Here is a 132,032-nt window from a genome sequence, read left to right on the forward strand (position 1 = left end):
CCGATTCTTTCGTAGGGTCAAAAAATATTGTATGGAGGTCACCAAGACCGAATTTCTGATCCGATTCAGTGGTTCGACCCATACTCAGTTTTTTATCCGGATCAGTGAATATACCCCTTTGGCTATACTAACAAAATTTCGAACGGGCCGCGGGGTGGAGTCAGGGCATAATTATCGATCCGATTCTTTCGTAGGGTTGTAAAATATTGTATGAAGTTCACCAAGACCGAATTTCTGATTCGATTCAGAGGTTCAACCCATACTCAGTTTTTTCTCCGGATCAGTGAACATACCCCTTTGGAAATACTTGCAAAATTTCAAACGGACCGCGTGGTGGCGTCAGGGCATAATTTGTGATCCAATTAATTTCTGATCTGATTCAGTGGTTCGACTCATACTCAGTTTTTTCTCCGGATCTGTGAACATGCCATTTTGGCAATACTAGCAAAATTTAGAACGGGCCGCGGGGTGGTGTCAGGGTATAATTATCAATCCGATTATTTCGTAGGGTCCTAATATATTGTATGAAGGTCACCAAGACCGAATTTATGATTCGATTCAGCGGTTCAACCCACACTCAGTTTTTTCTCCGGATCAGTGAACATACCTCTTTCGCAATACTAGTAAAATTTCGAACGGGTCGCGGGGTGGCTCAAGAGCATAATTATCAATATGATTATTTCGTAGGGTCGTATAATATTGTATGAATGTCACCAAGACTGGATTTCTGATTCGATTCAGCGGTTCGATCCATACTCAGTTTTTTCTCTTGATCAGTGAACATACCCCTTTGGCAATACTGGCAAAAATTTTGAATGGGCCGGGGGTGGCGTTAGGGCATAGTTATTGATCCGATTATTTCGTAGGGTCAAAAAATTATGTATGGAGGTCACCTAGACCGAATTTCAGATTCGATTTAGCGGTTCGACCCATACTCATGCCCTTTAGAAATACTTGCAAAATTTCGAACGGGCCGCGGGGTGGCGTTTGAGCATAATTATTGATCCGATTTTTTCGTAGTGTCATAAAATATTTTATGAAGGTCACCCAGACCGAAATTTTGATCCGATTCATCGGTTCGACCCATACTCAGTTTTTTCTCCGTATCAGTGAACATACCTCTTTGGTAATACTAGTAAAATTTCGAACGGGATGCGGGGAGGCGCCAGGGCATAATTATTGATCTGATTCTTTTTAGGGTCAAAAAATATTGTATGGATGTCACCATGCACAAATTTTTGATCAGATTTAGCGGTTCGACCATACTCAGTTTTTTCTCCGGATTAGTGAACATACCCCTTTGGCAATACTAGAAAAATTTCGAACGACCCCCGTGGTGGCGTCAGGGCATAATTATTGATCAGATTCTTTCGTAGGGTCAAAAAATCTTGTATGTAGGTCACCATGCACGAATTTCTGATCCGATTAAGCGGTTCGACCCATAATCAGTTTTTTCTCCGGATCAGTGAACATACCCCTTTGGTAATACTGGCAAAATTACGAACGGGCCGCGGGGTGGCCTTAGGGCATAAGTATTGATCCGATTCTTTCGTAGGGTCAAAATATATTGTATGGGTCACCAGGACCGAATTTCTGATCCGATTCAGCAGTTCAACCCATACTCAGTTTTTTTTCCGGATCAGTGAACATACTCATTTGGCAATACTTGCAAAATTTCGAACGTGCCACGGGGTGGCGTCAGGGCATATTTATTTATCTGATTCTTTCGTAGGGTCAAAAAATAGTGTATGGAGGTCACCAATACCGAATTTCTGATCCGATTCAGCGGTTCGACCCATACTCAGTTTATTCTCCGGGTCAGTGAACATACTCCTTTGGCAGTACTTGCAAAATTTCGACCGGGCCGGGAGGTGGCGTTAGTGCATACTTATTGATCCGACTCTTTCGTAGGGTCAAAAAATATTGTATGGAGGTCACCAAGACTGAATTTCTGATCCGATTCAGCGGTTTGACCCATACTCAGTTTTTTCTCCGGATCAGTGAACATACCTCTTTGGCAATACTTGCAAAATTTAAAACGGGTCGCGTGGTGGCGTCAGGGAACAATTATTGATCCGATTCTTTCGTAGGGTCAAAAATATTGTATGGAGGTTTCCAAGATCGAACTTTTGATTCGATTCAACGGTTCGACCCATACTCAGTTTTTTCTCCGTATCAGTGAACATACCACATTGGCAATACTGGCAATATTTCGAACGAGTCACGGGGTGGCGTATGGGCATGATTATTGATCTGATTCTTTCTTAGGGTCAAATAATATTGTAAAGAGGTCACGATACACGAATTTCGGATCCGATTCAGCGGTTCGACCCATACTTAGTTTATTCTCCAGATCAGTGAACATATCCCTTTGGCAACACTTGCAAAATTTTGAACGGGCCGCGTTGTGTCGTCCGGGCATACTCATTGATCCGATTCTTTCGTAGGGTCAAAAAATATTGTATGGAGATCACAAGGACCGAATTTTTGATACGATTCAGCAGTTCGACCCATACTCAGTTTTTTCTCCGGATCAGTGAACATACCTCTTTCGCAATACTAGTAAAATTTCGAACGAGTCGCGGGGTGGCGCCAGGGCATAATTATTGATTCGATTCTTTCTTAGGGTAAAAAAATATTGTATGGAGGTCAACATGCATGAATTTCTTATCCGATTCAGTGGTTCGACCCATACTCAGTTTTTTCTCCGGATCAGTGAACATACCCCTATGATAATACTAGCAAAATTTCGAACGGCCCCTGTGGTGGCGTCAGGGCATAATTATTGATCCGATTCTTTTGTAGTGTCAAAAAATAATGTATGTAGGTCACCATGCACGAATTTCTGATCCAATTAAGCGGTTCAACCCATACTCAGTTTTTTCTCCGGATCAGTGAACATACTCCTTTCACAATACTGGCAATATTTTGAACGGGCCGCGAGGTGGAGTCAGGGCGTAATTATAAATATGATTCTTTCGTAGGGTCGTAAAATATTGTATGAATGTCACCAAGACTGGATTTCTGATACGATTCAGCGGTTTGACCAATACTCGAGTTTTCTCCGGGTCAGTGAACATACCTCTTTGGCAATACTTGCAAAATTTTAAATGGGCCGCGTGGTGGCGTCAGGGAATAATTATTAATCCGATTCTTTCGTAGGGTCAAAAATAATGTATGGAGGTCACCAAGACCGAATTTTTATCCGATTCAGCGGTTCGACCAATACTCAGTTTTTTCTCCGTATCAGTGAACATACCTCTTTGGCAATACTAGTAAAATTTCGAACGGGTCGCGGGGTGGCGCCAGGGCATAATTATTGATCTGATTCTTTTTTAGGGTCAAAAAATATTGTATGGAGGTCACTATGCATGAATTTCTGATCCGATTCAGTGGTTCGACCCATACTCTGTTTTTTCTCCGGATCAGTGAACATACCCCTTTGATAACACAGGCAAAATTTCGAACGCCCCCCGTGGTGGCGTCAGGGCATAATTATTGATCTGATTATTTCGTAGGGTCAAAAAATAATGTATGTAGGTCACCATGCACGAATTTCTGATCCGATTAAGCGGTTTGACCCATACTCAGTTTTTTCTCCGGATCAGTGAACATACACCTTTTGGCGATACTAGCAAAATTTCGAACGGGCCGCAGGGTGGCGTCAGGGCATAATTATCAATCTGATTCTTTCGTAGGGTCATAAAATATTGTATGAAGTCCACCAAGACCGAATTTCTGATTCGATTCAGCGGTTTGACCCATACTCAGTTTTTTCTCCGGATCAGTGAACATACCCCTTTGGCAATACTGGCAAAATTTTGAATGGGTCGGGGGTGGAGTTAGGGCATAGTTATTGATCCAATTATTTGTTAGGGTCAAAAAAATATGTATAGAGGTCACCCAGACTGAATTTCTGATCCGATTTAGCGGTTCGACCCATACTCATACCCCTTTAGCAATACTTGCAAAATTTCGAACAGACCTCGGGGTGACGTTTGGGCATAATTATTGATCCGATTCTTTCGTATGGTCATAAAATATTGTATGAAGGTCACCAAGACCGAAATTTTGATCCGATTCAGCGGTTCGTCCCATACTCAGTTTTTTCTCCGTATCAGTGAACATACCCCTTTGGCAATACTTGCAAAATTTCGAACGAGTCGTGGGGTGGCGTCAGGGCATAATTATTGATAAGATTCTGTCTTAGGGTTAAAAAATATTGTATGGAGGTCATGCACAAATTTTTGATCAGATTCAGCGGTTCGACCCATACTCAGTTTTTTCTCCGGATTAGTGAACATACCCCTTTGGCAATACTGGAAAAATTTCGAACGGCCCCTGTGGTGGCGTCAGGGCATAATTATTGATCCGATTCTTTCGTAGGGTCAAAAAATATTGTATGTAGGTCACCATGCACGAATTTCTGATTCGATTAAGCGGTTCGACCCATAATCAGTTTTTTCTCCTGATCAGTGAACATACCCCTTTGGCAATACTGGCAAAATTACGAACGGGCCGCGGGGTGGCGTCAGGGCATAAGTATTGATCCGATTCTTTCGTAGGGTCAAAATATATTGTATGGGTCACCAGGACCGAATTTCTGATCCGATTCAGCAGTTCAACCCATACTTAGTTTTTTTTTTCCGGATCAGTAAACATACCCCTTTGGCAATACTTGCAAAATTTCGAACGGGCCACGGGGTGGAGTCAGGGCATATTTATTTATCTGATTCTTTCATAGGGTCAAAAAATAGTGTATGGAGGTCACCAATACCGAATTTCTGATCCGATTCAGCGGTTCGACCCATACTCAGTTTATTCTTCGGGTCAGTGAACATACTCCTTTGGCAATACTTGCAAAATTTCGACCGGGCCGCGTGGTGGCGTTAGGACATACTTATTGATCCGACTCCTTCGTAGGGTTAAAAAATGTTGTATGGAGGTCACCAAGACTGAATTTCTGATCCGATTCAGCGGTTTGACCCATATTCAGTTTTTTCTCCGGATCAGTGAACATACCTCTTTGGCAATACTTGCAAAATATAAAACGGGTCGCGTGGTGCCGTCAGGGAACAATTATTGATCCGATTCTTTCGTAGGGTCAAATGTATTGTATGGAGGTCACCACGACCGAACTTTTGATTCGATTCAACGGTTCGACCCATACATAGTTTTTTCTCCGTATCAGTGAACATACCACATTGGCAATACTGGCAAAATTTCGAACGAGTCACGGGGTGGCGTATGGGCTTGATTATTGATCTGATTCTTTCTTAGGGTCAAAAAATATTGTATGGAGGTCACCATGCACGAATTTCGGATCCGATTCAGCGGTTCGACTCATACTTAGTTTCTTCTCCGGATCAGTGAACATATCCCTTTGGCAATACTTGCAAAATTTTAAACGGGCCGCGTTGTGTCGTCAGGGCATACTTATTGGTCTGATTCTTTCGTAGGGTCAAAAAATATTGTATGGAGGTCACAAAGACCGAATTTCTGATACGATTCAGCAGTTCGACCCATACTCAGTTTCTTCTCCGGATCAGTGAACATACCCCTTTGGCAATACCTGCAAAATTTCGAACAGGCTGCGTGGTAGCATTAGGGTATAAATATTGATCCGATTCTTTCGTAGGGTCAAAAAATAGTGTATGGAGGTCACCAAGACCGAATTTCTAATACGATTCAGCGGTTTGACCCATACTCAGTTTTTTCTCCTGATCAGTGAACATACCTCTTTGGCAATACTTGCAAAATTTCGAACGGTCCGTGTGGAGGAGTCATAGAATAATTATTGATCCGATTCTTTCGTAGGGTCAAAAATATTGTATGGAGGTCACCAAGACCGAATTTTAGATCCGATTCAGTGGTTCGACCCATACTCAGTTTTTTCTCCGTATCATTAAATATACCCCTTTGGCAATACTGCCAAAATTTTGAACGGGCCGCGGGGTGGTGTCAGGGCATAATTACTGATCCGATTCTTTCGTAGGGTCAAAAAATAGTGTGTGGAGGTCACCAAGACCGAATTTCTGATCCGATTCTGCGGTTCGACCCATACTAAGTTTATTCTCCGGATCAGTGAACAAACCCCTTTGGCAATACTTGCAAAATTTCGAACGGGCCGCGTGGTGACGTTAGGGCATACTTATTGATCTGATTCTTTCGTAAGGTCAAAAAATATTGTATGGACGTCACCAAGACCGAATTTCTGATACGATTCAGCGGTTTGACCCATACTCAGTTTTTTCTCCGGATCAGTGAACATACCCCTTTGGCAATACTTGCAAAATTTCGAACGGGCCGTGTGGTGGCGTCAGGGCACAATTATTGACCCGATTCTTTCGTAGGGTCAAAAAATATTGTATGGAGGTTACCAAGACTGAATTTCTGATACGATTCAGCGGTTTGACCAATACTCGGGTTTTCTCCGGGTCAGTGAACATACCTCTTTGGCAATACTTGCAAAATTTTAAACGGGCCGCGTGGTGGCGTCAGGGAATAATTATTTATCCGATTCTTTCTTAGGGTCAAAAATAATGCATGGAGGTCACCAAGACCGAATTTTTATCCGATTCAGCGGTTCGACCAATACTCAGTTTTTTCTCCGTATCATTGAACATACCCCTTTGGTCATACTGTCAAAATTTCGAACGGGCCGTGAGGTGGCGTCAGGGCATAGTTATTGATCTGATTCTTTCGTAGGGTCAAAAAATTATGTATGGACGTCACAAAGACCGAAAATCTGATCCAAGTCAGCGGTTCAACCCATACTTAGTTTTTTCTCCGGACCAGTGAACATTCTCCTTTGGCAATACTTGCAAAATTTCGAACGGGTCGCGTGGTGGCGTCAGGTCACAATTATTGACCCGATTCTTTCGTAGGGTCAAAAAATATTGTATGGAGGTCACCAAGACTGAATTTCTGATACGATTCAGCGGTTTGACCTATACTCGGTTTTTTCTCCGGGTCAGTGAAAATACCTTTTTGGCAATACTTGCAAAATTTTAAACGGGCCGCGTGGTGGCGTCAGGGAATAATTATTTATACGATTCTTTCGTAGGGTCAAAAATAATGTATGGAGGTCACCAAGACCGAATTTTTATCCGATTCAGCGGTTCGACCAATACTCAGTTTTTTCTCCGTATAATTGAACATACCTCTTTGGCAATACTGTCAAAATTTCGAACGGGCCGTGAGGTGGCGTCAGGGCATAGTTATTGATCTGATTCTTTCGTAGGGTCAAAAAATTATGTATGGACGTCACCAAGACCGAAAATCTGATCCGAGTCAGCGGTTCGACCCATACTCAGTTTTTTCTCCGGACCAGTGAACATACCCCTTTGGCAATACTTGCAAAATTTCGAACGGGCCGCGTGGTGGCGTCAGGTCACAATTATTGACCCGATTCTTTCGTAGGGTCAAAAAATATTGTATGGAGGTCACCAAGACTGAATTTCTGATACGATTCAGCTGTTTGACCTATACTCGGTTTTTTCTCCGGGTCAGTGAAAATACCTTTTTGGCAATACTTGCAAAATTTTAAACGGGCCGCGTGGTGGCGTCAGGGAATAATTATTTATACGATTCTTTCGTAGGGTCAAAAATAATGTATGGAGGTCACCAAGGCCGAATTTTTATCCGATTCAGCGGTTCGACCAATACTCAGTTTTTTCTCCGTATAATTGAACATACCTCTTTAGCAATACTGTCAAAATTTCGAACGGGCCGTGAGGTGGCGTCAGGGCATAGTTATTGATCTGATTCTTTCGTAGGGTCAAAAAATTATGTATGGACGTCACCAAGACCGAATTTCTGATCCGAGTCAGCGGTTCGACCCATACTCAGTTTTTACTCCGGATCAGTGAACATACCCTTTTGGCAATACTAGCAAAATTTCGAACGGACCGCGAGGTGGCGTCAGGGCATACATATTTATCCGATTCTTTCGTAGGGTGAAAAAATAGTGTATGGAGGTCACCAAGACTGAATTTCTGATCCGATTCAGTGGTTCGACCCATACTCAGTTTATTCTCCGGATCAGTGAACATACCTCTTTGGCAATACTTTCAAAATTTCGAACGGGCCGCGTGGTGGCTTCAGGGCATACCTCTTGATCCGATTTTTTCATAGGGTCAAAAAATAGTGTATGGAGGTCACCAAGACCGAATTTCTGATCCGATTCAGCGATTCGACCTATACTCAGTTTTTTCTCCGACCCTTTTGGCAATACTTGCAAAATTTCGAACGGGCCGCGGGTGGCGTCAGGGCATAATAACCGATCCGATTCTTTCGTAGGGTCATAAAATATTGTATGAAGGTCACCAAGACCGAATTTCTGATACGATTCAGTGGTTAAACCCATGCGCAGTTTTTTCTCCGGATCAGTGAACATACCCTTTTGGCAATACTGGCAAAATTTCGAGTGAGTCACGGGGTGGCGCTAGGGTATAATTATTGATCCGATTCTTTCTTAGGGACAAAAAATATTGTATGGAGGTCACCATGCACGAATTTCTGATCCGATTCAGCGGTTATTCTCCGGATTAGTGAACATACCCATTTGGCAATACTGGCAAAATTTCGAACGGGCAGCGGGGTTGCGTCAGGGCATAATTATTGATCCGATTCGTTCGTAGGGTCAAAAAATATTGTATGGAGGTCACCAAGACCGAATTTCTGATCCGATTCAGCGGTTCGACCAATACTCAGTTTTTTCTCCGGATCAGTGAGCATACCCCTTTGGCAATACTGGCAAAATTTCGAACGAGTCGCGGGGTGGCGCCAGGGCATAATTATTGATCCAATTGTTTCTTAGGGTCAAAAAATAATGTTTGGAGGTCACCATCCACAAATTTCTGATCCGATTCAGCGGTTCGACCCATACTCAGTTTTTTTTCCGACCCCTTTGGCAATACTGGCAAATTTTCGAACGGGCCGCGGGGTGGCGTCACGGAATAATTATTGATCCGATTCTTTTGTAGGGTCAAAAAATAGTGTATGGAGGTTACCAAGACCGAATTTCTGATCCGATTCAGCGGTTCGACCTATACTCAGTTTTTTCTCCGGATCAGTGAACATACCCCTTTGGCAATACTTGCAAAATTTCGAACAGGCCGCGTGGTGGCGTCAGGGCTTAATTATTGATCCGATTCTTTAGTAGGGTCAATAACTTTTGTATGGTGGTCACCAATACCGAATTTCTGATACGATTCAGCGGTTCGACCCATACTCAGTTTTTTCTCCGGATCAGTGAACATACCCCTTTGGCAATACTGGCAAAATTTCGAAAGGGCCGCGGGGTGGTGTCAGGGCATAATTATTGACCCGATGCTTTCGTAGGGTCAAAAAATAGTGTATAGAGGTCACCATGACCGAATTTCTGATCCGATTCAGCGGTTCGACCCATACTCAGTTTATTCTCCGGATCATTGAACATACCCCTTTGGCAATACTTGCAAAATTTTGAACGGGCCGCGTGGTGGCGCCAGGGCATACTTATTGATCCGATTCTTTCGTAGGGTCAAAAAATATTATATGGAGGTCACCAATACCGAATTTCTGATACGATTCAGCGGTTCGACCCATACTCAGTTTTTTCTCCGGATCAGTGAACATATCCTTTGGCAATAGTTGTAAAATTTCGAACGGGCCGCGTGGTGGCGTCAGGGCACATTTATTGATCCAATTCTTTCGTAGGTTTAAAAAAATATTGTATGGAGGTCACCAAGACTGAATTTCTGATACGATTCAGCGGTTTGACCCATACTCAGTTTTTTCTCCGGATCAGTGAACATACCCCTTTGGCAATACTAGCAAAATTTCGAACGGACCGCGGGGTGGCGTCAGGGCATAATTATTGATCCGATTCTTTCGTAGGGTGAAAAAATAGTGTATGGAGGTCACCAAGACCGAATTTCTGATCCGATTCAGTGGTTCGACCACTGATTCGGAGAAAAAACTGAGTATGGGTCGAACCACTGAATTGATCAGAAATTCGGTCTTGGTGACCTCCATATAATATTTTTTGACCCTACGAAAGAATCGGATAAATAATTATGCCCTGACGCCACCCTGCGGCACGTTCAAAATTTTGCCAATATTGCCGAAGGGGTATGTTCACTGATCCGGAGAAAAAACTGAGTATGGGTTTGACTAATGAATGGTATCAGAAATTCGGTCTTGGTGACCTCCATACAATATTTTTTGACCCTACGAAAGAATCGGATCAATAAGTATTACCTGACGTCACCCCACGCCCCGTTCGAAAGTTTTCTAGTATTGCTAAATGGGTATGTTCACTGGTCCGGAGAAAAAACTGAGTATGGGTCGAACCGCTGAATCGGATCAGAAATTCGGTCTTGGTGACATCCTTACAATATTTTATAACCCTACGAAAGAATCGGATTAATAACTATGACCTGACGCCACCCCGCGGCCCGTTCGAAATTTTGCCAGTATTGCCAAAGGGGTATGTTCACTGATCCGGAGAAAAAAATGAGTATGGGTCGAACCGCTGAATCGGATCAGAAATTCGGTCGTGGTGATCTCCATACAATATTTTTGACCCTATGAAATAATCGGATCAATCATTATGCCCTGACGCCACCCTGCGGCCCGTTCGAAAAGTTTATTTTAGGCTTTCTTAGCCAGCTCTCTTATTTGTGCAGAGTACCGGTGCTGGTATTGTACCAAAAATTCGGTACAATATTCGATGCCTACTTTTTCAGAAATTCGACACAAGTTTTATACCAATAAATACTTTTCCAGAAGTTCTGTACCAATAGTTTCGGTACCAGTATGGTACCCTACACCCACCCACCTAACAAACCCCTAATTATATAAACAACTTTATAACCCATTTCGTTCAATATTTTATTTACATCTCCCACTTCAAAAACCCTAAATTTAGAGAAAGAAATAATTAAAGGAATATATGTGTGAGAGACGGTTGCTGGTACATTTTCCGGCAACCCTGCGTCTAACGACGACAATCACTGGAGATGACGGGGGTGCTCGGGGTAGGTCGAGCGACAATCATGGTGGAAGAAGAAGAATACGACATCATAGCGTGAACGATAAATCTGATTTCGAATATAACATCGTTAGGGTGCAGAACCAGCGTAAAGCTAATACAAACTCTAAAGATATAGGGGGTAACTTTATCTAACATGATACAAAGCACATAAGAAAATCTCGATCGAATAGGTAAAAATTCATTGCCGGGCAATTTTATCCTAATCGAGTAAAGACTTAGACAAACTGACTCTTATTATCTGGTCAGTCGCAAGGGAGGTGAAACCACCGAATTCAAATGCCACACTCAAGACTCATATGACTAACTAGACCACAAATAGATAAAAACACCATGTAAGTGACCTAAATGTGAAACTGTAATTGAATGACACACAATCAACCAATCAAAGTCACTTAAAATCGACTATGCAATGAATATTGTAATCCTTCATGCTAGACAAAATAGTTATTTTTAGGGTTTCTTCACGACAAACTTTGTCTCTAAAATGCTATTAAAATAACTCGGCCTCCCAGCAACCGCATGAGTTAGGGTCGTCTTGCCTATAGCATCCCATTAGCACTTAAATTCTTGGTTCTTTTCTATATGACAAAAGACAAGGATAAGTGGAAGAGTTCGTTGACAAAGCTAAAATGCTTCCCTGATGTTGACGTGATGGAAAGACTCAAAATAAGTTATGATGGGCTTAAACATGGTGAAAAAGAGTTATTCTTAGATATTACGTGTTTCATGATGAGAAATAAAATAAATAGGGTGATGAATGTGCTTGATGCTTGTAGTTTTCACCATGGTATAGTCGTACAGGGGTAAAGGTGTTGAAATGAAATTCTCCTATAAAAGTTTCAAATGGAGGATTTGACGTGCATGACTTGGTAGAAGAAATGACCCACTACATTGTTAGAAGGGAGAACGCTAATAATCTCGGAAAACATAACATAATTTGGACAGGAGAAGATTTCGTTAACTTATGTGCTATCAGAGCATTTGCACCGTCAATGGTGCAAATTGGGAGATGGAGACATCCCATCTAATATGAGTTTGTTTATTAACCTACAAGTACTAGACCTACAAGGAAATAAGTTTTCACGATTATGTTCGAGCCTATCCCAAATCCCATGTCTCAAGTTTCTCGACTTGTCATACTGTAAGAGCCTTGTAGAATTGCCGGATCTCCCATCTAGCATAGTTATTCTGATAGAGGAACGTTGTAAGTCGCTTCAAAGTGTAGGAGATTTATCAAATTGTAAATGGTTATAAAAAGTCCCCCTTATGAATGACGCTAAGTTGATTGGTGGTGAGAGAGAACTTGTACATTCTATTATGTTTTGTACTTTCATGCCTTCTATGAATTATAAAATGTAATGGTAGTGTTCCTCATAATTCAAATGCAGAGAAATGTAGTTGAAGATCGCTTTACGAGTATATTACTTCCACATGCACATAGGATTTTTTTCTCGTAAAGAATTAATAATCATGATCACATTGCAACTTCCACACAATTGGTATAATGACTTTTGTGGATTTGTATTATTTGATGATGTTTGCGGTCTATATGGGTGTAGTGTATATATATATATTAAGAAGGAGACGTCGTCCACAAATTCACAACCTGATCAGTGGGAGGAGCTCGATAAAATTTCAGAATCTTATAATATAGATAGCTCACACATGGTGTGCTATGTACCGTTTGGTTCGTTGAGGCAGACCTCATGGGGGAATCCTACATACACTAATATCACATTTCAGATCAAAGAATTGTCTAACCTAAAAGTAGGACTTGTTCCTAGAAAAAGCAAATCAAGGGAAACACCAATACACTACTTAGAGTGTTGGGAAGAGACTCGACGTACAAAGACATTTCAAATCAGAGATGCTTTAAAGCCGTCAGAAATTGATATTAGATGGTCACCTCAAACTTATTACTGATTTATTTGCACTTATTTATCATTGAAAACAACTTTTGACTTAGTATTGTGTAGCTTATAATCGTCCTAGTGTTCTAGTCTTTCATATCATTGTATTGTAATCAAGTGAATAGTTAACAATTTGTATTATATCAAGTAATTCAATACTTGCAAAGTTAGCAGTCTTTTAGCTCATTATAGAAGATGCACGATTGATAAGTAGGCGGTGTTCTTTATATATGTAGTATTCTACATACCAAGTGTGATGAAATGCGTCAATGAAAAACAAAAAAATAGTTTTAACTTATTTCTTTGCGAGATTAATTATGTAGCATCATAAATCCATTTCAAAGCATGGTTTATTCCTTCCAAACAGTTTCAAAAACATCATCATCTCCATGAGATCATTTGTTTTCCCGTCATGACCGTTATTTTCTTGCATCAAATGCTCACGTTATTGCATTTCACTTAATATATATTTATTGCTTTAGAAGTATTTGATCAAGCACGTTACGGAACCTCGCAACATCTGTATGTGACATATGGTTTTGTACCAATCGTTCAAGCAACATTTCTCTCGTTTGCTGCTCTTTTAGTAACATTTGTTGTTGTAGTTGTCAACTCCAACAATCGGCCCTGAATCTCATCTTAACTCCTCGTGTGGTACACACCACTAGCAAAATGTTTGTTTATACAGTTGATGCTTCACATAGGCTGAATGCCTAAATAAGCAACTTTAAAATTATAAGTATCTTTGTGATTGCTAAGTATAAACCCACTCTTTAACCTTGTATTACCTTCATATAAATATTTGTAACTCACCATCTGTTAAGTTAGTTATAGGGACATTAGACCACTCCCATTGGCAATCTCATAATGAGATTGGTGGGCCCAAAATTAAAAAAAAAATAATAATAAAGAAAATAAAGCAATCTAGATTGGCAATCTGGGTTGGTGGATCAAACCCAGATTGCAATCCAAACTAACCCCCAATAGCTTAATTATTCAATTAACTTTTAATATTCGAACTAAAAAAAATAATTAAATACACGATATTTCTTAAAAAAAATTATGAATATTCCGACATAAATTTTATTAAAAACGGACTTCGTTAAAAAAATACTTCTTTTAAGTTGGGATGGGTTGTGAATGTGTGTTAAAAATTGAGTAGGGTTGGGTGTGTAGATAGAAAAAAGAGATATTATTATATTTTAATAAAGATTGGGTTGGGAGAGATTGTGGATGGGTATAGTTTAAAAGGAGTTAGTTATTGCATGTTTATTGATTTGATTGGTTTGTTTTGTTTTGTGAATCCATTATACTTGAAAGTTTCCTGTACCGGTTAAATTTATGCTTTCTTTGCCAGCTCCCTTATTTGTTTTTCATTGAAAGGTTGACATTGATATGCGTATTTATCATGTATATAAGCTAATGCTTATTTTAGTGATTTTCTTTATATATTAGATTGGATGTAGAGGGCTAACGCCACTCACATCAACAAATGTGGGCGCCATTAAGTTCGGGGTGCCAAAGGCAAAGACGCCAGGGCATTAGTGGGGGACACCGGCTTGGGTGTGGGGCCAAAATTTGTTCTAACCAATCAAACTATACGTAGTTACGCACACAGTTTTATTAAAAAAAAGATTATAGAAACAATAGTACTTTTATTTAAAACGTAATGTGTTTTTAAGGAAAAAGTTACTGAAAACACATATGAAGTTTTTTCTCATTTTTTTTTTCTAGTTAAACCACCCTATAGGCTTATACATAACTTAGACAGTGTCTAGCAAGATGTTTGACTGATTAAGAGAAAACATTTGCATAATTCAATATGTCTCTTAAACCTTATTACTAAGAGGCTCTATGAGCCATTAAGAGGTATAAACACACACAACTACCTCTGACCGATTCAGAGGTAGTCTGTTAATGAAATCATTAAAAGGCTACCTAACATCCCTTTAGTGTCTCAGTACCTAAAATAGGGGTCGATTTTATATTTTAAGACATATTGTACCACCAATCAATATGTAAGTTTCTTTTATATATTTCACATATTTCTTTTACTTATTTCATAACTATAAAAAGTTTATTAGATATATATATTGTTACATAAATAACCAAAAATAAACAAAATCTAAAAAAAAGTAGTTTATACACGTGCTTACTATCAACTAATGCTAGTGTCACCGAGCGTCAATTAGCATTGGATGGGAAGTGAGGATTTGGGCAAGAGATCACAAGGTCGTAAGTTCAAATTCGATATCAACCGGGATTTACTGTAGTGGTCTTTGGGTGGTGGATTTTCCCTAAAACAAGAGATGGTGGGCATAAGCTACCGGCAATGTCTGCGATTACAAACATAGGCGGTCGTCTTTCGTCATTGGGTTACCCCGGGTAAGTGAGCTTTATATGTTGGTAGTTAATAAAAACCCACCTTATGCTAGTAGATTTTTGTGGAATTGGACATTTAGTTATGGTCCAAAGACAAGGGAATTTGACCAGCACAAAGATATGACATGTGTTGTAAAAATTCTAATTAATTCATGATTAATCACTAGTCTCTACTTCATCGACTTGTAGCTGATTAATTATGATTTGCCCAAAATTGGTCAAAATTGAAAACTCCATACATAAAATTTGAAATATATATATATATAGGGGATGGATCTTGCGAGAATTGATATTACAGCGAGAAGAGAATGTGTAACTCCATTAATCACTAATTTCACTTCTTTTTTTATGATGTTCCATACATATATGTAGGTTGGTTGTATTTATGTCTTAATTACACATTCAAACCAAGCTACAAACATATAAATGTACCGAGCCACATTCAAACCTATGTACATACACACATACAAACATACATACACATATACAAACATACGTACACATATATAAAAATACGTACCTACACACATACATATGCACCTCCACAATGCACCTACACATAGGAAATATAGTGAAATTAGGGATTAATGGAGTTACACCTTCACTTCTCGCACTTCTCGCTGTAAAAAAACTTCTGAAATAATCCAATACCTATATATATATATAATATATATATATATATATATATTTGAAAAATTACATATAAATTTTAATCCAATTAATTCGATTAATCGCTGGCCCCTATATGATTAAAATAAATGAATAGTTTAATGATACGAGTCATGATCTACGTAGCAGCCACATTTTTACTTTATTTTATGATTATCATCGTTATTATGTCAAAATTGGCTTCTAACTAAAATAGACAGCCAATTGCAAAACTTTGTTTTTTCCTTAAAATATTGTTTTACTTACCTAAATACGCAAATAGTGCTTTGGATTCTAAAATGTTTTTTTGGAATAAAATAATACCTTTATGTATATTTTAATGTATTTTATATATTATAAATTTATACGATTGTCAATAAAATACTTGCATGAATGGCCTATTTTTGGGTTATGAGTTATGACACAATTACTTGCATGAATTAGCTTAAGAAGAGAGCTTAAGGTGTTCTTTTGAAATGCTAAGCATCTTTAATAATGAACACTAGTTATTAGTTCCTTTAGCTCTTCTAGAATTAATAGGTATCGAAGGGTAATCAAGATTTGTTCCCTCAACTTCTTTACAATTACTTTCATCAAGTAATTTTCAAGAACTAATTATGTCATCTCGGTAAAGCTTAACTAAATGATTCGTAAGGCCATACTAACGGGTTATTTTCAAACGTGAACTTTTTCTAACATCGTTTGGACTACCTTCAAAACCCGAGTGAAACTTTCTAAGACCAGATATCAATCGTCCATACTAATTATGACGCTCCAGATCTGACTTATCCAGAAACACCATTATGGAGGAAATCCACTACTGTGGGAAAACTTCATTGAGTCAGGTTTCGAACCTAAGACCATAACATCACAAACCTTAACCAAAAAGCGAACTGCAACATGTGAACTTTAGAATCCAAATGAAGTTTTGATGGTTGTGAGCTTAAGAATAGAAATGTCAATATGGAAAGCAATAAAGGCTTTTAACCACAATAAGTAGAACAAAACCATATATACAAGTTTGAAGGTAGTCTAAAATTACAAGATTGTCTAGTCTGTTTAGATAATAGATACAAAAATCACAAAAAAATGTCTCTATTTCATTAACCATAAATATTTGAGTTCATATTTATTTCCAAAGATAAGCCAGACAACGTAGCCCTCATGATTCATGAACTTTATGATAAATAAAGTTTTACTGTTTTAGTGTGGTTTTAATTTACCTAATAATAATAATAAAAATAATAATAATAATAAAAGAGGTAGACGAGGAATGAGAAGATCTTTGGCGATAAAGAGGTGAAGTTTGAGAACGTCATTGGAAGCATAAAAGCTTTGGGGTTTTTATGGTATAAGTATAGATCAAAACATAGATCAATTACATGGTCGATTGGTGTTCTTCTAACTTGATGTAACTTTTTGGTTTGTGGCTCCTCTCGGTTGGGGGTGGGGTCGTTTGCTTTTTGATTGTTTTCGGTGTGTTTATAAAAATTTATAGTTTGAAAAATATTAATAATAAAAATAATAATAATAAAAATAAACATGATTTAAATGTTGGTCCGACTAATTCAGCTATTTATACATATATAACCGTAACCAGATCATTCAAATATGTCATCTAAATAATCATAGCCGAACTATCGGTCATGTAAAAATAAGTCACAACCGAACTATCAGCTATCATTTGGTTCCATAATGGTTCGGTTTTTTCTACTTACCCTTAAAATCGACTAAATCAATGTAAGTCAACATATGCAAAATGTGTCGTGTGTGTGAAAAAGGATGACAAATGGACCGACCGACAAAGATTGACACCAAGGATGCCATGATCCGTCGTTTTCGACCACCTTGACAACACAACAAAACATAGGCCACCATTACAAAAAGCTGAAACATGTGTTGGACCACATATCCTGCAAATATCGTCCTACACTATTTAAGGAATCGTTGAACCAAGTAAAACATGTCCACCACGTGTTATTGTCGTTAAACTCTCTTTTTTTACTTTTTATTTTATTTTGAGGACTTTATTAATTAACCCTTCATTATCATTCATATTTTTCTTTGAAAGTTAAACACTTAAACAACACCACAATTGACTGCTATTAATTTTCTCAACCATGTGTTATAATGTTAATTAAACAGCGCTTCGTAGCGGGTTAAACTTGATTCTCGAAGGTTACCTAACGTCTACACCGGTTACCTTGCCGGAAACCTGAAAGAGTCCAATCCCTCTCTCTATAGTTGCGTTGAGGGCACATGGGTAACTTGGTCAATATATCGATTCAGTTCGTTACGGTGTTGGAAAAATTTTTTTGTAACTAAAGTTGAAAAGCTAAAAGTCTTGTACAAAACATGTAAATATAAAAGACATGAAACTTTGATGGCTAAGAGTTAAGAACAAATAACTTTGACGACCAACGTTGAAAGTTTAAAACTTTTGGTTGATATCATATGTGGTCGGCGGCTTAGCGCTACGAGTTTAGCTCTGATGTGAATGGTTGTTCGTTGCAACTATATAATTTGTGTTACTCCTCATTTCTCTAGTTGTTTTACGTGTGGAATAAATCAAGTTAGTTCGTTCCTTTTTATACATCGTATTTCTTACTATACCGCAAAATAAAAATAGATCGATTCAATGATAAAAATTGGTAAAAGTCTCCCCCCCCCCTTTATAATAGTATATTGATAATAAATAATACTATGCAACGGTATGCCTCGTCTCCCAATCCTGTATACAAAACGCTAACTTAATTTTAGCTCGATATAGCATAGAACACATATTGTTTTAATGATACCATGTTTTATACTTAATAAAAACTTAGAAATTCGAAAACACCATATTTTATTGCTACTTTTTAATGATACACCTAACTAAATTAAATGAACATTGACAATTAACCTTTCAAAACACAAAAAAATCTTGCATCTATTCTCAAGTTTTTGTTTTTATTTTCTTTTGAACCCCAAAAACTATCAAATTTTAATAAATGATAAAAACAAACGACGCCTGAGAGATTCGAACTCTCGCGGGGAAACCCCATGTACTTAGCAGGCACACGCCTTAACCACTCGGCCAAAGCGTCGTTGTTGTTTGCTTTACATATTTAATTACTTATATATTTTAAATATAATATGTCAAATAGCTACGAACTTGAGCAAACTACCACCTAACTAAATTAACATGTTTCTCACATGAAGTGTACATATATTTATAAAGTCATCAGTTAAAATTCTTTTTAATGTCTCACTTGATAACATGAAAAGACTATTTAAAATATTTTCCCTTGATTTGATAGCACGTATCAAAAAATATATATGGTTCCAAACTTATATATATTCACACTGATGTCTCAAACCCAAGAACATCATCATCTCGGTTCAACTCTTTGTCTTAAACAACATGTGGGTTAGAATATTTTGGACCAAATGTGTAAAATCTAAACCATTTTTTTAAAATTAACATGAATTCAACAAACCCGGTTGATATGGATTAGTTATCGGATACATTATCATACACAAAAAAACCCCCACCGAACTACCCGAAACCGAGTGTTAAACTCGGGTAGCCGTAGTAGATATGGTAACTACCGAAAACTTAACTAACTCACTAACAATCTCAATAAACATATAGCATTCACATTGGATTTGTTTCTTGTCCCCATCTCTATAATATAACTAAAACCCGTATTCATCTCTAATTTTTGTTAATCTTTTCTAAACATTTCACATCTTTGTCAACATTTTCTCAAATATTAGAGATGGGACATATGGGATGTTAAGTTGTTAACTCGAGGAGGTAATCTAAAATGTAAATATAACATGTAGCTTGAAACAAAATATATAAAAAAATTATCCTAAGGTATGGCTAGACATGCACAAACCAATTATTCGAAAACCGGTTAATTTAGTAACTGGTTAATGGTCAACGGCCAACCAATCGGTTAGATCGCTTAATCAGGCCGGGTATTACTGGATTTTCAAGAAGAAAAACATAACCAGTATAACCGAATCGGTTAACTGTAAACAGCCGGTTTAAAAAAAATAATTAAAAAACATAAAACCGATTTTGGTTAACCGGTTCTTGGGCCAAAATGAAAAACCAGCGACCAACCAATGGTTCTTTTCGGGTATGAACAGGTTGGAGAGTTACCGGTTACTAACCAGCTAGAGAATCAGGTACTAACCGGTTAGACTGTGCATTTCTAGGCAGTGGCGAAGGATACTGAGGGCCAGGGGTGGCCCCGTCCCCCTGTTTTTCCGCGGAACAGTGTAAATTTAGCCGTTTTTCGCCAGAAAATTTTTATACGTAGTGTAAATTTACCTGTTTTCAAACAAAAAATTTAAGCCCGCCCCCTTAGTTTATGATTTTTTAATACAGTTTTAGTCCGCCCCCTCGACATTCGTGTCCAAGCTTCACCGGTATCTCTAGGTATGGCTCAATCATCAGTCATACACCTAATTATTAGTAAGGAACCCAAAAAATGAATGCCTAGGCATGTTTATTATAATGATTAGCCCATATTCCAGTAAAAAGCCTATTTTGTTTTTTAAATTGTTAGCCCATAGTCCAGTACAAGTATTAAAGAAGAATCCAGGTAGAAGACCCACTAAAAAAATAACATTTATGGCCTTTCCCAGGTTCGAACCTGAGACCATGAGTGTGTTAAGACTGACCTGTTAACCCACTATTTCAAAAGATGTAACTTAAGCTTGCAATTATTAATTGTGATAAAGAAACAATGGCCATGGTGAGATCAAACTCAATCTCAATCTCAATCTCAATCTCAATCTCACTCACGCCATTCATTTCTTCTTCTACCAGATTCAATAAACTAATTCCTTCTTCTTCTTCTTGTAATTTATTATTTACATCACCGTCTGCCGTTAATTCAGCATCCGTTTTCCGTCGAGCTGCTTCTTCCGCTGCTGCTGACATGATCACCAAAGCCAAAATCATCGATTAGCATTTACACGTTTGGGCGTCTCCTCAAGAGGTAATTAGTGATGCCATTCTGCAACGTTCTTAACATAAGTTAGTTAGTTAGTTTGTTAGTTGTTAAATACAGTTGTACATATAAATGTACATCTCCATTATCAATGGAAGATAATGTAGGTGTGCAAACGAGCTAAGCGTGAATTTGACTAGGCACAAGCTTAGCTTGTTTTCACCTTACAGAGCTTGAGCTCGAGCTTAGAAGCTATTTTTCCAAAGCTCGAGCTCAACTCATGAATTGTTTTTTTTTTCAATCTCGAGCTCGACTCGGGCATAGCTCGTTTATTATTTATTACTCCCTCCGTCCCATTGAAAGTGTCCATATTCCCTTTTTTGTTTGTCCCATTACAAATGTCCACTTTCAAAATTTATTAGCAAATTTCCAAGTTTACCTTTTAACACACACAACTAACATTAATAAACAATATTGATGAGCCCAATTTCCAAGGGCATTATTGTCATTTGGTAAGCCAAATAAAAGTAATCATTCAGTCTAACTTGAACTTTATGTTTTTCAAACCATGACACTTTTAATGGGACGGAAAGAATAATTAATTTACATACACACCCTTTTATATATTTTGAGAAAACCTTTAACGAGCCTAAGCTTGTCTCGAGTTTATGTGAAGTACCCTAAACGAGCCAAAGCTCGGCTTTAACTCGGCTTTATAGTGTGAAATTAATACATTGAAGTCCAAAAGAATTAAAACTTAAAAGTATACGAGGCTGATTAAGGCTCAATGAGCCTAAAATATCTTCCCATACAAGGCTAGAGCTCGGGATCAATAACTAAATCAGTTTTTATTTGAGGCTCTAGCTTGATAAGGCTCAGCTCGTTACGAGACTTTTATCGATCCAATCTCGAGTAGCTCGCGAACTGCTCGGCTCGTTTGCACCCCTAGAAGATAGATATGATTTGACGAATTCACCTCTTATAAGATTGATTGGCCTGTGCAGATATGTGCCTCCTTTTCTTCTTTGGAAGCTAACAATGAATAATCTTTTTTGCAGGCGTTGAACAAATACCCTTACGTTCCTGGCCAGGAACCTTCGTTACGCGGTAATCTTGATTTCTTGCTTGATGTAAGTTCAACAATTTTGTAATTATAATTACCAATGTTTAATTCTTCTGCATCTATCAACTGATTTGGTATTTTGTTATTACAGTGTATGGAAGAAGCCGGTGTAGACGGTGCATTAATTGTGCAGCCGATAAATCACAAATTTGATCATTCATATGTAACAAGGTCTGAATTACATATACCTACAGTTTTTCCACATTATTAATAGATGCTGTTTGAAACTGTGATAATATTAGTGTGTTGAAGAAGCATTCATCCAAATTTGTCGGATGTTGCCTTGCAAATCCCGCAGAAGATGGCAGTGGACTACAACAACTTGAACATCTAGTCTTGCAGGTCTTTTATATTTATTAACTTTTATTAACTCTTATGTAGTAATTTATCATATTATTAGATATGTTATTAATGAATTAATGTTTTATTAGGATGGTTATCGTGCTGTTCGGTTTAATCCATACTTATGGCCATCTGGGCAGCAGGTAAAATGTTACATAACTGTTTTTTCTTTTAAAAATAATATCAAGCGTTTAAAAACTAAAACGCGCAGATGACAAATGAAATTGGGAAAGCAATGTTTTCGAAAGCAGGAGAGCTTGGAGTGCCAGTAGGCTTCATGTGTATGAAGGTATGCAAGTAGTTTAATATTATTATGTTAATTGATTATTTATTAACAGTGGATTTTTTTAGGGTCTTAACTTGCATATATCAGAAATCAAGAAGTTATGCACTGAGTTTCCCAAAACTGTTGTACTGCTTGATCATTTAGCCTTTTGCAAACCTCCTACGTGAGCAGTTTTGACTCGTTTACTTGAATATAAAGAAATTGTTATTTTGGTCAAACGAGTCAACGTTGTTTTATGTTATTATGCATGGATGATGAAGAAGCCAAAACCTTCTCAGAGCTTCTAGCGTTATCAATATTTCCACAAGTACGTTACTAAACAATAATTAAACCTTCGGTAAATTGGATTTAATAATCCCACATTTGCAGTTGGTTGATAATAATCTCACCTCAGAATTAGAATTAGCTGCCACTAGTCCCACCTTTCACGCTAATTGTTTTAATTGGACCTCCGTTAAAAAAAGTTAACGTTGCTAAGTGTTTTCCAAATTCCAAACTAACGTTTGAGGCCTTTTGTTCGGAATGAGAATACGAGTTGACTGATGTAATACTTATCTTGAAACAGTGCTCCAAACGGCAAAACAATGCTTCAATTCGGTTGTTAAACTTCCAATTAACAAAAATCAAGCCGTTTGGAGCCCCGTTTCAAGGTAAGTTTTACATCAATTGACTCGTTCCTCATTCGGATAAAAAACCCTAAAACATTAGTTTGAAATTTGGAAAAACTTAACGGAAATGAGTTTTTTTAACGGAGATCCAATGAAAACAATTAGTGTGAAAGGTGGAACCTATGCAGCCATTTTGTAAGGTGAGATTATTATCGGCCAACTGTAAAAAAGTGAGATTATTAAAATCCTTTTTGCCTAAACGTCTAACGCTTCTTACTATTAGTATATTTATTTTGGTTTATGTTTTTTTTCTATAATAGGTTTATGTGAAATTTAGTGCCCTGTTCAGAGTTTCAAGAAATCCATTTCCATATGAAGATTTAACACCTCATCTTTCTCAAGTAATATCCAGCTTTGGCGCCAACCGTGTCATGTGGGGAAGGTGATGTTATCATTCTTGTGTTATAAAAAGGGTTTAATTCTTATAAAAAGAGATGTTAATATTTGAAAATGTACATTTTATAATATTACGCAGTGATTTTCCTTTTGTGGTCGAAGAATGTGGTTACAAGGAAGCAAAAGAAGCCGTGTCTATAATTGCTAGTCAAGTGCCAATATCTTCTTCTGATTTAGAGTGGATCATGGGGAGGACTGCTATGCAACTATTCAAAGGACATTGGACCGCTTCTTGACTTTTAACACTCAAATCGGTGGACAAAACATAAATACCAATTCATCCAACCATACTTACTTTCTTTGGCCTTACATTCGCTTTGGCCTTGAGAAGCTTCTCATGTGAAGGTACATGCTTGAGACCTTATTGCACTATTCTTACTTTCTTTCTTTTTGAAACCCCGTGTTGCTGCGGTGTGTTGGGTTAGTTGCCGGCCTAACTCAATTTCCTACACAACACACACAGTCACACACACGTGACTCACGCCCTTCACTGTTTCGACTCGTTATTCCAATGTGAACGTTGAGACTTATTATTATTTGTTTTCCATTTACTTTGTCTTGATAGGTTGCAACCAGCTTTCTTCCATTTTTCAATCATATGTTATGTTAATTTGTATAAAAAAAACTCTGTTTACTCAAAATTGATTTCTCAAAATGCTGCATTAGTAAATGTAATTGAAATTGTAAGACTGCATTGGTTGTATACTGAAATTGAGATTGTTAATGTGCTATCTATACGTGAAACTTCATTAGTGAATTTTAGATTCCCGAAACGGTAATAACTGTTTGGTTTGGTTTTATCTTTTAATGACTCGGTTTTGGTTTTCTATTGGCTCACGGTTTGACATACAAACCATTAGTTGATAGCTACAGGTTTGAATGATGTAAGGAATTCACCATAATTGTTTCTATATAATGTAATAACAAAAACACAGAAAAACATACATATTACATATGCATCAAGAAAACTAAATAAAGATGGAAGTACAAGCACAGTATGTATTAATCAAGCAATTACTAAGAGATATCAACCCAAAGTTCATCCTCGACTGCCAAGATATTTGAAACCTGCCGCATTGTGGGCCTTTCCTGTGGGGTAGAGCTCAAACACGCTCTTGAGATAATCAAAATGGACCCCACTAGTTTTTCAACTTGGGGCGATGGTGCAGGCGGTATCCGACTATCTCCCACATTGGTAGGCAGCAAAAAATCAGCAGACAAATCTGGTAAAGATGTTATGAGTTCTTCAGGATGCTTTCCCATGATCACTTCTAGTGCAACAACTCTGAAGCTATACACATCACATTTCTCAGTTGCCACCATTGTATAAGCAAGCTCTATATGCACAAAGGTGATATCAATCCATATACAGATGTATTTGACAATTTAGAAGATATATATATGTAGAACAACACTAAGTTACCTGGCGCTATATAACCATAGGTGCCTGCAACCGTTGTCCAGTTTGACGAGTCTAGCTTTAAAAGTTTGGCCGTGCCAAAATCAGAGATATGCGCCTTGTAATCAGAATCGAGAAGGATGTTGGCTGCTGAAATGTCTCTATGGACTATAGGCGGTGAGCAATCATGGTGCATGTAAGTCAAACCATTCGCTATAGCCCTTACAATCTGGACCCTTTTCAACCAATCCAATTCCATCGATAGGATATCGCTATTTAAGATCGATCTGATGCTTCCCTTTTCAAGGTATTCATAAATCAAAAATGAGTGACGGGAATGGTTGCAAAATCCATAGAGCTTCACTATGTTCCGATGCCTTATGTTGGTTAATGCGCGTACCTCACTAAGGAAACTTTTATGATTAATTAGATTTTCTGATGATGAAGAATGAATTTTCTTGACAGCTACTGCAATATTGTTGGGCTGTAACTTCGCTTTATACACAGAGCCGTATCCTCCGGTGCCAATACAATATGCTTCATCAAAATCATTCGTCACCTTTAGGATTTCATCATACGCTGCCCGTCCATCAAAGTTTGATATGGAGAAGAAATCATTACCTTCTTCAGCCAATGGTTCTAGTGGAGAAGACTTTTTCCCTTTTAGTTGATAAGCACAGAGGCCGCCAAGTAACATTGCACCGATAAGTGGGAGTATTATCACAAGGACGGGCCTGTGATGAGGGCTATTATTATTTTTCTTCATTGGAATTTGACTTGCACAAACTTTCAATCCTGTAATATTTCCACACAAACCAGGATTGCCTTGGAATACTTGTATGGACGAATTCTTGAAGATATCAAATGAGGTAGGAACTGGACCAACCAGCTCATTATAAGACAGGTTGACATCAATAACTCCGTGCAAATTTTCGAAGGCATTAGGAATTGAACCTGATAATTTGTTGTGTGAAAGGTTCAAACTTTCCAAACTATTTAATAGTTGAATTTCAGATGGTATCTCTTCCGTGAGTGAATTCCAAGAGAAATCAAGTGTCGTAAGTTGCCTTAATGCACCAACCTCTTCGGTATTTTTCCACTGAGCTTGTTATTACTAAGATTCAAGTAATATATCTGTACCCACTTACCAATGGATTTTGGTATTGGTCCGTTCAATTTGTTTGCGGATATATCGAGAGTATAGAGATTATGAAGTGACCCAATCTCTTGAGGTATAATACCCGAAAGTTGGTTTTCTTTCAAGGACAAATACAACATGTCTTTCATCTTTTCAAATTCCTTTGGAATTTCACAAGCCAAGTTATTTGAAGAAAGATCGAGACTTTTTAGTTGAGTTAAACTTCCAAACTCTGGTGGTATACAACCACTGATGTTGTTATATCCAATCAACAAGGCTGTCAAGTTCTTGCATTTATTCCAGTTTTGAGACAACTGCCCATAAAAGCTATTGTGACTGACGTCAAGCCGATTTAAACTTGGATACACTCCAAAACTATCTGATATGTCTCCGGTGAATTGGTTAAAATCAAATTGACCTCTTATTAAGCTGGAGCAATTCCTTATGCCTATTGGTAGAAGACCCGTGAGTCGATTATGACTTACTGATAAATACTGAATTTTTCCTCCTCGGCACAAATCTTCAGGCAAATGTCCAGACAATTGATTACTGTCAATTTCCAGCTCAAGCATGTCTTGACTTGCCAGTACACCTTGTGGAATATGACCGGATAATTTGTTATCACGAAGATACAAATACTGTAGGTTTCTCAGGTTTTTTAGTGACGAAGGAATAGAACCACTGAGTTGATTTTCACTCAGCGCCAGCTGAGTGAGTGACTTCAAATTCCCTAGTTCGGTAGGAATGGGTCCAGAAAGCTGATTTTGGTACAGGTGCAGGATATCCAAAGACACCAAATTACCCAACGATGAAGGAATTGGGCCGGATAGGTTGTTTGCAAAGAGGCTGAGGCCTTGAAGTGAGACCAAGTTCCCGAGTTCTTGTGGTATCGAACCGGTCAAATTGTTTAGGAAAAGGTACAAGACGGTAAGCTGCTTCAAATTCCCAATGGTAGGTGGGATAGGACCGCTCAGAGAATTGTTAGTGATATACACTTCCACAAGATTGACAAGGTTCCCAAACTCATGTGGAATTTGACCAGAAAGCTTGTTATTATCAAGGTGTAAGGAAGCCAAGTTTCTTAAGTTGCCCAATGTTGGAGGCAATTGTCCTTCAAGACAATTATCATACAAGGCAAGCTCGTAGAGAGAGGTTAATCGACCAATATCTTGTGGTATTGACCCGTTTAATTGATTTTCAAAAAGGTGGAGGGTCTTGAGATTAGCTAACATCCCTATTTCCGGAGGGATTACTCCAGAAAACTTATTTCCTGAGAGATCAAGATAAACAAGTTTTGACAGGAGGTGGATTTGTGAGGGGATTGGACCTAAAAAGTTGTTTACACTAAGCTCAAAACGAGAAAGGTTGTGGAGAAACGAGAACGGGAACTGGTCAAGAGTACCGTTTAATTCGTATGAGGTGAGGTTCAACGTGTGAATGGTCCAATCATGATTGCATACGACACCGAACCATGAAGAGCATGGAGTCGAAGAAGTAGCGTTCATAGGGAGGGGAGTCCAAGAAGATAGGTGAGAGTTGTTTGGGATTTGAAGGCTAGCTTTCCATTTAAGAAGCGCATTGGCTTCCTCGGCCAAAGATGCGAAAGCATACTTTGAAAGTGAAATGATTACTAGAGCAAGAGATAAGTGTAAGAAGTGTGAACAAGGCATTATTTTCCTTGTCATGTTTTCTTGATTTAAAAAAAAATGATGGGTTGTGTGTTCTAATTTATACTCGAGCGGCTAATGTTATCTCCGGGCAATGCCATATTTCCACAAGGAGTGTGCTTTACTCTAAGAGAAATAAATAACTAACGTTGTTATTTGAAGACTGAAGAGTGTTATTACTTGAGAATTAAATGTCCTTTAGCAAAGGACTTAGATTCAGAGCTAGGCCTCAAAGGACAAAAATGTAAATAAATATTAAAATGAATGAACCTGCTGAAATTGAGAAATATTGAAAGAAAAGGTCTTTGGTATTAATTGTTTTGTGGGGTTATTAGATCACCTCCGTATGATATGGTTTATGGATACCTTTATTGACTCAAAGTCAAGATAAATAGACAATTTAATTTCATCTGAAATATATATCTCACTAAGATACAAACCAGCCGTATTATCGGGTCACCACCAGTGTAACCGGATTACCGTTTGAATAAGGTTTTAGAACCGGATGGAATTCTTATTATAATTCTATATATTTATATACATATATACGACGTATTATATGCAATAATAAATAATACCCATTCCGTCCCGGTCAAAGTGTCTTAATTTGAAAAACATAAATTTAAGGTAGATTTAATTATTGTTTTCTTTGATTACCAAATGACAATAATGCTCTTGGAAATTAAGTCCATTAATATTGTATATTAATATTAGTTGTGTGTGTTTAATGATAAATTTGAAAATTGACTAATAAACTTTGAAAGTGAACATTTGTAGTGTGACAAATAAAAAAGGTAATGCGAACATTTTTAATGGAACGGAGGGAGTATTTTTTATTAATGTATGCATGACATTTAATAACAGTACGTTTTCTTTAGCCCATGTGAATTTATAAGGAAGTAAAAGAAGCGGTGTCTGTAATTGCTAGTCAAGTGCCAATATCGTCTTCTGATTTGGAGTGGATCATGGGGAGGACTGCTATGCAGCTTTTCAAAGGACAATGAACCGCTTCTTGACTTTTAACATTCGAGTCGGTGGACAAAACATAAATACTGATTCATCCAACCATACTTTAGGCATTGATGCGTTGCTGTTTGCTAGAAATAAACATTTTTCTTTTCAACCTGTTCTTTTATAAGATTTGATGTAAACGAAGTTGTTAATGCAGGTAAGAAAAAATAGAGACGAGGTCTTGTAGGATTGCAAACACAAACTATGTTGTATGTACTTTATTCACTAATCCATGACTAAGTTATCTACTAACACATGAAATAAACTGTCAATAAACTACCAACTGATCGATTTAAAGAAAACTAACTCGAAAGTGAGTTACATTTGCTTTGTCCTTGAGAGCAGCTTCTCATGTGAAGATTACATAATGCTAGCTGATGTCTTCATCGCTTATGCCCAAAAGCGGTCTGGAACATTAATGCAATGTGTATATTTGTTCTTTTTTTTAAACACCGTGTTGCTGCGGTGTGTTGGGCGGGTTAGTTGCCTTTCAATTTTTTTCTGTTTCAAGATAAAAATTCTATAGAAATTGTTTTAAAAACGAAATTTAATTAAAACTAGGAACCATATCAAAGAGGTCGGTCACCCGGCCTACCCCGACTTCTCACACAAACACACAGTCACACACACATGTGACTTGCGTCCTTCCTTTACTGTTTCAACGCGTTAATCGAATGTGAAACACTGAAACTAATTAGGCAATTTCCTCCACATATACGTTGAGAATTAGTCTTATTATCCGTTTACTTTGTCTTGATAGATAACAAAAAAATATAAACAAAGACAAAGGAATCTGATGTGAAAGGTTGCAGCCTCTTTTGACTCTCATTAATGTTTTAGAAAATTAAACTAAACCACCTCAGCCACTCAATGACACATCTTAGCCCCTCAAAACCACATCTTTCTAGCATTATTTGAAGATATTGTGAAGTTTCCTTTGTATGTCTTTTCTTGAACAAGTGAATATCTCCAGTATATAATTAATACACAGAAAATCATTGGCACCTCTCAAAACCACTTCTCTCTTTTTGGGTCTGATTTCTGGTGATTGCTATGGGTGAAATTTACTGGGTATGGTTATTGTTCTTGTTGTTACTTCCCCTGCTTCTTTTATACAAATTCCCAAAAAAATCAATGGCATCTTCATCATCCTCTTCTAACTTCATTTCTGCATCTTCTACTCATTCATGGAAACATGAGGTGTTTATAAGTTTTAGAGGAGAAGACACCCGTAATGGCTTTGTTGATCATCTCTACGAGGCTCTTGTACAACAAGGAATCCAAACGTACAAGGACGACGAAACACTTCCTCGGGGTGCGACAATCGGTCCAGCACTCTTCAAGGCAATCCAAGAATCACGGATTGCAGTCATTGTATTCTCTGAAAACTATGCAGACTCTCCTTGGTGCTTGGACGAGCTTGCACATATTGTACAGTGCATGGAAAGGATAGGGCAGATCGTTATGCCCGTATTTTATGACGTCGATCCATCATATGTGAGAAAACAAAAAGGGAAATATGGAGAAGCATTTATCAAACATAAACGTCACAATAAGCACAAAATTTACTCAGAGAAGCTCTCGTAAGGGCAGGCAACATTTCTGAATGGGTCCTTAAGGACTTTGCGAATGGGTAATTTTCTTCTTCTTACATATTCTAGTAGAAACGTTTATACTAGTTATGTTTGTATTGAAACTCAATTATACTTGTAAATAGAGGTGTCAATTTCAACTCTCATTGCGTATAAATGGATCAGTTTGAGACAAGTTAGAGCATGTTTGGTATTTAGTTTGAAAAAACCTTATTGGCTTTTTCAAAAAGCCAATAAGTTAAATGGTGTTTGGCAATCATAAAAAAAACCTTTTATTTTAGTTTTTTGAAATGGTTAAAAACCAATTTACTAAAAGCCCCGAATCCTGGCTTTTTAAAATGGCTTTTTGAAAAGCCATACGCACTTTTCAAACTCAACCCCAAACATGCTCTTAGTATTTTCCAGTTTGTCAAGTTTCAAAAGGGTTAAATGAGTTGAAATTCATCTACGAGATGTGACTGTGAGTGGGGTTCATCCTAGTCAGGTATAACTGATCATTCCTGCGTAGACGTGAGTGTGGGTGGGGTTCAGGTTATTAGGGTATTTTACGTTTGCAAATGTATTTTATGCTCACAAAAGTAACGGTATCGGAATCGGATTACAACTCGGTTATTCGGGTTTCAGGTATGGTCCGGTATGGCCGAGTTCAATTACAACACACAATGTAAACTACACCTACAACTACCATTCTTTTCTCAAATCTTTGTAAATCAACCATACAATTTATCAATCTCCAAAATTTCAATCAAATTCTTATGTTGAAGCCGAACCATACTCAAATCTAAGCCATTAATTCCCTTAACCCCAGCTTTGAATCTCAATTCACACATATTATAACTTATGATTTGTTACTCGGCGTTTCTTGTAATATGTTTACCAAACCTGCCTGCCCTATTAACTTGATCATATGAAACCCATTGGTGGTGGCTTTTTGCTTTTCATACTGAACGAATTAGACATAATCACATATATAGTCTTGCGGAAAACTTATAATTAGTACGTATTCGTTATATAATATGTATTTCCTTATGTATCGATTTTGCAGGCGTGAAGCAATTTGCATTAAGGACATTGTTGCTACAATTTCTGCTAGGTTGCCTCCTCTACATACAGATGTTAATAAAAATCTCACTGGAATAGAGACTCGCTTGCAAGATTTGAAATCAAAGTTGAAAATTGGGTCAGGTGGTGTGCGCATGGTTGGAATATGGGGGGTGGGGGGGGGGGGGGCGGCGGGAAGACTACCCTCACATCTGCCGCTTATATGGAAATCTCTCGCCAATTTGAAGCTTGCTGTTTTCTTGAAAATATTCGTGACGAATCAAGCAAGAATGGTTTGACAAAGTTGCAAGAAAAGTTTCTATCTCTAGTTACCGAAACAAATGAGGTGATAGGGAGTGAGATTGAAGGAATAAACATGATAAAAGAAAACTTATGTCATAAAAGTGTTTTAGTTGTTCTCGATGATGTTAATGAACACAAGCAAATGGAGGTGTTAGCAGGTTCACGTGATTGGTTCAGTGAAGGCAGTCGGATAATAATCACAACCAGGGATGAGCATTTGCTAACCCGACAAGCCGACATGATATACGAAGTGAGCTTGCTATCACATGACGAGGCTATCAAGCTCTTCAAGAAATATGCGTATAGGAAAGATAAACCTGTAGAAGATTATGAGAAGCTTTCACATGATGTAGTTTCTTATGCTGGTGGGCTTCCACTGGCACTAGAAATTCTGGGTTCTTTTCTATACGACAAAGATAAGGAAGAGTGGATGAGTGCCTTGGCCAAGTTAAAACACATCCCATATCCAGAGATCACAAAGAGACTCAAAATAAGTTATGATGGACTTGAACTTCACGAGAAACAGTTATTCTTAGACATTGCATGTTTTTGTACGAGACAGGAGATAGATTACGTGATGTCAGTGCTTGATGCTTGCAATTTTCAACCCCGCATAGGGATAAAGGTGTTGGCACAGAAGTCTCTTATAAAAGTTTCAAATGGAATATTTGATATGCATGACTTGGTTAATGAAATGGCCCACTACATTGCTAGAGGGAACACCCTAATAATAATCCTGAAAAGTATAGCAGAATTTGGAAGAATGAAGATATTTTTAACTTATGTAATATGGGGGTAGTTCCATCATCAATGGTAAAATTAACTTTGAAAAAGTTATTTTATATATGTATCTAATGACATTTGTCTATAGTGTAACTAACACAATGTGGTTCCCTTCTAATTAAATTAACACAGGAAACTGAAGTATTAGCTATGCGAGATTTTTCTTATGTGTCTACCCCTACCTTACAACCAGAGCCAGCTTATGAAAAACGTCAAAATTATTCTAATGTTATTGCGAAAATGATGAAAGTTCAGTGGATTCATTCCCATCAAATTTTCAACCAAGAAACCTTGGTTGTCTAGAGTTGCACTTTAGCCTACTCGAACAACTCTGGGAAGGTATAAGGTACGTAATTCTATTTTATTAAATACATTATATATTTTGCAATCAATGTTTTTCTATTTGTTTCTTTCTCTTGTATTTGTAAATCTGATCTCATTTTAAGTTTTGATTAATACTAGAAAACGGGTCAGGTCGGGGTCACGGGTCAAACAAGTCAATTAAATTAAAGAAAAAGGTTGTTTTGGTTCATGCCGGAACCCTTTTTTTTTTTTTTTCTGATACGGCCCACAAAACTATTTTATTTTGTTAATGGGTCCTATTTTTGGAATTTTGACCAAGGGTAAAATTGGATTTGTGAGAAGTGCAAAATGTAGGTCTAAACGAAGCTGCTATTGCTGGTCAAAAGGAAGACCAATTCTAACAAAAGTCATAACCTGGTGTTGGTTACGCGTGCTCAATCGCTGGTTACGCGTATTCTGGTGTTGGTTACACGTCCGATTTCGGGTTAAGCGTGTACTAGAAACAGTTACGCCCATACTAGCAACGGTTACTAGTCTGATTTTGGATTACGCGCGTAACGACACTGGGTAGGCGTCGATGTCGGGGTTTGCACGTACCAGCACCGCTCACACGTTCAACATCGTGTTTCATGTGTGCCGGAACCGAGTCGCGATATGCGCGTACCGGCACTGCTTACACGATTGATGGTTGGTTCTGCGCGTACCGCCATCCAGTTAGGCGCGTACCGGCCAGGTTATGCGTCTGATGGTGTGATATGCATGTATTGTTGCCGGATTATGCACGTACTAGTACTTGTTACGCTTCTGATGTCGTGTTACTATGTACCGGCACCGATTGTGCGGCCGGTGCTACGTTACGCATGTGCCGACACCAGCTTATGGGTGTAGCGCCACGGGGTTATGCGACCAATGTCGGGTTATGCATTTTAAGTATGTGAATGAAAAAGTTCTATGATATTAATAAATACTAGGCTATTTACCCGTGTACGACACGGGAGAAAATATATAAATCGTGTAACAATCACACGTAATTTTAAACGACAAGATAGTTTATGATATATATTTGTTGTGACTGAAAGTTAATAATACCAGTACCAAAATAAATGATTATTAAACATAGTTTTCAACCAAATTAGCATTCAATTTACAATGCTTAGAAACAAAATTAAAACTTCAAAAATAAACTACTAAGCACTTCCTTATAAACCATATTTGTAGTTTTATTTGTAACTTTACATTCCTTGTCTAGTATAAACATTTTAATATTGTTTCTACTCTTCACTCATGATATAGTTATATATAGTTAATCATGTGTAAACATGGTTCTCGCGCCAACTCTTGCTAGTGACTGCCCTTGACTTTTGTTAATGGTCATTGCAAATAACATTTACTTCCATTCAAATGTTTATACATGGTCAACTAATAATGATCAATTAATTACGAATTTTTTATGGTATTAATAATGTTGAAATTGGTTATTATAGAATTAATATGATGTAATGGTACACATGCGTTCTCTTTCATTGTGGGAGGATTAACTGTTATTATAACATCATAGTTGCATCAAAATAAAAATGGTATAATACAGTCACTTAATCTTTTATTATCTTTAAAACAACATGGATAATATTCGTACAAAAAGAATTTTAATACACTTGTTTTCACTTAAGACTTCTTTATATGAACACTAACTATAATTCCATCTTGTCTTAGTATTCAACAACCCCCCCCCCCCCCAACACACATAAATATATGTTTACGTATATATACGTAACATTTAGATTAAGAAATGTATTTTTACGTAACTTTTGTTAATGGTCATTGTAAAACAAGCTGCAACTGGAAATTTTATTTGTTTCAATTTGAATGGAAGTTTCTTATCTGAAGGGGTTAAACCACTATGAGTTATATAAGTGCGATAACCAATATTAGTATCTGAAACAATCTTTACTTCGATAAAACGCATGTCCAAGTTAATTACTTGTAATCTAGTATCGCTGTTCTTCTTATGAATATTCTATAATAACATTATTGGGACACCAACTTTTAGAACCAATCTATGGGAAATCAAGTTAGTGTAATGCTGGATCGAAACCAAGCCCAACACTATCAGACTGATCTATACTATCAGAACTGAGGTATTCAACTTTTTTTCTGAAAAAAAAAACAATAAAAATCTACCATCAATGTCTTGGACAACCTCATTTAAAGGTGCAAGTATGGCCCTTTCTTGAAAATATGTAATTTTCATTAAAATTGTCCAATAATAATGGATATACAAAATCAATCAAATCGGAAATCGGATCAGATGAATCACCAATCAAAAGATTATCTAGTGTATCTGGCCGTCATTTTGACCACCAAGTTTCCATCACCAAGTTCTAACAGCCATTCTGCAAATCTTCTGGTAGCTTCCATATATGATGATTGACACCCGAGAACTAACATTATCTTTTTTGTTAACCTAAGCACTTTGCATTTGGACCAAATGTGGGACAAACTAAGTGAAGCATTAACAATGTTACTCTGTGATCCATTTTGTACCACTGCTAAGATTTGTCTAATATCACCCCCAAACACAATAACTTCCCCCCCAAAAAAGATCTTCACAACTTTTACGGTTACCACCTTTTAAAACATACTTTAAAGTCCCATCAAAGGCTTCAAAAGCATGTTTATGTCTCATAGGAGCCTTGTCCTATATAATCAGATCTGTTTTCTTCATTAAGTTACAAATATCTAGATTTCTTGTTATTGAACATGTAGAATCTAATAACAAAACAAAATACACATAAAGATATAAAATCCTATTAACGCGTAAAAATTGAAATATTAACACGTTGAAAATGATACTTAGTGGTTGTCTTGTTGTTGACACTACACGTTTCAAAAAATGCATTGTTATCTAGTGTTTAAAGGGTATATAAAAAATATTAAATTGACTAACATTTGAATTAGTTCTCTTATTGTAAGAGGATGATTCAATAATATTTCACTTCTTTGATTTTGAAAACATCTATAAAATAATATAATAAAGTTATCATATGAAAAATATGAACAACTTAAAAATGTAGACAATAAAACATATATAGCGTGGCATATGATTGTAATGATATAACGAAGGATTTCCTCCACAAAAAAACCAACATACCTTTGTCTACTCTGAACAAAGAATAGCGTTTAATTTAAAACGGCATGAAGAATTATAAAAACTTTCATCAAAAAAATTGTAAACCACCAAGATTGACTGTTGACATATTGTGTGTTAAAAAATTGTGTGTTGAATGAAGATAAAAAAATGTGTAGGTTAAATACTATTTAAGTTTTCATAGGTAACTTATGGTTGGTAACTTTATGACAAACCTATGTTTTGAAAAGACAAAGCTAATTCTTTGACAAAAATAATATTTTATATTAACAAAAAAATTCGACCAGTTTAACTAATTAAAAGGGATAGATGGTTTTGCTCCTCCATCGCCATAATTTCATAAAGTTCATTTGATTTAGTCAAAACATTGACTAAGTTCATGGGTAATTGGTTAGACTAAATTTCTGAATAAGAAAGTGATTATCATTCATGCACAAATTTTACATCTTTAACTAATTAGTTACCAAGAATGTGTTTCAAATATTTAACTAACAAATTAATTATAAAAAGATAAGCTTCTAATCTAGGGTAATAAATTGTTTAATGGTTTTTTATATGCAATTCTAAGATTCATGATAATAGATAAAGATATTTAGGAAAAATGTAATTATGATTTTCTATTATAAAATTATCTCAAAATAAACATTATATGATCTTAACAAAACAAATCATCTACCAAAACTAAGTTCTATAATAAAGATGTTGAAAGCATAATTTATAACGTAAGTATTGAACGTGCGAAAATATACGGTACAAGATAACAAAAGGTTTTCATGTTGGTGAAGCGTACGAATTATAATGCAGTATAATACATTAAATTATGTCAAACTATATATATTGGGATTTATGATAACTCCCTATATATTTAAAACAACCAATATCGTGTATTCAATATTATTAGTGTGCGTGATTTATATGAAAGAAAAATGTGTTGACAAAAAATGTAAACATCTCGGTAGTTTAAATAGTAAGAATATACAAAAAGTTTATTGGTAGACATTTAATAACCGAAACCATGCATTGATTTAATAAATCTATTTTTTCTAAACGTTGTTTGAGTTTTATAAAAACATAATTGCATTTGCTAATACAAATGACACATTCTTTCCATAAACGGAAAAAGTACGAGGGTTTTTATGAGAGTTAGAATTATATTTGAAAGAAAAATAGTTAAGCCATAATATAAGCCTCCAATTTAAATTATTGGAAGACGAATATTAAAATTTTGAATCCGCCAAAAATCTATGTATAGTAATAGAATCATCAAATTCGCGTAATTTTGAGGTCTACTTGTTTCGTTTAATAAAGTTTATTACTTGAAATTATAATTTTATAGGAAAAGTATATATATTTTTTGTAAACTAAATGTAATGTTTGACTTTATAATATAAAATCAAAACATAATAATACTATATAACGTCAAACACATAATTTAAGAAATATATAACATGTAAATTACTTTGTAATAAATGTGTAATTTTTGACTTTGTAATATAAAATCAACCTTATATGATCTTTAATACATCTACCAAAAAAAATTTTTATAACAAATGCGTCGAGCATATAATTTATAACGTAAGTATTAAACATAATAAAATATATTGTACCATATACAACATAGTCAGAAATTTAAATGTAAATAAGAATCAAGATGCAATAAAATATGTTACCTTATTAAAAAGTAAATATAATTAGATTTATTGTAACTTATAAATTAAAATGGACGGTATAAATAACAATATGACAAAATGTATACAATATAGTTTCTTGTAACACAGAAATCCCATTTTTAATTTACAACATATTTTTATTAGTTATTAATTTTATATTTAATATAAATTAAGATATTAACCTAATATGATGGTTACAATACATGACATTATTTCTTAACATAATCGTGGTACACAAACACCAAAATCCAAAAATTTCAAACATTTGATGATTTACATAAACTTAAATATTTTAAAATAATATGAAATTAAAACTTAATACTTTATTTTAATGATAACAATCCAAACATAACATAAAAAAACATTTGAAGAAGTCATAATACGAAATTAAAAATAACATAAAAGTGGCTGATAATATAACGACTTGTTGTTTCAAACTAATTCATTATCCTCTTCTTCCGTGCCACAAACATCAACTTTTGGCTTCTCATCTTCGATAGCCATGTTCGGCTCCTTTCCAAAAAGGTCTGCCTTGTTATCCTCAATAACATTGTTAGAAAATAAAACAACAAACAAACTATTAATTTTATAATAATTAAAATGTTTGAATAAGGCTTATAATATAATAAATGAATTACATAAGTAGGGCAAAAGATATCTACCTTATAAAGAAACAAACAGGATATTGCAAAAGCTTGAGTGATGGTGTGCAAATTTTGGGGTGAAGCTGACGATATATATAGATAGGTAATAGGAGTAATATTTTTGGATAGTCAAATAAAAGAGAAATGTAAAAAATAAATATTATTATATAAAATAATTATGGATTTTGAAATCCTTGAAATATGGAAAAATTGAAGATACTAATGGAAACATAATCAATTGATAAACTAATATCCCTCTAAATTAGCCAAAATTGAGTGCTTATATTATTATAGTTAATTTGTTAGTTACATACTTTAAAAAACAGCTTTGGTAAGTAATTGTGTCAAATAATGATAATCACTTTGATATTCATAAAACTAATCAAACAAATTACCAGTCAGTGTTGCTTTGAATTTGAGAAACATAAGTTATGTCAAATAAACAGTTGGTCTTCCTGTAACATACATTTTTCATAAACTTTCGTACCATAACTTACCTATGTAAATGAAATATTATTTAATCTACACAGTTTGTTGATACAATTAATTTCATTTTTGATATGATTTAGTTAAGCTATATAATGTATATAATTATTTGAATTATAAGTATAAAAAATTATAAAAATTAAAAAATTGATCAAGTTATAAGATATATATTGTAAAAATTAAAAAATTATTTGAATAAATAGTCAAAACAAAGTTTGATCATATATAAATGCATTAATTTACATGTATTGTGTAAGTTACATTAATAAATTTGTCATCTTTATTAGTCTTTAGTATATTGGGAAACATTGACTAAAATATTTTACAGAATATAGCAATATTCGAAACAAAATTAATAAATAAAAATAAGTAGGTTATTCAACACATTTTATAATAATAAATGATTATTGTGGAAATCTTCATGTTCTTATGTTTTTCATGACATATTTAATATTTTAACAGAATTAAAAAACATGGCAAAGGAAAGTAACGAAATTTTGAACATACAAAAAAAACACTCATAAATTTGCCCTTACTGGATTATGTTCTTAAGAGTTTGCTCAATTTAATTCCCATCTATGTTATCATTTCCTTAAAAAAACGATATATATTGGTGTGTAGGGAATGTCAAACACTTAAAATCATGGTGTTTGAACATCATAAACATGTAAAGATATTATTCTTGACATCTATCTTATATAATAAATAATAATTTTTTTTATATTTTCAAAATAGTGTAAAAATAGAAAAATTGTTAATTTCATAATAATGAAAAGAATAATAAAATTCATAAGTTATGGAAATTAAGAGGTTAAACTGTTGCTATTTTTATGTGTAAATTTGAAAATAAATTTATAATCATTATGGTATAACTAATACATTTTAATATCAAGATTGGTCAAATTCAGAATTTGAAATGAGTTTAAATATGTGTATATATATATGTTATTTTTAAAGTTTTAGATTTATTAGAAATTAGTCAAATATTAAAATTGAAAACGTTATTGATATTGGAGAGTAACCCTCCCAGGGTTTATTATTGTCCTTCGAACGCCATAGTCTCAGTATACGAACCTTCAGTACACAGTCGTTGTTAGTAACATTCAAATTGTTGAACATGGTAATGTTTGATGCTTCCATGTTGCTGTTTCAGAAAAAAAATAAAATTCAAGCAAGGATTAAAGATTCAATAATTAATATTTATACTTTGAAAAAAACAAATAAAATTATAAATAAAAAAAATTATATCCTTATGGAAAAAATTAAAAACCTTGAAAATGACACAAATATGAATTTTGAGTAAGGAAGTGAGAAGTGTGAGAATTTGAGTATTCGGATTATAGTATATATAGATAAACATATGTTGTTAGAAAGTTTAAATTGTTCCATAAGAAGGAAATGTCTAAATATAGTAAATTTAGGGAATACAATTAGGGACTTAAAGAATGTAATTGATAATTGATGTAAACTTAAATTGGTAGTAATAAATATAGTAAATTTAAATAATGTAATTATGGATTTTTGTATAACCGAATAATAGATATAGTAAATTTAGAGAATTTAATTAGAATTTTTGTATAACCCGAATAATAACTCATATCAATTAAATTAGACACATTAAGTTGACTTTGAATTTAAATTTAAATTTGTAAAAAGTTGTTAGGTTATAGTAATAATATGAATCAATATAAATCAATCACAATACATCTAAAAATAAGCCAAATAATGATCACTTCAAAATTAAAATTGTAATCAGTGTTTAGGATCCTATACATTAAATTTCAATTTCAATTAAACATTATACATTAAATTAAAGATTAAACATACATTATACATTACACATTAAACTGAATATAAACATACTAACCTAAGAATGTAAAATACTAACCTAAGTTACTAATTTAAAATACAAATAAAAAATTTAACAAATACTGTAATTGAAATTTGGAATCAATTACACATTAAACATAGGAAACATATCAATTAACAATATCAATTAACAATATCAATTAACATTAACAATTAAACATACTAACCTAAGAATGTAAAATACTAACCTAGGTTAATAATCTAAAATACAAATAAAAAAAATGTAACATATACAATAACTGAAATTTGGAATCAATTAAACATTAAACATAGGAAACATATCAATTAACAATATCAATTAACATTAACAATTAAACATTAAACATACTAACCTAAGAATGTAAAATACTAACCTAGGTTAATAATCTAAAATACAAATAAAAAAATTTAACAGATACTGTAAATTGAAATTTAGAATCAATTAAACATTAAACATTAAACATAGGAAACATATCAATTAAGAATATCAATTAACATTAAGAATTAAACATTAAACATACTAACCCGAAAAAACTTCGATTGACGGGAAAACAACCATGGATGTGAAGATATAATTAACAGTATACTTCCACATGCTGAGAAAATGTACATCGTCATGGATTTACTGAAATCAATTGCCAGATCTAATCAAATCAATCGTTGTCATCAAATATTGGAGCCTTACGTTATCGTCGATCACGCTTATTTAGCCAAACTCCGGTGTCGATTTTTTATGAAGAATCTAATGAAATCATCATCGGATTGATATAAAATAATGGACGATTGAAAGAGGGATTTGGTTGATTAGGTTCAAAGGAATTGAATATGAAGGAAACCGGGTATTGAAGTTGAAACAATTGAATATTGGAAACCGGGTTTTGAAACTTAAAGTTAAATGCTTACACTAATTATTTTAATTATTAGTAATTGAATTTCTTTTTGATTTATTTAATTGTTAAGAAAATTAAAGAAGTGTTAGATATATTTGGAAACAAAGGGAATTGACCAATAGAAAAGGGCCATGTGGAGGCAATCTCATTTGTTTTAATAGTATAGTAGGATACCAACCTATTTGACTTTTATGTATTTGTCTCCCAACAGCTACTACCAAGTTTAAAAATTCTTGACCTCCAGCTTTCAATGAAACTAAAGAGGACACCAGATTTTAATGGCCTTCCATGTCTTGAAAGATTGAATTTAGCATGTTGTTATGAATTAAAAGAGATTCATCCATCGATTGGCTATCATGAAAGACTTGTTTGGGTGAACAAGAAAGAATGTCACGAACTTAAATCGTTTCCACCCATCATTCAGATGATTAATTTGGAGACTCTTGTGCTCTCTAAATGCTTTCGACTTAAAAAGTTTCTGGACATACAAGCGAGCATGGATAGCTTGGTAAACCTTCAGTTTGATGGAACTCGTATAAAATTAGTCCCACCTTCGGTTGGACAATTTTGTACAAACCTTGTTTCTTTTGATCTAAGAAAATGTTACAAACTAAAAAGGATAGAAGGGAACTTCCGTCTTTTAAAACATTTGAAATATCTGGAGACCTCTGAATGTTTTCGACTTGAGAAATTAGGAGAGGATTTTTTTAGCGATGAATGTTGTCTAAAAGAGTTGGATATAAGGTTGTTCAATAAGCCATCTAATATTAGTGGGTTTGTTAACCTACAAGTACTAGACCTAAACAACTTTTCAAAATTACAATCCAATCTCTCCCAGATCCCCAATCTCAAGTTTCTCAACTTGTCATGCTCTGAGAGCCTTGTAGAACTGTCGGATCTCCCATCAAGCATAGAAGTTCTCAAAGCAGATTTATCAAATTGTAAATGGTTATGGAAAGTTTCTTTTAAGAGATATAATATGAATAAGTTGATTGGTGTTGAGAGCCTAATACATTCTGTGCTTCAGGTATAACTATTATCTTGTTTTTCAAGCCTTTTATAAATTATAATTTGTAATAATGATAATTATGTTCCTCATAATTGAAATTTACATGGCAGCTGAAGACCGCTTTACGAGTATCTTGCTTCCAAATGCACGGTCATATTTTTGTAAAAAAATAATAATGGCAACATTGAAACTTCCACACAATTGGTATAATGACTTTAGTGGATTTTTATTATCTTCTGACAGTTGCGTTAACAATGGGTGGTGTGTCATATATATGAAGCTGGAGTGGTGGGTTATGTCATTCCAAGTATTTGATGAAATGCCTCCATGAAAAAATATCATAGTTTTAACTTTTGTTAAATATCATAGTTTTAACTTTTGTTTTGCCGGATTATGTGTGCCATCATAAATCCATCTCAAAGCATGGTTTATTCCCTCCAAACAGTTTCAAAGCATCAACATCTCCATGATGACCCTTGTTGGGTTAATCGAGTTGTTCATGGGTCGCGAGTCGAGGTCAACGGTCACAGGTCAAAAGCACATGTATTTTAGGAAGAACAAACATTTCATTAGTTTTGTTATTCCCACATTTGTTACTTGTAGGCTATTTAAAGCCATTTGTTTTATTGAATGAAGTAACCCTCTTTTGATATAATACACACAATAGCTTTTCTTTCCATGCATTTTGAAGTTTATTCATCTTTCATACATACGTGAGCTTTGATTGTGTGTTTGTTTTGGGGCTTGAATCAACAACCGTAATTTGCTTGCATCAAATGCTCATGTTGTTGCATTTCACTTAATATTTGATGCTTTAGAAGCATTTGATCGAGCACACTATATATGAGACCTTGTAACATCTGTATGTGACTTGCTGTGAACCAACCCAAGCCCGTACAAGCAGCCCGAATCAAATGGCCCAAACATGTTAAACGTTCCAAGTTATAAGCAAAGTCACAAAAGAGTCTATGTCATGAATGAGCTTATGGTGAATTGGTTTTAGTTTCTCGTCATTTCTCTCTGTATTCTTATGGCGACTTAATATCTTGTACCTTATTATATATATACAATTTGCAACTTTCTTACGCATTGCCCGTTTAAGCTCAAAACTTTTCATTTTTAATATGGTTCAAACAACACTTCTTTGTCCATTTTTAACTGAATAAGTTACACCCCTATAAGTATTTTTAAAGAAATTAAAAAGAAAAATAGGGGTTATGAACTCACTTTAGTGTTGCCTAACAATCTCTTGCTTTCATTCCATTCATTCGGGTTCGTTTAAACCCAAACCATTGCTACCATCGCTAACCGTAACTACCGAGGCTTGCAACCGACACCAGCAGCCAATACAGCCCTAGAACTTGATTAATCAGCCTCAAACAATCTCTTATAAGTATCTTGATCATACTTCGGTCATTCCCGAAAATCTGCTTGCGAACACAAAATTCGCATGCCACTATTGTCCTTGAAACCGAACCCGAAATCATCGGTCACGCTGTCCCGTTTTCAGTCTGCTTTGGAAACCCAACCCACTGCTATTCGAGCCATTTAGCCACCAATTCCAGTCCCATAATACCAATCACAAGGCTGCCAAACATCTTATATTGTTGCTGCTGCCAGTGGCGAAGCTTGGACTGAGGCACGGGGGGCCGAGACAAAATTTCACAAACGAGGGGGCGGGGCTCAAATTTTCGGCCGAAAAAGGCTAAACTTACACTACGTATGAAAATTTTCTGCCAAAAACGGGTAAATACACTACTGCGGAAAAAACAAGGGGGGGGGGGTCCGGGGCCTCAAATTTTCGGCCGAAAAAGGCTAAACTTACACTACGTATGAAAATTTTCTGCCGAAAACGCGTAAATTTACACTACTGCGGAAAAAAACAGGGGGCGGGGCCACCTCGGGCCCCAACTATACTTCGCCAATGGCTGCTGCTGCCTAGTACGTTATGTTCGACCTTGAAACCGCAGCTAAACTCATGATGCTGTGGTCCCGCCTTTTTGATAGCCTAATCTCGCTGCCTCTAGGGGCTGTTTGAACCTCATCGCAGCCCCAATAATAAACCCGAATAACTCGACTTTGCCGTGCCTTGGCAGCCTTAACCCGCTGCATAACTAGACCGTTTATGCAGCCGCCATTTTTTCATCTGTGTCAAATTAGTATTCAAGTGCCAATATATCTCTGATACCATTCAAGTTTCAAACACTTCAATTGTTTGATAACGAATTGATTGATATTTGATTTTTGATATGTTAATATAGTTTGCAGATTTTATCTATTGAGTAGGATAATTATGCATTCTCGAGTATTAAATGTATGTATTTCTCGTTTCTGTTTTTTGTTATTAATATATATGTAACTGTTGAATCCTTGATTCCATCCACTCGTTCGACATTTGTCCTTCCATCGCATCCTAATGTGAGGACCGGAAATTATTAGGATTTAATGAATTGTTGCATTGATGAGAGTGAGGGGTCGAAGAGAACCGGCCTGCTACATCAAGATTGATTCCTGAACTGCCACCTGGCATTGACAACGACCGTTCGAATGGTAGCAAGTTCGGTTTGTAAATCCCGTGCTGAATTCGTTCCTGCATCGAGAGGTTCCGTTCAAGCTGACTCAAATCTGAAGACCCGAGTCCAGGTGAGTTGACTCGGTGAAACCAGTCGGGACCGAGTTATCTTTCTTCTTCAATTTCAGCCCTCTGCCTCAACTGCTCGCGTTGAAGAAACTGGTGTTCTAAAGATGAGACGTGTCCGTGTTTAACACGCATCATGATCATCTCCATGAGATCATTTGTTTGACCGTCATTCGCTTGCATCAAATGCTCTTGTTGTTGCATTTCATTTAATATTTGCTGCTTCGGAAGCATTTGATCTAATCTAGCACATTATAGGACCGTGCAATTTGGTCACCCGGCCTACAAATTCCCGCGCGTCCAGGTAATAGTTATCAAACAATCTGTTTAATTACACTCATTAGAATTGTTATGCCTGTATTTTATGGCGTCGATCCATCAGATGTGAGAAAACAAAATGGGAAATATGGAGAAGCATTTACCAAACATGAATGTGACAATAAGCACAAAATTGAATCATGGAGAAAAGCTCTGGTAAAGGTCGGCAACCTCGCTAGATGGGTCCCTAAGGACTTCGCAGGCGGGTAATTTTCTTCCTCTTTTTAAGGAAAAGATCTTTTTACTTAATATGTTTGCTTTATATAACTGGATTATCCTTGTAATTAGGTGTGCCAACTAACTCTCATTCACTCATTGTATATAAATGGTTCAGATTGAGACTTTAAGTTAGTTTTTTTTCCGGTTTGTCAAATTTCAAATTCAAAAGGTCGAGTGATGAACGATAACGAAGATCGATTCACGTTGATTCTACGAATACCCGTGAAGAACTTCCCAAAACTCCCAATTTGATATCAAATTTGATATCGTAAGTCACAATTTTTGCCCTTAAAATAACCCCTAGACTTTTGATATCAAATTTTTTAACCATGTGCAACATTTATACAAATCACACGATAAACCGAAGACTCTTCGTTTCAATTCACCCCTCAAGGTATGACCCACCTATTTTTAATCTTGAAGCAGTTCTCACTTCTTTATCCCTTCTCTCGGATCTTAAGCTATATAGGCTGAGATGAGCTCAAATATCCACAAATTGAACTCAAATTACCGACTTTATCGATCAAATGACAAGACTTATTAATTTCTCGAATGTCTTGACAGTAATACATAAATAATAAGCCTTGAACACCTGGTCAAACTAAGGTAAAAACCCGATCAGTTTTGGCTTTCTTTGGCCCATCCGAATAACAGTAACAAAAATCATCTCACATAATCGGCCCAAAATAAACAAAATTTGCCCAATCGAACCAGCCTAAAATGAATATACATTAATAATATATCAGGCCCAGCTGCCCATCATTTACTAAACAGGCCCAAATACAAGGTATAATGTAACCAGGCCCAACACAATTAGTTTTATGCTCTGAAGCCCATATGTGAAGTTAGCAGCCCATATTTAATCAGCAAGCCCAAAAGAAAAAAAAATATCAAACCTGATGCAAAAAGAGGTTAAATGATTCCGTAATAGATATGGAGAAATTCAAATATTGAATAAACACCGACTCCACCCAAGCTCCCCCTTTTTTTAACAGCCAACAAACATAGAATGCCTAGGTACTCCGTACGGGTGACCCTATGATAAAACACCACTGCCAGCTGGCCCAACCCAGTTGTACGGAGCCCTTAAGCGCCTCCAAGTTATCTTCAGTTCCGGGGAAAACCCGCCCGCCTGCCCAATGGTGGTAAAACACGGATGACATCAAGATCGAACTGGAGATCACAAAAATCTCAATCTTCCTTCATTGAACCACCCATGCCCCAAAGTGTGTACAAATTGAACTTGAGTCTCCATTAAGAAACCCAAGCTTCCTACCACTACACCACATTGGAAATGGCACACACTTAAATAAGACACAGAGTTATTTACGCCAAGAAGACACACTAAAATAAAAACTGTAAGTCCTATTTATAGCAAAACACAACAATCTAACATTCTAGAAGTTTTCTTCTTGTTGAAACTAAACGCGTGCCTCGAAGATCTCGTCATCCGCATTGCTCTCTAACTTTTACCAATTGATTGACCAAATATATACTTAACGGGTTTTGTAACATTGATATCGGAAATCAGAATTTTTGGCCTTACTATAACAAACCGAAAGTTGGAGTCAGCCAACGAATGAAAGTTGAGAGTTTTAAAAACCAATATTCTTAAATTAAACATGCAACTACCCGTCTTTTCCAAAATTTGTCTCTGATTCAATCTCCCAAAATTTGAACCAAATTCTTATGCTGAAGTCAAACCGTACTCAAGTCTTAGCCATTAATTCCCTTAACCCCTACTTTAAATCTTGATTTACACATTTTACAACAACTTATATTTTGATTACTTGGTGTACCTTTGTAAAGTATACAAAACCTGCCTGCCAAATAATTTGATCATATGAAACTCGTCGGTGGTGGCTTTTAGCTTTTCATAATGAGTGAGTTAAACATAAATAGTCATCAAGCAAATGTATCGATTGTGCAGGCATGAAGCAATCTGCATTAAGGACATTGTTACTACAATTTCCAGAAAGTTGTTTCTCCTAATTACAGACGTTGATAAAAACCTCACTGGGATAGATAGTCGCTTGCAAGACTTGAAATCACAGTTGAAAATTGGGGCAGGTGGTGTGCGCATGGTTGGAATATGGGGGGTTGGGGGTGGGGGTAAGACTACTCTCGCATCTGTTGCGTATATGGAACTCTCTCACCAATTTGAAGCTTGCTGTCTTCTTGAAAATATTCGTGAGGAATCAAGAAAGCATGGTTTGACAAAGTTGCAAGCAAATATATTATCACTTGTTTTGAAAAATGATGTGACGGTATGGAGTGAGATTGAAGGAAAGAGCAAGATAAAAAAATTATTATGTCACAAAAGGGTTTTAGTTGTTCTAGATGATGTTAATGATCGTAAGCAACTAGAAGCATTAGCAGGATCAAAAGATTGGTTCGGGGAGGGCAGTCGGATAATAATTACAACCAGGGATAAGCATCTGCTAACCCGCCAAGCAGACATGATATATGAAGTGAGTTTGTTATCACATGATGAGGCTATCAAGCTCTTTAGCAAATATGCATATAGGAAAGATAAACCTCTAGAAGGTTATGAGAAGCTTTCACAAGATGCAATTTCTTATGCCGGTGGGCTCCCACTAGCGCTTGTAATTCTAGGTTCTTTTCTATGTGACAAAGACAAGGATGAGTGGGAGAGTGCCTTAGCCTATGTAAAACACATCCCAAATGTTGAAGTGATGGAAAAACTCAAAATAAGTTATGATGGGCTAAATCATGATGAGCAAAAGTTATTCTTAGATATTGCATGTTCCATGAAGAGAAGTGAGATCGAGGGAGCAATGACGGTGCTTGATGCTGGTAGTTTTCACCCACGCGTAGGGGTAAGGGTGTTGGTAGAAAAGTCTCTTTTAAAAGCTTTAGAAGGAAGATTATACATGCATGACTTGGTAGTAAAAATGGCCCACTACATATTATCATCATCATCATCATCATCATCATCATCCTTTAGTTTTGGTCTGTTGGTTTTGGAAACTGTTACTGGACAAAAAACATCTGGTCATTCCCGCCAAGATAACGAAATGCTTCATGATTATGTAAGTACGCTCAGGTTCTGTGATATTATAATCTGTATAATATTCGAAAAGGTAGATGCAATATTTCTACTTCTTTAGATCAGCATATAACCGACTTCTTTTCAACTTACGACATACTTATATGGCTTTGCCAGCTTCTGAAATAAATGTTAAGTTAATGGAAATTCATTTTATTATTCTAATTCTATAACTAATTTTTTGTGTGTCGTAATTAATAGTTATATACATATTTAGTTGTCTCATGTATAATTGTTGTAGGTCAAGAGAAAATGGTTCGAAGGAACATTGTCAGATATATTTGATCCCAGAATTGATGTTGATTCAGTCTTGATGAGAAAATACATCGAGATCGGGTTGTTGTGTGTTCAAAAAGATCCAACTGTTACGCCTACAATGAAGGAAGTCGTTGACATGTTGCTTGGCACCTTATCTCTAACCCTCCTTGTGTCAAAAATGCGAGCAAGAATGAATCCAGAGCCTATAGATTTGAATGGGAATGACTCCAAAGGTAGCGATGCTGGTGAAGTTGAAGAGTTCATATCTGAGTTAGACCCAAGATAATGTATTAAAGTGATGCAAAGATCCAACAACGAAAGAATTTGTGAAATTTATTTTTTTTCTCATGTAAAAATTAACAGGCCATAGATTGTTTTCATGACTTGATAAGATTGGAAGACTCAATACGGAGTCAACACATGCTAGTCAAATGTAGCGCAGAAAAAATTGCACGGATCGCCAAATCAACATCATCGAAATAGCCGAATAGGTAGTAAGATTTGTAATCAAAAAATTACTTCAGTAAACAAAAACTAATCTTTAAATACAAATGTTTTCTCACTTGTCATTGAGATTAATCTTTATTTACCTGCAATATTCTCAGGTTCTCTGGCCTTAGAAACTGAATTGTAGCTGTTGGTAATAATCCCCTTCCATATGTCACCAAGAATAGCCTGTGACAAAATACATGAGATGAATAAATATAATCACAATAATAATAAAGACAGTAACAAAACCGTGAGGATACTTTAGCTGCTTAGCATCCCTCCTCATCCTTATCCGGTGCAACAAAAGCAAGTGGTTCCACAACAGTTACTTCTGTTATAGGAGATACTTGCTCGATTTTGTCAGGCGTGTTAACAAAACACGGGTCAAGTTTCTGTGTACGATATATGTCAAGAAGCTTTCCCCTTGGATAGAAAAACACGCCAGATGAAGTAACCGCCTTTCCAGGAACGGTATTTGTTAATTTTCGTATTTTTAATGCTACTGGTACCAGCGAACACAACTGGTATTCGTTTTTTCATCTTTTCGGATTCGCTATTTTTAAAAGTACCGGTACCGACCGAATACAATCGAATAATAAATTCGTTTTTTCATATTTCCAGTTTTGGTATTTTCAATGCTACCTTTACTGACAGAGAGCACACTCGGTCAATCGGTGCCGGTACTAGTATTTTATTTTCATATTTTCGGTTTCGGTATTTTTGTCATTTTTAATACTGACCAAACATAATCGGTACTGGTATTCATTTTCAAGTTTTCATATTGTTCGGATGATGATGACATGGCAAAGAGCGAGTTTGAATCGTTAGAAAGTTCGTTGCTTCACATAAGCTAAATTAGCAAGTGATAATTAGTGAGTACCTGAATTTAAATATCTGTAACTCACCATCTGTTGAGTACTCTCAGCTTCCTATTTAAATAACTTAATACTTTAAAAAAACTGATAATTAGTTATAGGGATGATTACTAACCGAACCGCTAACCGAAACCAAACCAAAACCGACGAACCAAACCGTAATTAACCGTAAACCGAAACTGAAAATAACATGAAATTATCAGTTAACCGAACCGAAAATCGTTTTGTTTTTGTACCCTCAGTTAAGCGAAAGTATACCTCCATGACATTTATTTCATGTTTTATTACTCCAATTCATGTACTTGAAAGCAAAAACTTTAGCCCAAGTTTGGTTTAGAATATTAACCGAAAATAACCGAACCCAAAACCGACAAACTAATCAAATTAAACGATTTCGGTGAATGATTTTGTAAATACAGAATTCAGGTTTTCGGTTTCGGTGGAGCGAAATAACCGAACCAAATTGCTAATCAATGTCTCGTTTGCACATCCTAAGTTTAATTTCACTATTTGCAATTATAAAATAATAGAAAGCATTCAGATATGTGTTGTTTCATCAGAGACGAGTCAGCCTCAAACTGATAATCAGTGTCTCTCGTGATTCTCTGCATCTAAATTGACTACCTTGCCATGAACAGCTTCTACAATTTTAACGTTAACCGATTCTGGTTATGGCTTACACGCATTGGTTACGTGTGTACATGCGCTGGGTTACGTGTCCGGCAACACATTGGTTATGCGTTAGCACGTACCGGTTCTGGGTTATGGCTTACACGCGTATCACGCTGGGTGACACGTTCTATGTCACGTTACATGCATATCACGTCAAGAGACGTGTTCAATGTCACCTTACACGCGTATCGGGTACAAGCGTAATACGCGCCCCTACACAACGTTCTTACGCGTGTACCGGGGTGGTCTCGTTACGGACTTACCAATGTGAAATGTTGAAAGGGGTAAATTTACTTTTGTCTCATTAATAATATGAAATAGAACTTAATTACTTTTGTCTTGATAGTTGGTGGAGAAAATACAAAAAAAAAAAATGATAAAATATTAATCCAATGTGAAATGTTGAAATAGCCAAGCAATTTCCTTCACAATTATGTCAATAATTGTACTTATTTTACATTTACTTTGTCTTGATAGATGGCCAACTAAATATAAAGAAAGACTAATAGCCAAGTGAAGGGTTTGTATTTGATGCCATTGGCCACTCAAGTTCGAATCCGGATGGCGACACGAGTTTCTATTAGAGTGAGGAATCTCCTGTCATGTGGTGGGGCCTCGAAATTTCTCGTGGAACGCCTAGCCAAACTCGAATGCCAAGCGTGGATCCGGTTAAGACAACATTGTCTTGGCCCGAGTGGGACGGTTGGGGTTCTCGCTTAAGAGCTGTGGCTCATTGAGTCTAATTAGAAAGTCACCGTTCAAAAAAAAATAAATGAAATGTGAAAGGTTGCTGCCTCAGTTATTTCTGCTACATGATAAAATAGTTGTTAGACAGTAGGTATGATGAAGACTCTGTCCCTCTAATTCTATTTATAATAGCAACACCGATGACCTTAACATTATTTGAAGTAGGGAATATCTTAAATATTATATATATATACAACACCCCTTAGCTTTAATTTCAAAACCACCTCTGTAACACCCCAACCCGGAACAGGCTAACGTGTTACTATTACAGATATCAAATCAACGCCACAATCCAAAAAACAACAAAAATTAATGCAACCTACGTCATATTATTAAACAAAATGAATTAACTTTTAGAAGCTTGAACTTCATTTTTATCTCTCATCACTAAATTCCCCGAATCCCGGATTACCTGAAAACAAAATAAGAAAAACAAAACAAGAAAACACGGCTGAGCCAAAAATTGCCCAGTAACGGAAAGAACAATAGTATAGGTAAGGACAGACGTAAGAGAATAAAATACGAACTTCAATTCAAACTCGAAACCAACCCTTTATACCTAAACATATACTTAATAAAATTCGGATGTATGATCCAACACTTGGCCAGAACATGGTCAAACGCATGCGGAAATATATCAGAACTATAACAAAAACACCCAGAGCCAGAAACATATAACTTGTAACATATAATGTGTGACGAGTAACATATAACTTGTAACATTTAACTGAACTATAATTTAATGCGAAACATAATCCGATACACGATCGGGACGTAATCTGAATATACTCAAATTTAATCAAATGCATATACACATATCAAAACGGACCAGAAATATAGCGAAACAAAATATAATTACTAAAATACACGACGATGATGTTAAAATAATAGGTCGTGTAATACGGAAGCACCCAGAGCCTAAACAGAGGGGTACACAGCTAGCTAGTCCATGCACCAAGGAGACGGTGTGGGTGGCGTGCACACATTGTTCCATCTCAAACAGAAGTCAGGAGTCAGGAGTCAGGAGTCGGAGCTAAGATCGATCTATACGCCTCTAAGTGGCCAAGGTACTACATGAGTACTTTCAGAGACGCCGTGAACTTTGATTACGCACTGTCACGATAAGTGCCATGTCAGGAGTCAGGAGTCAGGAGTCGGAGCTAAGATCGATCTATACGCCTCTAAGTGGCTCTAATACTATACAAGTACTAGTTAGAGACGCCGTGAACTTTAATTACGCACTGTCACGACAAGTGCCATGCCGTTGACGCCCCAACGACAAGTCAGAAATTGCTCGGGTAACAGAGTACTAAAGCATATAACTAAAATATATTATATAAAATAACTGAACTCAAAATATAATTGGCGCGTAACAAAAATCCGTACTACAAAGTAACGGAATAGATTCAATACTATTAGTAAACGAGAACAAAAGCCGCTCTACGAAGTAACGGAATATAAATAATACTAAGAGGAAACAAAGACGGAAACCGTACTCTGAAGTAACGAAATATAATTAATACTAAGAGGAAACAAAAACAGAATCCGTACAACAAAGTAACGTACTATAATTAATACTAAGAGTAATAAAAACAGAATCCGTACCTTAATTTAGCAAAGCAAAGTAACAAAGTCGCGACATCCTTAAGTGGTATTAACACCTACACTTTAGTCATCTTGATTTAGATTTACGATGATCCAATTCGTTCGTTAATTGATGTTCCGGCGACGGATACTTTATACTTAAACATACTCCTTTTTAATATTGTTTAGAATTCACAATTACTTAATAACTTGCAATAACTTAACAATACGGATTATTATTATTATTATTTTTTTTTGATAGTTAGACAAATTGATTTAAAGGAAAACTAGAGAATATTAAAAGAAGTTTGATCCACTAGTAAATAAGTAAATAATAGATGGTTTATTAAATAAATGTTACATGATTTATTTATTATTAAATTGTGAACATGTATGCATGAAATCAGCTGAGTATTCATTAAAATTCAATATAGAGTTCCAATTTAATTTCTTCTTCATAATTCAATTATATGAACTATCATATTGTAAGCTTTACATATTAATGAAAAAAACAAAACATTCTTATACATATTATGATGATCGGTTTTCGCGTGGTATGTTTGGTTAGTCGCCGGAAACGAATCAAAAGTCAGTGGCCAAATCCAAAGATAACATATTAAAACTCATAACATGGTTACCTCAATATCAATATATCCGAACACAAACCGAACGTATCAAAGAGCAAGAGCGGCGGAAGTACACGAACGTGCGATGGTTATGAATCCGGTTATAACGGAATGTTAGTTTCGCGGCGATGACTCTCTCTTCGTCACGTTCAACAGAAGGTGACGGTGGCGGCTTCCATACAACCAACCGCGGCAGAGGCGATGCTTGTCTACAGTGACGGAAGACGACGGCGGTGGTTTCACACTTCAAACAGGCGGTGACGGTGGCGATTATATATATATCCGGATAGCGGCGGCGAATTTTTGTGGAAGAGCGGAAGCAACGACAAGCAGAGGCGGCACACAGCGGCATCCGGCGAGTTTCATGACAGCGGCAGCAGTGGTGTATGCGGCCAGGACGCGATTTAGGGTTTTGTTATGTTGGAGTCTTATCGCGTTTGTGTATATATATATTAAACGAGTTATAAGCGTGATCAAATTCCTAAATAAGTTAGTTGTTTGTTGCTAAAGTTTTCGCTGGAATGTTACAAGTTGTAAACTTGCTCAAACTCAAACTCTTAAATTTCATATTTTATTCAAAACACTCATCCGTTGATGTTCTTATTATTATTATTAATTATACCATTTACAGTTTAAAATAATATTTATATTAAAATTATGGTTATTCGTTTGTTATCTAATACAAAAGTTTGGGTTATTATAATTATACTCCCCTAAAAAAAAAATTTCGTCCTCGAAATTGTAAGACGGTGACACATACTTTCGGATATCACGGAAACGAAACAAACTTAAAACTTTCATAAATTCAGACATGACAATTGCAAAGTCTTGGAAACAAATATTAGGACATATAAAACAGAATTCATATGAAATCAAAACCATCCAAACTGAAATAGCTGACTCGTTGCCATGATGATATTGAACGAAACTATGGGTAACCTAAAACTTGTATCGGATAATACTAGTTCTTATAAACGGAAATCAAAAATTTCATTTGAACACAGAATTACATATAACATAGTGGATAACTAATAACTAAAATAAATAAATTTTGATGAGCTAAAGCCTATGACTAAATTGTGTAACTAATAACTAAAACGAAAGACAGATAACTGAAACATGTGACTTATAAGTGGAAATAAAAAGTGATAACTAATGGAATACTAAAAAAAAAAAATCAAGACTTAAAACATAAATTTTCAAAAACATATTTTGAATATTAACATGCATTTCTACACTGATATAAATATATAATAAAAGACACGTAACACTAGCAGATAATAGCGAAAACTTAAGACAATGTCGTATCTAAATATTAGAGGAACATTAAGCTGCAAAATGGATTTTAGTAGCACACATACATACCTGTAAATTCATGGTTACGTTCGCGACCATAATCATCAATTTACCTTACGAGTGTGTCCTAACGGTCCTTCCATTACACATCTTAAAGACTAAACTTATATAAAAAAAAATGACGTGTTGATATACTAAAAAAAATGATGTCAAAATCTTGACATAAATTATACGAAACACGACCCAAATATGCTAAACTTCAAACATACCAAACATAAGAGTCTTCTAACATGACAGATAAACAGAGTATGAAACTTAACAAAATCCAAATTCGCACGAAATCAAACCCAAATAAACTGAAATACGGGGTACTAAAACGAAAACAAATACGGATAATTAAAACGGTTCATGGCTTCAATTTCCCCAGAACTAATCATTTTGCGCAGGTCTAGCGTTTTCTCCATTATTAGCTCTAGGGTCCCGCTGAGGGCAGTCTCTGATCATGTGTCCTGCATCTCCGCATCTAAAACAACGACCTTCAGCTCGACGACAAGCACCTCCATGACGTTTCCCACACGTGCCACACAGAGGAGTATTTCGGTTTTGTTGATTAAGTGGTTGAGCTCTGGTGGGGTTATGATGTTGTTGCATATTATTCTGTGCGGTCCTATGATTCTGATTTTGATTTCCCTCATTTCGTGGCTGATTGTTGAAATTCCCATCAGTACGCTGTCTACGGTCTCGGGGTACAAGGGACTGTTCGGTTCCAACCTGAGAAGAAGATTGACCCTGATTATTTTCTCTTGGCCGCTTACGACTTTCATCAAAAGACTTCTGGCGGTGTTTCTTATCATTATCAAGGTTCTTAACCGCATCAACTATCTCATTTATGTCATTAAAACGGAGGTTCAAGATAAACTTCCTATCTTGGTCACAAATGGCCCACTTGAAATGGTTGGTCTGTTGTTCTTGCGTGCCTACAGTTGGGCCAAGAAAACTAACCAATCGACTGAAACGATTTTTAAACTCAACGATGGGCTCATCATTAGCCTGAATAATTGAAGAATATTATCTCAAATATTCACTGCGATCAGCATCAGTGAAATACTGTTGGTAAAACAAAGTACGGAATTCATTCCAAGGAAGTGTAGCAGCATAATTGTCTCCACCACGTGCAGCTTTCAGTGTCTTCCACCATCTGTGAGCGTCATCTTCGAGCTTGTAAGTAGCTAACCGAACCTTAAACACATCTTCAACACCCAGCACTTCAAACAGTTTCTCGATGTGCGCGATCCAGTTTTCAGCTTCTACTGGCGAACTAGCAGTACTAAAGGATTTTGGCTTTTGCTTTTGAAAACGCTCAAGCCAGACATGAATACCAACAGGGGGATTGTTGCCTCCAACGTTGTTGCCACCGGCGTTGTTGCCACCGGCGTTGTTTTGCTGCAACTGTTGTATGATGTTAGGGACTATTTCCGCAATAGCTGCATTGACGGCGTTAGTAACAAGGGTCGCAAGAGGAGGGTCGTTTCCAGCATCATTCTCGTTTTGGCGATTCACACTTCTTCTAGGAGGCATCTGGAAGTAAGGTAGCGTATGAGCTGAAAGATAAAGATTTACGGAATACGCGGAGAACGAAAAGAGGAATCCTAACCCGACGTCTACCCATTAACTCACATGATTAATTATTTATTGTATAAGTTTTCTACAGGAAAGAGCCTGAGCTCTGATACCATAACTGTAACACCCCAACCCGGAACAGGCTAACGTGTTACTATTACAGATATCAAATCAACGCCACTATCCAAAAAACAACAAAAATTAATGCAACCTACGTCATATTATTAAACAAAATGAATTAACTTTTAGAAGCTTGAACTTCATTTTTATCTCTCATCACTAAATTCCCCGAATCCCGGATTACCTGAAAACAAAATAAGAAAAACAAAACAAGAAAACACGGCTGAGCCAAAAATTGCCCAGTAACGGAAAGAACAATAGTATAGGTAAGGACAGACGTAAGAGAATAAATATACGAACTTCAATTCAAACTCGAAACCAACCCTTTATACCTAAACATATACTTAATAAAATTCGGATGTATGATCCGACACTTGGCCAGAACATGGTCAAACGCATGCGGAAATATATCAGAACTATAACAAAAACACCCAGAGCCAGAAACATATAACTTGTAACATATAATGTGTGACGAGTAACATATAACGTGTAACATTTAACTGAACTATAATTTAATGCGAAACATAATCCGATACACGATCGGGACGTAATCTGAATATACTCAAATTTAATCAAATGCATATACACATATCAAAACGGACCAGAAATATAGCGAAACAAAATATAATTACTAAAATACACGACGATGATGTTAAAATAAATAGGTCGTGTAATACGGAAGCACCCAGAGCCTAAACAGAGGGGTACACAGCTAGCTAGTCCATGCACCAAGGAGACGGTGTGGGTGGCGTGCACACATTGTTCCATCTCAAACAGAAGTCAGGAGTCAGGAGTCAGGAGTCAGAGCTAAGATCGATCTATACGCCTCTAAGTGGCCAAGGTACTACATGAGTACTTTCAGAGACGCCGTGAACTTTGATTACGCACTGTCACGATAAGTGCCATGTCAGGAGTCAGGAGTCAGGAGTCGGAGCTAAGATCGATCTATACGCCTCTAAGTGGCTCTAATACTATACAAGTACTAGTTAGAGACGCCGTGAACTTTAATTACGCACTGTCACGACAAGTGCCATGCCGTTGACGCCCCAACGACAAGTCAGAAATTGCTCGGGTAACAGAGTACTAAAGCATATAACTAAAATATATTATATAAAATAACTGAACTCAAAATATAATTGGCGCGTAACAAAAATCCGTACTACAAAGTAACGGAATAGATTCAATACTATTAGTAAACGAGAACAAAAGCCGCTCTACGAAGTAACGGAATATAAATAATACTAAGAGGAAACAAAGACGGAAACCGTACTCTGAAGTAACGAAATATAATTAATACTAAGAGGAAACAAAAACAGAATCCGTACAACAAAGTAACGGACTATAATTAATACTAAGAGTAATAAAAACAGAATCCGTACCTTAATTTAGCAAAGCAAAGTAACAAAGTCGCGACATCCTTAAGTGGTATTAACACCTACACTTTAGTCATCTTGATTTAGATTTACGATGATCCAATTCGTTCGTTAATTGATGTTCCGGCGACGGATACTTTATACTTAAACATACTCCTTTTTAATATTGTTTAGAATTCACAATTACTTAATAACTTGCAATAACTTAACAATACGGATTATTATTATTATTATTTTTTTTTGATAGTTAGACAAATTGATTTAAAGGAAAACTAGAGAATATTAAAAGAAGTTTGATCCACTAGTAAATAAGTAAATAATAGATGGTTTATTAAATAAATGTTACATGATTTATTTATTATTAAATTGTGAACATGTATGCATGAAATCAGCTGAGTATTCATTAAAATTCAATATAGAGTTCCAATTTAATTTCTTCTTCATAATTCAATTATATGAACTATCATATTGTAAGCTTTACATATTAATGAAAAAAACAAAACATTCTTATACATATTATGATGATCGGTTTTCGCGTGGTATGTTTGGTTAGTCGCCGGAAACGAATCAAAAGTCAGTGGCCAAATCCAAAGATAACATATTAAAACTCATAACATGGTTACCTCAATATCAATATATCCGAACACAAACCGAACGTATCAAAGAGCAAGAGCGGCGGAAGTACACGAACGTGCGATGGTTATGAATCCGGTTATAACGGAATGTTAGTTTCGCGGCGATGACTCTCTCTTCGTCACGTTCAACAGAAGGTGACGGTGGCGGCTTCCATACAACCAACCGCGGCAGAGGCGATGCTTGTCTACAGTGACGGAAGACGACGGCGGTGGTTCTCACACTTCAAACAGGCGGTGACGGTGGCGATTATATATATATCCGGATAGCGGCGGCGAATTTTTGTGGAAGAGCGGAAGCAACGACAAGCAGAGGCGGCACACAGCGGCATCCGGCGAGTTTCATGACAGCGGCAGCAGTGGTGTATGCGGCCAGGACGCGATTTAGGGTTTTGTTATGTTGGAGTCTTATCGCGTTTGTGTATATATATATTAAACGAGTTATAAGCGTGATCAAATTCCTAAATAAGTTAGTTGTTTGTTGCTAAAGTTTTCGCTGGAATGTTACAAGTTGTAAACTTGCTCAAACTCAAACTCTTAAATTTCATATTTTATTCAAAACACTCATCCGTTGATGTTCTTATTATTATTATTAATTATACCATTTACAGTTTAAAATAATATTTATATTAAAATTATGGTTATTCGTTTGTTATCTAATACAAAAGTTTGGGTTATTATAACCTCTCTCTTTTTGGTGATCTCTCCACTGCTTTCTTTTATACTAATTCAATACACTGATCAATGACATCTTCATCATCCTCTGCTAACTTCATTCCTACCTCTATTTCTCAACCATGGGAGGTATTTCTAAGTTTTAGAGGAGAAGACACCCGTAAGGGCTTTGTAGATCATCTCTACGCAGCTCTTGAACAACGAGGAATCATAACGTACAAGGATGACGAAACACTTCCTCGGGGTGAGTCAATCAGTCCAGCACTCTTCAAGGCAATCCAAGAATCACGGATAGCAGTTATTGTATTCTCTGAAAATTATGCAGACTCTTCTTGGTGCTTAGACGAGCTTGCACACATTGTAGAGTGCATGGAAAACAAAGGGCAGATCGTTATGCCCGTATTTTATGACGTCGATCCATCAGATGTGAGAAAACAAAATGGGAAATTTGGTGAAGCATTTACCAAACATAAGCGTGAGAATAAGCACAAAGTGGACTCATGGAGAAATGCTTTGCTAAAGGCAGGCAACCTTTCTGGATGGGTCCCAAAGAACTTCGCAAACGGGTAAATTATCTTCTACTTTTTCTCTAAGAAAAAAACCTTTTATACTTGATATGTTTCTTTCTGTAACTCAGTTATACTTGTAATCCAATATCAACTTATTTGTGTATAAATATAGGTCGGTTTGAGACTTTGAGTTATATTTTTCCAGTATGTCAAAACTTTTTAAATTCTAAAGGCTGAGATAAAAATAAAAAAAAGGTACAATGAATAGAGTTGTGTTATTTTACAAATTGTTACAAAAATGAGAAGTGTGAGAAACCAAACATGATTGTCATGTCTCAAGTGGGGACCAAAGATGGGAGAACATAAAGGGAATAACTTATATTTTATGTACGTCAAACCATACTCAAGTCTCAGCCATTAATACCCTTAACCCCTGCTTTGAATCTTGATTCACACATTTTAAAACGACTTATATTTTGTTACTTGGTGTGCCTCTCTATAATTAATCAAACATGACCGGCCCCAATAACTTGATCATAAGAAACCCGTCGGTGGTGGCTTTTAGCCTTCCATATTGTATGAAAGAGACATATATAGTCATTAGGCAAACATATGATTTTCCGTTATACAATATTTATTTCTTTATGTATCGATTATGCAGACATGAAGCAATATGCATTAAGGACATTGTTGCTATAATTTCCAGTAGGTTGTCTCCCCTAATTACAAATGTTAATAAAGACTTCATTGGACTAGAGACTCGTTTGCATGATTTAAAATCAAAGTTAAAAATTGGGTATGGTGGTGTGTGCATCGTTGGAATATGGGGGGTTGGGGGCGGGGGTAAGACTACTCTCGCATCTGCTGCGTATATGGAAATCTCACACCAATTTGAAGCTTGTTGTCTTCTTGAAAATATTCGTGAGGAATCAAGCAAGAATGGTTTGACTAAGTTGCAAGAAAAGTTTCTCTCTCTAGTTACGAAAACAACTGAGGTGATAGGGAGTGAGACAGAAGGAATAAGCATGATAAAAAGAAAGTTATGTGGCAAAAAAGTTTTAGCTGTTCTAGATGATGTTAATGATCCTAGGCAACTAGAAGTGTTAGCAGGATCGCATGATTGGTTCGGTGAGGGTAGTCGTATAATAATCACCACAAGTGATAAGCATTTGCTAAACATCAAAGAAGCCACAATCTATGAAGTGAGTTTGTTATCAGATGACGAGGCTATCAAGCTCTTCAGTAGACATGCATTTAAGAAAGATGAACCCATAGAAGATTACAAGACACTCTCACAAGAAGTAGTGTCTTATGCCAGTAAGCTCCCATTAGCACTTAAAATTCTAGGTTCATTTATGTATGACAAAGACAAGGATGAGTGGAAGAGTACCTTGGCCAAGCTAAAATGCATCCCAGATGTTGACGTGATGGAAAGACTCAAAATAAGTTATGACGGGCTTAAACAAGAAGAGAAACAGTTGTTCTTAGATATTGCATGTACCATGAAGAGATGCAGTGTAAATAAAGCTACGAGGGTGCTTGATGCTTGTGGATTTCACACCTGTATAGGGGTAAGGGTGTTGGAACAAAAGTCTCTCATAAAAGTTTCAAATGGGATTTTTGATATGCATGATTTGGTAGAAGAAATGGTCCACTACATTGTTAGAGGGGAATACTCTAATAATAGCAGAATTTGGAAGGAGGAAGATATTGTTAACTTATTTGATACGGGGGAAGGTGTATTGTCAATGGTAAAGTTAATTTTGCAAAAAGATTATTATATATATATATATATATATATAAATATATATATATATATATATATATATATATGTCTATATAATGAAATTTGTCTATAGTGTTACTAACAAAATGTGGTTCCCTTCGTTAATATGATTAACACAAGAAACTGAAGTATTAGCTATGCGTTATCGTTTTGAGTATACCACCAGGCTTAACTTCCAAATGAGTCAACAATATTTAAATGTTATTGCAAAAATGAAGAAACTTCGGTGGATTGATTGGGAACAGTATCCGGCATCTTCATTCCCATTAAATTTTCAGCCAAGAAAGCTTGGTTGTCTAAAGTTGAAGTTTAGCGAACTAGAACAACTCTGGGAAGGGTTAAGGTATGTAATTCTTATGCATATGCTTATAATATATTCTTATGCTTATATACAGGGTGGAGAGCCAACGATACAAGATTTTAGTCATAGATTAGATGGATTAGGAGTCTTAAATCTACCGGCCCCAAAATTAAAGAAAATAGAGAAATCCGCATTTGACTTGTTAGTTGATACGATTTCACAATATCCGGGTGAAGTATCTATACTCGCACTCGGCCCGTTAGCGTATATATTCTTATGCTTATATATAAGCATAAGCATAGATTATATATATGCTTATGCTTATGTTTTTATATGTTTATACTTATATATTTTTTTGCTTATGCGTATGTTTATATATGCTTATGCTTATATATTCTTATGCTTATGCTTATGTTTATATATTCTTATGCTTATGCTTATGTTTATATATGCTTATGCTCATATATTTTTATGCTTATGCTTATATTTATATATGCTTATGCTTATATATTCTTATGCCTATGCTTATGTTTATATATGCTTATGCTTATATATTTTTATGCCTATGCTTATGTTTATCTATAGTTAACTCAACATCCGTTTTCCGTCGTGCTTCTACCGCTATGGACATGGTAACCACCACCAAAATCACGGATAGCGTTCAACGCCGGTTTTGCTTCGGGTAGCGAGACTTTATTTTGGTCTGGGTGATTTCATGTAAAACTTTTTTACATTTATCAAATTTTTGTCCGAAAATTTTGAGCCCGTACACGTTTATAAAAATATATTTACGTATTGAGTTCCCTAGGCGTTTTCGTCCAAGCTTCGTCACTGGCGTCCGTAATGTAACAATTACACACGAGACTTATGATCACGTCCCTTATAATGGCTTTGGACTTTATATTGCTTGGTGCAAATGATTTGAATTGTTTATGAAGGTGATCATGATTTTTTAATTTGGAATGTCACTTCGATGATATAATTCATAATATAAAATATGGTTATAGTTGATAAATATAAGTTTATTAAAATATGATTTAAGAAATAAAAAACTAAAAAAATAATATAAGACGAGCTTCACATGCATGATAAAAAATAGCTGGTAGACAATGGGTGTGATTGGACTCCTCAAGGTCAACAATAATATACAAATAATTAGTAATATTTTAATCATCATGCGGTGTTAATCATTTATTTTTTAATATAAGAAAATTAAATGTAACAAACACCGACAACTTTAGCATTATTTAAAGGCATTATGAAGTTTCATCACACATATATAATAAATACACATGTCAATGATAGATCTCATCTACTCAAAACAGCATCTCTCTTTTTAGAACTGATTTTCATTCGATCCACATATCAATGGCATCTTCATCGTCCTCTTCTAACTTCAATTCTGCCTCTGATTCATGGAATTATGAGGTGTTTATAAGTTTTAGAGGAGAAGACACCCGTAAGGGCTTTGTGGATCATCTCTACGAGGCTCTTGTACAACAAGGAATCCAGACGTACAAGGATGACGAAACACTTCCTCGGGGTGCGAAAATTGGTCCAGAACTCTTCAAGGCAATCCAAGAATCTCGGATTGCAGTTATTGTATTCTCTGAAAACTATGTAAACTCATCTTGGTGCTTGGACGAGCTTGCACATATTGTAGAGTGCATGGAAAACAAAGGGCAAATCGTTATGCCAGTATTTTACGACGTCGATCCATCGGATGTAAGAAAACAAAACGGGAAATATGGAGGAGCATTTGACAAACATGAGTGTGAGAATAAGCACAAAGTTGACTCATGGAGAGAAGCTTTGGAAAAGGCGGGCAACCTTTCTGGATGGGTCCCTAAGGACTTTGCAAACGGGTAATTTTCTTCTACTTGTTCAGTAGGAAAAAACCTTTTATACTTAATATGTTGTTTTCTGTAACTCTGTGATTCAATATCAACTTAGTTGTGTATAAATATAGTTCGGTTTGAGACTTTGAGTTAAGTCTTTCCAGTAACTCAAATTTTAAATTCAAAAGACAAACAAAAAAATGGTTAAATGAATAGAGTTGTGTTATTTTACATATGGTTACAAAAATGATTATATGTGAGAAGCCATACATGATTGTCACGTGTCAAGTGAGGAACAAAGGTGGGCGAACATAAAAGGAATAACTCGCATTTTATGTAAGTGGAACCATACTCAAGTCTCAGCCAATAATTCCCTTAATCCATGCTTTGAATCTTGATTCACGCATTTTATAACGCGACTTATATTGTGTTACTTTGGGGTACCTCTGTAAAATTTACCAAACCTGCTTCTCTCCTGATTACTTGATGATAAGAAACCCCGTCGGTGGTGGCTTTTAGCTTTTCATATTGTATGAATTAAACATAAATGGTCATTAGACAAACATATGATTTTTTGTTATGTAATATGCATTTCCTTATGTATCAATTATGCAGGCATGAAGCACAATGCATTAAGAAGATTGTCGCAACAATTTACAATATATTGCCTCCTCTACTTACAAATGTTAATAAAAATCTCATTGGATTAGAGACTCGATTGCAAGATTTGAAATCAAAGTTGAAAATTGGGTCAGGTGGTGTGCGCATGGTTGGAATATGGGGGGTTGGGGGCGGAGGTAAGTCTACCCTCGCATTTTCCGCTTACATGGAAATCTCTCGTCAATTTGAAGCTTGTTGTTTTCTTGAAAATATTCGTGACGAATCAAACAAGAATGGTTTAACTAAGCTACAAGAAAAGTTACTATCTCTGGTTACGAAAACAACTGAGGTGATAGGGAGTGAGACGGAAGGAATAAGCATGATAAAAAGAAAGTTAGGTTGCAAAAGTGTTTTAGTAGTTCTTGATGATGTTAATGAACGCAAGCAACTCGAGGCATTAGCAGGTTCACATGATTGGTTCGGTGAGGGCAGCCGGATAATAATCACTACTAGGGATGAGCATTTGCTAACCCTCAAGGAAGCCGCAATATATGAAGTGAGTTTGTTATCAGATGACAAGGCTATCAAACTCTTTAGTAGACATGCATTTAAGAAAGATGAACCAGTAAAAGATTACAAAACGCTCTCACAAGAAGTAGTGTCTTATGCCGGTAGGCTTCCACTAGCACTTGAAATTCTAGGTTCTTTTCTATACAAGAAAGAAAAGGATGAGTGGGCGTGTACCTTAGCCAAGCTTAAATGCATCCCAGATGTTCAAGTGATGGACAGGCTCAAAATAAGTTATGATGAGCTTAAACCTGAAGAGAAAGACTTATTCTTAGATATTGCATGTTTCATGAGGAGATGGGATATAAATTATGCTATGAGGGTGCTCGACGCCTGTAGTTTTTACCCGGGTATAGGGGTAAAGGTGTTGGCACAAAAGTCTCTTATAAAAGTTTCAAATGGAAGACTTGACATGCATGACTTGGCAGAAGAAATGGCCCACTATATTGTTAGAGGGTAACACCTGAATAATCCTGAAAATTATAGCAGAATTTGGATCAGAGAAGATATCGCTAACTTATGTGACATGGGGGCAGCTACACCAACAATGGTAAAATTAACTTTGCAAAAGTTTATTATACACATGTGCATCAAATGACATTTTTCTCTAGTGTTAATGACAATATTTGGTTCCCTTCTTTAATTAAATAAACACAGGAAACTGAAGTATTAGTTTTGCAATATCAACCTCCTGAGTTTACCACTTGGCTTTACTTACAAAGGAAAAACATGGGTTTCTGGTCTTCTATACTAGGTTATGACAACCATTAAAATCTTTCTAATGTTATTGCAAACATGAAGAAACTTCGATGGATTGACTGGTATAAGTATCCGGCATCATCATTCCCATCAGATTTTCAGCCAACAAGGCTTGGTTGTCTAATGCTGGAAAGTAGTCAACTAAAACAACTTTGGAAAGGGTGTAAGGTACGCAATTATATGTTATTTATATTCAAATACATTATATATTGGGAAAATTCATAAAATAGCCTATTTTGATCAATTTTTTCCCGAAATAGTCTAGGTTTTCAAAAAATATCCCAAATAGGCTACTTTTTTTGTCGGATTCAACGGAAATAAGAACTGATCCGACGGATTCGTATAGCCTATTAGATGACGTATTCAAATTTTCTGGCAAATCCGATGTTATTTTAACTGTTGATGACCGTCGTTTTTAGTCTTTCAAATGCCTAACTAAACTAAATAGTTAGAGTAAGTAGGGTGTCGTATCCACGAGGAGCATGTGGTCAGTATCACACTTTTTGTTTGAGTTTTAAACTAAATTTAACTAACTAAGGTGGACAAACGATATAAAGCGAAACCTAAAAGATTGATTTTTAAAAAACAATATAATGAAAACGCAACCTCCACCGGTTCCAGGTTTTAAGTTTCACATAAAACTCGTTTAATTAATTGAACACCACATAGACATGGTGTTAGAAATTAGTTAAAGTAACTATTGAGACAGACTTTTGTCATCAAACATATAAGAATTCAATTACCCAGTCTACTAGTATCAAGTCAACCCCTTTTAGTCACCCAACCCGCTTCCAGGTTTTGTCCTAAACCGAACGTGGTTTTAAAGAAAGAACTCAAAACACCAACAAACTGTTTAATTAACTAATACTTCAATCTATTAAGTGTTTGTCATCACTTAAACAAATTCAATACAATATCGAGTGCTTAACCTATATGAACCCTTCACCCAGAGTAAATCATCACGAATGGACTAGCCTTGCATCATTATAATTATTTCTTCTTGCGCAGCCAAAAGAACCAAGGGTTAATTTTGCTGCCTTTTGCCGTGTAGCTGCTCAAGTAGAAAACGCAGTGGGTCACGTGGTTTTTTCATTGGGCAACTCATGTAAAAGGTTTTAAAGAACATATCCATGTGCTTATAGCATTCCCAATAGGTTCTTCATCTCCATTTTTAAAATTTAACTAAAAAAACAATTTCTTTAATTTATACATTATTTTCTAAAAACTTCCCAGACCCATTCTTCATTCTCATCTCTAATTTCTTTAATTTATACTACTAACTATTTTTTCTTATTATCATTTTCAATATAAATTGATTTATAATATAGTTTTATAGAATAGTAGTTGGAAATGGAGTGTTGTGGTAATGCTCTAAATTTGGAGGCTTCATATACAATTTCACTAAAATTTAGAAATAGAGTTTGGATATAGGGAATGAATTGGAATGATTATTTAGATGATTTTTTAAAATTTTAGAAATGAAGATGTGTATGGAGAACCGATTAAGAATGCTCTTACTGTATCAAACAACAAAACAAACACAAGTCATAGTTAATAATAAATTTTTATATTCTCATGTATGATTATGAACTGTAAATTTTTCTCACTTATTTCCATCAAATTAATAAGGCATGCTCGCTTAAACCTACAAAATATAAAAACCATTTGCATTTGACAAATATTTAAACTAAAAATGCAACATTATTAATATAATTAGTCAGAACCGAACATCCACTCATCATCTATCCGACGGATTCATGTTATAGGCGACGTAATTATGAACAGTCGGTTGTTCATGCTTCCGTCGGATCCGACTATCTAATTTGTCCGTCTAACCCTAGATTTTCATTTCTTGGGTTTTTGATTTTGAATTATATAGTGAAATTGAACATTATAGTTGTGTTCTCTTTGAAAAACTAAGCGATTTGCACTATTGATTTGCTTGATTTTGTGGAGAAATAAGGAAGACAGAGATGGAGGTTGGTTATGGAGGTTTAGGGCTAAGAGGTAGAAAATGATGAATTCTGTCGGATCCATTAAAAGTTCCGTCGAATCCGACAGTTCTATAACGAATCCTGTCAGATCCATTAATACGTTGACATGTGACACGGTTTTAGTGGTCCACAAATTACATGGGTGCTCAAATTCCATAAGACCAGACCAAAAAAATTGACTATTTTGGGGTTTTTTTTGAAAACTTAGGCTATCTTTGGAAAAAAATTGGTCAAACTAGGTTATTTTAGAGATTTTTCCTTATATATTTTGTACAACTTTTTCTTGTTGTTGCATTTGTAAATCTAAATATCTAATATCACTTTAAGTTTTGGTTAGGACCGGAAAATAGGTTAAGCCAGGCAAGTTCGCGTCACGGGTCGGAATGAATCAATTAAATATAATGTTGTTTTGGTTTGGGCCGGAAATGGTTGGTTTTTTAACTATTTCACTACAAAGGGTGGATCAGTTGCTTCTAATTTCATTTGCAGTAGGTGTAGATCGTTATGAAGTGTATTAAGTTGATAGATTTCAGGTTCTAGCCTTAGTTTTGAAACCGGCCAATAAAAACTTTATTTTGTTAATGGGTCTAATTTATGTCCAATCAACCCACTATGACTCGCTTAAATATACAGACCTATTTGACTTTTACGTATTTGTCTTATAACAGACACTACCAAGTTTAAAAATTCTTGATCTCCGGCATTCAAAGGAATTAACGAGGACACCAGATTTCAGTGGCCTTCCAGGTCTTGAAAGACTGAACTTAGAGAAATGTGTACAATTAACAGAGATTCATCCATCGATTGGATATCACGAAAGGCTTGTTTTGGTGAATATGAAAGGGTGTTCGGAACTTGAATCGTTTCCACCCATCATACATATGTTAAAATTGGAGACTCTTGTGTTCTCTGGATGTTGTCGACTTCAAAAGTTTCCGGATATACATGCGAACATGGATAGCTTGGTAAACCTTAATTTGGATGGAACTCCTATAGAATTAGTGCCACCATCAGTTGGACAATTTTGTACCAACCTTGTTTCCTTTGATTTAAGAAAATGTTCTAAATTAAAAAGGATAGAAGGCAACTTCCGTCTCTTAAAACGTTTGAAATATCTTAAGCACTCTAACGGTCTTCAACTTGAGAAATTAGAAGGTGAATTTTTTCACGAGGAATGTTGTTTAGAAGAGCTTTCTTTAATAGTGAGCCCGAAGCTTCCTCTATTTCCATGTAATTTAAGAAAGTTGCAGCTTAGTTGGTGCAAACTGGGAGATGGAGACATCCCATCAGATATGAGTTGGTTTATTAACCTACAAGTACTAGTCCTACAAGGAAATAATTTTTCACGATTACATTCGAGCCTCTCCCAAATCCCATGTCTCAAGTTTCTCGACTTGTCGAAATGTAAGAGGCTTGTAGAACTGCCAGATCTCCCATCTAGCATAGCTATTCTGATAGCGAAATGTTGTGAGTCGCTTCAAAGTGTAGGACATTTCAAATCAGAGATGCTTCAAATCCGTCAGAAATTGAGATTAGATGGTTACCTCAAACATATTACTGATTTATTTGCAGTTATTTATCATTGAAAACAACTTTTGACTTGGTATTGTGTAGCCTATAATAGTCCCAATGTTCTGGTCTTTCATATCATTGTATTGTAATCAAGTGAATAGTTAACAATTTGTGTTATAGAGGATGCAAGATTGATAGGTAGACGGTGTTTTAATCTATAAGTAGTATTCTACATACCAAGCGTCTGATGAAATGCGTCAATGAAAAACAAAAAAGATAGTTTTAACTTATTTCTTTGCGAGATTAGTTATGTAGCATCATAAATCCATTTCAAAGCATGGTTTATTCCTTCCAAATAGTTTCAAAGCATCATCATCTCCATGAGATCATTTGTTTGCCCATCATGACCGTTATTTTCTTGCATCAAATGCTCACCTAGTTGCATTTCACTTAATATTTACTACTTTAGAAGCATTTGATCAAGTACGTTATGGGACCTCGCAACATCTGTACGTGACCTCTTGTTTTGAACCAATCGTTCAAGCAACATTTGTTGTATAGTTTTCTACTCTTGTAGTAACATTTGTTGTTGGTGTTGAATCTGCCTGATCTGTTGTAGTTTACGACCCCAACGGATTAAAAGCTAATGAAATTTTACATTCAAAAACTGATAAAAAAAATTATAAATGTTTTTCAGTTTTCTTTCTTTCGGTTGCTAACTTGCTATAGCATGACATTAAAACTGCAAAACTTTACACTTGACATAACATGGGGGTCTGATCTCGGACTACCTTGACGAACCCAGCTTCCCACACAAACTCACATGAGACTCACTTTCCTTACTGCTTCGACCCGTTTCTTGTAGATGACCCGCGTTCCATTTGTCATGCAACCCCGTCCCTTTTTGGCCTTTAAACCTACTCATAGGTGAAATTCGATAACTTTATTCGCAATCACATTCTCTGTATCAAAATAAAAAAATGAATCATCTATTGGGACGCAACATCGAGTTGGTGTTGTGGACGGGTCAGGAATGGGAACACCATCCTTTGCTTTGTGAATCATCTATTGGGACGCAACATCGAGTTGGTGTTGTGGACGGGTCAGGAATGGGAACACCATCCTCTTCTTTGTGGCATCCTTTGTAGCACATGGAATCTAGTCTTTTGTAAGTGCCAATAATGTTAACAACTAGAACTTGCATATTTCTAATGATTTGTAAATATGCTTCGCCTTCTCATGCTTTCATTTAAATAAATAAATACACGTTAGGAAAACGAAAGAACATAATAAAATATCATGAAAAGCCTTGTCTAAGTAAAATATCTTAAGCAACAAAAAAAAAGGTTGTAACTAATAATATATTCTCAAGTAAAAGTGCCTTGTCTGCTTGGTTATGCCAATTTTGTTCAACTCTTCAATTAGCTGGTTTAAGTAAAATATCTTAAGCAACAAAAAAAAAAGGTTGTAACTAATAATAATAATAATAATAATAATAATAATAATAATAATAATAATAATAATAATAATAATAATCATGAAAAGCCTATAGAAATTATTATAAAATGTTATGTGTGTTAAAACAATTTAGTGGAAATTGGATTTAGTAACACCGAAGAACACAAATATGAACTCACACAATCAATCGAAGTAATATGAAATTGAATTAGGGCTTACGAACGCTTATGGATCATGAAACGAATACAAGAAACAGAACTGAAAATAATACATGAATGAAATAGAATTGAACTAGATTACATAAAAAGAAAACAAGCCATACAGAGTCTTTAACGGCTAATAACGAACACATTTGTAAATATTCACGAACACCCTCTGAAGTTTCATGAGACGGGCAACTTTGGCTTATAACTTTGATTCCAGCTACATGAGCTTTCAGAGAATGACATTTAAACCCCTGCACTTTAACAGTCTTCATTAAACGATAGTTAAGTAACTAACATTTAAACTAAGAAAAAAATGCAAATACAAAAAAAATGTGCAAATATAGAAATATAAATTCTATTATGGTTCTTTTATTGAGATTACACGTGTCTTAGTCAATAAAAAAAATTTAAAATAATCTTAAATTTTATGCTTATTTTTTTATCCTAACTCGTCAAGTTAAGTATATTACATATTATAGAGTTTAAAGTTATTAGCTACTAATATATTTCCTCATGATTTTTATTAAGTTGAGTACGAAGTTATCAAGCCTGACATGAATTCAGACCATAAAGTTTCCACATAGGATCAAGGATAGTAATTCTAGATGATATGGTTTAAATTAATTATGAAGTTTATACTTTGCAATTCTACTACATTCTTTTTTTGAAAAGGCGGTATTTTATAAAAATAAATAAAAACAGTCCTAGCAAGTAGCTAGAACAAAAAAACATAAAACATTACAAATACAATATGTATTTGAGGGTTCTTAAGCCACTCGATCCTAGAAATATTACATTTACGATTTCTGCCACTATACCATAAGAACGAGAAATTTAAAATTTCATCAAATATCGTTTCTTTGTTATGCCGATTCTTCTCAAATACCAAGTCATTTCTGAATCTCCAAATAATCCACCAAGTGACAAATATAATCATCCCGATCATATCTTTCTTATGAGTTTGGACTCTTAAAGTGTCCCACCAAGACATCAGCTCAATCGGAGCCAAAGAGGAAGACAACGGTAGGCCAAGCCAAGAAGCAACAAGACCCCAAATCCGATTAGCCACCGAGCACATACCGAAAACATGGTCAATAGATTCCTCATGATCATTACAGAAAGGACATAAAGAACTCGGAATGTCTATACCCTTACTCACCAGATTGACTCTCATAGGAAGTCTCTTAAGTAACACCCTCCAAGCACAAATATTAACTTTTCTAGGAAGAAATTTGAACCATATTGTCTTTCGAGCCCACGAAGGAAGAATAAATTCATCAATAACCTTCCTTACACCCTTAACCGTGAAGTCTGTCATATCCCCAAAACTCCAAATCCCTCTATCTTGAGAATCCGTTAAACTTACATGTCCTAACTCCACCATCAAATTATCCAATTGTTCACTTTCTCTCCCCCCTCTAATCTCTCTTCTCCAATTCCAAGAACCACCGTCTGCCCTTTGATTAACAAAACATTGCTTGTCCATTTCCAACGCATAAAGGCGAGGATATTTGACCGCCAACGTACTACTTGTCCCCCAACAGTCTAACCAAAATCTAGTTTCTTGACCATTTCCTATCTTTTTTTGAACAGCCGAAAGAGGAATTACTTCTAAATCGTATAGTTTATTAAATGAGTTACACATAGACGACCACACACCCGACCCTAACCCGCTATTTTCACGATAGTTAGGATTCATTCCAACTCCATATATGGCTTTGATCAACTTAACCCACACACAATTGCTATCTGAAACAAACCTCCAACGCCATTTTTGTAAAAGAGCCTTGTTAAATGCCTCCAAGGAACCAATCTCGATACCTCCTTTCTCTTTAGAGGCCAACACTTGTTTCCAAGACACCCAATGAATTTTTCTTTCGTCATTTTTAAAACCCCAAAAGAACCGAGACCGAATTCTTTCCAAAACCTTCAAAACACTTGGAGGCACAACGAATAGGGAAAAGAAATAAATTCCCAAGGCTCCAAGGACCGAAGTGTTTAAAAGAGCTCTAGCTCCAATAGATAATAAATTCGACTTCCAAACCGAAAGACGAGTTTTGAATTTATCTATGATAACCTTCCAATCTTCAACCCTTTTCATACTCGAACCAACCGGTAAACCCAAATAGGTGAAGGGAATTTTAGCCGGAAGACAACCTGTCGAATAAGCACGTAAAACCACCTCCTCATATGGGACCCCCACTCCATATAAATTAGATTTGAATAAATTTAACTTTAAACCTGAAGCCAAATAAAAAAAATTCAAGATCTGAACAATACCATTTATATTTGCCTCCGACCATTCCCCCAGACATATAGCGTCGTCAGCATAAAATAGATGAGATATCCGCCCTCCATTTCTACCAATTCGAGCTCCTTTAAAAATACCCGCTTCAATAGCATCCTCCATGGCCACATGTAACCCTTCCATAGCTATTAAAAAAAGAAACGGAGATAAAGGATCACCTTGACGTAAACCTCGATGCATCTCGAATTCCAAAGTCGGGCTTCCATTAACAAGAATTGACATACGAGCCGATCCCAAACACGCTTTAATCCAAGAAATCCATTTCATTTGAAAGCCCATGTGTTCCATCATCTTAAACAAAAAATTCCACGATAAAGAGTCATACGCTTTTTCGAAATCAATTTTGAATATCATCAATTTTTTATTCCGCTTTTTGAACCACTCAACCACTTCATTCATAATTAACGAACCATCTAAAATTTGCCTTCCTTTTATGAAAGCGGTTTGTTCCGGGCTAATAATTGAAGGAATGACCTTACTTACTCGATTTGCCAGAATTTTAGCTACCACTTTATAAACAGCTCCGATAAGGCTAATAGGACGAAAATCTTTGACAAGAACCGGACTTTGCACCTTAGGAATCAATGTAACAAAAGCGGAGTTACAACCTTTTGGAAAGGAAGCTTCCAAAAAAAATTGTTGAACCGCCTCAAAAAAATCCGCCTTCATAATGTCCCAAAATTTTTTAATAAAAGCAAACGAGAAACCGTCCGGTCCTGGCGACTTATCTGAACCACAACCCCAAACCGCCAATTTCACTTCCAACATAGTGACCTCAGAAACTAAAAAATCATTATCATCCGGTGATAAATATTTTAATTTATTACTTCTTCTAACAACCTCCACCCCATCAAAAGGTTTAAATCTCTTCGAGTAAAAATCGAAAAAGACCTGCTTCACTTGAAGAGGATCTATAATCCACTCTCCCTTATCTTTAACTCCTGAAATGTTCATTTGTTTCCGCTTCTTTTTTAACAAAGCATTAAAAAATTTTGAGTTTTCATCACCTTCCAGAGACCATTTATATTTAGTTTAATCGCCATTTCTTTGTTCTCAAGATGATTCAACTTCTCCAACTCGAGAAGCGAATCATTTCTCTCCTCAAATACCCCTTCGTCTATCAAGCCTGTTTCAATCTTATGTTCACAATCAATCAACTTAGATTCCAATCTCACCTTATCTTTTGAAGATTTTTCTTTGTTTACTTTCACCCAACCTTTTATTCTTTCTTTGAGTAACTTCAGTTTGTTTTTAACCTTAACAAGACCTCTACCAACAACCTCCTCCTTCCAAGCATCTTCCACCACCTTATCCAGCCCCTCCCATTCAAACCAGGAATTAAAAATTTAAACGGAATACGACCAAAGTTTACCTCCTTCATTTGAATCATGATGGGTCTATGATCCGAACAACCCGAAGGCAGAATCGTTGCCGCCAAAGACGGCATCACCTCCAATAATTCTTCAGAAATTAAAACTCTATCAAGTTTACTTAACTTTTTACCCGAGAAGCCAACCCGAGTAAATTTAAAACCACCTAGAGGCATATCGAATAAACCAATCCGATCAATAAACGAGTTAAAATTCGAAGCATTTACTTTAGAGAAAACGGTCCCCATTCTCTCCGACGGATACCTACAAGAATTAAATCCCCAAAAATAAAATATAAACCCGGATTATTCCTTTTGAACGAAGAAATAACCTCCCATAAAATAAGTTTTTCACTCTCTTCTTGAGGCGCGTAGACATTCACCATATAAACCAAGACCTTTAACTTAACCCATAACCCTTCCACTATAAGCACATTGTCAAAACAAAATATTTTTGATTTAACGAACACCGAAGGATCCCAAATAGAAATAATTCCACCTGATTTCCCCCGCGCATTCACTGTAGCAAAATAAAAAAAATAGTTCCCCCACATAGACCGAACATAAAATAAATCCACAGACGTCATTCTCGTTTCTTGGAGACCTAAAAAATTTACCCCCTCCGCTCGACAAAGATTGGCCACCCACTTCCTTTTAATCGCCTTACCCACCCCACATATATTATTAGTTAAGATATTCATTGATTCACCTTGTGTTCTCCAGTCCTGCTGATTAATTTGTTAAGATCCGCCTTAGTACCTTCCATTTTGTATCCAAGAACCTTTCCCACCTCTATAAGATCTGTCAAACCATTAACAAAAGAAAACCCACTAGTTTCTTTAACCTCCTTTTTTTTGTACCTAGAGTGACCCTTTTTGCCCGAAAATGATCCTCCTTTACTACCCCCTTCTGTTCCAACCGAGCTCCTAATCGGACTATGAAACCGTATTCCACCAAATCCCGGTGGAACTGAAGAGCTCCTTGATCGTACATTCCCCGCCTTTAGTTTTTTCTTAACTTCATTCTGCCTCAATGAAGTTTTCTCAACATAAGATATTTCTTCCTCTACGTTCCTTACCGCATCCTCGTTTGCATCTTCATTAAACTCCTTAACCGAATCTTCCGACTCCAAATCATTCGTTGCAAAAATGTCTTCGCCGTCCCCCTCGCAAGATCCTTCCACCGTATCATCCTCCGATGGAGCACCACGGTTAATTGAAGGTGACCACGGTGAAAGTTCTTTGATCTCCACTTCATAATCTTCCTTATCAATTACCACCCGAACCTTTTCGTTTATAGTAGACATTACCTTTGTTCTTATTGTAACTCTACCTGTCGCGCAACTTTCATCTTTGTCGTCATCCCGGAACAACAAGTCACCCCATTTCTTGACTACCTTCCTATAACTCTCCTCTGTCCATGCACATAAAGGCAATCCAGTTACTTCTAGCCACACTATTCTTTCATCAAGGATGAAATTATTATCCACTTCGTTCAACAGTTTAAAAAAAACTGTCACTGCAGTAGTATTACGAAACCTGAATAAAGTATCTGCTGTGTGGAATTCTAGTAACACCCATTGCCCACCAACATATGTTACCTCCACATCTTCAAAACCTTCTTTAGCACAAATATTGATAATATTATCAATGCATTGGATATCAACAACATATCCCATAACACAACATGAGTCCTCTGTGTAAAGTCTCAAATCACTTCTACTACATTCTGATTAGACCATTCCCATGCATCATATCTCCTAAAATTATGTGAGATGAGTTTGCAAATTATAGGATATGGTTTGAGTGGTTGTGAGTGTAAATTATAAAATGAAAAGAGAAAATGTAGTGATTTTTTTGTAAATTTGAAGAAAACTTTGTTTATCCCATTTATTTTTTAATATTTGTTGAAATGGTTACGAGGAAAGAATATAAAAATATGTAATGATAAAATATAAAAAAAATTATAATATTTTTTAATGTAATTAGACCATCCTCTATGGTGGGGGGCTTTGAAGCCCCTCCACCGTGCCACGTCAGCGTCACGTAAGCACGGAAAACATCAAAGCCTGCTATGGTAAGGGTGCCCATTATATACATATATACATATGTATGTATGTGTATGTGAGAGATAGAGAGAGGGCCCCACCATCAAAGCCCCTTCCACGCCCAGTGTTGCAACCACCTTGAGTGGGGCGCCCCTTGGTTGTGTTCCGCGCCCAAAGGCGCCCGCCACGTCACCTGACCACGCCTCATAGTGTGTGGTCGTACAACTTATTTAATTCTATACTAATTTACCTACCATGAGTGCCGGTGCATGTGCCACAAAACACACCATCATTTCTACATCCAGCAATTCAGGTAATTTTTTATATTTCTTTTTGTCTTGACAACCGGTCTACAAAATATAAAGAAAGATTAAGGAATCCAATGTGAAAGGTTGCAGTCTCTTTTGACCCTAAGTTATTCCATCCACATGATGGCAGAAAGTAACTAATATATAAATAAGAGTTAATAATATTTAAATATTTTATCTTTTAACAAAAGGAAAAAAGAATGTAGCAAGAAAAAGCTCATCAAGAGTTATGTATGAAGTGTCCTGATTTCCACTACGTTATTTTATACTAATTCCAAATAGTTTCATTACACAAATCAATGGCATCTTCATCGTCCTCTTCTAACTTCAATTCTGCCTTTGTTTCTCAATCATGGAATCATGAGGTGTTTATAAGTTTTAGAGGAGAAGACACCCGTAAGGGCTTTGTGGATCATCTCTACACAGCTCTTGTGCAACAAGGAATCCAGACGTACAAGTATACATACATACATATGTATTAACCTCCCACAACCCGTGTCTCAAGTTCCTCAAGATTGATATTCGATTTTTTATATGTTTATATACTTTGCAGATTGTATCTATTGAGTAGGACAATTATGCATTCTCGAGTATTAAATGTATACTTGTGGTCCAATACACAGTATGGTTTATTCCTTAATTCCAAACAGTTCCATTATCGTTATTAAAAAAAACATTTAAGCTACTGCCTAACAAATTCTTGTTAGAATTTAATATTTATAAGCTAAAACTGATTAAACTTATCTAACAAATTCTAAATAGCATTTGTAACATTTATAAGCTACTGATGATTAAACTAAACTAATCTAATCGTGCAGTCTGTTAATCACAAGCTTAATTGATCATTCATATGTAACAAGGTCTGCATAACAACATTTGATTACCTATAATTTCACCTTTAATCACATCATGTTGCTTGAAATTCTTTTTTTAATATATATCATTCATTGACTGTCATTTGACCACCCCAAATTTGTACTCAACCTGTTGATAATTATGATTTTATATTTCATGATACTAATTCTTGGTTTAAATGATATATATTGATTTTGAAGTTGATCATACTTTGGAATGTCGCATCACTGATATCATTCTTAATAGAAAATAAAAGTTTTAAAGTGAACTTTATATAGTTTTCTCTTGATTGTGGAGGAATAAAGTTAGGCAATTTCTTTCGCATTTACTTTAATAATTATACTTATTCTCCATTTTTTTTCTCTTTAAGTTGTACCTTAAACTTTGATTAATTTAGAGTTTTCACCCATGGTGATTTTGAAATGTGTATAAATATTTAATTAGGGGAACTGTTGAGGTAAATTCTTTATTTTTTGTTAAAAAATATGTTTATGGATGTTAAATGATAAATTTATATATACAACCGTGTATCTATTAGTTTTTGAAATATAAGTAAAGTTGATGATTATATACCAGTATACCACTTTTTTTAAATACATTCATGATATATATATAAATTACTCTTGCATGTTCCAGTGGTTCTTATTATTGATATGATGAGGTCATGACTTAATAAGTTCAAAGTAGATAACATCATCCAAATTTTGCAGGTGTAGTTCTTTGCCAATTTTTTTCTATGCTCGTTTTTCTGTATTTTGATGTAAACACTACTTTTTAATAAACACACATTATAGTTAAAAAAAATAGAAGCAAAAAAATATATAAAACGAGCTTTGTATATTTTTGCCTTGATAGCTGGCCCGCAAAACACAAAGAAAGATAAAGGAATGCAATGTGAAAGGCCGCAGTCTCTTTTGACCCTCAATAATTTCAGCTGAATGATTAAGTACTTGGTAATATTTTAATCTTCATGCCAAGCTTAATCCTTCATTTTTTAATTAACGAAAAGAAGATGCAATAAAACAGCAGTAACAACTTTAGCATTATTTGAACACATCTTATCTTCTCAATACAACATCTCTCCTTTTGGACCTGATTTTCACTGATTGCTTTTTATACAAACAATTTCAATACACGTACAGATCAATGGCATCTTCATCGTCCTCTACTAACTTCAATTCTGCAATTGTTTCTCAATTATGGAATCATGAGGTGTTTATAAGTTTTAGAGGAGAAGACACTCGTAAGGGCTTTGTGGATCATCTCTACACAGCTCTTGTACGAGAAGGAATCCAGACGTACAAGGATGACATAACACTTGGTCGGGGCGAGACAATTGGTCCGACCCTTCTAAAGGCTATCCAAGAATCACGGATTGCAGTTATTGTATTCTTCGAAAATTATGCAGACTCATCTTGGTGCTTGGATGAGCTTGCACATATTGTAGAGTGCATGGAATACAAAGGGCAAATTGTTATGCCTGTATTTTATGACGTTGATCCATCGGCCGTGAGAAAACAAAATGGGAAATATGGAGAAGCATTTACCAAACACGAGCGTGACAATAAGCACAAAGTTGACTCATGGAAAAATGCTTTGCTAAAGGCGGGCAATCTTTCTGGATGGGTCCCTAAGACTTCGTAAATGGGTAATTTTCTTCTCATTTATCTAAAAGAAACATTTTTATACATTAATACATAATATGTTTGCTTTCTATAACTCGATTATATTTGTAACTAGAGGTGTCAAACTTAATTCTCATTGCGTATAAATGGACTGGTTTGAGACTTTAAGTTAGTTTTTTACACTGCCAAAATTCAAATTCAAAAGACGTACGAGGTAACAATAAAAAAGGTTAAATGAGTTGAAAATCATCTATGAGTATCTAATTGCATTAAAGCATATGAAACCATTTTATTAAACATAAAACTAGGTTGCTATTATAATAATTTAGTTTGTAACTCTCATAGTTAAGTTTAATATTGACTCCACACTTTAACTATGAGGTTTGGAGTAAATAAGTGTGCACCACCGGCTAAACTTGACAATTATATTTTGTAATTGATAATGTTGATTACATGTGCTTATATAGAATAAATGTATACATATAGCACTCTTTGTCTAATATTCTCCCGCAAGCTAAGGCCGGGGAGCAACTTATAGCTTGACCCAATAAACTGTTGAGAGGGAAGTGGCTTTGTAAAGACATCAATGATCTGATCTTTAGTCGATATGAAGTGAATAGAGAGTTGTCCTCGAGCAACCAGTTCTTGAACAAGATGGAAATCCACCTCAATATGTTTTGTATGTTCATGAAAAATCGGTTCTTCGACAATTACGTTGCGCCCAGGTTATCACACCATAATGCTGGTGTCGTCTTCATAGGAACCCGAGGCTCATGTAGAAGTGTTCAAAGTTGTAATAGTTTAGCTACCGCTGCACCATAATATTGTCCGCTTTGTCGGGACGTATTACCATCGCCTTACGGATTTGCTTTTGGTTGCCTAGGTGGAGACTTCCCAGGAGGTCACCCTGATACTACACCACACCTGAGCATAGGCGTGTTCTTCGGGTTCGTTTTTCGGGTTTCGGGTTTTTCGGGTCGGGTTCTTCGGGTTTCAAAGTTTTAAATCTTGACCCGAAACCCAACCCGAATCTCTCACGGGTTTTTCGGGTTCGGGTTTTTTCGGGTTGGGTTAATCGGGTTTCGAGTATCCTAGAAAACAAAACAAAAAACAAAATAAAAATAACAAACTACAATGCTAAAATTAAAACAACATATTATTCATTGCTCGTAAGCAAATAATCGAATAATAAACCAACATAACTTGATAAAACAATTCAAAAGAAGAGTAAAACTAACTCGATTCATAATCATCTTCTATCGGGCGTGATTTTGTTGTTCGATTACGGTTGCTTTTAGTAATAAACTAAAAACATAAATTAACAATAAACAATGGATTTATAATAGTTGTAATGACAACAATTGATTATGACAAAATTCTGGTAACGTTAGTAGCTAAGACTAAGCCTATTATATCTAAAAATATTTTAATTTCAAAACTAAAAGTTTATTCGGGTTGACCCGAAACATATAAATCAAACCCCGAGAACCAAACCGAATTACTTCGGTTCGGGTTCGGGTTCGGGTTAGTCTTTTCTCGGGTTCGGGTTTTTCGGGTCGGGTTAGTTCGGGTTCGGGTACGTGTTTTCTCGGGTTGGCTTTTGGGTTTCGAGTAAAAGTGACAGCCCTACCTGAGCACACTTAATTGTTGAATTCTCCTCTCATTTACTACCATTAAGCGCCTAAAACGTGTTATGATAGGGGAGGTATCTACCTTCTTATAAAGTAGGATTAGTCCCCCCGCCCCACACACACACCCCACGAATGTGGGATGTCACAATCCAAACCACCCCCCCCCCCCCCACAATCGGTTTGGGATGTCACGCCTAAAACGCGTTGTGACATCAAACATCGGTGAGAGGAGAACTAAGCCTTCTTTATAAGGAGGTGGATACCTTCTATATCATAATATGTTTTGGGCGCTTAATGGTAGTGGATGAGAGGATAATTTCACAGTTAAGTGTGCTCGGTGGGAGTAGTATCAGGATGGATAACCTCCAGGGAAGTCTCCACCGCTATAGAAACCAAGTGAGTTGTGTGACCGTATCAGCAAGTGCTTTTTGTTTAGATACAGTTGATGACCGTGAGACTATTTTCTGTTTTCGAGCCCACCAAGAAATAAGACTTGATCCAAGATATATTTCATATCCCCCGGTGGATCGACGGTCATCTGGCTGTCCTTAACATACTATATAGCATCATGTATTGTGGATAGAGGTAACCATAGGCATCGTTAGACACCAAGTGTCATGGTTCAGATTCGGTTGGGTTGTAGGAGGGTTGTTTTTGTCTGTTGAAGGGGTAGTAATTGTGGGATCAGGACATGGAATGGAAACATCAACATAACCAAACAATCGATTTCACTAAAAAAGGTTGAATCATGGTTTTCTAGTAACCATAGTTGGTGGAGGTTAGGTTAAAACCAAACTTGTGAGAATTATGGTTTGTTTTCTTAACTGTGGAGAAAGAAGCAAGCAACACCATCAGTGTTCTTTTTGAGAGGTTGATCGGAACAATGATGAAGGGTGGTGGCAAATTTGTGTTCAAGGGTTGAAGGTGGCAACAACTTTTTTTTCTTTGTCGGTTGTTTAAGGTTGCAGAGCTAAGTATAGTCTTATACCAAGTTAATCTTGGTAATTGTAATTTGAAATTAATAATGTAGATTACATGTGTTTATTCATGTGTTTATGTAGAATGCATATATACTCACATAGCACCCTCTAATATAAAATAATGCATTAATGGTCTAATATTGTCTAATACCACCTAGGGACTACTACATCCAATTTGTAACCAAAATTTCCCACACCGGATTGGGTGTGAGAGGGGTTCACGCTAGTTAGGCAGTGTTAGGGTTTTTTTTTTCCGGGTTTGTGCTTATAACAGTACAACTAATCATTCCTGCGTAGATGTGTGTGTGAGTTGGGATCGTTTTAATCAGATATTTTATGTTTGCAAATGGTATTTTATGTTTGCAAAAGTAGCTGATACCCAAATTGGATTTCAATTTGATTCTTCAGTTTTCAGGTATGGTCCGGTGGGCATAGTTCCATTACAACACACATTGTAAATTTAACATACAGCTAACAATCTTTTCCCAAATCTTTGTATCTGTTTTAATAGATCTCCCAAAATTTGAACCAAATTTTAATGTTGAATTCGAACCATACTCAAGGTTCAGCCATTAATTCCCTTAATCCATGCTTTGAATCTTGATTCACACATTTTATAACGACTTATATTGTGTGATTGGTGTACCTTTGGAAAATTGACCAAACCTGCCTGCCCCAATAACTTGATCATATGAAACTTACCGGTTGTTACTTTTAGCTTTTTATATTGAATGAACTAGACATGCATGAATTAATAGTATCATGCAAACATATAATTATTTGTTATATAATATACATTTACCTATGTGTCAATTGTGCAGGCATGAATCTATATGCATTAAGGACATTGTTGCTACAATTTCCAGTAGGTTGTCTACCCAAATAACAAATGTTAATAAAGACTTCATTGGACTAGAGACTCGCTTGCAAGATTTAAAATCAAAGTTAAAAATTGGGTCTGGTGGTGTGTACATCGTTGGAATATGGGGGGTTGGGGGCGGGGGTAAGACTACGCTCGCATCTGCAACATATATGGATATCTCTCACCAGTTCAAAGCTTGTTGTCTTCTTGAAAATATTTGTGAGGAATCACGCAAGTATGGCTTGACAAAGTTGCAAGAAAAGTTTTTGTCACTTGTTTTGAAAACAGATGTGATGGTAGGAAGTGAGATGGAAGGAAGAAGCATGATAAAAAGAAAGTTATGTCACAAAAGTGTTTTAGTTGTTCTTGACGATGTTGATGATCGTAAACAACTAGATGCATTAGCCGGATCACATAATTGGTTTGGTGAGGGCAGTCGGATAATTGTCACAACCAGGGATGCGCACTTGCTAACCCGCCCAATAGATATGATGTATGAAGTGAGTTTGTTATCACATGAAGAGGCCATCCAGCTCTTAAGTAAACATGCATATCGGAAAGATAAACCTGTAGAAGATTATGAGGTTCTTTCACAAGATGTAATTTCTTATGCTGGCGGGCTTCCATTAGCACTTGAAATTCTAGGCTCTTTTCTATATGACAAAGACAAAGATGAGTGGATAAGTGCCTTGGCCAAGTTAAAACGTATCCCAGACGTTCAAGTGATGGAAAGACTTAAAGTAAGCTATGATGGGCTTAAACATGATGAGAAAGATTTATTCTTAGATATTGCATGTTTCTTGAGGAGACAGAAGATAGGTATGGTTATGAAGGTGCTTGATGCTTGTAGTTTTCACCCTAGTATAGGGGTAAAGGTGTTGGTACAAAAGTCTCTCATAAAAGTTTCTAATGGAAGATTTGACATGCATGACTTGGTAGAAGAAATGGCCCACTACATTGTTAGAGGGGAATACCCAAATAATCCTGAAAAACATAGCAGAATTTGGGAAATCAAACATATTGTTGAGTTAAGTGCTATGAGGGCAGTTGCACCGGTAATAGTTAGACCATCTTTGCATCAATATATTTTATGTTTGTGCATCTAATGTTTGTCTATTCTGTTACTAAACATTTGGTTCCCTTCATTATTTAACATAGGAAACCGAAGTATTAGCTTTGCCAATGAATACAAATTTACGGTTTTCCGGGTCAAGTTATGACAATCATCGACGTCTTCCTGATATTATTGCTAACATGAAGAAACTTCGGTGGATTAACTGGGAACGGTATCCAGCATCTTCATTCCCATCAACTTTTCAGTTAACAAAGCTTGCTTGTCTAATATTGAATGACGGGATGCAAAAACAACTTTGGAAAGGGCGTAAGGTACGTAATTCCTCTCCCTTTACTAACTTATTGCAATAAAACTCGAAACCAGGTAAGGTTACCAAGTAGCGATAAATAGATTTTGTCATCCTACTTTTATTTTATTGAAATATTTTAAATATTTTTTAACCAACCGTGACTTATGACCATACAAACAAACGTACCTGTAAATCCCACTCATAGCATAGTCTAGACAGGGGTGAGACAAAGGCACACATTTTTTTCTATCCGCGGAGTTAAAGAGGCTCGGGCTTAAATGATTCATGACCAATAATGAACTTTCCCTTTATTAATTCTCTCTTTGCGATGAAGGAAACTAGTCATCAATTAGGTTTCACTATTTTTAGAATATAGAATTATATGATTCTTACACAACGGAAATTTACCAAATACAAAAGGCTTTCGGCGACTAATGATCAATGTGCAACGAATAGGACATGAAAAAGTTTTATGATATTTATAAATACCCTCACTTATTTGACTTTTACTTATTTCACTTGCAACAGCGTCTACCAAATTTAAAAATTCTTGATCTCCAGAATTCACGCAACCTAATTAGGACACCAGATTTTAAAGGCCTTTCATGTCTTGAAAGACTAATTCTAAGTAATTGTGGAAAACTAAAAGAGATTCATCCATCAATTGGATATCTAGAAAGGCTTGTTTATGTGGACATGGCATCATGCGTAAAACTTAAAACGTTTCCACCCAAATGAAAAAATTAGAGACTCTAAAGCTCTGTGCCTGCCGTCAATTTCGAAAGGTTCCAGATATAAAAATGGCCCTGGATAGCTTGGTATACCTTAATTTGTCTTCTACTGGTATTGAAACAATCCCAGCTTCGGTTGGACAATTTTGTACCAACCTTGTTTCTTTTTATGCAAGTCATTGTTACGAACTAAAAAGGATAGAGGGTAACTTCCGTCTCTTAAAGAATTTGAAAGATCTGCGACTTTCTCATTGTTACAAACTTGAGAAATTACCACGGGATTTTTTTGACGAGGAATGTTGTTTAGAGGAGCTTTCTTTATCTCCTGTGATCCAGAGTCAACAATCAACACGTTTCAACAATCTCATGAAATGTATTGTGATACAATCTTTTCAACAAGACAGGTTGGTGAGCCTGAAGCTTCCTCAATTTCCACGTTTCGTAAGAAAGTTGAATCTTAGTGGGTGCAATTTGGGAGATGGAGACATCCCGTCTGATATGAGTGGGTTATTAAGCCTACAAGTACTAGACCTGATTGATAACAATTTTTCACGATTGCATTCAAGTCTCTCCCAAATCCCGTGTCTCAAGTCCCTCAACTAGTCATTATGTAAGAGCCTTGTAGAATTGCCAGATCTTCCATCAAGCATATCTATTCTAAATGCAGAATTTTGTAACTCGCTTCAAAGTGTAGGAGATATATCAAAATGTAAATTGTTGTGGAAAGTCAACCTTTGGAGACCGAATAAGTCGAAGTTGTTTGATGGTGAGAGTGCAGTACATTCTATGCTTCAGGTACTTGTTTGTTCTTCAATTTCAACCTTTCTTTGGATTATAGAATAATAATAATAATAATAATTTTCCTCATAAATGAACACAGGAACATGCAATTGCAGATAGCTTTATGAGTATAGTAATTCCAAATATACAAACCTTTTAGGGAATTAACCACATTGCAACTTCCACACAATTGGTATAGTGACTTTAGTGGATTCTTTATATGTGGCTATGATTTCAATTTCAATGGGAGTAGCATAGTTATTAAGAAGGAGATGTCGTTCACAGACTATCAACCTGTTTACGATCACCGGGAGTCTTATAAAGAATATGAATACGTGGGTTATGTACCCTTTAGTTCATTGAGGCACACCTCATGGTGGAATCTAACATGCACGCATATTACATATCAAGGTTATGGCATGTCTAATCCTAGAGTAGGACTTGTTCCTAAGAAACGTAAATCAAGTGATTCAAGAGAAACACAAATAGATTGCTCTGAGTTTTGGAATGAAGAATATGAATATAAAAAGACATTTAAGATCTATGATGCTTCAAGATCCTCAGAAATTAAGATTGTATGGTCACCTCGACATTTTTAATGATTTCTTTTCGCTGATTAAGCATTGAAAAAGGCTTTTGACTTAGTAGTGTGCACGTGAGAGTTAATCAAAGTAATTGTATTGTATAGCCTTAACTCCATGGTTGGTCCTATAGTTTGCAGATATTGTATGCTTCATCTCTAAACTTAATTACAAACTTGATCATGATAGCTATAAAATTAATATTAAAGTGGTCCCAGAAGTATGATTTTTATAGCCACGATTGTCCCTACCCTGGTCCCAGAAGTATGAATTTTATAACCACGATTGTCCTTACCCACTAATATCGTTGAAATTTTTAATTAAGTCGGTGTAAATTGACCAAACTACCCTTGATATTAAAAAAACATAAATAAATAATTAATTTAAAATTAATATTATTTTCTTATGGACTCAAGCCACCCTACCCTAGCCTACTCTTCCTTCAACCTTCCATCAATTCTCCCTTTTATTCATATACATCAACCACCATCACCTCCATAGTACCACCACACACCTGCAACTCCACCTCCATTGTCAAAACCATAAATATCCATTGTCTCATTTACGCCGGAAATCACACATGTTGTCGGAATACTTATGGTTCGTCGGAGTTAGGCCTTGTGTCATTGGAAAGACGACCGTTACTAACCGAACGTCACCTGTTTTCGGTTGTGTATCTGACGACCGTTACTGATCGGAACGTCACCGTCAAGGTTGATGTAAAACTTACCTCAAAACGATGGTTCAGATGACTAAAGAATGCTTCAATTCCGGTGCTTAAACTTTTAATTAACAAAAATCAAGCTGTTTGGAGCACCATTTCGAGTTAAGTTTTTACATTAATCGATTAGTATTCTCATTCCGATCAAAAGCCTTAAAACATCAATTTGAAATTTGGAAAAAACTTAACGGAGTTAAGTTTTTTTAACAGAGGTACAATAAAAACAAATGGTATGAAAGTTGGGTCATGACCACTATTTTTTTAGTCTGGATTATTATCGACTAAATGCATTAAGTTGATATTATTATAATTCAATTTGTCAAAAATAAATGGGAATTAGAATAGCCACAAATGGAAAGAACTCAAGACGTATGGGCTTAAGACCCGTTATTCAATTAAACTCAAACAAAAAGTGACGCCAAAAACTCAAAGAACAAATGGTTGGAAGAACAAATATCAGTCTGTAAACATAGAAATGGCTTTGTTCTTAACTCTTATTAATCTAAGCTGCCTTAACCAATCTGGAACTAACTAGGTAACTATTATAACAGAGTTGGCGAGTTGCTACAACAATCCATCTAGTCGGTCTTGGTTGTCGGTTGTATATAAGCTACGAGATGTGAAATAACACAATAAAACATGAATCGAGTCCAAGCCTTAAGGAATGCCACATCAGAGGTCAAATCAGATTCATGTTTTATGTTTATTATAAACTTGTACATAGAGTTGTATGTTGTTATTAGAATGTAACAGTTTTAATGATATTTTAGGTTGAATGAAAAAAAAACGTATATAAGATAAAGGATTGGTGAAGCCCAATAGGCCCAATATGTATGGGTCCAAAAACAAATGATCACATATCACTAATCATCTGCCCTAAAGTTTACTTTTTATGTAATCTTTACAAGCATAATTACATATGATAGCATATCATTAATCATCTCACCTAAAGTTTGAGAGCTCAACCATATAAAATGTCCCAAAACATTAGAGAATCTTTGTCTTCCAGTGGATTAGGTGTGTTTGGATTAACAATTACAAAGTGATTATTGTGAATTACTAAGTCATAATCAAATTATTAAAGTTAACATAGCTACGTAACCTTAGGTTTGTCACTAACTACTTTTTATAAACCACTTTTCACACAATATATGATCATTTTAAGTTCTTAACCATAAATAATCAATCAATTAAAATAAAGAACCAATTTTAGGAAACACTATAAGTTGATGTTTAAACGTTTCCAAACACCCCTCTAGTCGTTTTCTTATTATTTTGTACTTATCAAATACATTGATTGAAATAGATATGATAACCAATGTAAATAAAGTAATAAACCATCACCACTAACATTTAAATTTTTTAATCTCATTTAAACTATATTAATATTATCATTTTCATGGGAATCTTGAAAACGAAAGGCTAATAATTAATATTAATATTAATAAATAATAGTAATCTACTACTAAATTAAATTAAACTAAGGATTAACTTTATTTAAACAAAAAAAAAAGAATATAAAACTTTCTTTAATTGGAAACATCATCGAGTTTTCGGCTATTCTCTTCATGCTCATCACACGAACCACCATCATCTGTGATCCCACTTGAACCCGAAGACGATGAATTCGGTGTGATATTCAAATCGGTTCTTCGTTTCTTGCTCGCAGCCATGAAATCGTAAAAAATTGGCTTTGATTTAACTGATTTACAATCGCTAATAATCCCATTTCCCGCGTCGTTATTCTTGCTAACTTTACTTCCTCTTTTCTTTAAAAAAATTCTACAAATAACCCAATTTTCCGAACCCTGGTACAAAATAAACGAATCGTTAGCTAAATGTGTTTATCTTTTTGAATCAAAACAGTAATATAAATGAAAGAAACCTGTGTCGGGTTATTGGGTTGTGGGGTTGCGAGCCTGTACTCGTGCATGATCCAATCAGTTCGTGACCCGTTTGGTGGTTTTCCTCGGTAAAACACTAGTGTTTTCTTCAATCCCACAACTTGATTGTTTCCTGAAGTGACAATTTGTTTATCTAACCCGGTTGCTTTCCAATACCCGGATATAGTAGCCCGATTTGATCGGTTCCCATTCGGGTATTTCACTTCTTTTGTGCTGAAAAAAAATCTTTCTTGCTCACAATCACCTAAAATGAACATACATAACAAAAAAATACCTTAATATAATGTATACCGTTAGAATTTGAAGAAAAATTGAAACAACATTAATAAAAATATATATATATAATAATTATTATGAAAGTAAATATATAAAATAATATTTTCATGAACAATAATTAAGAAAGTAAATACATAAAAGTAATAGTGTAATCAACTAATCAAGGCTTGTAATCATAGATAGAATTCTAGGGGAAATTTTTCTATAAAAATAAATAATAGTTATGAAAGTAATAATATTCATCTATTTGACGCCGCATGTTCGAATCTCACTCATGTGTCATATTCGTGGATTTAAACCTGGGTGAAGCACCAATATGTGGATTAGGTCTCACGACATCGAACCCCATGCATTCCAAGGTTATTGCATGTGTTCGTAGTTCAGTAAAAAAAATGCAGATAGAATTTTGGTGTGAATCATTCGAAGCGAAGGAAAAAAGCCAAGTAGTGATCGCACTTTTGTAAATAGGTAAATAAATAAATATTTAAGTTTTTTTATGTAAAATACTAAAATTACTTTAGATTAATTATTATTACGCTAACGTTATGGTAACAATTACAGAGTATTTTGCTATTTAAAAAGTATAGCGTCATAAATCACTCTAGCATTTTGCGCGTCAAGTCAACGTCACATATAAAAATTCATTTGAACCGAATCCCACCACTTCAAATAGATTATAAATCTCCAAAACAATCAATGATTGCTCAATTTATAATATTATATTAAACCATAAATTGCTAATAACAAAACATGAACAAAAATGTTACCTGGTAACTCCCAAGGATCAGACTTGCAAACATCAACTTCAGGAATGATTGAAGAAGGCGAAGGCAAAGTCAAAGCTTGTACTTTACGCTTCAAGTATTGTACAACCAGTTCTTCATCAGTTGGATGAAATCTAAAACCTGGAGGCAATCTTAACACGCCATTTTTGACAAAGTTCATTTTTTCCATATTTTGTTGATTAATAAAAAAAATTAAAAAAAAAATAATATAAAATAATAAAAAAATAAGGTGTTTGAAGAGATTAAGAATAATAATAAGATGAAGATAAAATAATAAAAAAATAAGGTGTTTGAAGAGATTAAGAATAATAATAAGATGAAGAGGATGTTGTTGTGTTCGTGTGGGTTGTAAGAAGGAAAGTGAGGATAGGTTGTTTTATTTATAGTAATGGTTGGAGATGAGATGACCGGAACAAAGTGTATTTGGCGTAAATAAGAACTTCTCTCATTTGAAGGAATATTATTAGAAAAATATAAATATTATTATATATTATAAGTTGTCGTCTCCTATCTTGTTTATTTTATTTTTTATGGTATTAAAAGATCTATATGTTGGTTTGAGGACCTCTACAAGTGTGTCAAGTTATTTGGTAGAGGCTTTTTATTTATGGTGTTGTGGTTTAATCGAATATATGGAGTTTCGGATACCTGGAAATTTTGAACAGCAAGTTTCAATATCCGAATTCTAATCCAAAATTTAGGATTTTCAAATTTCGGATTTGAATAACCGAATTCAAAGAAAATTATTATTAAAAAATAAAAAATAAAAAAATAAAAACTTTAACAATCCATTCATAGTGTTTACTTCAAAATAAAAGGTAATATGTGCAATAAGTTTCACCGCAAGCTCTTTTTGAATATCAAAACCAAGTCTAACTAGCATTCATAAATCATGGGTTATTTAATAACTTTTAAAAATACATTTTATAATTTTTTTACATTTAAAATCTCATATCCAATTTTTTTTCCAAGTAAGTCGTTTTTTTAATAATTTTTTATTATTTGATAACTTTAAAAATATGTCCTAAGTTTTCTAAAATCACTATCCTACCGAAAAATAACGGATAACGGCTAGATTATCCGAATTTTTTATTATTTCTGATTCAATTTTTTTTTTCACATCCGTAAGTAACCAATAAATTGTAGTTTTTGTATTTTAAACTAGGTTCATTGGACTTAAAAAAACATAAATATTAAAACAAACTTAATACGATTTTATTAATATTACAAAAAAAATTCCAATTACTAAACATCAAATTACATAGTGTTATCACTATTGAGGTCCCCTAAACATTAAAGATCATATAGTGATTTAAAACAAAATTCACCTCCTATCTTATAAAATTATTATTTGATAATTTAAAAATAAAAACATTGATATATTGATAAAAGAAAAACCCCAAAAAGTTGAAGTGGTTGGATGGATGATGATTACCATTACAATGGATGGAAAATTTGTAACATCGTTTCTTTTTGGGATACAATTCACGTCATCAAATCTTTGGTTGAGACGGGTTTCGGATTGCACCGTTTTCAACCTTTGTTTGGTAAGAGTTGTGAGTTTCTTTTTATCCCAGAAAATCTTTTAACCAATTTCTAAATCCGTCTTAAGAATTGTGAGTCGTGACATACCCATGTGATATATGCATTAATCATAAATTAGAATAATTGTTTTTAAAACGAGAGCTATATTATAAAGAAACTATCTAATAAACAAATAGATAGGACGATACATGATAAATTTGAGTATTGATCGGTTTTTTTTTTGTTTTAGTTTATGAACAAACCAAAACTTTATAGTAATTTATAGTTTATTGTTGAGAAAAACATTATCATTACGTACTTATACGTTGAAAACAAATTTGTTCAAGAATGCATATAATAATAACGTTGAGATATTACTAAATTTGAAACATTTAACCTTTTTTTCTTCTGTAAATTGAACAAATCAAACGGACTTTTTTTTATATATTTGAAACCGTCTTGTTAAAAGCTAAGACGAACTTGAAAAATTTGAGTTAAAAGCGAAATTACAGTATAAATATGTTGTATAATTTTATCTCTAATCAAACAATGATATAAATAAGAAATTTAGTTTTAATAAATTGTATAAAAACTGGTTAGTAATGTTTTAAATTATAATTATAATGCATAATACCATCTAACTAGATTTTAAGAATATATATATATATATATATATATATATATATATATATATATATAGTAGAGTAATCATGTGTTCCTTTAAAAAGTAATGTTTACATCTTTATAGAAGGCAATCAGACAACAAGATGTGTCACCTTTCCGGATAGCAAATCGAAGTCATGTAAAATAACATTCATCGAGCATGAAGTCAGAACTCATAACATTACTATTCATAATTCATTGGATACGAAGTAGTTCTACAACTTCATACATAATTTCTCTAAAACATCTCATAATGATGTATCTTATTTGAAAGTTCAAGTCTTAAATAATTATTAACAAGAGTTTAAAGCTTAATATTTTCAGAATACATGTTACAATCTTTGACAATTTTAACGGTAAAAGTTTAATTGTGATCAATATAAAAGTGACCGTTTCATCAATGGTAAGTTTAGATACACAAGTGCAGTTTAAGTTATAAAATTAGCTTTACATAAAAATTAAAATTTCTCTAATCATATTACACTAATATTTTCCAAAAAAAATAAAAAAAAATCTAAAATAATTTTCTGAATCAACCCGAACCCTTTTTATACATACCAAAAAGATACATATTTTAATCCGTAAACTCAAGTAACCAACTAGTTTCACCGTCTATCGTAACAAAATGGAGTGGTTAGAGAGGAATAAATGTAAATGGTCCTGCATGCTTCCAAAACGACGGACACACACGTCGTACCGGCGGTGATATAGTTGTGACATACGAAGCCAAATTCGAAATGAAATTGGTGTCCACATTTTCATGATTTCCTTGTCTCACTATCTTGGATCATATTTTTGAATATGCTACATTTAGCTAAAAATTGCACTACCAAAACACTTGTTTGTCATTGATGCTTTATTTTCCAACCCTTTGCTAATCATCATAGTTTCAAGTTTTCAACTATAAACCTTTATTTAAATTCCATACCAATTATGTGGTATCATGTGTTTTAATTTGCAACCATCATTAATCTTTTGAAACTAGTATTTGGTTGGAGTTAAAGATATGGGTCGGGAACATGGGGCCAGTTCAAGCTAATGGATCGATCTCATTAATTTTTTAGAATGATAACTTTCTTGTATTTAGGCTATTGCACTCTTCACATTTGAAGAGCCCTGATGCCCCACTCTGGCCAAACTATGTTGTCTTAACTAGGCTCACGCTGGCTTCAGAGTTTATTTGGGCGTTCCCCCGAGAAACCATACCGCTGATTGCCACTTGACAGCCGTTGTGCCACCACAAGAGCGTAACTTATAATAAAAATTAATTATCTATTTTATTTATTAGATAGAGAAAATTTTAATTTAATAGACATGTAGGAGTTTGGATTTATTTCTAATTGTAATTGTGTCTCTAGATAACACCTCCTATTATGGATAATTGATTAAGTTTGATTTACTTTTTTCATTAATAAAATTGATGAGTTGTGCTAATTATTTTTTAGTTTATGTTCAATTAATCAATTACCAATTCACCTCCCGTGATATTTAGGGTCTTAAAAAAACATTTTAAGTAGCTTTAATTGTCCCAAAACAAATTTCTGTGATTATACGTCAAATGAGTAGTTGATGAGCCAATAGTTCAAGGAAAAATATAATGATGTATAAGTTATTCAAGAGCTACTCAAGATCGTTTTATTAAAAACTACGTTCAAGAAGGTTTTATTTGAGCCCGAGCCAACCTTCATACATAATATGCATATATATAAACTAGTTATATATATACATATTATGTATGCATATATAATATGTATATATATAACAAATAAAATTGAGTTGAGCGTTATATAAACTAGTTATTAATAACAAATAAAACTCGTTAATCTTTTTTACCTTGCAATATATCACATCAAATTTTAATAGGGTTGCATTCTAGACAGAAAGTCAGTTTGACGAATATAGTTTTGGGTTATAAAATTAGTTAAAGACAATGTGTTAAAGATAATATTAAACCTATTAAACAAATTATTAAGGTTGTGACAAGATAAGTGAATATGTGATCGTGTAGTGGGGTGTTGTTGGTAAATAAAACAAAACATATAAGGTGGTAGCAACGTGGGACGGTTGTGGCAACTGGTAGCGGTGTTCAAGGAAATACAAGAAACTATGAATTTGTTTTGTGTTGGTTTTGTGTTTGGAATAAAAAAATATTAAGAATAAAAAAATACTATTATATGTAAGCAAATATACATCTATCTTTTAAGGGCATGTATTCAAGTATAAACAAGGTATGAATTTGCTACAAAAATTTATATCTTTTTAAGGGTTTCATTACGAATGTGGGTGAGTAAAATTCGAATAGCTAGCATAGGCGTTGTTGTCGTCGTTTTCTTTATATACTAACATGTTTAAAGGTTTTCATGTCAGGATATGGCCTATATGATTGACAATGGACCGTATCCACGGCTAATCTTTGGAAATATGTTGGTGAACAAATTTGGTCAAGGGAAGTCATATGGAATGTATTGTAGAGTAGGATTCGCATCGTCATGTATTTTCTTTAAATCTTCATCTTTGAAGCCTTTGTCCACATTTAATTCCAAATAGCTTGGTTTTCTTTTAATATATACCAAAATTCACTAATTACAAGTACTCCGTAACTAAAAACAATGAATACCATATAAACCAAAGTCAAATAAGAGGAAATGTATATAGAAAAAATCTTTATAAAACACTTAACAAGTCATAACTAATTCGTTCATTTTATATCAATGTAGATTTGTTGTCTTAACCCTCACACCGCACCATGATAGTTTCCACATTTCTTACTAGTGTTGTCATCTAATATCTAATCCATCACTCCCCTCCGTTATCTTATCTAGAGATACAACTCACCCCAATTTCCCCTAAACACTCAATTTCTTATCCAGACGTTCCACGTTCTCATATCTTCTACCTATAGCTTAAGCACTTGGGTCTTTTTAATTTCAATTTCGGCACAACTTATTGCCCGCTTAAACACCTCACTATTGTAATTGGATCTTCTTATTTAATATATGAAGAAATTTTAACTATGAAAAAAAAATGGTTAATTTTTTTTATTTTACCTAATTAATATAACTCAAAATATCATTTGTTATAAATTAGAATAGAACCATGAGTGTAACTCAATATATCATTTTGTATTTGTTGACCAAATAAAATATAATTCTGCAAACATAAGTTATGGTTATGTAAAAGAAACGTCAATATTCGGATATGTTGCGGCCGAAACTTTCACACTTTATTTATTTTATTATTAAAATAATAAACATAGAAAAGAATATGTAAAAGAAAAAAAGAAAACAATTGTTTTAGGAGAAGTTTGCGCGTGGGAAGTAAAGAGAAGGACAGAAGATAGAAACGTCAAAGCCTGCAATTATTCCTTCTTTTTACTAAAATAATTAACTATTTTGTTAACAGAATATATTATTTTAATAATTATATTCGTTAGTTTTCTTTTTACCATTCTTAAAACATATGTATTTTCTTATAGTCATTATAATTACAATTTTATACATATAAAGTATATATTATTTTATTGTTAACATAATTTTATATGATATATTTTATATTACGTAATTATATATGAATTACATATTTTGAGTAAAAAACTATTTAATCTATATAAATGAGATCCAACTTAAGATCAAGTTCGAGCTTGTTTAAGTTCGAGTCAAATTGAGTATTTAAAAGGAGATAGGAAGCCTAAACTTACTAAGTTATTGTTATAAAAATTTTTTCTCCATGATATTAAAATTTAATATAACAAAATATATAAAATTATATTATTAGTTGAGCGAAATCTAAAATATGAAAATGAGTGGTTTGATAGTAAGTGGTGGTGGAGCAATAGTATAATAAAAGGAAGTTACGAAATTCAACTCTTTAAACTTATAAAAAGGGGTTGCCCTCCTTTGAAGCATACTACATTGACCTTCTAAGCTTTTTTATATACTAAAGCATGTGAAGAGTAAAGACTCACATGTTCTACGAATTTTTTTTACAAAGATAAAAGTTACACACAAAAAAAGACACGAGGAATCAATTTTTTCTATAAAAGTTTCTTTTATTAAGATTGGGTAAATTGATACTCTTGCTTGCTTTTATTATCTACATATTGAAAATGGTTTATTTTATAATATGAGCAATTAATGCAACCTTATGTTATATAAAAAGTTTGTGTTAGTTTTTGCATGTGAAATTTGGATATGGATACTATTTAATTAGTAATCAGAAGTGAAAAGGAGCTACTAAATAGTTCTTTGTCAAAATTAGAAAAAATTATTAAAAGACGCACTTTATATTATCGGTTTAACTAACTAAAGCTTCTTACATCACTATGTTACTTATATGTATTCGCATATAGTGACTTTTACGTGCAACCCATGTGAATTATAAATGTGGAACGTCTTTAGGGCGAAAGTATATTTAATTTTAAAATTAACAGTAGTTTTAGACGCATGTGATTACTGTTTGGATCAATCATTATAATCACGTAGTACTTTAATGCATCAAACCTAGAGAATTTAAACGTACCAATGTACTTTAGACAACTTGTTGTAATTTGTTTTAAACACACCATTGTAACTAATATAAACGCACATTTGTAATTATTCGTGTTTGGACGTTAGTTTTGACGTGAAGAATCTTCGATAATCAACCATGCCATCGACAAGGTCAACAGGGGGCTGGTGTTCACCATCGACACCTCCCTCCACCTAAAAGTGTAATAATAATATTATTATTATTATTATTTTATAGGCTAAGCAATGATGGGGATATATTTTTCATTGAACAATAATTAAAGCAAAAAAGGAGTCGCATAAATACTAATACAATAGTTGAATAACAATTGTTATAATTATTGGTAGCTATGCACTTTAAAATTATTATAATAATAATAATGTCAATCATTCCAATATAATGGCGTTTCTTTTCTATTCAATTAGATTATCATCTGATACTTGGTAGTGGCCAATGGCTATGTTTCAACTCACATATTTCGTCCTCCACTTTTATTTTTATTTTTAATTTATAGCGTCTTTAACCCTTTTATAGGTAATAAAAAAAGTTTTAATCAATAACCTCTACCTTAATTGGTTGAGATGACTTACTTAAAAACTTCAGTCTATAAAAATAAGATATTTGGTTCAAGTTTCACCTATGACAAAACTATAGAATGTTTAAGGTTCGACAATTAGGTTTCTCATCTATGTGGGTTTTCTTTTGAGGTGGAATGAAAATGATCGGGCAATGATCCGAATGATCATTCAAAAAGAAAAAAATAAAATAATTAAGGCTCACGTTAATCAAGTTTTAAGTGTGCTTTAAATGTTCAAGTTAGTTGAATCATACAAGTAAAGTGTTTCTTTCAAAGACAAGGCATAAGCATAAGCTTTTGTCTATATGATTATTACTTTTTAATGTAGTAATTAATTCAAATGTTTTCATCTTTTAAGTAAAACATTTAGTTTTGAGTTAAGCTTGTAGTTTAGTAATTTCTTGTTTTATAAGTAAACTATCATATTAATATTTTACAATTCTTTAGCACAATGATTATAATTTTTTTTTATCATATGTGATTATTTGTATTCATGTTTCAAAAACCATATCAAATCAGTCACTTTAAGCACTCAAACTATAAGCTAAAATACCAATGATACCAACAATTTGGTCACAAGTTAATGGACTAGGCGTCTCGAGCGGACTTGTTTTTGACTGAGTTGGTGGGAAGTCATCGATGCTTGTTTTTTTCCTTTACTAGACTGACTGATCTTGAAAAACCTACTATATATTAGTTAGCGGTTCGACTCCAATTTTCAAATAATCATCTTGCATATTCTTCTTACATTTTTTTGCATTATTAATGTTAGTTTAGTTTTACATGTGTTTAACTTAGTTCTTGAAATATATGATCATAATTAGATAGAATTTTATTATAACTAATAATACAAGATAATACAAGTGAAGTCCTCCTCCAAACAAGCAAACATTGATACGTAAGCTTGAATTAATTACACTCCATATATTAAATGAATTTGGTTGCCCTTTGTTTATTCTCATTTTATTTTATTTGTTCTCATTGTATTTTATAATTCTTTTACGTACCCCATATGCATTGATGATTAAACATACAATAAGTTGTATTCAATGTCTCTAAACCAAAAATGGTAAGAGAGAAAAAACAAAAAACAATAAAGTTCCAACTATAAAACATTATCTATAAATAAATATAAATTCATTTCGATAATTGTGGAGTATGACTCCATGTGACTAGAAACACCACCTTTAGTCCCTAGCAAAACTTGAAGAAAACTAATATTAATAAATAACATATAATTAAGGTTTTGACTATCCAATTTAAACATTATAGTGAGTACAAGTAAATAGTTATTATCGGCTAAAAAATTAAAACCAATAGACACGTAACAGAAAACTCATGGATACTTTAATACCCTCCTAAGTCCTAACTCATGGAATCAAGTAAAACACAGGCTACACTATACTAGAGGTGTAAATCCTAACCGATTAACCTAAATGAGACCAGTTATAAACCGACGTTGACTATAGGTTAGGGACGGGTTAGGTATATTTGAACACGAACTAAGTAACCGAAACCGGTTGATTTTAATAGGTTAATAACCGGTTATTGCCTTTAGTAATACTTTTGACCATTTTCAAACGGCTATATGGTGGTTAGAAACATTCCATGGGTTAGTATATACAAGTTTCGGCATATTGATTTGATTGCACGGCCACACCATTTCTCTAGCTATCAATAATGCAAGAATGTTATAAAAAACTCTTAGTTTCAAAAGGCTTAAATGACAAATGAAGAAAATCACTACGTGAATATTGACCTTCAGCTACACGAAAAAAGTGTGGCCGTAGGCCTTTAGCCACACACATTTGGTTCAGGTCATATGTGGCCAAATGTCGCGACACCGTGGGTATGATATGGCCACACACAGTTTTTAGTGGCCTTATGTTGTAATAAGTGTGGCTAAAGGGTACAGACATTAGTTGCTGGCCATCAAGAAGCCTCTCCAATAAGTGTGGCTAAACGGTAAAAAATGGTCACATGACTATTTACTATGAGTGACCATTGCACATATTTTGGCCACATGAATTAATGTTTCAGCCACATGGATTTTATAATAATGTGGCCAATAGGATTGTGTTAAGCGTGCATTGTGACCTATACCGTGTGGATATAACAAAGTAATGGCCACATATATTTAATAATAGTGTGGCTAATTATATTATATAGACAATGGATATTACATTAAAAGTGGCTAAATATGTTTATTTGCCACTCAGAAACTGATTTGTAGGTTATAGTGTGGCCATTGTCTTACCGTTTGTCACACAAAATGTTTTTTCTAATATAAAGTGTGGTTATTGTAAAACTTTTCGTCACACATAGTTAAATACTGTGTGGCTAATAATAACTTATAGACACTGGAGGTTATTCGAAATGTGGCTAAAAATGTAAACTTGTTAGTCAAAAACTCTTTTGTAGTTTGTGGTGTGGCCATTGTCTTTACCGTTTGTCACACATAATGCTTTTCCTAATATAAAGTGTGGCTATTGTCAAACTTTTCGTCACACATAGTGAGATACTGTGTGGCTAATAATATCATATAGACACTGGAGGTTGTTGTTAATGTGGCTAAAAATGTGAAGTTGCCACTCAAACCTTCTTTTGTTGTTTGTGGTGTGGCCATTGTCTTTACCGTTTGTCACACATAATGCATTTGTAATATAAAGTGTGGCTATTATCATACTTTTCGTCGCACAAAAATGTTTATGTTGTGGCTAATGGTCATTTATAGACTCTAATTTTTGTAATTTCAGGTGTGGCTATTGTCTTACTTTTGGCCACACCTATTTAATGTGTTCTATGTGGCCAAATTGTGTGTAATTAGGCAATATATAATTATTTTTATTTTTTGTGCAGTAATATAAAACAACTATAAGCAAGCATGACAAAACAAAATTAGAAACAAATTAAATTAACAATAATATTCACTTAAGCAAATGTATATGCAAAATATCTTACAAAATACAAAAATAACGACTACCTATATACTAGCTAAGGCGTCGGTTTTCTTGGCACTGCTCCTTGTCTTCTGTTTGGTCACCCGGTCTATCGTTGTGTACTTTGCCTTTGCCTTCTTGCTAACTCTGTCTGGTTCTTTTGAGGACGGGAGTGGTGGTAGCTGGAACAACAGAATATAAAAAACAAATGTGTATAATTAATGTCGTATTTTGTAATTGAATAGAACAAAACGGTATGCATACATACATACCGAACGTTCGTTTAACTGTTCGTGAACCTTTCAGCGGGAAGTTCGTTTATGTTCATTTATCTTCGTTCAATTACGTTAGTTTAGATTATAAACAAACGAACATAAACGAACACAAGTGTTCATTTTTTAAACTAAATGAAAAAGAACATAGATATTTGTTCGGTTAAGTTAAAAGGGAACAAACCTCCTGGTCACATAAGATTAGGTATTCTGGCCAAGCAACAAAAGTACCAATTGCGTTGCCAACAGTCGTAATTTCACCTGCCTCACATGGAATAATTTCTTGTTCCTTTATGGCTCCATCAACACTAACTTTATAGCAACCCTCCGGGATTGCTTTTCCATGCAACTGTTGTGGAACCGGTGACCAATAAACTCTACCATTTGCCACCTTGTTACGCTTGTCATTCACACACAAACGACACTCATACACCTATAAACCAGCATGTGAAATTAAGATGGCTTAGTTGAAGTCAATATATAAGTACATACCCATGTTGGTGGGAAATTAACAATGTTTCGCGCAGCACATACCTTTATTTCAGCAGCTGGGGAAGCTTCATCCGTAGATACATCAACTTTTCTTTTACGGCTTCTCCGTTTTACCTAAAAACTGTTCAATGAATCAATCAACAATTAAAGGAAAAACTGAAATTGCCAGATACTTACTGACGGTTTTTTCGAGCCGTTACTATCCGGAGTGTGGTGTAGTTGTGTTGATGCTTGATCAACATTGTTCTCTACAGTCTTCATTAGTAATATAACAGAAACTGGATTTGTTAGGACTTATTAGGTTATAAAATATAAAAACTGAAACTGTCAAATACTTACTAATGTCGCACTATGGGGATCGACTACCGTTTGGTCAACACTTTTTTCCACTGACTTGGCCTGCAATTCGGTAAATAGAAATTGAGCACACTCACATTGGAAACGAATTATAAAAAGTACTGAAATTGTCAAATACTTACTGATGTCGCGATATGGGGAGCGGGTACCGTTTGGTCTACACTTTTTCCCACAGACTTGGCCTGCAATTCGATAATAGAAAATGAGCACACTCACATTGGAAACGATTTATAAAAAGTACTGAAATTCTCAAATACTTACTGATGTCGCGATATGGGGAGCGGCTACCGTTTGGTCAACACTTTTTTTTCACAGACTTGGCCTGCAATTCGGTAATAGAAAATGAGCACACTAACATTGAAAACGAATTATAAAAAGTACTGAAATTGTCAAATACTTACTGATGTCGCGATATGGGGAGCGGCTACCGTTTCGACAACTATTTTATCCGCAGACTTGGGCTACAATTAACTTATGCAAAATTAGCACACACTCATGGAAAGTTAATTATTAAAACAAATCAATCAAACTGTCAAATGGTTACCTGAGAAGCGGATTCTTGTTGCACAGCCTCACCTGAGGTTAATATGTTTCCCACATAACTGGCCTACAAATCAATTTATTAGGTTATGGAAAATGAAAAGTCACATGGAAAGTTGTAAAAAACAAAGAAACTGTCAGATACTTACTGGTCCTGGCATTTTATTTTGCGCCACAACACTAGTACTTTGGTTAGAACCAACCTGGTTGGGAACAGGATCTACCTACGAATTGTGACAAAAATAGTGCCAATTATGTATGTCGAATTCATTAATTAATATGCAGCATACGTCACTTACTTGACTTCCCGACATTTCTGGCAACAATCCTTCGAGATGTCTGAACCTGGCCTCAAATGCTAACCGTTCCTTCTCACGGCTTGCTAGCATAGCAGTCGTGGATTCAAGTAGAAACGTCAACCTGTTCACCACTACATCTCTCTGCACCGCCTCATGCTCAAGTTGGGCAATCCGTTGCTTAAACGAGCCTTTTACCCGACTCACACCCCAATATTTACCTGTTGTCAATCCGTACCCAATCCCTTTTAAAACCCCACCTTTCTCTTTGCCAAGCACTAAGGTGACGGTATCTGTGCACGGTTGAAGTGCCAGGGCTCCGGAGGCGATCTGCTCCTCATGCTCAACCTGCAAGAAAACAAATATTCTAATACACTTGTAACACGCTTATGTATCCACATAAAGTGTTGAGACAAGTTATACAGACTCAAGTTTTTTAACACCAATATAAGGCAATGAATTAACTTTAACATGATTTAAAAAGTTTAATACTAAAACATACTAATTTGGTTGCCACGCCTTCGACAACAGCATTCTTGTATGCACCATCTTTGTCCTCCCTTCCTTTCATCCACATTAATGCATGGCCAGGGATCTCATCCGGTTCAATTTCCTTCTTTTTGACCTTGTAAAATATTCAAGAGAAAGCAGATGACGGTCATACGTTAGACACATAACCAACAAATCATTAAACTAGAGAGAAAGCAGCTGACGGTGATTACCAGTTTCTCTCAAAGGTAGGTATAACCCCCTCGTCCCATGTGATGATCAAAAACATTCTTTGCTCGAGTTCCCTTTGATGAAGCCGATTTTTTCTTCAACCACACATTATAATCATTTCATTATATTTAAACAAAAAACATAAACCATATATAGTCGATCAATCTACGTTTGCAGAGTAGAGGATTTATACCTGAAACTTCTCTGATTGTGTGTACTCAACGAAGCGATCCCAGTCTTCTTGCCTGATCATCGTCCTGTATCCCTTGGGTATCGCCTTCAGCTTCAGAGGTTTACCGATGTTCGGCATAATGTATTTGGCATACATTTTTCTTCTGAAATCCCGAAGAAAGTGTCCGAGCCGATTCATCACAGAAGGCCTGCAACAATCCTCAATCTCAAAATATTTCTGCATAATATAATACAGTAAAGGTAAATTACATCTCAAAATATAAAATGCACAAATAGAAATAAAGAATAACCGTTATTTGTTCCCACAGTTTATCTCTAAGCTCCTTCGTGACCTCCCTCCAACTTAAATGTCTCAAGCCAACTATTTCCCTTACAACATCCCCTAAAAAACTTGCAAACTTTGATCTGTTTTGGCCAGTGAACCTACCCAGATTATCAAACTCCACTGCCAGTTTGACACCACCAGAGTTTGCATATTGGGTACACAGCTTAGGTAGCCTCGTCACCCCCCTTGTAGGTTTTTTCGTAGTAGCAAAACTGTTGAGGGGTTCGATAACCATCGTCCCTATAACCTCGTCCGGTTGACCGTCGTCGTCGTTGGCTTCCTCGCTAGAGTAGCCTTCAGTGTCGTCTGATTGAGCGTCGTCGTCGTAGTTGGCTTCCTCATCGGAGTATAAAACATGTTCTTCTTCGATTCTTTCATCTATAAGCTTTGTGACACCCGGTAAATTCCCAACCCCTTAAACTAAGTAATCAACCTAATAATTAGGTGATTGTAAATATTATGCGCGCCATGTTAGTCAGCGCGTGCATTTGTTATGTGCGCCCTGCGCGAGCGCGCTATGTTAAGAATCAGCGCGGGCACATTATGTGCGCCCGGCGCGAGAATATGTTAGAATCAGCGCGGACATTTATGTTTGCCCTGCGCGAGCGCGCCATGTTAGTCAGCGCGTGCATGTGTTATGTGCGCCCTGCGCGAGCGCACCATGTTAAGAACCAGCGTGAGCATATGTTATATGCGCCATGCGTGAACGTTTTGGCCTTATGTTTTCATGTAACTTAAACGTTATGTTGTCTATGGGTTGACCATCCCGCATGATGCTAAGGCGGGTGCATCCTACATCGTTTATGCGCGTGCGGAAGGGAACTAACCTACCCGCATGGCGGGAACGTTGAGAGCTAGTTTGAAGCTCCAGGATGGAATTGACTTCAACATGACTGATCACTATGTTGAAATACCAAAACCACCTGGAGAATCTACAAATGAAACTCAAATGTCCCTAACTGCGAGAAGGTTACGCACCTACCCGCAGCAAAGAAATGTTCTACACGCAGGAAGCTATGCGCACCAAGTTATACGCGCAGAACACTTAGTCAAAATGATCAGATTTAAGGAAATTGTCCCCGCCCAAAAGAGGGCGGTTGCGTGTTTCAGAAAACTTCTACTTTTTACTGTACACTGTCTAAAGCACTGAAAAAGCAAAACTGTAAAAGTCAACTGCCAGCCACCCACTCTCACCAACCACAGCCCTGCATGTCCTGTCCATATCAAATCAGAATCTTTAATCTACTTTTCTACTCTTTTTAATAAATAATAATAATTTCCATACCTTATCATCATTTCAAAAGATTACAATTCCCTAAAGCAAGGGATTATGTTCCCTTGAGTTTGCCTATAAATTTGTAGCCTAAATTATCACCCAAAACACACTTCAAAGAACTACAAACTTGCACTAATCTTTTCCCAAGCATCCATTGTTTCCAGCTCCGATCCTGTTACTAGGTAAGCCGAGATTATAACCTTGAGATCTACTTTCCAACCCTTATATCTTGATCTTAATATATATATTTGTTATTTAATCGTATTCTAGACCTTCGATTCCGAGGCCAACACCAAGAAAACCCGAATCTCGATTAATCCCTTAACAAGAACCACAGGTGAGTCTCACAGCCCCATTTTCACTGTTTTCACTATTTTAAACTGTTTTCGGGGCGAGGGACACGTACTTAAATAATGTTTTATCATGGTATACTTACAAGCTAAGCAAACGATTACGTGTTTAAGTTATGTTTCATGATGAGCAATGCGAACAGTTATCTATGGTTTTTCGATGATAGTGCACCAGATTCGAGTAAGTGATCACTTTACCATTGGAACTCTAAGGGTAGGGACTGCTGGTTTGATCCGCCCACTCGTAGGGGTCGCACCTCTTACACAGACGAGTGCCTAGCATGTCACGGGGCAGTACTATGGGATTAAGCCCGCTCGTAGAGGTCGCTCCTCTTACGCAGACGAGCGCCTTGTTTTCCGGCACAACGTCCGCGCGTAACCCGCGGGACGGTATTACAGCATATATTCGCTCGTAGTGGCAGCGCCACTTACACAGACGAGCACAGTTTTCCAGAAGTGTCCGCGCGTAACCCGCGGGACGGTATTACGTTATTTTAGCTCGTAGTGGCAGCGCCACTTACACAGACGAGCACAGTTCCCAGAAATGTTCGCGCGTAACCCGCGGAACGATTTTATCAGAATATGTTGATAGAACTATGTTTTACCAAGCATGTGTTTTAATGATGCTAACAGAATTATGTTTCAGAATGATTATGATGCAATACGATTTATCAAGTTACTAAAACTTGTGAACTCACTCAGTTTATACTGATTCAAATGTTTTTACGTGTCTTTCAGGAGATAACTAGGTAGCGCATGGAGTCACACTTAGAGCACCACACGCTGAACATCTAAAACAAGCTTTTTGGAAGATTTTGGTTTTATCCCCTCGATGCGCACGGTTACCCGCCGCGCAAGGGGATATGGCGAGGAAATCTTCAGTTTTATACTTGGATGTTTTTTTTTTGTAATCTTAATCAATGTAATGTATTTGTATTAAACATTTCATGCGCAATGAAAATCTTTGAATGTTTTGCAATGGCCCGTGCTTAAGTATCAATCCCCACTCGTGCGCGCCCGGCTGTTTCCGCCGCTCAGGGCCGGGTGTGACAGATTGGTATCAGAGCCAGGTTATAGCGAACTAGGAAAAGAAGTTTTTAACCTAGACTATAACCTTTGGGGAATCGCATGAAATATTTTTCAAAGAATATTTTCAAAAGAAAAATCACACACGCACTTAGGAACACGGGTCACAGTGTCTAGAGATAAGAACATTATGTGCTCTGAGTACATGCGCTAAGTTTGTTGTATTTTCTTTTTTTTTTATGAAAAGAATGCCTCCAACCAGAGCCAAGGGAATTACCATGACACCCGAGGAGCTCGCAGAAATAATCGCGCAGGCGATTGCAACGCATGAGGCCAGCAAGGCCGAATCTAGTCAGGGTCGCCAAGAGAACGAGACCCCAGAACCCGAATCAGGAGCCTTGGACAAAGGTTGCTCCTATAAAACATTCATGGCCTGTAGGCCTTGGCCGTTCAAAGGCACCGAAGGAGCCATTGGGCTCTACAATTGGATTGACAAGATGGAGACAGTTCTCTCCATCAGCGGATGTAGTGAAAACCAGAAGGTCCTTTACGCGACCTGCATGTTCCAAGAAGCAGCTTCGTCTTGGTGGAAGCTCCAAGTAAAGACTTTGGGGCGAGAAGTTGCTCTTCACAAGACCTGGGAAGAATTGAAAGAAATGTTGATGAGAAAGTTCTGCTCTCGCGCAGAAATTCAGAGCTTGCAACAAGAATTCTGGAACCACACCATGGTAGGAACGGACATCGATGCCTACACCAATCGTTTCAACGAGCTTTGCCAGCTGGTGCCAGACATGGCAAACACAGAAGAAAAGAAAATCGAGAGGTACATCTTTGGGTTACCACCTGTCGTTAGAGTCCCGCTCAACGCCGCCGCACCTCCGACCTTTGACGAGGCGGTTGCGCGAGCCATCACCCTTACAAGGGATACGATTCGTGCGGGTATGTTGACTGCTCGCTTGAACGAGCAGCGAACCTCTGACTCCAAGAGGAAATGGAACTCCCACCGAGGATCAGACTTCAAGCAGCCACCGCCCAAGAAGCAGGAAAGCACAAGGGTTTACGCGATTCAAGCCGCGGAACCATCAAGGAAAGGATACAGCGGGCCTTACCCATGGTGCAACAAATGCAAGTATCACCACGAAGGCGAATGCGCGAACGTCACGTGCGCCAAATGTGGCAGACCAGGACACAAGACGGTGAATTGCCGTGCTAAAGAAGCTGGAGCCAATGACAACTGCTACGCATGCGGGAAGCCTGGACACTTCAGTCGGGATTGCCCACAGAAAGGAAACCAAGCTCGCGGGAGAGCTTTTGTGATCGGCGCGGGTGAGGCAAAGGAAGAGCCGAATGTGGTAACCGGTACGTTTTTGCTTAACGGTCATTATGCATCTGTCTTATTTGATACTGGCGCTGACCTAAGTTTTATATCCCATGAGTTTAAAAACTCCCTGGGCTTAGCGACCAGTAGGCTAGACAAACCTTATACTATAGAACTAGCCAATGGTAGGCAGTTATGCGCGAATGAAAGGACTGAGCAATGTGTGTTAGTCATGGGAGGTCATGAGTTCAATATAAACTTATTGTCAATAGATTTGGGAAGTTTCGATATTGTCGTAGGTATGGATTGGTTGGTCGAAAATCTCGCGGAGATTGTTTGTCATGAGAAGCAGGTTCGGATTCCACTGTTGAACGGAGAAACTTTGATGATTCAAGGGGAAAGAAGGGGAGTTGCGACAAAACTGATTTCATGCCTAAAGGCGCGTAAGTGCCTAAGGAAAGGGTGCTACGCCTTCCTGGCGCATGTAGTAGAGAAAGGAGATGAGCGAAGAATTGAAGACTTACCAGTAGTGCGCGAATTTCCAGAAGTTTTTCCTGAAGATCTGCCCGGATTGCCGCCGCCGCGACAAGTCGAGTTTCGTATTGATTTGGTCCCAGGAGCTGCGCCAGTAGCTCGAGCGCCTTATCGCTTAGCTCCATCTGAGATGCAAGAGCTATCCAATCAGTTACAGGAACTATTGGATAAGGGTTTCATACGCCCAAGCTTTTCACCTTGGGGAGCTCCAGTACTGTTTGTAAAGAAGAAGGATGGTTCGTTCCGGATGTGTATTGACTACAGGGAGCTGAACAAGCTGACAGTCAAAAATCGGTACCCCTTACCGAGGATTGACGACTTATTTGACCAGTTGCAGGGATCCAGTTATTATTCGAAGATAGATCTACGGTCAGGATACCACCAACTTAGGGTCCATGAGGAAGACGCACCAAAGACAGCCTTCCGAACCAGATATGGCCATTATGAGTTCTTAGTGATGCCTTTCGGGCTAACTAATGCGCCAGCTATATTCATGGATCTGATGAACCGTGTGTGCAAACCATACTTGGACAAGTTTGTGATTGTGTTTATAGATGATATTTTGATTTACTCTCGAACCAAGTCCGAGCATGAGCAACACCTGAGAATGATTTTAGAATTGTTAAGGAAAGAAAAGTTGTATGCAAAGTTTTCCAAGTGCGAGTTTTGGCTTAGAGAAGTTCACTTTCTCGGTCACGTTGTAAACGAGAAAGGAATACACGTCGATCCTTCTAAGGTTAAAGCCATCGAAAACTGGGAAGCGCCAAAAACCCCAACTGAGGTGAGGCAATTCCTTGGACTAGCTGGCTACTATCGACGCTTCATTGAGAACTTCTCCAAGATAGCTCTACCTCTGACCGCGCTAACTCAGAAAGACAAGGCGTTTATTTGGGGCAAGAATCAGGAAGCGGCATTTCAAATGTTGAAACAGAAGTTATGTAGTGCGCCAATCTTATCCCTGCCCGAGGGGACAGATGACATCGTTGTTTACTGCGACGCTTCACACCAGGGACTCGGATGTGTCCTTATGCAGCGAGACAAAGTTATAGCGTATGCCTCGCGCCAACTTAAGACCAATGAGAAGAACTACACAACGCATGATTTAGAACTTGGAGCTGTTGTCTTCGCGCTAAAGATTTGGCGCCATTACCTCTACGGTACGAAATGTGTAATCTTTACGGATCATAAGAGCCTCCAACATATATTCGATCAGAAGGAATTAAACATGAGGCAACGAAGATGGGTTGAATTGTTGAATAATTATGATTGCGAGATCAAGTATCATCCGGGGAAAGCGAATGTGGTAGCAGACGCGCTAAGCAGAAAGGAGCGAATAAAAACGCTACGAGTCAAGGCTCTAAGGTTGACCATTCACGCAGATCTCTCTACCCGCATCCGAGACGCTCAGCAAGAAGCCTTGAAACCAGAGTTTGTTAAAAACGAATGCCTTGGGGGTATGATTAAGAATTTGGAACTTAAAGGGAACAACACTCGATATTTTGCCAACCGCATATGGGTCCCTCTCAAGGGAGGATTGCGCGAGCAGGTATTAAACGAAGCTCACAAGACGCGATATTCCGTACATCCTGGCGCAGACAAGATGTACCAAGATGTTAAAACGCTGTATTGGTGGCCCAATCTTAAAGGCGCCATCGCGATGTATGTCAGTAAGTGCCTGACGTGTTCAAAAGTAAAGGCTGAATACCAGAAACCATCGGGGTTGCTTCAGCAGCCAGAAATTCCCATGTGGAAGTGGGAACAAATCTCTATGGACTTCATCACCAAACTACCAAGGACACCTGGGGGTTATGACACGATATGGGTTATTGTAGATCGGCTAACTAAGTCAGCACACTTCCTGCCGATTAAAGAAACTGATAAAATGGAAAGGTTAGCCCGACTATATATTCGAGAAGTAGTTTCAAAACATGGAGTCCCAGTGTCCATCATTTCTGATAGAGATAGTCGGTTCACCTCAAGGTTTTGGAGATCATTACAAGAGGGGTTAGGTACTCGACTGGACATGAGTACGGCTTATCACCCCCAAACGGATGGACAAAGTGAACGAACGATCCAGACATTGGAAGATATGCTGCGCGCGTGCGCGATCGATTTTGGAGGTAGTTGGGATACCCACCTCCCGTTGGTTGAATTTTCTTACAATAACAGTTATCACACAAGCATTAAGGCTGCGCCGTTCGAAGCTTTATATGGGCGCAAGTGTAGATCCCCACTGTGTTGGGCTGAAGTGGGCGACAAGCAAATGACTGGTCCAGAAGTGATCCAAGAAACAACAGACAAGATTTTTCAGATAAGGGATCGCCTTAAGGCAGCACGCGACAGACAGAAAAGTTATGCTGATATGAGAAGGAAACCGTTGGAGTTTCAAGTAGGGGATAAAGTACTTTTGAAAGTCTCTCCATGGAAGGGAGTCCCCCGTTTCGGTAAGCGAGGAAAGCTAAATCCGCGCTACATTGGACCATTTGAGATCCTGGAGAGGATCGGTCCAGTTGCTTATAAACTCCGTCTACCCGCCGAACTCAGTGGAGTTCATGATACGTTTCATGTATCCAACCTCAAGAAATGTTTATCTGACGAAACGTTGATTTTACCGGTGGAAGAAATTCATATTGACAAACAGCTGCACTTCGTAGAAGAGCCTATAGCAGTAACCGATTGGAAAGAACAAAGGTTGCGCAGAAGCAGAATCAAGTTGGTAAAAGTTCAATGGAACTCAAGGCGTGGGCCTGAATTCACTTGGGAAAGAGAAGATCAGATGCGCATAAAATACCCACACCTCTTTCAGAATATGGCTTCTGCCAGCAACGTCTCCTAAATTTCGGGACGAAATTCGTTTAACGAGGGGAGAATGTGACACCCGGTAAATTCCCAACCCCTTAAACTAAGTAATCAACCTAATAATTAGGTGATTGTAAATATTATGCGCGCCATGTTAGTCAGCGCGTGCATTTGTTATGTGCGCCCTGCGCGAGCGCGCTATGTTAAGAATCAGCGCGGGCACATTATGTGCGCCCGGCGCGAGAATATGTTAGAATCAGCGCGGACATTTATGTTTGCCCTGCGCGAGCGCGCCATGTTAGTCAGCGCGTGCATGTGTTATGTGCGCCCTGCGCGAGCGCACCATGTTAAGAACCAGCGTGAGCATATGTTATATGCGCCATGCGTGAACGTTTTGGCCTTATGTTTTCATGTAACTTAAACGTTATGTTGTCTATGGGTTGACCATCCCGCATGATGCTAAGGCGGGTGCATCCTACATCGTTTATGCGCGTGCGGAAGGGAACTAACCTACCCGCATGGCGGGAACGTTGAGAGCTAGTTTGAAGCTCCAGGATGGAATTGACTTCAACATGACTGATCACTATGTTGAAATACCAAAACCACCTGGAGAATCTACAAATGAAACTCAAATGTCCCTAACTGCGAGAAGGTTACGCACCTACCCGCAGCAAAGAAATGTTCTACACGCAGGAAGCTATGCGCACCAAGTTATACGCGCAGAACACTTAGTCAAAATGATCAGATTTAAGGAAATTGTCCCCGCCCAAAAGAGGGCGGTTGCGTGTTTCAGAAAACTTCTACTTTTTACTGTACACTGTCTAAAGCACTGAAAAAGCAAAACTGTAAAAGTCAACTGCCAGCCACCCACTCTCACCAACCACAGCCCTGCATGTCCTGTCCATATCAAATCAGAATCTTTAATCTACTTTTCTACTCTTTTTAATAAATAATAATAATTTCCATACCTTATCATCATTTCAAAAGATTACAATTCCCTAAAGCAAGGGATTATGTTCCCTTGAGTTTGCCTATAAATTTGTAGCCTAAATTATCACCCAAAACACACTTCAAAGAACTACAAACTTGCACTAATCTTTTCCCAAGCATCCATTGTTTCCAGCTCCGATCCTGTTACTAGGTAAGCCGAGATTATAACCTTGAGATCTACTTTCCAACCCTTATATCTTGATCTTAATATATATATTTGTTATTTAATCGTATTCTAGACCTTCGATTCCGAGGCCAACACCAAGAAAACCCGAATCTCGATTAATCCCTTAACAAGAACCACAGGTGAGTCTCACAGCCCCATTTTCACTGTTTTCACTATTTTAAACTGTTTTCGGGGCGAGGGACACGTACTTAAATAATGTTTTATCATGGTATACTTACAAGCTAAGCAAACGATTACGTGTTTAAGTTATGTTTCATGATGAGCAATGCGAACAGTTATCTATGGTTTTTCGATGATAGTGCACCAGATTCGAGTAAGTGATCACTTTACCATTGGAACTCTAAGGGTAGGGACTGCTGGTTTGATCCGCCCACTCGTAGGGGTCGCACCTCTTACACAGACGAGTGCCTAGCATGTCACGGGGCAGTACTATGGGATTAAGCCCGCTCGTAGAGGTCGCTCCTCTTACGCAGACGAGCGCCTTGTTTTCCGGCACAACGTCCGCGCGTAACCCGCGGGACGGTATTACAGCATATATTCGCTCGTAGTGGCAGCGCCACTTACACAGACGAGCACAGTTTTCCAGAAGTGTCCGCGCGTAACCCGCGGGACGGTATTACGTTATTTTAGCTCGTAGTGGCAGCGCCACTTACACAGACGAGCACAGTTCCCAGAAATGTTCGCGCGTAACCCGCGGAATGATTTTATCAGAATATGTTGATAGAACTATGTTTTACCAAGCATGTGTTTTAATGATGCTAACAGAATTATGTTTCAGAATGATTATGATGCAATACGATTTATCAAGTTACTAAAACTTGTGAACTCACTCAGTTTATACTGATTCAAATGTTTTTACGTGTCTTTCAGGAGATAACTAGGTAGCGCATGGAGTCACACTTAGAGCACCACACGCTGAACATCTAAAACAAGCTTTTTGGAAGATTTTGGTTTTATCCCCTCGATGCGCACGGTTACCCGCCGCGCAAGGGGATATGGCGAGGAAATCTTCAGTTTTATACTTGGATGTTTTTTTTTTGTAATCTTAATCAATGTAATGTATTTGTATTAAACATTTCATGCGCAATGAAAATCTTTGAATGTTTTGCAATGGCCCGTGCTTAAGTATCAATCCCCACTCGTGCGCGCCCGGCTGTTTCCGCCGCTCAGGGCCGGGTGTGACAAGCTTCATCTTCGATTGTTCTTTTAATAATTTGGCTGATTTGTGAAGTGGAAAATTTTTAATAATTTAGAGTGTAACTTGATTTTTGGAGTGTTAAATGAAATTTGGAGTTTTTGAATGTTTGGAGCCAATATTTTGGAGTTTTTTGAGTTTTGCCTCCCTTTTAATTAAGAACCAATAGATTAATTATTGGCAGTGAACCTGTGGCTGAAAATAGGCACTTTGCCATAATATGGTTGGATAAGCGTGTATTGTGTATTAGGATATTTATATATGTTTATATACATTAGCGCGTGACAAGCGTAATAGTGTTTTTTAACAAAGTGTTTTTTGTTTTATTTTTAGATTTAACCATAATTACCATTCATTACAATTTTTCATTCAAAAGGCACCATTACAATACATTCCATGAAACAAAATTAAGAGTGAATAACAAAATAGATGATACAAGAAACTATAAAAATTAAAGCATTTAAAAGCTAATTAACCAACCAACATTCAACACAATAAACTAAAAAGTGTATCAATACAACAACCATACATATACAAATAACCAAATCACAAATGTTCCAAACACGTCACCAAATATTTCCTAAATGTTTCAAACATCATCAAATCACTAATCAACTTTTGAAACTAACAAAGTAGCTTCATTGAAGTCATATTCAAATCTGCACTTATCACCAATCTGTATATCATTTTCCACCTTGAAAATTTTCCATTTTGGTAACCGATATCTGAAGTTCAGGTCCGACAGTTCACCATGAAGTCTCATTTTATTTTTACGACCTTCGGGATTGACCAAAGTGATTGGCATTCCATCATAGGCATCAATCTTGGTAGCAATGTGACCCAGAAGACGCTGTGAAAAGCAAATTTCAAATATACTTGTAAATAAAAAAGAAATTTAAAAATTCAATTTACCAATTTCTTGGTGACGTTCATGTGGAAGACGATTTTAGAGTCATCATCTTGCTCATCAAGATGAAATGGGTTTTGGGAGGAACTACCCTGATTGCTTGATTGATAGTTGAGAAACAGCTGATTTGGACCAGGAAGGATAAATTCTATGTCATCTTCATGAAAGACATTAATATGAAATGTCTTATCTGATATGATTTCAAAAACAACAAACGAGCCACCTTTCAAGTTGGTTTGTTTAAAAACCTCATTCCATCCATCCTCTAGCCTACAACCCATTCCATCCCTAAGACATGAAACTTTAAACATATATCTATCTGGAGCAATAAGCTCGAAAAGCGAATTCATGTAATTGTCACCAAATTCTTGAATCACGTACCACTCAGGGAAATCCTATTAAACATGTTAATTAAAGGACATTTGAATTTGTAAACAATCATTAGAAACATAAATTAAAACTTACCAAGTAATGGACGTGTCTGTTTCTGACTGGAATACATATCATAGTACCGGATTGATCATTTACGCTTCTTTTGAAAGTAAACATATTCAACATACATCTTGGTTTAATCTCAAAAACAACATATGTTCCAGCTTCTATACAACATTATCTGATTAATTCAGTCCAACCGGTTCCAAAATAAAAGTCATCAAGTACTTTGATTATAACAACAGAAAACGTTCTACCACTTTGATCGTATCAAACAACAGCCGGTATTCGATTTCATGTCAGCAAACATTGGTTGAACAGCTTTAGGAATGAGCTATAAGTAACACAAAAAATGTTCTTAGAATGTATATGTTGCAAAACTATAAAATGTTTCATAAAAAAATTAAGCGATAACATTAACATACCATCCTACTCATGGAATCGTTGTCGATATCTACCAGGAACTTAACTCCATTATTGAGACGTGGCATTTTTATGTTCTTAACTCGATAAGCGATGTCTACAAATTACAGTAAAGCGAAGTAGAAGTCGATTTAGGGTTTTGAAGTTAAAAGGGTTTTGAAGTTAAAAAGGTTTTGAATTTAGGTTTCATTTATTTCGACACGTTTAATTATTTATATATTTTGGTTTTTTGTTTTATAACTTTTTAAAAATATTATAAAAACATTTACTTTTAGTTTTTTTTATTAACATTCCGGTATTAAATTTTGTTATAAGAGGAGTTCGTTTAATAAATCGTATTTTTTAAATAAATTTAAAATTTTACCATTATTGAAGTATTATCTTAACCGTTAGTAAGATTTTCTGGATATGATTTACAACTTCGTAATAGAGAGGCTCATAACATTCTAGTGTTATCATTTCAAATATGTAGTTTTGTATCATTATCATCTTCTAGGTTATCATCATCACCATATGTGTTATGATGATGATCAACATCATAAAGTTATCATCGTTATCATGTATTATAGTGGTTATCATCATCATAATCATCGATCACCATCACCATGAAACGGCATCATCATCAGACATGCGGGTAATCAACGTGGTCATTGTATAGGCTATCGTAGTCGGCGTTGATCATAAGGGCTCAAACATATATCTCGCTATCAGTGTCGTCATCATCGTCACACATCTCCATCATCATCATCATCAGCATCAGCATCATCATCATCATCATCCGATTGCCATGTAGGGGATGTAGTCAACATCGTATGGGTTATCATAAACAAAACGCCCAATATTTGCGATCACTGTCGGCACCGTCTTATGAATTGTCGTCGTCATCAAACGACATCATCAGTCGTACATGCTACCATCAGTATGACCATCGTATACGTTATCATGGTCGTCGTCGATCATACGGGTTACATGTCATTAAACATTGGTGTCACCATTATCATCAACATATATATGTGTGTGTGTGTGTGTGTGGGCGCCCGTGTGGCGTATTGTCATATAGGTACATATAATTGGTCCTCATCATATATATGTGTGATCATCATCATAGACGTTATGCTCGTCGTATGAGCTACAGTCGCCATCGTATGGGTTGGCGTAAGCAAACCGTATATATAGGTTAGCAGCATCAATATGATAACCACCACCAACCCAGGTAGTTATATTAGCAACGTCTTGTCATAATTGGGCCAATCATCATGGTCATCATACGGGATAGCACCGTCATTGTCTCATGTATTACATATCCGCAATCATACTACACACCACCGCCCACATTCGCCACAACGACCCCCAGCACCAACCACTAACCACACTCTATCACCACCCACCACGTACCACCACCCACTAATATTATATATAAATATATACACATTTATTTATACCCATCCACCACCACCACCCACTACCCACCACCACTACCCACCACCACTACCACCACCACCACCACCGACCTCCGCCACCACCACCCACTGCCCACCTCACCACCCACCACCACACATCCGCCACCACGAACCACCGCACCTCCGCCACCGTCCACCACTATCATGACCACCTTGCACGCGCCTTCTTTTAAAAGGGTCAAATAACTATTGTATGATTATAATTTAAAAGCACGCGCCTTCTTTTAAAAAAGTCAAATAACTACCCTCGTAAGTCAAAATTCCTAAAAACCGTCGACGATTTCTACAGTGAAGCACAAGCACAAGTACAAGCACGATTTCTCAGAACCCTAACTCATCTACTTCTGGAACGGAACCAAAATGAAGAACCCTAACTCATCTACTTCAGAAACGGAACCAAGGACGAAGCAAAAGCACGATAGGTCTCAAAATGAAGATGGAACAGGTGTTACTTTATGATATTTTTAGTGTTTTAGGTTTACTTAATCTTAAAATGTAAGCATTTGTTTGAATCTTCTTATGTATTAATACGTTTGATAAGCGTGTTGTTGTTGTTGTAATACATATCCTTGTTTTTTTAAATCTATGTATAATATTAAAGCATGTTACAAGTGTATGATTAGCGTGTTATGGCTTTGGTATGAGAATTTATCATTGTGATGTTTGATAAGAGTTTTCTGTTTCCTTGTGATTCGTGTTGTTATCCCCTACCCCCGTGTTTTATTGTATGTATGTGATTCAATTGTTGAAAAAACCAAGACTGATAAAAGGAAGACTAAAAAAGTTGCTCCGGTGGGGAAAATAAAACATGATGTGGAAGCAGACTCTGATTCAGACCTTGACACAAAAATTGACAGGTTGTTGTCAAAGCGGAAACAGGTGGAACACAGCACCTCTGGCCCGGACTTTCGGCGTCCGAAAAAGAGAGCCGTTAAAGAAAAAAACAAGACTGATAAAAGGAAGACTAAAAAAGTTGCTCCAGTGGGGAAAACAAAACATGTTGTGGAAGCAGATTCTGATTCAGACCTTGACACAAAAATCGACAGGTTGTTGTCAAAGCGGAAACAGGTGGAACCCAGCACCTCTGGCCCGGACTTTCAGCGTCCGAAAAAGAGAGCCGTTAAAGAAAATAAGCCAGCCGAGAGGGGACAACCTTTTGTTGAATTTGTAGACAAAAAATTGATGAATATGTGTGCACCTATTCATATTGTTGATGCAGTGAAGGCAATGACCATTGCCCAAAAAACTTGTGTAGAAGAAATGGGTTTCGGGTCAATGTTAAGACTTCAAGTAACCCAAACTCCAACAACTTTGGGACATTGGTTGCTCATGAACTATAATAACCGTTTAAATGAATTGAACATTGGGAGCGGTGTTATTAAGATAACACCACAAAAAGTACATGAAGTGTTGGGGATACCAATGGGGAAGATTCCTGTTTTAGGCAAGAATAAACCAAGATTAGGGGAAGATGTTACTACAAATTTGTTCAAATATCAATTCCCGACAAATGCAAGAATAAATATAAAGCATGTGAAAGACAAACTGGTCGCGGATCAAGGAGTTGGTTTTTAGTTTAAGATTAATTTCCTTGTGTTGTTCAACACCTATATAGGATTTGTGACAAAATCAACAACAGTCAATCAACGATTCATCGCCGCAATTGATAAAACCTCCGATATTCCAAATATAGACTGGTGCAGCTATGTTATTGAAAACTTGAAAACGACAAAGGAAGAATGGAGAGGTATCAACGTTCAATACAATGGTCCGATCACCTTCCTTGTGATGTTGTACATGCATGAATACCAGAAAAAATAAGGTCCATTTGGGACTCCCGTCACAACGCCTGCAGTCAACTACATAACTACAACTACTCTTAATAAGATGGAAAAATACTTGGAGAATTATGGTCGTCCCTTAGAAGAAGATGCTACTGAGGTTGCTGTTGCTGCTGCTGTGACGTTTAGTGTTGACGGGAAAGGGATTGATGTGGCTGCTGCTGCTGTGACCGTTAGTGCTGCCGGGAAGGGACTTGATGAGACTGTTGATGCTGCTGTTGCTGATACTGCTGATGTGACAGTTAGTGTTGCCGGGAAGAGACTTGATGAGACTGCCGCTGCGGCTGCTGCTGCTACTACTGCTGTGACGGTTAGTACTGCCAGTAAGCCTGGAGTTGAAGAAAACACTGCAGCTGAGGAAAAACAAGAACATGGTATTAAACTTGTTATTTTCTTGTAAAAAACTCTCATATCTATTATCTCTACATGCATTTTATGTAATACAACATTATATGTAATTAAAAAACAGATGGTCAAAGTGCATCTGAAACAGATAATGCCGATCAAACAGCAGAACAGGATTTGGATGATTATGTAAGCGATTATTCACCTTTAAGTTTGCAAATGCCTATCGTGTTTGTTGACTATTATTTAACTCTATTACAACTGGCTGGGATAAATTGAAAATGTTTTTGAATTAACCCAAACTATATTTTCTTTTTACAGTCTTGGAATAAGGAAATGGATAACAAGTTGAAGAAATTTGATAAAATTTGCTCCGAGATCAACGAGTTGGTCCGTCAAGGAAAGGATAGACATCCATCAAATGAGAATATCTTTGCTAGATGTTGTGAATGGGAAAACAGATTCACTAATAATGTGGTCCCTAAAACACAAGATTCAGATGTTGGTGTTGGTGTTGGTGTTGGTGGTCCAGTGGCTGCTCTAAAAGGTATTTGGGTTAAATTAATTATTAGTATAATTAAAACGCTCTTAAAACACTTTGCTGTTCTTTTAAACTTATTATATCTGTGTGATGCAGTTGATTCAGATGTTGGTGTTGGTGGTCCAGTTTGTAACAAGTCAAGGTGGAAGGTGGATAAGAAGACTAACAAAACTTACATAAACACGCCTGCTAAGGTACTGTGGTACTTTCCCATTATTCCACGATTCAAGCGCCTCTTTCAATCAAAGACCACAGCAGAGAACTTAACATGGCACGCCACGAGTACCAATAAACCCAGTGTGTTACGCCACCCATCAGATTCACCAGCAAGGAAAGCCATAGATGACAGGTACTCCGATACCATCGGAAGCGATCCAAGAAATCTTCGTCTAGGGATTTGCACTTATGGGGTCGACGTACATAGAGGCAACCGAAACCATAGTGTCTGGCCTGTTTTAGCAGTCATTTACAACCTTCCACCTTGGATGTGTATGAAAAGAAAATTCATCATGCTTTCCTTATTAATATCCGGAGTGCCAGGAAACAATATTGATGTGTTTTTACAGCCTTTAATTGACGATCTAGCATCTTTATTTGAGGTCGGGGAGCCAACATATGATGCATATACACAAGAAATGTTTACACTACGTGCAGTTGTGTTATGGAAGATTAATGATTACCGTGCTCTTGGTACACTATGTGGTTGCCCTTACAGTGGATTCAAAGGTTGTGTGGTGTGTCGGGCCGACACTCAGTGTGTTCGACTTTATCACACAAAGGAGCAGAGTTATGCTGCCCACAGAAGGTATTTATCACATGACCACCCTTTCAGAAAACAAACAAAGACGTTCAACGGAAAAGAGGAGATGATAACTGCTAAAGAGCCTATGAAAGGGGAAGAGATATACGACGAGGTCAAAAACATTAACAATGAATGGGGAAAGGGATCTGAATCCCTAAGTGGGAGTAAGAGAAAAAGGGATAACACAACGCCGCCCCAATATTGGAAGAAGTTCAACATATGGTACCAACGGCTCAGCTATTGGAAGTATTTACCTTTTCAACATTGTATTGATTTGATGCATGTTGAAAAGAATGTGGCAGAAAGTATTGTCGGGACGTTGCTGAACATTCCAGGTAGGACAAAAGACAGATTGGCAGCTAGAAAGGATTTGGAGTTTTTAGAGAGATAAATTATGTGGGCTACCATGCTTTCGTTGGATGTATCCCTTTGAAAGGTGTATGAAGGTTATCAAAGGGCATGTGCGAAACAAAACTTATCCAGAAGGGTGCATTGCTGAGGAGAACTTGCGGAAGAAACAATCGAGTTTCTGAGCGAATACCAAAAAAATATCAAGAGTACTGTTGGTATTCCACATGATAAGCATGATGATAATGGGGAGACAATTCCTGTCACAGGCGTTAAATCAGTTGAAGTTTCTCCTGATCTTTTCAAGAGAGCACATTTCTATGTGCTGCAGAGTACGCCTGAAATAGCACCGTATATCGAGTAAGTATTACTAACATATATACTCTAAATTATATATATATAAATATATATAGGGTGCAGTTACTGTACGCTAATGCCTTAACGCACGGTAGTTAAGCTAGACGTTCAAAGGCAAAAAGCAAAGCTAAAAACCTAAAACGCTAAGCAAACGCACCCAAAATTAATATATGCATATATATATATATAAATATGTATGTATGTATATATATATATTAATTCAAAATATATTATACTCTTACTTGCAGACAACACAAGACCTCTTTGAAAAACCAAATGCCTGGTAAACGACAAGCATTGCTGGAGAAGGAGCATACTTTAAAATTTGGTGACTGGTTACACGACAAGGTAGATCAATTTATTAAGTCTTCTATAATTTTTAAAATTCTTTTATAGTTCCTGAAATGTAGGTGAAAAATCTAATCCTTGTAATGAAATTCAGGTTGAAAGAGAGCTAGCGGGCTCCCCAGGTTCTGTATCGGAAACCGTAAAGTGGATTGCACACGGAGCACACCGCAACGTTTACAAATACGACTCGTACGACATCAACGGTTTTGAATTTCGTACAAAACCTCATGATGGTAGAGTTTACCAGAACAGCGGGGTTGGTGTAGAGGCGGATGACATGCACATTAAAAAAGACGTGGTGACGTATGGACAAAACTTTTATTTTGGGGTTTTGCAAGAGATATGGGTCCTAGATTATCATACTAAAAGAATTAAGGTCTTCATGTGCCAATGGGTTGACCGTAAACATGTCAAACATGATATTCATGGTTACACGTCTGTCGACCTAAACAAATTTGGCCACAAGGATGATCCGTTCATATTGGCATCGCAAGCACGCCAGGTGTTTGATGTTCAAGATCAGCTGGATAGAAAAAAGCATGTTGTCCTCATGACTCCACCCAAGAATTATAGGCATTCGTATGACGAGGTCAATGAGGAATTTAGTACGGTAACTTTCCCTCATGAGGGTAATACATTGCCACTTGTACAACCAAATCAACTGCTTCGTAATGAGTCCCCGGATGATTACTGGCGGCCCGGGAAAAAGCCTACAACTATTCGTAATGGAGATTGACACCGACGTCGGGGTTGTCGACCCAGCAGTTGTGTTCGTTCGGCTAGTTAGATGTAAATAATGTTTAAATATAGTTGTGATACATGATATCTTCCTTCTTTACTTTGTACTTATTAATTCAAACTAAAAAAATATTGGTTGTTTTTAATACTATTACTACAGGCCGGTTTGTTGAATTCATTTCATCTTCTGGCTATTTTGGTCAATTGGTGTTAAGTTCAAACATACATCATGTTACATCGATATAAGTCACAATTGACTTGTAGTGTACCATAGTAAGATCAATAAAGTCATTACACTCATAACTGACTCGTGCTATATCAAAGTTACATTAATACAAAGAAAGCCCAAAAATGCATCATGTTGTCTAGGGAGTTCGGTGACAGTCATCATTTCTCGTCTGATGGTTTTGTTTCTTGCACAACCTCTATTTGGTTATGTTTCAACATACCTTTCAACAGCTGGTTTCTTGCAAAACATTATCAACTCATTTTATAAAAAAAAAAGACCATCATGCCCTTCTTTTCACTAACCTGCATACCAAAATTGTACCCTCCAGACTTTGAAGAAGCCTTTGAACAAATAAAATTCAGTTTTGAAAAATCCTTTCCAAACTCAATGCCATCACCAGTCACCTTAGATTTAAGATTTGATGATGGCATTGAATTTTGGAAAGGATTTTATCAGAATCTAACATCTTTGGGAAGTTTAAGATCTGTGGAAACCTTAGATATTTTCTGCTTGGCCAAGTTTGGAATTCACATAACATATATAGAAGTGTAAAAAATTTCAGTCACCAGTTTTATTGCAGTCATTAAAGTCTCTGTTGTTATATAGTTGGTTGTTGAGTGTATAACTGCATACTACCTGTCAAAATGGTTTCCACACGCTATGGAAACGCAAAGAAGCTAATTAATCCTGATAATTAATTACATTTATACCTACTACATGTCCAAAATCTTGAAAATATATTTATGTAATGATAGCCTACATTCAAGTTAATTAAAATAATAAAAACTAGTATATCACACTCTTTTTACGCTTTTAATACCTGTCAGAAAATCTTTGAAATATATTTATGTAATAATACCCTACATTCAAGTTAATTAAAATAAAAAACTAGTTTATCTTACTATATACGCTACAAATCAACTGAACTACAACAAATTACTGTCTCAACTACCAAAAATTAAATTTTATGTCTATTTTGTTATTCACTCACACGTTATTTATAAAAAAATCAACATCAACTACGCTTAACAAACGCAACCAAAATATAACATTCACATAACAAAATATAATAACATTTACAATATTAAAATTTACATTAATATATAGAAAACCAAATTACATAATATTAACTCCTAGCATCCGATTCCAAATCGGAATCTACATCGATATCCATATCCGGAGTCCTGCCATCAGATTCCGTATCCGAATCCGAATCTACATCCGGATTCTCCTCTGGAGTATGAGAGGGCATGATCCTCTCGTACATGCCATCGGAGGTGTAGGTGGAGTCCCTAAGCCTACAGAGGCGAAGGTTCACCTCAGAATGGAATGTCCCATAAACGGACACCGCCTTGAAGTGCTCCAAGTCTTCCAAGTCGATGTACGCCACATCGATTCCCGGCACTACCATTTCAGTGCTGAAATAATCAATAGTCGTGTACCCAAGCCACCTAACCATTCGGTTAAGTTGTTGGTACGAGAAGGTTTGAGGGTCGACATAGTCAATATACCTCACCCTTTGGTTCCTCCGGAAGGCGCCGGAATAAAAGTGGAACCGTATCGTGAAAAATGTGGGGTCGTCGTAGTAGTTGGGGGCTTGAGCACCCGGTGCACGTTCGAGCCATTTAGCTGCATCTATTGTCGGAAATTATAATCAGAAGAGAAAGGTGGATTGTGATTGTGATTGTGATTCTGATTATGGATTGTGATTGTGATTGTGACTGGTATTTAAACACCATCGGAAACCGCCTGTACATCTCCCTGACAATTTGAATTTGGCGGCACAAGAAACTGTAAAGGCAATGATGACGTCGCCACTCGTCAAATCAACGTGTGGCCATTAATGACGATTGGACACGCTTAAAAATATTACAGTGTGACCATTTATAACTTCTAGCCACACATAATATGTGTATCCGTGACAATAAAAAACTTACAAAAAATAAAACTAAGATATTCTTTGGTCACACAACCTCATATAAGTGGCCATTAATTACATTTGGACACACAAAAACATCCTTTAAGTGTGACAATTTATAACTTATAGACACACATAATAAGTGTATCCGTGACAATAAAAAACTTATAAAACGCAAAACTAAGATACTCTTTGGTCACACAAACTCGTATAAGTGGCCATTAATTACATTTGGACACACTAAAACATCATTTAAATGTGACAATTTATAACTTATAGCCACACATAATAACTGTATCCGTGACAATAAAAAACTTATAAAAAGCAAAACTAAGATACTCTTTGGTCACACAACCTCGTATAAGTGGCCATGAATTACATTTGGACAAACATAAAAATATTTTAGTGTGACCATTTATTACATATAGCCACACATAATATGTGTTTCCGTGACAATAAAAAACTTATGAATAATAAAAGTAAACTACTCTTTGGTCACACAACCTCGTGTAAGTGGCCATATATTTTAAGCGTTTTAGCCACATAACTAATAAATACAATGATTGTTCGTCATATTTCGCCACTTTATTTAAAATGTGGCTAGAAAATGTGACATTAGGTCACACAACGTAATATAAGTGGCTATATCTTTTACCTTTTAGACACATCTTTATCAATACAGTAGCCGTTTGTCAAATTTGGTCACACTATTTAAACATGTGGCTAGTTAAATGTCACAGTTTGTGGCTAATGCATGTATTTTTGGTCACATGTATCAAAGATCAAACAAACTATCACTGTAGGTTACATTTCGCCACACGTTTTTATAATGTGGCTAGTTTTTGTCACAGATTTTTTAAAAGTGTGGCGAAAAGTACCTGAGTAGGTATAGAATGGTCACGTGAAGAATAATAAGTGTGGCCAAAACATTCTGGAAGGTTTTCAAACATGGTCAAAGACCTTTTAGGCACACATTTAAGCCGAAGTGTGGCAAATCGCCCAGACCACATGTGTGGCCGAAGGTCGATATTCACGTAGTGAATGTGATGTTGTTACTGGAAACTAAGAGAACCCCCAAAATTTTACGAAATTTGATTTACGTCTAGTGTCAAACAATACTGATGACTCGTTACTATAATTGTAACATGTTTCTCAAGTTCATGTCCAACTCCACTTTATTAACTCATTTGACAAAACACTGCAAGATGGTGAAAGCTAAAAATGAAACATAATCGTCAACCTAAGTCCCCGGAACATGAAATTATAAATAATCTAAGACGACGACAACGATAATTATATAATGTAGACCGTAGTCTCGTTTTTCTTTTTTATTTTAACATTGTACGTTTTTCGCTTAATTATTTTCTACTTTAATTAAGTGGGTTTATTTTTAATTTTAGAAGTTGGTTCAATTTGTTTTTATGTACAAAAAAATTGTCATATTAATCAGTTTGGAACCGGTTACATAGGTTAGTGTTTTTTATTCAAAAAACGGTACTATTATTGGCAATAAATAGTATTTAGTAAACGATATCCCCAAAATAACCGATTTACTAGCATTTGCACTTATAGACCAAACATGTAACATTCAAGAGGATTAATGTTAGAAACCAGTGAAAGCTAGATTCAAATTTAAGAACTATGTTATTTTTTATAATCGTTTCTTTACTTTTTTAGTGGTTTTTTAGCTATAATTATTTCATTAAAAATCTTTAAATCGTAAACTCTAGATGTCAACTTTATTGATCATGCTCTTTTTCGTGAACACCATGTTTATGTACATAAATGGAGGCAACGTATGTGGAGAGTACTATTATACGTTGTAGTGTAAGTAAGATTACTCGAGGTGGGGACGAATAGGTTTCGTGAAAAACAACATTCTTTAAGAAGGAAGTTTAAAAGAATAGGAAAAAGGATTAAAAGAAACGTATTGGCACAATAGTGAAGAAAGGTGATTCGTTTTTGTGTTTGTTCATGGGAACACGATACCTTCCTTTTCATGGTGATTCCCTAACGAAAATCATATATATTTTGATTTTCTTAAGATTCTATTACGCATGTACACGAATCGATTGTATAGTGAAATGTTCGTGAACTGTTTGACTGATAGTGTACACGGTTCGGTTTGGGTTGTTTTTGGATTTTGAAATTTTTCGGTTTCGGTTTTAGTTTTGGTTTTGGCTCGGTTTCAGTTTTGCCAATTAAGCTTGAAAATTGTGTTGGGAAAAATTAATCTGGTTAAAAAAATAATTTTAGGATTAAATCATTTTATTAATTAATAATTAATTAATTATTATACATTTAGGCTAAAATATTTGAGTTATATATTTATTAAATTACTTAAAATAAAATATGAAAATGAAAACCTAGAAATGGGTTCCGTTCGGTTTTTTTGGGTTTTATTACATGCAAACCAAGACCGAACCATAAGTTCGGAACCGTCAGATTTAATTTTGGTTTGTTTTTTTTTGGCTTATTTTTTCAGTTTGATGCACACCCCTACGTTCATCTAATAAGTGAATGAACATGGAACTATAAATTTGTGTTCATTGAACATGAACACATAGGTTTCGTTCATTCATTTAGACACGTGAACATTTGTTTATTTGTGTCCATACATGCCGATTTAAGTGTTCATTTACGTTTATTCATCATTGTTTACGTTTGTTTATCGTTGTTCAATTAAGTTAATGTATTTTTGTGAAATGTTCGCTTATATTTTAAATAAACGATCACGAACATGTGCATTTTCTAAATGAACAAAATTGAACAACAAATAGTTGTCCGATTAAGTGTTCATGTTCGTTCGGTTCGATTACATGCCTAGTCATTCTAAGCACCTTTTCCTTCTAAATTATTTTTATACTCAGAATCTTATGTTTATTTACACACTCGATCGAACTTCTTGTGTCACATTTTGGGAAATGACACGCAAGGCGTGAAAAGCTTGAACTTGTGTGATACAGTCAGTATCAGAAACATTACAATCTTTAAGAATTGACGTGTTTTGTGCTTGAAGTTTAGTGTGCAAATTGTAAGTGACATGATGTCACAAAACAAATCGACTGTTAAAAGAAATTGTGGGTGTGACCCATGACGTGAACAATGATTTTACACTAATTGTTGTAATGGAATATCACTTGTAAAAAGAGTAAAGCATTTAATTTTCTTTTTTGGGCTTTTTATTAATATTAAACTTTAGAAAAAGGATAAAAGATGGCTTAAAGCCGGAATCAAAATTCTTAAATAAGCTTTTTTTGGGGGGATCCAAGGAAGGCAACAATAAATAGAAAATATAAATATATCTTTTATAAAACTTGATGTATTAAATTTGCGTTAAGTAATTAATATCATAATCATTATGTAGCACAATGTCTAAAAATAAAAGTTTATGCATAAAATCTAATAAATAAAAGTAGAAGAGAAGAACTATAATTCTCTAGTAATTGTTTTTAACGCGTGAATTTCTTTTAGTTCCTTATCGTTTATGAGACTTGAACTTAAGGACTCCCCTCTCAAACTCATGTGTTTAAAAGTTTTACTTTTGTTAATGAACCACCACCCTCATTGGTTAATTCTATAGTATTATAAGCATCATATTTATACTATTATAGGTCATATATATATGTTTATATATATACATTCATTATAGTAATTCAACTTATCAATACATAAAACGTAATGATGTCATTTTCAATGTGATGTAGTGGTAGAAAGCCAAGATTTTTCAACGGAGACCCATTATACTATTTATAGGGGGGATGGGTGGCTAGATGAAGGAATACTGGATTTTTGTGATCTTCAGTTTGATCCTGAGAGCATCTGAATTTTAATACCAATGGGCCTTCGGACTGACGAGTTTTCTCCAGAACTGGAGATAACTATGAGGCGCTTAGGGGCTCCGTACGACTTGATTGGGCCAGCTGGCGGTGACATTTTGACATTGGATAATCCCATATGAAATACATAGGCAATTCTCTAGTTGTTTGTCATGCAAAAGAAATAAAATGTAATGATATTTATTTTAAAAAGAAATTAGTCTTTTTTAAATAAAAATAACAATAATTGCATCAATTAGGCTCTTGGACTCCTGAAAATGGAGAAATTACCCAATTTCTATTGGGCTAAATCTCTCTCTAATGATCCGTTTCTAACTAAGAAGCTTTACTTGCTTTTAGTGGGCCTTCAATGGGTAACTTATGTTTAAATCTAGACTCAGACTCTAGAGCAAAACTTCTCATGGTCCAATAGTTTTGTTGTTTTGGGGCTAAAAGATTAAACTAGTGCATATAAATGGCTATGAATCTAACACGAAATTTGTAGGTTTGGGTTTACTCTAAACGTGTTCGGGCGAGTTTTGGATATCACGACAAACATGTTTAGCTATACAGGTTGCATTTGGGTCAACTAGGTGTGTTTGAAAGTTGACTGTTTAACCTGTATATTTTTCTTTATTTTTTAAGTCTTTTATGCCATGTTTAGGTGTTTTATGTAAAAATTTAAAAATAAAAAAGAGAAATTCATGTGTAGTTTAAGTTATAATTTAAAATCCATTCGTGTCCGTGTCAACTAGCGGATATTCGTGTCATGTATAAGTTCATGTGTTTCATATGAAATTTAAGTTCGTGTCAGACCCTCGAACCTACGAACAATTTGTGCTTCCTAATTTAAAAGCTGAACCTGCTCAACTGTAACTATTAACACTTCTCTTTCTTTTATTAGTAAAAATACAATTATAGAAGTTAAAATATTGATATAGTTTAAATAAACAATTCAAATGGTCGAAAACTTAGAATTATATATTTTGAATATGTTTTAACCCATTACAACTGCTTAAATCTCACAAATTCCCCCCTTCGCCTATTAAGCTGTTATTTTTATTACAACAACAACAACAAAAAACCGAAGTTGGGGAGGGGGGGGGGGGGTACTTTTTTTTAACGGCAACCAACAAAGAATTCATATTATTTTTTTCACAAGTCCCTAGTAGGCCTAGTACTAAAGAATCCAAAATATCTATATTGATTTAGTGTATTTTTTTTCTCACAATAATGAGATCATATACCCATTTTACAAATAAATTAGAAAATTTCAAAAATGCGAAGGTTTAACCGTTGATCAAAATATTGAGGGTCGATTGAGAGAATCAACTTCTTAGTCATCCCACGAGTCACTAATAGGCCGTTAAGTGAAAACAAAAGTCTAACGATCGTTGTTAGCCCCAAATAGGGAAAACAAAATCGACACTCTTAAAATAAAGAAATGGAAGCCCAAAATAAAGAAATGAAAAACCCGATGTGTTAAAGAAAAATAGAACGAGAGACTCGCCACCTTAATCATTCCACGAGTCCTTGGTAGGCCTAGTATTAAAGAAATCCAAAAAATCTATATCGATTTAGTATTTTTTTTTTCTCGCAATCATGGGATCTTATACACATTTTACAAATAAAGTAGAAAATTTCGAAAATGCAAAGGTTTAACCGTTGATCAAAATATTGAGGGTCGGTTGAGAGAATTAACTTCTTAGTCTTCCCATGAGTCACTGATAGGCCCGTTATAAGAAAACAAAAGTCTATCGGTCGCTGTTAGCCCCGAATAGGGAAAACAAAATCGACACTCTTAAAATGAAGAAATTGAAGCCCAAAATGAAGAAATGAAAACCCGACGTGTTAAAGAAAAATAGAACGCGCGACTCGCCATCTTAATCATTCCACGAGTCCCTAGTAGGCCTAGCATGAAAGAAATCCAAAAAAACTATATTGATTTCGTATATTTTTTTCTCGCAATCATGGGATCATATACACATTTTACAAATAAAGTAGAAAATTTCGAAAATGCGAAGGTTTAACCGTTGATCAAAATATTGAGGGTCGGTTGAGAGAATTAGCTTCTTAGTCTTCCCATGAGTCACTGATAGGCCCGTTATAAGAAAACAAAAGTCTATCGGTTGCTGTTAGCCCCGAATAGGGAAAACAAAATCGACACTCTTAAAATGAAGAAATTGAAGCCCAAAATGAAGAAATGAAAACCCGACGTGTTAAAGAAAAATAGAACGCGCGACTCGCCATCTTAATCATTCCACGAGTCCCTAGTAGGCCTAGTATGAAAGAAATCCAAAAAATCTATATTGATTTCGTATATTTTTTTTCTCGCAAACATGGGATCATATACACATTTTACAAATAAAGTAGAAAATTTCGAAAATGCAAAGGTTTAACCGTTGATCAAAATATTGAGGGTCGGCTGAGAGAATCAGCTTCTTAGACATCCCACGAGTCACTGATAGGCCCGTTAAGTGAAAACAAAAGTCTACCGGTCGCTGTTAGCCTCGAATAGCGAAAACAAAATCGACACTCTTAAAATGAAGAAATGGAATCCGAAAATGAAGAAATGAAAAATCCGACGTGTTAAAGAAAAATAGAATGAGAAATTCGCCATCCTAATCGTTCCACGAGTCCCTACTAGGCCTAGTAGTATTAAAGAAATCCAAAAAAATCTATATTGATTTAGTATATTTTTTTCTCGCAATCATGTGATCTTATACACATTTTACAAATAAAGTAGAAAATTTCGAAAATGCGAAGGTTTAACCGTTGATCAAAATATTGAGTGTCGGCTGAGAGAATCAGCTTCTTAGACATCCCACGAGTCACTGATAGGCCCGTTAAGTGAAAACAAAAGTCTACCGGTCGCTGTTAGCCTCGAATAGCGAAAACAAAATCGACACTCTTAAAATGAAGAAATGGAATCCGAAAATGAAGAAATGAAAAATCCGACGTGTTAAAGAAAAATAGAATGAGAAATTCGCCATCCTAATCGTTCCACGAGTCCCTACTAGGCCTAGTAGTATTAAAGAAATCCAAAAAAATCTATACTGATTTAGTATATTTTTTTCTCGCAATCATGGGATCTTATACACATTTTACAAATAAAGTAGAAAATTTCGAAAATGCGAAGGTTTAACCGTTGATCAAAATATTGAGGGTCGGTTGAGAGAATCAGCTTCTTAGACATCCCACGAGTCACTGATAGGCCCGTTAAGTGAAAACAAAAGTATACTGGTCGCTGTTAGCCCCGAATAGGGAAAACAAAATCGACACTCTTAAAATGAAGAAATGGAAGCTCAAAATGAAGAAATGAAAAACCCGACGTGTTAAAGAAAAATTGAATGAGAGACTCGACATCTTAATCATTCCACGAGTCCCTGCTAGGACCAATATCAAAAGAAATAAAAAAAATATGTATTTATTTAGTATTTTTTTCTCACAATCGCGGGATCTTATAAACATTATAATTTTTATATAATGCGTATGTAATTTTTGATTTATTCTTCGTAAAGACGACCGACATGATAAGTTTCAGTTATATTTTTCACAATATAATTTCTTTTGTTAAGTCCTTATGTTCTATATTATTTGTAATATTTATTGTAGCATTTATTTGCGAAATATATATGTTTTATAGGTTTTTTTTTCTTATTTCTATGATTTTACATTACATTTATTTGTGAATTTAAGTTAAGTACGTAATAAATATCATGTTGTCGTCCAAAAAAATATACTACAAATTATCTTGTCATTTAAAACTGTATGTGTTTGTCAGACGATTTCTATATCTCCATCTGTGTCGTACACTGGTTAATAGCCTAGTTTTACAAATAAAGTAGAAATTTTCGAAAATACGAATATTTAACTATTGATCAAAATATTGAGGATCGGT

The 132,032-nt window shown here is 35.8% G+C and overlaps 4 protein-coding genes, 2 long non-coding RNA genes, 1 other non-coding gene and 5 pseudogenes across 10 annotated transcripts; 7 read left to right on the forward strand and 5 right to left on the reverse strand.

Moving 5' to 3' along the window:
* Window positions 1-18,985: 18,985 nt before the first annotated feature.
* Window positions 18,986-19,067, reverse strand: TRNAS-GCU (transfer RNA serine (anticodon GCU)). Its single transcript has one exon. It is a non-coding gene; the product is annotated as a tRNA-Ser (tRNA).
* A 1,656-nt stretch (window positions 19,068-20,723) lies between these two features.
* Window positions 20,724-24,292, forward strand: LOC143533055 (uncharacterized; annotated as a pseudogene). The gene is made up of 10 exons (XR_013135286.1): window positions 20,724-20,978; window positions 21,989-22,060; window positions 22,145-22,224; window positions 22,296-22,395; window positions 22,485-22,538; window positions 22,607-22,684; window positions 22,747-22,844; window positions 22,904-22,988; window positions 23,610-23,731; window positions 23,825-24,292. The product of XR_013135286.1 is annotated as an uncharacterized LOC143533055 (transcript).
* A 414-nt stretch (window positions 24,293-24,706) lies between these two features.
* Window positions 24,707-28,010, reverse strand: LOC143533097 (uncharacterized; annotated as a pseudogene). The gene is made up of 2 exons (XR_013135293.1): window positions 25,169-28,010; window positions 24,707-25,082 (listed from the first exon to the last, which is right to left on the reverse strand). The product of XR_013135293.1 is annotated as an uncharacterized LOC143533097 (transcript).
* A 1,338-nt stretch (window positions 28,011-29,348) lies between these two features.
* LOC143533056 (disease resistance protein RUN1 pseudogene) lies at window positions 29,349-32,751 on the forward strand (annotated as a pseudogene). The gene is made up of 2 exons (XR_013135287.1): window positions 29,349-30,593; window positions 31,598-32,751. The product of XR_013135287.1 is annotated as a disease resistance protein RUN1 pseudogene (transcript).
* Window positions 32,752-59,906: 27,155 nt separating this feature from the next.
* Window positions 59,907-66,011, forward strand: LOC143533099 (disease resistance protein Roq1-like). The gene is made up of 3 exons (XM_077027971.1): window positions 59,907-60,455; window positions 61,060-61,975; window positions 65,855-66,011. Exons 1-3 carry the CDS (start codon window positions 59,959-59,961, stop codon window positions 65,948-65,950), a joined length of 1,509 nt encoding a protein of 502 aa, XP_076884086.1. The 5' UTR covers window positions 59,907-59,958; the 3' UTR covers window positions 65,951-66,011.
* LOC143533098 (disease resistance protein Roq1-like) lies at window positions 63,807-84,636 on the forward strand. Its single transcript, XM_077027970.1, has 3 exons — window positions 63,807-64,350; window positions 64,939-65,812; window positions 84,238-84,636. Exons 1-3 carry the CDS (start codon window positions 63,854-63,856, stop codon window positions 84,508-84,510), a joined length of 1,644 nt encoding a protein of 547 aa, XP_076884085.1. The 5' UTR covers window positions 63,807-63,853; the 3' UTR covers window positions 84,511-84,636.
* Window positions 66,283-69,829, forward strand: LOC143533089 (TMV resistance protein N-like). Its single transcript, XM_077027962.1, has 2 exons — window positions 66,283-66,417; window positions 68,912-69,829. Exons 1-2 carry the CDS (start codon window positions 66,286-66,288, stop codon window positions 69,827-69,829), a joined length of 1,050 nt encoding a protein of 349 aa, XP_076884077.1. The 5' UTR covers window positions 66,283-66,285.
* Window positions 79,172-84,208, forward strand: LOC143533051 (disease resistance protein Roq1 pseudogene; annotated as a pseudogene).
* A 216-nt stretch (window positions 84,637-84,852) lies between the features above and the next one.
* Window positions 84,853-86,277, forward strand: LOC143533101 (TMV resistance protein N-like; annotated as a pseudogene).
* Window positions 86,278-89,047: 2,770 nt separating this feature from the next.
* Window positions 89,048-90,774, reverse strand: LOC143533102 (NAC domain-containing protein 83-like). Its single transcript, XM_077027972.1, has 3 exons — window positions 90,529-90,774; window positions 89,467-89,729; window positions 89,048-89,389 (listed from the first exon to the last, which is right to left on the reverse strand). The coding sequence occupies exons 1-3, from the start codon at window positions 90,713-90,715 to the stop codon at window positions 89,111-89,113; spliced, it is 729 nt and encodes a 242-aa protein (XP_076884087.1). The 5' UTR covers window positions 90,716-90,774; the 3' UTR covers window positions 89,048-89,110.
* Window positions 90,775-116,097: 25,323 nt separating this feature from the next.
* LOC143533107 (uncharacterized) lies at window positions 116,098-116,549 on the reverse strand. Its single transcript, XR_013135296.1, has 2 exons — window positions 116,280-116,549; window positions 116,098-116,237 (listed from the first exon to the last, which is right to left on the reverse strand). It is a non-coding gene; the product is annotated as an uncharacterized LOC143533107 (long non-coding RNA).
* A 351-nt stretch (window positions 116,550-116,900) lies between these two features.
* Window positions 116,901-117,797, reverse strand: LOC143533108 (uncharacterized). Its single transcript, XR_013135297.1, has 3 exons — window positions 117,655-117,797; window positions 116,996-117,606; window positions 116,901-116,923 (listed from the first exon to the last, which is right to left on the reverse strand). It is a non-coding gene; the product is annotated as an uncharacterized LOC143533108 (long non-coding RNA).
* Window positions 117,798-132,032: the final 14,235 nt, after the last annotated feature.

The sequence above is a fragment of the Bidens hawaiensis genome, unplaced genomic scaffold (assembly GCF_021521415.1).
Source record: "Bidens hawaiensis isolate Kalapana, Puna unplaced genomic scaffold, B.hawaiensis_p1.1 tig00009618_1, whole genome shotgun sequence".
In the NCBI taxonomy this organism is placed as follows: domain Eukaryota; kingdom Viridiplantae; phylum Streptophyta; class Magnoliopsida; order Asterales; family Asteraceae; genus Bidens; species Bidens hawaiensis.

What these genes read in the sequence shown, in the direction of transcription:
- LOC143533089 (XM_077027962.1), top strand. Translation starts at nt 66,286, where the DNA reads ATGAAGAAACTTCGATGGATTGACTGGTATAAGTATCCGGCATCATCA. An exon ending in AACTTTGGAAAGGGTGTAAG is followed by an intron (nt 66,418 to 68,911) that starts GTACGCAATTAT and finishes GTCTTATAACAG; the next exon opens with ACACTACCAAGTTTAAAAAT.
- LOC143533102 (XM_077027972.1), bottom strand. Translation starts at nt 90,715, where the DNA reads ATGGAAAAAATGAACTTTGTCAAAAATGGCGTGTTAAGATTGCCTCCA. An exon ending in TGATCCTTGGGAGTTACCAG is followed by an intron (nt 89,730 to 90,528) that starts GTAACATTTTTG and finishes TGTTCATTTTAG; the next exon opens with GTGATTGTGAGCAAGAAAGA. An exon ending in AACCCAATAACCCGACACAG is followed by an intron (nt 89,390 to 89,466) that starts GTTTCTTTCATT and finishes ATTTTGTACCAG; the next exon opens with GGTTCGGAAAATTGGGTTAT.
- LOC143533098 (XM_077027970.1), top strand. Translation starts at nt 63,854, where the DNA reads ATGGCATCTTCATCGTCCTCTTCTAACTTCAATTCTGCCTCTGATTCA. An exon ending in CCTAAGGACTTTGCAAACGG is followed by an intron (nt 64,351 to 64,938) that starts GTAATTTTCTTC and finishes TCAATTATGCAG; the next exon opens with GCATGAAGCACAATGCATTA. An exon ending in ATATAAATTATGCTATGAGG is followed by an intron (nt 65,813 to 84,237) that starts GTGCTCGACGCC and finishes ATGGTTATGAAG; the next exon opens with GTGCTTGATGCTTGTAGTTT.
- LOC143533099 (XM_077027971.1), top strand. Translation starts at nt 59,959, where the DNA reads ATGACATCTTCATCATCCTCTGCTAACTTCATTCCTACCTCTATTTCT. An exon ending in CCAAAGAACTTCGCAAACGG is followed by an intron (nt 60,456 to 61,059) that starts GTAAATTATCTT and finishes TCGATTATGCAG; the next exon opens with ACATGAAGCAATATGCATTA. An exon ending in ACACCTGTATAGGGGTAAGG is followed by an intron (nt 61,976 to 65,854) that starts GTGTTGGAACAA and finishes ATAGGGGTAAAG; the next exon opens with GTGTTGGCACAAAAGTCTCT.